Source organism: Schistocerca cancellata, chromosome 9 (assembly GCF_023864275.1).
Source record: "Schistocerca cancellata isolate TAMUIC-IGC-003103 chromosome 9, iqSchCanc2.1, whole genome shotgun sequence".
NCBI classification, from domain to species: Eukaryota; Metazoa; Arthropoda; class Insecta; order Orthoptera; family Acrididae; genus Schistocerca; species Schistocerca cancellata.
The window spans coordinates 96864859-96995559 of NC_064634.1; the positions used below are offsets into that span (position 1 = coordinate 96864859).

A 130701-nucleotide genomic window follows, 5' to 3' on the forward strand; every position below is an offset into this window, starting at 1 on the left:
AATTTATTGCGCCGCATACGATGTGTTGACAGTAATCATTTAGATATCAACATCAACAGCGAAATAAAACTCAATCTTTAGCTTAAAAATTCGAAATTAGCCCTGTCGGTGCCATGACGCCATCTGCGCCGTGCGGCCTCAAGATACTGTGTAATAACTGCCGAGATTTGTTACAGTTTTCTCTGTCTTTCTGCTTAAATGAATTTTTAAAAAAGAATCTCTTCATGAAATCGCCTATGGTTCACGGAGATAATTGGCACAATCTCCACAAACCACTTTGTAACTTGTTGCATATAATATAATTTGTATTACTGTATAATAACCGATATGTCTGAAATTACGATGTCTCATACAACAAGAGAATTGTTAACGGGCAAATAAATGTATTGCAATTTGAATCACGGAAATAAATAGCAATGCTTGTTATATCACGAGATCTTTCTAGCTACAACACTTGGATAGGAAGCTATGTGTCTGGCAAACTGCTACAGCATGTGGAACGACGATACATTCAATGATTATACGTTTTTAATAAATAAGATATGACTGCACTACGCTATTTCTGCAGCTGTCTTACACAGCCAACAAAATAAAAATTCCTCGTCTATAAAAAGAACCGATGACATCTAAATCAATCTTTCAGTGTGGAATATGCGAATGTTGTTCTTTACATCTCTTTCACGGAGATAGTCAAGGAAAAGCTGGATTACTATACGCAGAAAGGAATACGTATAGCTAAGAAATCCATTTCAACACTGCACCAACAAAATTAACTGTACGGTAAAAAAGGACCCTGCCTCACATACTTGACATAGAACTTTGCTAAAGATATGTGCTAAATGTATGGCAGTCTATATTCTGAAGTACTAAACCCAAAGCTAATACCAGCAGTACATCTGGTTACGCCGAATCACAATGTGACACATCTGTAGAATATACCAGTTAGTAACATAATATAACATGGTACTCGACATGGAGGTTTCGCCCTCCAATCGATTTACAAGCATCATGGTATGGAACGAGAAAAACATAGTTTCTAGCATTATTTTACATCTGTCGTGATCGGGATTTGAACCTAGGATATTGCGGTCACATCACAATTCTCCCACATCTATGCGAGCTCGACTACTCTCAAAATTATTCCGTAACAGAATGTTTTAAATTTACATATACATATTTAATATTATTTCCATGATTTTAAACTTTATAATTACATAGATGTATTCTTTTAATTGACATGTATTTCGTAAATTTCAAACAAACTGGGACCTACAAAGTTCCTCATTTTCGTTCCCAAGCTTATGACGTAAATGGCGGAAGGACACATGGACGACACACCTTATTGACGAACTATTTTCAGTGTTGGCGGGCGCGGCCATCTTAGATATCTCTGTAATAGTGGTCGGTCCGCACATCGCGTTGTAAATCCTAGTACATCAACCATGTCGGAAAGAGATGATAACGTATACAAAGCCAAACTGGCGGAACAGGCTGAAAGATATGACGGTAAGTAAATAGCTTTTATTCTCCGCAGTATATATTATATTACATATGTATGTAAAGATGCCGACGGTACTTCGTGTGCTGAAGAGTTGCCACCGACCGAAGAGCATAGAGACCAACGGAAGCAGTTTGATATTAAACTGAAATATGTTTGTAATCCGAGGTTTACATTCATTTGAAACAAAAAGTAGGAATTTAGTTTTTCTACATCTCCGAGATACATAAATGAAGTGATCAGAGTGGGCAAGGCCCAGGGATCGATGCGTCATCACTCGAAGGAGATGGTATTGAAAATTTCGTATTGCAAGAGCATTGGTATCCATGAATTTAGTTACTTGCGCCGCAGTTGTAATTTCTATCGCCAAATAAAGATTTTAAGCATTACGATTGTAAGAAACTAATCTAGAAGTGCAGGTAGTTGCAGTAAGGTGCTTTCGGGGTTTTACTGCGTTTTAAAATTTACAAATTTTGGAACAACAAATCGGGCTAGTATTCTTCATTATATCAATACTTTTACGTGCCGGAATTGTTGACTTCAATCAAATGGTACATCAGAAACTTAATGACCTGCTTTCGGCACTAGCAGCGCGTGTGAAGATTGCGTGTGCGGCACTGAAGTTAACGTTTGCGGCTACACATGCCATAGTATTCGGAGTATGTCTGTTAAAAAAATCAGTCTTAAGAAATCTGCTTCTATGGAGTTAAGTTACAGTGAAAAGTGCTGAAAAAATTTAACTCATAGGCTACTGTATCTGACATGCGTTAAGGTATGGTACGGCAAACAGTTTTGTTGCCATGGATACTGAGGTTACAATACTGTATTGTATTGATCTTCTACATCATTGCTGTTTCTTTCCTTAATTATTTCACCTTAAATTGAAAACACAAGCCCGAAAAAGACTTACATGCTATTTTCTTCTGAAAAAGGACTCGACGAGCGGACTATGGTATCGAATGCACTTTCCTTCGCAACTAGCCACGGAAATATTGTTTGTAATGATTTACCAAGCATTACATTTTTTTTTCCTGGAAAAAAATATACCCAATAAGGGAAAAATTTTGAGTCCTACAAGCATTGTTTCCTGAACTGGAATTTTTTTAATCGCCATTCTTCTTTTTGCAGAGATGGTGGAGGCCATGAAGAAAGTGGCATCACTAGACGTGGAGTTAACTGTTGAAGAACGAAATCTCCTGTCAGTCGCCTACAAGAATGTAATTGGGGCACGGCGTGCAAGCTGGAGGATAATAAGTTCTATTGAGCAGAAGGAGGAAAACAAAGGAGCAGAAGAAAAGCTTGAAATGATTAGAGGATATAGATCACAGGTAGGAAATTGTTATATGTAGTTTGAGTTTTGCTTTACGTTAAACCTTAACACTGTAATAATAGAACATTTGATTTAGGTGGAGAAAGAGTTAAAAGATATATGCTCTGATATCTTGGGAGTTTTGGATAAACATCTGATTCCCTGTGCATCCACAGGGGAGAGTAAAGTTTTCTACTACAAAATGTAAGTCAGTTTCTTAGCATCAGAGTCTTGAGCTTTGTGCTTAATACCTTTGTAGAGCACTGTGCCGTACATAATAATACACTAACCAACATTTGTTTTATGCAGGAAGGGAGATTACCATCGATATCTTGCAGAATTTGCCACGGGTAATGACAGGAAGGAAGCTGCCGAAAACTCCCTCGTTGCCTATAAGGCAGCCAGTGATATTGCAATGACAGAACTACCACCTACCCACCCTATTAGGTAAGATCAAAATCTTAATATGTTAGAACTTGTTTGTGTGTAATTTTTCATGTGTGGAAATTAGTTTTCATTGTAATATATTTTCCAATTGTTTCAGGTTGGGCTTGGCACTGAATTTCTCTGTATTCTACTATGAGATTCTGAACTCGCCTGAAAGAGCCTGCAGGCTAGCAAAAGCCGCATTTGATGATGCGATTGCAGAGCTTGATACTCTTAGTGAAGAAAGCTACAAAGACTCAACACTAATCATGCAACTTCTGAGAGACAACCTGACGCTGTGGACATCTGACATGCAAGGCGACGGTACGCCACCTGAAGACAATCTGTTGGCAGCCTCCTGATTCCCAGGTCATTTCCCCACCTTTTCCCACTCCCTGCCATCAAATTTGTAACCAAAAGCAAACTGGTTTATTTGTAAGCAGATTCAGATTGCAGATACGGATGAAGGTTGTGGGTGGAAGTTGCAGCTTTTGGGGAATATTTTTGTTGAGTATTGGCAGAAATATTTTATCATAACATATCAGGTAAAAATAAAGTCCCACAAGTAGAGGGGTCATTAGTTCATTAAGTTTTCTTTCTTCCATGTTGCCAGAAGGTACATAAGGAACCCTGGCTGCTTAATATTAAAGACAAATTGTTTTCCTTCATTTGTGTTTATTGGTGTTAGTATTCCATGGTATTGATAATGAAAAATTAATGCCAATAATTACCATTCAGTGAAGAGAAAAAAAATTGTCTTTGTTAGATGTTAACTATTTTCTGATAAGGTGGTCAGCTATTGTGGGGAGGGTGAAATGAAATTTTGTGTCCACATTGGTGCAAATATACTGTAGCTTTCCGATTTAGATTCTTATCTTAACACAAATGTTTTAAAGCAAGTTTCATTTTTTGAAGCAGGAAGGTCCATTATTTTTTCAGTCTGTCTCCCAAAAGTTAGTTCATCTTGTGTATCACTGCCGGTGTGAAATATTGAACTCTATACTACTACCCAGAACTGTGCCATGAGCCATGTTTCCAATTTATTTTTACTGATTTGAAGAGGCCACACCTAAAAACAAGTTAAAGGTTTCCACCTAAGCTTTTGTTGACAAGTACTCACTTCATTACATATTACACAATTGGCCAATTTTGGCCTAACAGGTCATTTTCGTGTGCAGTAGGTGTCAGTATATTGTAAAATTGTCTGATTACGTAACGGGGCTTAGTTGATGAGCGAGCAAATGCATAATGTGCAAGCATCAAAATTAAAACCATAATGCACTCACATAATTTACATCTGCCATTTTACAATCTCTGAGTGGCTCAAAGACTTTTTAAGTAACAGAACCCAGGATGTTGTCCTTTGCGGCTAGAGCTATTCAGAAACTAGGATATTGTCAGAAGTGCCCCAAGGAAGTGAGATAGGACTGCTGCTACTTTCTACAAACATAAATGATCTAGTGGACAGGCAGGGTGAGCTGCAATGTGCAGCTGTTTTAAGATGATGCTGTGATATACCGGAAAGTTTTGCCATTGAGTCATCGTAGAAGGATACCAGATGACTAGGACAAAATTTGTAGTTGGTGTGATGACTGGCAGCTTGTTGTGAATGTAGAAAAACTTAAGTTAATGCAGATGAGTAGGAATACAAACCCATAGTGTTCAGATACAGGTAGTGTGCTGCTAGCCACGCACACACAGATTAAATATCTAGGTGTGATTTTGCAAAGTGATCATGGAAGGCAAATGGCCGAATTCCGTTTATTGAGAGACTTTTAGGAAAGAGTGGTTCATTTTATGGAAATTGCATATAGTACATTAGTATGACCTATTCTTGAGTACTGTTAGCGTTAGCGAGGTCTGCCCCAGATGAGATTAAAATAAGACATTGGAGCAATTCAAAGACAGGATGCTAGACTTGGTACTGGTAGGTTTGAACAAGTGAATGTTATGGGGATGCTTCAGAAACTCAAATTGGAGTCCTTGGAGGCATTCTTTTTTAGGAACATTGTTGAGAAAATTTAGGACAGGCATTTGAAGCTGGCTGCTGAACAATTCTGCTGCCGCCAATGAACTTCTTGCATAAGGTCTATGGATACAAGAGCAATTGGGACTCTTAAGAGTGCATATAGATGGTTGTGTTTCCAGTGTTCTACTTGCAAGTGGAACAGGAAAGAAAGTGGTATCGGGTACCTTCTGCCACACACCATAACAGTGGCTTGTGAAGCATGTATGTAGGTGTATAGTAATTTTACAATGTAATGACACCTGCTGTGCTTAAAAATACCCGAAATTGAGCCAGCCATGCAAGATGTAAAAAGTAAATTCTTGTCAACAACAGCTTAGGTGGAAATATGTCTTTTAGCAGGTAAACGAATGTGGTTACTGTGTACGAAGAAATTGATTTAGGGCACACACAGTTTGCAGAGTTTCTGCACAGTCAGTTTGTGTGTTGGTAAAATGGATGTCAGAAGGTGAACATTTGAATCCTGCTGAAACCACCTTTTATAACTATTGAGAATGCTACAAAAATAACCACCACCCCCTCTACAAATTGATATAACCTTACATTGATCCTTTTTGCCAGTATTGTTGATAGGGCATTGTTGCAACTTGAAGAAACTTACAAAGTTATATTCATGGGGAGGGGGGGAGGGTTGCGTTGAACCTTGTGATTGTATGATTATTGTCACTTATTGCTTCCATTACATCTGCCAATGATTAGTGTATGTGTAAAGTAATGAATTCATGGTAAACTGTCACCAAATAACTGGTTTGGTTAATAAGTTCAGCATTTGGGGAAGACAAGGATGTAGCAACTGCAGTAACACCATGCTGAATGAGACAAGGGATTTACTTCGTGGACATTGAGCTGTGAGTTAATGCAACAGTATTGTTTTGCTAAAATGTAACTGGTTTCATCGTTACACATTCAGAATTGAAAATCCGGGAGCTTTTAATTTTTAATATTCTGCCTTTCCTGTCCCTTTCCCTACTGTACACTGTCCTATAACTGAGTATGTTATCATAGTGTACTAACTTTCCAATTAAAACATAGAGAATAGATTTTATGGTATTGTCTCGCAGTTCATAACTGATTATCTTGAGAATTTCTGAAAATATGTTCAGTTTTATTGAGTAGTAGGGCATTGTAATAGAAGAAATGACACTTGAAGACCATCTTAATGGAGAAAGTGATTATCTGGTTAAAAGAAAGCCATGTTTAGTAACCTTACTGCTCATTACTTCTAGTTATTTAGAGCCCTACTCAAAGATTTCACACAAATTTTGTAATGTTTGTTTAGTTTAAAATATATAGGGTGACCCAGAACTCTACAGACAAAACTGTCAAAGGTGGTATATGGATCAAAAGGAGGAAAAATATCCAGTATACATTGGCTCTAATGTGCATATCTTAAAATTTATGAGCACTTGTTAAACTTCACTACTCTAAATAATCTTTTCTAACAAATAACTGCTCCTAACTCTTAAGGTATGCAGTTTAGATCCCATGTTTACTCGCCTTTTTTTCTTAGTTTTTGTCCATTCTTTTGTCATAGCACCTAGTGATGCCAAATGTTTGGAGAAAAAAAAATTGCTTAGAAAAAGGGGTGAGGGTGTGCACTAATATTTCCCTGACATTTTAACTGTGTATGATATTGACAAAAATTTGTTGTATTGGTATTTTTTTATAATTCTGCTTTTTTTTTTTCCCCAGGTGAAACAGAGCAGAAAGAACAACTGCAAGATGTAGAAGATCAGGATGTGTCGTAACTTTTGTGCCATAAATTCTTAATTACATCAAAGAAAAGTTTAAAAACATCTTAACTCTGAACATCTTCATCTTGTTTTTCTGTGGTCAAAACCAAAATCGAATGGCTAAGTGATAATGGACACATGGCAAAACTTAATGTAAACAGATGTTGTGTGGGGAGGTTGTAAGAATCAACTGCTCTACCGGAACGCCCAGCAAATCAAGACGGAGGGTGGGGATGAAGATGAAGAGTAGTCATATGACAAATCTCACTGCTATAATTTTGCAACTAATACACTGTTACAGAAGAGAATACGACTTTTTTCTATGTCTGTGCGGCAGAAATCATATTTAGAATCGAGCCATTGCTATGTATAACATTTATCTGTATCACAGTATTAATAGGCATGTAAAAAGTAATTTAAAACTAAGAATGTGGAATGGTTTTGTATACAAAATTCCTTTCAGGGTATACTTATCAGTGGTGCCTCATTTATAGTTAGGAGAGGCAACTCCAGCAAACAGTGTTCCACCTTCTTAGTGTCGTCTTCATAGCTCATTGCCAGTGCAGGTTTGTTTTGTATTCAATTCCTAGTTATCATTCCAAAAGATTTGCATTTTGTTTGTATTGAGAGTATTAAAGTAATGGCCTCTGTTTTACATTTACCCTGTGTATTAGACAAAAAGTGTGTATTAATGTAATTATTTATTGGTACTTAAAGCCTACTTTTTTCCAGCCACGAATCCCATAATAGTAGTTAGTGGGACGGTAGCGTAGACTGATCTTGTCCTTAACACTTTCTCCTCATCCTTGCCCCAACCTGGCACATCCTGTTCAATGAAAGCTGAAACCATTTGCAGTTGGTCCTTGGCTTGTTCTATAAAGGATATCTTCTGAAATGGGTGTGACTGCCTGATAGCAATACAAGAAGCAGAAAGATTTTCTTCTTAAACTTTGTATTTAACATGCTATATGTAGTACACCTACTAGATAAAGCTATGGAAATGCAATGAAAAAATAAACTGAACTGATTTAATCCCTTGTGCTGTAGAGTTGTGATATTTTTTGTCACCCTGATGGAAGCTCCTGTAGTATCAGCATTTGTGATTTGTACTGAGGCTTCCTACCTACATCACAGTCTTCCTTCAGGGTGATGCTTACTGCCGAAGGTAGCTGTAAGTCATATGAGTGCCACGGTGGGCAGTGATAAACATCTGTATGCTGTAACAGTAGTGTTCATTTTGTGTTGGTGTCTTCAGTTTTGAGTTGGCTCATGTACTTCAAGAAGTGGTGTTCAGCATTTCATGCTAAACTGTCAGATTTCTGTTTTGTCATGAGTGTGACATGTATTTAAGTGTGCAGATTTTTTGCCTCGTCTGTTTAATCTTAGTTACAAAATTGTGTGTATGCATCTGAAAGAAAGTGGAGAGAGTTTGTGTAGTGCTCCTGTACAAGTATTTTTGCTTTGATTTACTTAATTTAAAAATGCCATAATTTTTTATTGTGGTCCATATTGACTTTAAATTTATTTTGACCCAGCTGAATGCCACTGCTGTGAGGTAAAACTGTAACACTGCTTTGGACTTGCAAACAGTGCATTGGAAAATTTGTGTCCTGCAATGAAACACGAGTAAATACCTGTTGTTTCATAGCCATTGTACTTGCACATTATTATTTTGGCTTTATTTAATGTACAAAACTGTTAAAAGTGCATTTTTATCTGTTATAAATATGAATATTTTTCCGTGGAAGCAATTGTCTTGAATGTTATTTAAAAGCTACATTTGTATTTGTCTAGTTTATACAAATATATTCATTCTAGTGAATGTGTCTCTCTTGAATAATCCATCCATACCAAAACCTTTCAAATAATTTATTTTGAAGCACCTAGTTTTGTTTTCTCACATTTCTGAAAGGCTATAAAGAAAAATGAGATGGTACTTAACAAGGTGGTAGTGCATTTATAGCTACATCTCTGCTACAGTAGTTTAGCTTTTCCCTAAAAAAAGTGTAGTAAATTGCATTTTCAATAAAAATAAAACGTATTGACATCAGTTAAATGGAGATTAAAAGCCTTGAAAGGAGAATCAACTGAAGTGTTATGGTATATTTTGTGGAGACATATTACCAAGCAATCAACCTCGTGTCAATGCCATACTGATATATTTCCTTACATTAATGTACCCAACCGACATAAAAGAATGCCCCACAGTAAGTATGAAAACGTTTTATAGCGGAGAAAGCTTGCTTGAAGAAAAGTGTACATGAAAATATATTTTCTTGCGAAATTAAACTTTTACGATTGTCGCAATTTACAAAGACAGCAGAAGTCAGCCCAAACACTGATTTGACGAAGTGTTTATCACAGCCGACAGTGATAAATACACTTCCGATCCATGCCTATAAGCGAAATAATACGTCTACAAGGGCCCCATTAACCTATGGCTGTGACATACTTTCAAAACAAAGGACATGCGCCAATGCGCATCAATATCTCCAAAGAAATTTAATTACACGTAACGACTGAACAGCAACTGAAGTACGCTATTTTCCGTAGTGCAGCATTCCAGACCCTACTCTTTATCTCACATACGCTTCTATGTACGAAAATACAGGTGCTGTATGATTTTCTCCCAGCTGATCACGTGACAATGTTTACCAAGATGGCAGACCGTTAGTTGAATGCCTGAGGCTCATCAGTAACAGATAGAATGACTATTGTAACGAAGTGGTAGCTCCATAAGTTAGTTTTAATGGCTTTTGAAAAACAGCTGTTTCGGCCGCGGTTTTGTAGTAGAGGAATTTCTGGGATGGTGCGATTTATGAGGTACGTAAAGGGCTGTTACTTTCATCTTACGCTTTCTCGCAACTGAAATGGAACAAAAGACCAGCCCTAGTGGTACAAAAATTAGATTTTTGTTTACGTCAATACTGAAGTCTCAGCACCGGTGACATACATATCTGTGTCACATGTTTCTCGTGCTTCCTGCAATTCCCACTGTAATTTCCACGATGATGCATATTAAATTATAGTGTTCCAACTGACAGCTGTTTGTCCATAACATTAACGAAAACGAAACTTTACAGGTGCTAGCAAAGCCGCAGGCGGGCCTTGCGATGGCCACCCCGGCCGATTATCAGTGGTAAGAAATGCAAATCATTCAGTTACTTTAATGCCTTACCCAGTTACAGAACAGCTTCGTGTTTTGTTTTTAGTCCTTCAAGGATGTCAACATAATATTTTTTTACATGCTCCTCTGTGTTGTGTACAATGAAAAGGGTCGACATTATTACACTTTTTCTCCTCACTTTCGTAGGGCATATTCCATAATGGATTCGTCGAGAGTTTCGACGTTCCTTATATCAATCCTGCTCATCGTCTACGGAAGCTTCAGGTGAGTGATGAATGAGTTTTCCGTTTCGTTTAGTTGCTAGTTTTGTAGTATCTCATAAATTAAGAAAGATTATGCTTTCCAGTCTCCTGTTCTTGGTACAAATTTTCTGTCGTCGCACCAAAACTGCATGGTTTTCCTTTAAAAAAAAAAAGTAGACGTGTGTATAAAGCAGAATGTTGTCAATGTAACATGGATTAATACGAGAGTGATACTTTCGTGTTTGTGGTAACAACTAGCCTTGCATTTTGTCATGGAGTTTTCAGTTAATTGATGTGGAATAAAATTGTGGAATTCCACCATGACATAGGTGAAAGAACTACTATTATCACTGACAACGGTTATTATGTTCTGTTGTAGTCTTGTTTGTTTGCAAACCATTAGGTCCTATCTACCATAAATCTTAATCTCTTGAATCATCACAAAATAATGTAATGTAACTATAGTTGACAGTTCACATTCATACATTTGTTTGCACAATTATTTGATGTGTAAGTGGAGATCAGCTCATGGAACTCAATATATACAATTTGTAAATGTCAATAACTTGACTTGGTAGGAGGCACTTGTGGATTGTGGCATTCATTCTGGAGACATTTATAAAGCATGTGTTGACATGCTGATGTTTATTATAATGAAGATCAGTCACTGCCGTTGCAGCCTGAATAGGCAAGGCTTGAAAATATAACCAGTAAGGTTTGGAACTAGTTTCCTAATATAAATGCAACTGTTGACTGAAACATCAGTTAACACTCTAAGAACTTTGCTTTTTAGTTCCTAATGAAAAGAGCATTAAATATAGAGGGAACATACATTTCAGGCTTTGCAACTAATCAATCTGGTACCGTAACCATTATATCCCTTCTCATCCAGTCTGGTAAGTCTCCCCTGACCCGGGATTCTGGATATCTTTTATGAACTCTACTCCATTTCCCAAACCTCTCCAGTACTTTTGCTTCACTCCTCTTGCTTCCCCTTCAACCCTCCTGACAGGAGGAGGGGTCACTGGCTCCAATTATATTGTCAAAAATTGATTATTTTCATTGTTACATAACCATTATATGGAATTCATATCAATTTGCTTCACCTACTCACTACCTAACTGTCGTCTTCAACCTTACCTAGACCTCAGGCTATGCCTTGGATCAGTCTGCTGTCACAGGCAACATTTCAGTGGGAAACACTATCACACTCAAACCTTAATTTGATGTTGATTCACAAGATTAAGACCAAGGTACCTAATGATTGAAAATTAAACGCACTGATAACTGTAAGTACAAACATGACTCTCAGAAAATAAAAACTGGGAAAGAATATAATAATAATATAATTAGTAGAATTCACATTTGATTTGTAGATGAAAATGTTACTTACTTTCATTAATAGTATAATATTCTTAAGTAGTTCAAGAAGACTCAATGAGTATGGATAGTAAGCTGTAAGAAAGCAAATGTTGACTTTCCCTGTACCTTTAAAATCTTCTCAGGCTTGCATCTGGGCACTGCATTGGAATTCCTTGAAATTTTCATGATTTTTGCTCCTATCATCTTCTGATGTTGATGAGGAAGAAGAGTGTGATATTAATCAAAATGAATTTTGATGCAGTTCTGTGGGTGGAAGCCCAAGACTTCATAAACAGTAAGAATAATATTCAGAGTTAGTAGCCAAACATCATCCAGAGACCAGTTAGAAGATTTGTTTGTATCAGTTGGTTCAGTTACTCTTTCAAGACATTTATGTGTATCAGTGACAGGCAAAACTTTTCAGATTAACTGTGATATACATCATGTTAAAATGAGCAGAAAAATAATTACTGTTTAATAGTCTTTGCATCATGCTGCATGATTTGGAGCTTTCTTCAGTACCAAGGTCCAAAACTTTTAAATTGGTGACTCACTGACATGAAACAGGAAATTTTTATATTGCTAGAAATTTACTTTAAACAAATTCATCACTCTATCTATAACTGATCTAGATCGGGACATATTGAGATATTAGGGCTGTAAATTGGTAATATAAGTCAAGAGTTGTATATCAGAAAGAGTTTCCATTCCTATAGCAAATATGCTCCTTCAGTTTACATACAGGGTGCATCCGAAAATCAAGGAAACAAGAGTTACAAAGAAAATACCTTTACTGGCCTTCAAAGTAATCACCATTAGCTACAGGCACTATGCGTATCACTTCAGGCAGGGGAGTACCTTCATAGTCTTGGATGTTATTGAATTTAGCATATGTTATAATTCAGGAGTAGGTAAGAAATGTGATTTTTTTTCCTCAAAAAAAAAAAAAAAAAAAAAAATTCCTGCCTTGAGATAGAGGCCTCCAAAGATGACACTGCAAACACCATTTTGCAGATGTGAATTTTGGATTTTTTTAAAAAATGCTGTATCTCTGTAACTGTTCTAGATATTTTGTTATTTTTTTATTTAAAAGATAATTGCATTATGATTACAATGGTGTCCTCTATATGGACATATCTGTCGAAGTTCTTTTACTGTTGCCTTTTGAATTTTTTATAATTTACAGATTTTTTTTTTCTTTCAAAAATGCCAATCCAGAAAAGTTCAATTTTTTTTCTTTTAATTAGTAACATGTAATACTATATTCCCTGTAAGGGAGAGCTTCCACTGTTAAGTTGGGCTGGTTTTATTTTTAAAACATTTTTTTAGCTTTTTTTTTTTTATTTTCTTTTTTTCTTTCTATTTTCTTTTTTTTTATTTTTCTTTTTGTCATTTTTTTTCTTTTTTTTTAATTCTTTTTTTTCTTTCTATTCTTTACTATTTTTTTCTTTTCTTTTTTTTTTCTTCACTTTCTTTTCTTTCTTACTCTTCTTTTTCTTTTTTCTTACCTTTCTTTTCTTTTTTCTTACACTTCTTTCTTAACACTTTCTTTGTTGCTGTTATTTCTTTTCACTTTCATTGTTGCAGTTATTTCTTACACTTTGTTGTATTTTCTTGTCAGTTTCTTTGTCGTCGTTCATTGCAGGTTTCTGTATTGTAGTTGTTCAGTGCTAATTTGCTTACTGAAGAAGCTTCTAAGACATCTGAGACCATCCCGCAAGTTCTGTGTTTTCATGAGGAATTTGCCAGTTGACACAGTTGCAGTGTGTTTTGTGAAAATAACTGTTTGAATTGTCTTCTGACAGGGGCACAGGAGAGTGACATGTGCTGACTAGTTGGATATCTGTAAAAGAGTGATATATAAGACAAACAAAAAAAACAGACTTTGTTCAGGTTGGGAATAAGTGTTCTCATTTGAAGACTCTGTTTCAAAGTGAAGATGTTTCCAGTGATGACTTCATGTGTTCTAAATGTTTTGACAGAACAACAGTATATGAACAAGGCGAAGCCTCCCATGGTGCAGATTTTGCATCAATAGAGGAAGAATGAAATGCCCTGAATCAGTCAACTACAGAGGTAGGTGTTAGTCACAAGCTCTATGCATCAAGAAAGTGCAGAGAAATTACTAAAGCTATGGAGGAATACACTCTTCAAAATAGACATTCCATCTTCAGAAGAAAACGAATCAAAGTACTCCTGCACCTCTTGCCAGGAATTTTTCAAAAATATCAATTCAGCTCGTGCATCCTACAGTGAAATGGTGCAAGTTTCAACTATTAATCCAGAGACATTTTCAAAGATAACAATTCAGTATCAAAGTAGGCCTATATGGTAGACAAATCAAGAAATGTGAGGTCTGTAAAAGGGGTCTTTGGAGGACCAGATCCCTACTATGGTCATTCAGTAGAAGCAGTTCAAGTTCAGATAGTGCAGTCATTTTGTCTGGAAGATAAATGGGACTGTTCTCCCCAGAGTGCTAACAAAAAAGCCGAAGAAGAAGAAGAAGAAGAAGAAGAGAGTGATATTCATCAAAATGAATTTTGATGCAGCTCTCTTTGAAGGTCAAAAAGTTGTGAGAGTGAAGAGTGACATGACTCACAACATTAAAGAAACTTTTGTAATTTTTAAGAGCAACTATACAACTTCACATATTGGAAGATAAAAATTTTATGCACTACAACCAAATGGGTAGTGCCACACCCACCTGTTTATGAGTGTACTGTGATAATTTTGAACTTTATGTGGTAACTTTGAGGAACTTACTGGAGCACATGACATATGACACCTTGTTTGGATGTGTGAAGTCATTAGTAGTCTGTGATGTAAAATGAGAGACTTGTTTGTTTCAAGAATGTGGCGACTGTCTTGGAAAGGGAGGACTGTCTTTACAGACACTTGCCCTGGAAGGTGTAGCAGATAACTCTGCAGAAATTGCATATTCTACGTTGGAGGAAAATAAACTAATCAAAAAAACTATTGCCTTTGATAGTTTCATTGATGAACTTGGTAAATGGTCAGTGAAAGCAATAACACACCAGCATCTGAAGAAATTGAAACAATACCACATTGTAAAAGTTAAAGGGTTTGTACAGGCTGAAGAACTATGTTTAGTGCTTCACTGTTATTTTGCTGAGAACTGGTCTGTAATTCTCCCACAACAAGTACAAGGGTATCATTGGAGCGATGACAAGCTTTCAATTTTTGCAGGAGTGACATTTTCAAAACAAGACCACAGGTGTTGCAGTTATGAGTGATGACACAGGACATGACTCTTTTGCTAGCAATGCACAAAATTCTTCAACTGCAAACAGGGGCGGAGAAGATCATCATCATTTCTGATGGTGCTTCTAGTCATTTTAAAAATTGTTGCCAGCTGTTTGAATTGAGTAAGTTGCTTGTGCCAATTGACTGAGTATACAGTGCTACTGGTCACGGGAAGGGGTCTTGTGGTGGTGTAGGAGGCCCACTGAAGCACCATGCTACAAAACATAATCTTTCCAGACCAAATACAGCTGCAATTCAGAATGCTGGGGATTTTACAAGAGTCATGTAATCCATGATATTTTACACATCCACAGCCCTCAATTGTTTGTCCAAAGAGGAAATCGAAGATTTCTGTGATCAGAAAAAAGAAGAATGGTCCAAACAAACTACTCCTGTGAAAGGAATTCAGAAGACATTTATAGAACTCATATTGCACGCACTAAAAAGAGCAACAAAGAAGAAATTTTATTTGTTCGGCCAACACCTCGGAAACAGCAGCATAGCATTCAGATTCACAACCTGAGAAGAGGGGTGCTTGTGGCGTATGTGTATGACTGTGGCTGGTGGATTGCAGAGATTATAGATACCAGTTATGAGTCAAATGAAATTGTAAAGAATTTTATGCTACCACACGGACCAGCAGCTGGATATAGGTTTCCAGGTGAAGGACAGCAACAACGCCATCAGTGCTCACTTCCTGTTCACAATATTTTGAAGACTGTAAGTGCTCCACTTCCTATTGGTTCAACAGGAAAGCATCACACTATATACTGAAGCAGTGGAACACATTTTTATTTCATTTACTGGCTAATTTCAGTACAAACCAGAGTGCATAGAAGTTGTATAAGTTGAAACCTTTTAAGTCTTTGGACCTTTCACGTACATTTTGTAACAATTTAAAATGCTTGAAAAATGAGTCTCTTACTCATATTTCAAAACTAAAATTATGTTAAATAAGGTTTTGTTTTGATTTTTATGAGATATATTTTTATGTGATACTAAAACAGGTTTTATGTATGGCAAAAATTTCAGTTGTTTATAAAACCTATTCAAACTAAAAGTGGAATCTCTCCTTTTCAGGGAATGTAGAACTAAATAGTACTAATAAACAGAAAAAAAATCAAAATTTTATGGATTGGCATTTTTGAAGGAAAAAAACCCATAAATTATAAATAATTTCAGAATACTATAGTAAAAAAACGTTGACAGATAAATCCAAATGGAGGATTTCTTTGTAATCATAAAGCAAATCTCTTTCAAATAAAAAAATCAAAATATGTAGAACTGTTCCAAAGATACGGCATTTTAAAATTTTTTCCAACATTCACATCTTCTAAATGGTATGTGCAGTGTCATTGTTGGAGGGCTGTATCTCAGAGCAGAAATTTTTTTGGAGAAAGCAAAAAAATGTGTGTTCCTCACTTAGTCCTTCATTTTAACATTGCTAAGTTAAGACTATGAAGGAAAGATTTTTTCCTAGCCTGCCTGAATTGGTATGGGCTATGCCTACAACACACTTCTGACAATGATTGTGAAGTTGTGGAACCTGTAGGCAAATACGTCCTTTGAAATCACTCAAAACGCCATATTCATCCATTGTTAGATATCCATGTCTTGTTGCTGAACTTCCTCATTCAAAGAAGCTGACTTCAGCATCCTCCATATTCTCCAGTTTCAGCTCCAGCTGACCTTCTTCTTCTTCTTCTTCTTCTTCTTCTTCTTCTTCTTCTGCCCCTCCGGCTGAAATTAGCCCTGAGAGGCTTTAGCTTCACAGGCATTTGCTGATAGTTTCCAACTGCTTTACAACCAGTGTCAGAAGTGTGTTGTAGCTAATGGGGATTACTTTGAAGACCAGTAGAGATATTTTGTTTCTCAGTCTTGTTTCCTTTATTTAGTGAGACCATTTGCCAAGCTTCTCAGGTGTACCTTGTGTTTGAAAAGCAGCAGCTACAGCTTTGTCTTCATTTCTTTCCTGTCATTTAAAACTAGGATTGGTCAGAAAACTAATTTTTAACAATTTTAAGTGCAGTCAACTGGGACAGCATTGGCATGTGGAACAAAAGGTTACCCAGGATCTGAGTAATTCATATTAATTTTGCAGGGAATAGTAAATAGTTTTGAGATTCCATGACAGACTGTTCTTGATTTTCTACTTGTCAGCACCCAACTAATGCTCTGCCTTTATTCAGCAAATTGAGACATTTGTTTGTGTATCATTTGTAATGCAAGTTCAGTTTGTGAAGATGTCCCTCTTTCTCGCTTGAGGTGGGATCTGTTGTTGCATGTCGTTGGACAAGTTTTGTCAGTATTTGAAAATATCTTGTGCTCTGTCAGGTTCCTAAACTAACAGTAGAGGTGCCAGTGTTTCCATTGCACGCAGAGGATCTTTGATGATGGCTATTTTGCACATTTTTACCATTGTCATATTTATAGGTCATAATAGGTGTTTTTGTCTATTTTGGAGGGCATGAGTTTGTAGTAGTTGCTCATACATTCACGTCTGAGTAAAAACTACTTGTTTTGCTTCATAGAGTATGCAGTTGTATTTCAGGATCATTTTAGGTGTAAATATTATTTTTCATTTTGGTTTAATTGTATTGCATGGAAATTCTACACCAGGAATCTTCCTGAAATCGGGGCAACTGTGCCAGTCTAAAATTGCGCATTTTCCCCTACATTTTCCATACTTGTTTTCAGCTCATGCGTGTTTAGATTTGTTTTATATATTGTCAAAATGCAAACATATACTAGGACCAGGTTGAGAGGCTGCATATATGAAAACTGTGACAATATTACTCTACAACTTGCTTTGTGTACAGTGGTAAGTGGGGAAATGAGCAGAGGAAAAGCAGCAGAAACATGTAATATTCAGATCAGAATTATTTGAAATAAAGTAAAGTGCCTTCATTCAACAATACAGAAGTGCCTAGGTTGAATAATGATGTAGTAGTAGTCCTTGTTTCTTCTATAAAGCTATAGAATTAAAAATTTCAAATCTTCGAACAACTGCTTATGGGAACAGTTTTTACTTCCAAAATCTGCAATGTGCAAGACATTATGGGTGTAACTGATTGTCCCTGCAGTGAAATCTTGAGAAAATTAGCCTTCTCTAACAAATATTTCAGGATTTATTTCTTTTAACCCAAAGTGTGTGGATTTAAAGTTGTCTGTGTAATGTGTTGAATATTTATCTGTGCATATCTTTCCAAAAAAGGGTTTTCATAATTTAAAGTACCATTTCTATTGAATTTTTTTAGTGATTCCATTTATTTCAACACAGCTGACAAATTTCCAGGACTACTTCAACATCACTGCGTTTTGTCTTTTTAACACACAAACTTTTTTTTTTAAATTCGCCAGTTTCCAAAAATTATGAAACTAGAGATGAAGGCTAATGATTTTTATGCACTTTCGTACACAGCACTTAAAATAAAGGAAAAAATGTGGCAAAGTTGTCCCTGTTGATAGTATATGTTGATTGGACTCTTGACTAATTAACGTATTAAATGTGGATTGAGTTGAAATTGATCATTGAACTGTAATTGTTGGGAAATAAATCTCCAGCTGAAATGAAGAGTCTTGCTTCCTTCACCTTAAGTTCATTTGACAGATAACATCTATTTTTGGACTAAACTCTGCTGTGTTAGGTGTAGTAATTCCTCTGTTTCTATTTGTCTCTATATAACTGAATACAAATTTTAAAAAAATTATCCTCTTGTTTCAGTAGTGCCATTCTGATCATTTGTTTTAGGCCGCTAAAGCAAATTGTCATTCCTACATATTTATACAGCAAATATAATTTGCCAAGTCTTTCCTAATGTTGACTACAAATGAAGCTGGGAAGACTACATAAGCAGGTCGTGGAGCCAAAAAACAAACAAGGCAAAAATATCAACAAAATATGGAACTGATATTAAAATGTGGCTTAGGAATGGAGAGTAGAAGCACAGTTACTTATTTCCATGCTTCATGGATAATTTGTATGATAAATTGTACTGATGTGGAACAAGTCATTTCACACTCAAGTAAAAAATTAATTTGGAAATACAGCTGCATGCTGACCATTTTGTTAAACATACACATTTGATTTAGTACTGCATGTTCCTAACCTTTATGAATTACAATAACAGAAATTATTCTAAAAAATAGGAGTTATCAGGGAGAAAGGTTTCCAGTTTTCCAGATTTTACCTTGCTGTCGGTCAGACATTTTATATTACTGGATAAGTGATAAAAATTTTAGTTGCATTATTGTGCACTCCTTGTTGTGCCAAAGCCAACCTCGATGTGGAATAATGAGTGCCATTTTTCCTTGTGGTATTGTAATTGTGTACAGAATTGTTCCTTTTGAACTGTAAATGATTACTTGCAACACATTTCTTGAGGGAATAAATATACTGTTAAGCAGTAGTCAGAATGCCCAACTCCTTAAACAGATGTCTACAAGAAAACTGTCGGTGAGCACCACGTATTTTTCTTACAGTACCTTTTTGAGCAGTGGAGACTTTCTTTTTTAAGGCGTGTGTCCACTAGCACGTTAACTTCTGCAAGTAACTTCTTCAAGCACTTGCTGAGGTGTTTACATTAGAACAAAAATTTGTGCACATTTACTTCTGCAAGTCACTTGGGCAAGTTAATTTCAGCAACTTTCTGCAAGTACTTGCAGAAATGTTTCAGCTAGAGATGCATCATGAGATTGGCAAGTGGATGTTTACAGTATCATGCTAAAAGCCAGGCCAGAAACCATTGTTGTTGCATTATTATGAGGGATTTTCAGTAAGTGATGCAACATTTGTTTTTGGCCAATTTCAGTTGAAAAAACTGCGGAATTTGTTGTGAAACGTAGTGGAATATTCCCGCTTGAGCACCTATTGTTTCACGAAGTTCGATAGGTGGCAGTGCTATATGCAGCTTTCAAAATGGCGTGTGCAACGTAGGTGCATTCCAAGTAGAGGGCTTTTATTAAGTTTCTTTTGCTGAAAAACAGACTAATAGGCTCTAGCAGAATGTCTACGGAAACCTGGCAGTGAACAAAACCACAGCGTCAGACAAGTCTGCGCACATGAGAGGAACTCGCAAGATTTTATTGGACTGTGCTGCATCCACCCTACAGCCTGGATCACAGATCTTCCGGCTTCCATCTATTTGGCCCACTGAAGGATGCACTGCACAGGAAGCAGTATGTCTATGATGGGGAGGTTATTGATGCAGCAAGACATTGGCTCCAAAGTGAACCACTACAGTGGTACCTTGTGGGCATTCAGGCCCTCTCAGTAAGGTGGCATAAAGCCATCACAGTGAATGGAGATTATGTTGAAAAATGAGGCTTTGTAACCAAAAGAGTGGGGAATAATCTGCTGTATTGGAATCCTGACTAAAATCAACCTGATTTCAGAAAAAAAGTGTTGCATTACTTATTGAATGTCCCTCGTATTATTGAAGAAAAATTGTGACAAAAATAAATAAGTTAAAAAGAAAAGGAAATGTTTGAGTGAAGGAGTGGATATGGAGGTGTATATATTTATCAAGAAACACACCTTAATGAGTTAAAATCAAATGATTAAAGTCAGATTGAAAACTTTGAGAATATCATGTGCAAATTTCAAAAATCTCTTGTCTGTTGTACAATAAAATATTCAAAACCAGGACACAAAAATGCTGCAAGCTAGGTCACCAAGAGATGGCCTTTAATTAATCTTCAGTTTTGGCAAACATTATTTATTGCAAATGTAATGCGTGTATGTTTATGCTAAGATAAAAAATCAACTAAAATTTTAAGACCTATCTAGTCGCATTCTTCTTTCCCTTCTGGTGAAACACAATGGTCAGTTAATTTTTTCAACACTTCCTTGGCTGACGGTGGCCAAATATATACGTTTATGGGTTCTTGTGGTACATTTGTTTGGTTATTCTGTCCTTGTGCTGTTCTCCTTTTCGACACTGACCTCGTCATCCCATTATTGAACACACACAACTTCCAGCAACTGGCAAGTTCAGCAAGTATTCGCAGCAAAATGCAAGAAACTGTTTCCACTAACTTGTGAAAGCTGCTTCTGCAAGTAGACGGAACTTGCAGAAATCAACTTGCTTGGTGTGTTTCCAAAGCAAACAGCTTGCAGAAGTAGCTTCTGCAAGAATTAGATAAGTTTGCAGTAGGGGACACACATCTTTAAAGATAAGTTATCCCAGGACATTATTCCATATGACATTATTTAATGAAAATATGCAAAAGATCTCTGTTGATCCATCGTGGATATGGCACAGTGGCCGGTCAGATATTCAGCAAAGAAAAACCCCAGACAGCCGTATGTCTTCATAATTTCTTTTATTTAGGGGACCAATTTCCACATCTCATTAATGCTATCTTCGGGCCCCTAGGCACTCCATGTATATACAGTCAGATATATCGATGCTTGCATAACTGGAGCCATCAATCTGGATTCTGTGAATTTGTTTTTGTTGTGTTTATATTGAAGACTTGACAACAACTCAAGTTAAGCCTTTGAAGTAAACACTCCTAACATGAATTCACGGAATACAGTTATTGATATGTGAATGCAGGCTTTCCTGGTGTATACTGCTGATGAAATCTTCTCGGGCTTCCATCCAGGTAGCTGCATTGAAAATCCACGATGTTTCGATGGGTATCATCATCATCATCTTTTTTCAAAGTATCCCCCCCCCCCCTCCCCCGCCAGAAGATGATGAGAATGAAACTCATCGAAACATCACGGATTTTCGATGCAGCTACCCGGATGGAAGCCTGAGAAGATTTCATCCACAGTTATTGATGCCTCCAGTTCTGCAAGTATCAATGTATCTGATTGTCTATACGTGGAGTGCATAGGGGACCCGAAGATAGCATTAATGAGATGCAGAAACTGGTTGTGTAAATAAAAGAAATTCTGAAAACGTAACGGCTGTTTGGCGATTTTTCTTTTTTTAAACATGCAAAATATGTGCTTTCACTGATTTATGTCTCCCCAAGATTTGAAGTGATTTTAACTGCAAATATGGCTGAACTAAATTGTTTTAGACATTTCAAAATGCACTTTTTCCAGTTTAAATTCTCATTCATGTGGACACCTAAAATTTTTGAAGTTTACACCCTGTGTGTCATTTCCTTACCGTGTGTTACACTTAGGTTGGTTTAGTACCTTGAGATGTGCAGAACTGAATACATTGTGTCTTTTTGAAATTGAGAGTGAGACCATTTGCAGAAAACCGGTCAATGACACTTATTAAGAAAGCTGTTTATAGTTTCTTCTGTTGCTATATTATACATGAATTGATTACGATATTAGTTTCATCTGCAAAAGTAACTGCTTGTCGCGTATTAGTGAAATTTTTTTTTACATATTTGAGGAACAATAGCAGACTTAAAATTGAGCCTTCGGAACCCCACATGTGATTTCTCCCCGGTTAGAAGAATCTCCCCGATTAAACTGATTGAATTACTGCATGTGACATTCTGCATTCTTTTGGATAAATATGACATTTTCTATTTGTTGATTATACAATAAGTGCATAAAACCTCAATGTATCTAGGAAAATGTTGTAATTTACACAGCCAGATGCCTTAGATGGGTCATAGAAAATACTTCAGTGCTATTTTGTTATGTAATGTGAGTAAGATTCGGTGAGTGAACTTGTAAATGGCATTCTTAGTTGAGCAACTATTCTGAAATCAAAACTTAATTTACCAAAGATACTATTGTTACTCAGGTGGGACACTTGTTGATACAGCCGCACAATTGAATTTCATTTGAGTTGCTTTCTCAACACACTACTGTGGTTTTTCTCTTGAACTATTTGTCCCTATCTTTTCTATGACATTTAGAAACCAATCATTAAACATATCTGCTACCTATGATTGGTCATTTATAGCCCTTATAGTATGGCTCATGATAGTCTAGTACAGCTTTCATGGGCTGTAAATTAAGAATACTTGTTGCTTAAATACCTGTTACTGTATTGATGAAAGGGCAATACTAAAAGATATTATAAATTGAGATTCTTGAGTGTTTACATAGACATCTACATTTGAAATGAGCAATAAATAAATTGGCTGCCTTTGAACTAAAGTCGTCTTAAGTTAGGAGTGTCAAAAAGGAGAAAATCAACACACTTGTAGCAGTAGCCATTCTGCAGAGGTATTTTCATATTCAGGACACATACAGAAATGAACATCAGTGATCAGTAGTGTAGGTGATTAGTAGTGTGTGTAATAATTTCTGTAACATACAAATATTACCTAGACCTCTTACTTTCAGGTTATTTAAACGCTATACTTTCAAAGCTTATCTTCCTACCAAAGATGTGGGCTACAACTTATCACAACTTAAACATTGATACAAGAAAAAGTGTCTTCAAATTCATGTTCATAATACACCAAGGTTTTTAAGAGGAGGCAGTCATAGTTATGGGAATTGAGGACGTTCAGGAATTTGAATATGTTCATTAGATCAGTAGTGTTTACTAGTTATGTTTTCCTGTACACTTTGAGCCTCTCAAAAGATTGGATGGTGCTTAAAGCAGGACACGTGTGTGTGTGTGTGTGTGTGTGTGTGTGTGTGTGTGTGTGTGTGTGTGTGTGTGTGTGTGTGTGTGTGTGTTCCTTGTTAATACTACTGCTGGTGATTCAGGTCTTTGTTTTTGTGTGCAGTGCATAGTGAAAGTTTATCATGCATGCTGAAAAAAACCTGGCTGTGAATGAAGTTGGGAGGAGAAAGTAGCAAGTGAAAGTCTCTCTCGGGAAGACTCTGTGGCTTAAGTAGATAGTTACCTACCATAAAGCCATGTCTGTCTCAAGTAGCTTTTGAATATTTTGTAGCAGCTTAATCTTTCTTGGATAATTGTAACACATATGAATCTAGAAGAATCAAATCTTATAGATATAGGCACTGACATTAGCTCAGTGACCATAATATGTAATAGCTATTGTGCAAATGAAGACCAAGAATGGTTGTATCAGTCTCTCTCTCTCTCTCTCTCTCTCTCTCTCTCTCTCTCTCTCTCTCTCTCTCATTCACGTACAGGACCCAGAGAGATTTTTTTGGGGGGGGGGGGGGGGGGGGTGGCGGCGCGTATGGGACATTTCTTGTGGAAGATCTTGATCGGGTTATATGTAAAAAAAATGAACACACTGTGACCAGTGCTGCTTTCTCGGACCATAGTATATAGTGCTAATTAATCTGAATGGTCCTTAAACCCTTCCCAATATAACAGTGTAGCAGGTGCATGAACTTGGACTTTGTATCAGTCTTTGATGACAAGATACTTGAGATCAAAGACTGATAAAATTGTGCCTTCTGAAAATGTTGGAAAGATACTAAGATATGCTCCCCAACTGAGTTTAGGGAAGCAGTTTCAAATATACATGTTGTTGTTGTTGTTGTGGTCTTCAGTCCTGAGACTGGTTTGATGCAGCTCTCCATGCTACTCTATCCTGTGCAAGCTTCTTCATCTCCCAGTACCTACTGCAGCCTACATCCTTCTGAATCTGCTTAGTGTATTCATCTCTTGGTCTCCCTCTATGATTTTTACCCTCCACAGTGCCCTCCAATACTCAACTGGTGATCCCTCGATGTCTCACAACATGTCCTACCAACCGATCCCTTCTTCTAGTCAAGTTGTGCCACAAGCTCCTCTTCTCCCCAATACTATTCAATACCTCCTCATTAGTTACGTGATCTACCCATCTAATCTTCAGCATTCTTCTGTAGCACCACATTTCGAAAGCTTCTATTCTCTTCTTGTCTAAACTATTTATCGTCCACATTTCACTTCCATTCATGGCTACACTCCATACAAATACTTTCAGAAATGACTTCCTGACACTTAAATCTATACTCGATGTTAACAAATTTTTCTTCTTCGGAAACGATTTCCTTGCCATTGCCAGTCTACATTTTATATCCTCTCTACTTCGACCATCATCAGTTATCTTGCTCCCCAAATAGCAGAACTCCTTTACTACTTTCAGTGTCTCATTTCCTAATCTAATTCCCTCAGCATCACTCGACTTAATTCGACTACGTTCCATTATCCTCATTTTGCTTTTGTTTATGTTCATCTTATACCTTCCTTTCAAGACGCTGTCCATTCTGTTCAACTGCTCTTCCAAGTCCTTTGCTGTCCCTGACAGAATTACAATGTCATCGGCGAACCTCAAAGTTTTTATTTCTTCTCCATGGATTTTAATACCTACACAGAATTTTTCTTTTGTTTCCTTTGTTTCTTGCTCAATATACAGATTGAATAACATAATGCCAGTATATTGAGAGTTGATCAGTATTGATTGGATGAACTGTTGGAGGATTTATCTTATTTACGGCCGCTTAATCAGAGCTCGGCCTCTCACACACACACACACACACACACACACACACACACACACACACACACACACACATATTCACACTCTCATCTTCCTCCAAATTCTATATATTTTTTGATGTTACTAGAAGAATACTAATCAGGTTCCTTTAATAAAGAATTACAACTCTTTTGTGATTTTGTTAAAATCTGCATTCAGTGTATCCTGGCAGCTACATTAATGTAGTGTAACATGTATCTGATGGAAGCACTGTGCTTCTGCTTAGTACAAGGGTGGTTTGTAAAGTTCTCAGAATGCAATAGAAAAAAAGTACTTACATCACTGAAACTTTTTTTAATTCCAGTGTAACCTGCTCATAGATTAATGCATTTACTTTAATGATGTGGCAGTGCCTTGATCCCATTTCAAAAATGAGTTTCTCCAGGCCTTCAAAATAGTTGTCAGCTCTGGCTACCAACTCTTCATTTGAAGTGAATCTTCATCTGCCAAGAAAAATTTTTAGTTTTGGGAAGAGATGGAAGTCCGGCGCAGCCATATCAGGTGAATAAGGTGGGTGTAGCAACAATTCAAACTTTAGTTTGTGTAATTTTGCCATGGTGACGGCACGTGTGCGGGCGTGCATTGTGTTGATGGAAGTCGACTTTCTTCCTTGCTAAACCTGGCCTTTTTTCGTGTATCTTTTGTTGCAATTTGTCCAGGACATTAGCAAAGTGTTCTCTCGTGATAGTTTGCCCAGTGGGGAGATATCTACTAACAGAACCCTCTTCACATCCCAGAACGACCGACCGAGGTGGCGCAGTAGCTAGCACACTGGACTCTCATTCGGGAGGACGATGGTTCAATCTTGTGTCCGGCCATCCTCATTTAGGTTTTCCGTGATTTCCCTAAATCACTCCAGGCAAATGCCGGGATGGTTCCTTTGAAAGGGCAAGGCCGACTTCCTTCCCCGTCCTTCCCTAACACGATTAGAGCGATGACCTTGCTGTCTGGTCTCCTTCCCTAAAACACCCAATCACATCCCAGAACACTGATGCCATGATCTTTCCTGCCGAAGGAAATCAGCAGGTTTCCACTGCTTTGACTGTTGTTTTGTCTCTGGGGTATAGTAGTGCACCCAAGTTTCACCTGGGGTCACACATTTTTCCGATATGTCCCTTCTCATGCAAATTTGATCCAGCATCAAGAGTCGCGGCACCCATCTTGCAGATAATTTTTTCATTTCTAATTCTTTAGTTAAAATGTGATATACCCTTTCAGATGAGCAATTTCATGCACTTTCAATCGGCGATCCTCCATTAGCATTTTGTGCACTTTTGCAATGATTTTTGGAGTAGTGATACATCTTGGCCGACCACAGTGCGGATCATCATCTAAGCTCTCGTAACAAAATTTAAATTCATTTCTCCACTTGGCAACAGTTGAATATGAAGGAGCAGAGTCCCCCAGTGTATTCTGGAAATCTGCATGAATATCCTTTGCTTTCATACCTTTCTTTACGAAGTAATTAATCACTGCTCGAATCTCTATATTTTCCACCTTTGAAAATCACTAAGTGGGCACAACAACATAGCCACGTCACCGCCACGGCTCTCTTCCAAGAGCACTGATGTGGCACATGTTTACAGGCAACTGTCCAATGAATATCACGTGAGCAACTCGTTGCACTAGTGCTGGCCTCTCGTGGTGATTTTGAGAACTTTCCAAACCAGTCTCGTGTTACTGCCCTCTTACTTATATAAGTAGTTTCTCAAGGTGTAAAGCAAATGACATTTCTTATTTTTGGAGTTTTCAGTAGTGCTTCCACAACTCAATTGATCAAGACATCACTGCCAGAGCCTTCGTCAAGATGTTACTGAAGCCTTTCCCATCTTGTGATGGTCTCTCTTTTGAAGTCATCCAGTGTGCGAGGTGGTTTCCTGTGACAATGCACTGAAAGTCTGAGCTGGTCCCAAGCAATCTCAGTCATTAGCAGATACTGCAGGCCATACCATTCAATTGATTCCTGCCCCCCCTAGGGGAAGGTATCCATCTCAAAACACGAACCCAATGCTGGGGAAGGTATCTATCTCGAAACACGAACCCAATGCTCAAATCTTGACTGCAGGGTGGGACTGTATGTTGGAGGATACTTTTCCAATACAGCACAACCCTCAAATTACCCTAGATGTGATGTAAGGCATCTTGAAATCTGTGCACGAAACTGGCCAAAAACGACCCTCCCACTTCATCCATGAGACTACATGACTGAGATGTATTTTGGTACCTGCTCACCTACGTATGATGATCATCAGGTGTCAGACAAAGCCTCCACTCACCAATGAAGAGAATCTGATGCTACTGATCCAGGTTCCATTCAAGTGTTCCCTTACCCACCTTCTTTGCATACCAGCTGCTGGCGGTTTTGTGCTACCATTCACGCTGGACACATGATGGCCAAATTAATTGTGTGGTGGAAGTTACATGCTCCCTGGGCCAACACAACATCACTGAGTTGCTTCCAAAAAGGAAGTGTGCAGTTATGATGCATTCTTCTCATAGTACCTACAACCCATAATTTCCAGTTAGTGGCCATCAGTTGGTGTTGTTGACTCCAGGTAATCTCTACGTGGCAGATTTTCAATTTTGTGTGTCTCATGACAGAGGGTGCATGTTTGAACGATGTTGTTGTCACAGTATGCCTATTAGGAGAGCAACTTCCGGTGCTGACAACAGTTCTTGGTGTAAAGTGCCATTGTGTGCACAGTCTAAGCTGTGCAGTGTTTAGTCTCTTTAAACCCTTAATCAACATCACAGATAGGACCAATCTGTTTCAAGGACCTAAAGTTTGTCTTCCACATGACCATCTTGCATCTGTTTCTTTAAGCTCTTCAGGAGTGTCAGGATGTACCATCATTTACACCGATGGCGCTAAAACAATGGATTAGATGGGTTATATTTTTACATCTCTCACCAATCAAGAACAACTCTTGTTAATAGGAACATGTGTTTCTTACAGTAGAGCTCATAGCCGTTAACATCACCATACATTTTATTAAACAGGCCTCCTTCAACCACATTTTAACATGTAGTGGATCAGTAAGGAGTCAGTAGGCTGTTGATCAATGTTACACTTGTCAACTTGTGGTATATGCTAGTCACAATCTTTTCTCTGACCTTAATCATACTACTGACTCAGTTGTCATATTGTGGGTCCCAAGTCATGTTCGTATTCCATGGAATGAACTGGATGACTGTTTGACTAGAGAGCAATTACTCACCCAGCATTTGCTTTGTGATCTCTCAGGTTTTCTCAGTGTGATTGATTAATGATGTGTTTCTTTGTGTTCAGTCTTATTGTTTCCATTTTATGTACAGTCTGATTGGAGTTGAGGCAACGAGTACATATAACAGCAGAACACACGGCACCTGAAAAAGATAGTTGGGTCTGTCATTGAAACATTGTTCATGAAATGGAAACAATTACTTCGCTAAACACCTAGAAATATACTATTAACATCTGCTTTGACAATCTGGGCACAGATATACAAATGCAGATAAGACTCAGAAATTGATCATCATCTGATGGGCTACTGTTCTCTCTTCCAGGAGGAAGAAGAGGAGCAGCACCATGCAGCCATAGACTCCTTGATAGCACAGAGTTTATTAAAACTGCATTGTGCTCTTCCTTCTGTTCCTCTGGGAGGGAATCCACCATATTATGTTGTTTTGTGTTGGTCAGATTAATCCATAATTTTATGTTAATGTAATAAGTCATCACTGCTTTGTGGTTGCAGAACCTTGCAGACAGCAGCTCACAACATAGTGGAATGCCACCTCCTGACAATCCATGGCAAGCATGGTCTTCCAGATTTTTTACCTCTAATGTTCGTAGATGATGTACAGATAGTTGAACTAGGGTTTCAACTGCTTTCAGGTCAGAATGGTTGAATCTGAGGTGTCTCCCATGCATGCTGCACATAGGAGACCCTCAATCCAATCTCCTCTGCCAGCCACCCTAGTTATCCCTCTTTTATCCTGTTTTTAATTGCTCTTGGATGCAATTAGCTCTTTTTTTTACCATGCCCTGTTTTTACTTTTTTAGGAGTGCCTCTTCAGGTAGCACTCTCATGATCCTAAGAATTCCTTATTCTTGATACTAGCTGATGGCAAAAGATGGTCTTCCAGATTTTTTACACTTGCCATGAGAAAGTGGGTTCTATTCCCACATATAATACATTGGTGATGGGATAGTTGTGAGACACCCCCTGCCAAATGCTGAGCCCCATGGGCCGAGGGATGTATCACCTGTGCCTACCCACCTGATTATTTTTCTTATCTTATTTTACTGTCGTCCATCCTACTGATGTTCATTGCATTTTTAGCTTTTTTTTTAAAAAAAAATGTGACAGATCCTCTCAACCCAGCTAGATGGAATTGTTTATTTCATTACTGTCTTAACCCCTGTCTTGTGTCAGGAGGGGTTAGATGCTCTTGCTGCTGATAAGCCCTGTTGGAGGGGGCAGGAAAGGGGGGGAAGGAGGGTTACATGTCAGCTCTCTCTCATGTAGAGCAGCAATTCTACGTACCACCCCAAAATTCAGTCAAATTTCTGGCTGATACCAATAACTTCAGATGGTTTTTTTTTTTTTTTTTTTTGAAGGGAGGACTGACCACTCGCTATTTAGTCCCTTATCCCCCATCAAAAACCATTCAGAGGGAAAAAGAAAGAAATGTAGCTTCTTGTGGCAATGTATCCTTTTATCATTTTATCTCGTGACACAATTGCTTAGAAGCCAAGACATGGCTGGATACTGTAGCTTTCCAAATGTGAGTATTGCTTGGGATTGGATGACAGGATTTGGGGAGAAAGGGAAATAGCCAGTTGGCCTCAGTGAGGGAGGGGTCTTGATCTGACTGTGTTGTAAAAGTCCTTTATTACAAAAGGCAAGTATTGGAATTAGTACTGAGTGATTAACACTGAGTGTTTTATAACTTCGGACTTTATTCAGTGAACCCTTTCAACCAAGTATATAGTTGATCTAAATGAGTTGTGTCCATGAAAGACCAAATTTTTACACAGAGGCAGTTACTAAGTAGCACTGTTCATCCTAGTAAAAGAACCTGTTAGTGCTAACTGCATTTGCACCCATGACGTGACACACAGGAGTCCTCAGTTAGAAGTCCATCTACTGTTCGGAATTGCTGCAGATAACTCTGGGCTCATTCCTGCTCAGCTAGTAACTTTCACGATTTCTGCCAGTACTGCTATCTTGGCATTTCCACTAGGATCTGCCTATCCTATCCATCCTCTGCTCCTGCCTGCTCTAAGTGCCATGACTCTTTCTTCAGAGTGTGTGCATCTGAGTTTTAATCAATTTCCCCTTTGCCTCCGAAGTCCCTCACTTGGTATGATGAAGGACCCTCGCCGTGTCGTGGGCCCTAATTATGCACTGATTTTCAGAATCTGTGTGGAGGAAGGGAGGTGTCTGTTGTAAATTCATGTCATGAACCTGGTGTAGGCTTTTCATAACATATATGTGCTCCTTCCAGACACTTTCCCTTATCCCTCTCTTACTCTCACTCTTAATGATATTTATGGTTTACAGTGTTATTGCTTAAGCACTGCTGATGCCCTCATGGTGCCACCGGCTGAAAAGATTCTTTCTACGTGACTGAAGCATCTGCCATTTTATGTAAGCCTGTTACCGTACTCTGGTGCTGCCTGCCTCATAACTCTTACCATGTTATTCTCATGAAGCTTTCCCCATTTATGAACTCTTTCAGATGTGGCTGTCATTTCTGTGGATGCAAGATAATACATGAAATTTGTGTTGATAATTACTTTCATAATATTTTCATGTCTTTTCTAGTGGGCTTCTCTCTTCCGTAGCGTATTTGACTTTCTCCTGTCGTTGTTAGTGTCTTACATCAGCTACATGTGATTAATAATTGAACACCCACACTCCACTTCTACTCATTGTACTATTGCTTTTTCATTTATAAATCTCGTTTTGTAAGATAAAATTCCAGGTACATTTTATATTTTCTGGGGTTTTAAATTTTAAAAGTAGATAACTATTTTATTTTAAAAATACCAAAGTAATCAACTAATATCGAATGACCAAACAAATGTAAAGTAATTTTAGTGTAATTGAGGAAGCAGTAACTTTTCTCACTGCAGCACTTTTTCCTTTAAATTCACGATGTTCCATTTAACTTGTGTAAGCACAAATACTATTAAGCAGAGTAATGATTGTCCATTGTTGTTAAAGTTATATTGTCTCTCTTAAGTATTGCACATATTTTATTAATGTAAATCTTCACTCTTCTTCGTCCCTTGTTGCACTCCTTGAGAACTACGGAACTTGAATTGAATGAATGCATACTGGGTTTCTTATGTCACAGTCTCTTCATTTTGAGAAAGACTTTTCACTAAGTTACAGTGGATCTCAGAAAATTGTGTCCTCCTGAAATGCACAAAAGGTTCAGTGGTAATTTAGAGCAGGCAGACCCATCAAGAAATTTTCACTTGCTCATCTTGTCTCTGGGCCAGCGTTTAACTCCATTCAGTCTCATTTATTTCGGGTAGCCCTTTAAATTATTCTTATTTTCAGCATTGTATGAGAAACAAAGAGTTGTATAGTTCAAGCAGCTAAAAAGTGTGCATCAAGATACATATATGAAAATCATACTAATACCACAGTGGGGTGCCTGTATATCAAACCATCTTTCTGGTCATATTTTCATGTTGTTTACAGTTTTATTTTTAGTTTATATTAGAGCTTCGTTAGTCAACTAGATTACTGTAAATGACAAGTTCAGTACTCTCCATGAATTGTGGAAACAGGTATATGAATACGAAATTGAGCTAGAGAGTGAAGAAAAGGAGAGAGATCGAAGAATTAGATAAGAGCATAAATTTAAAGTCCCCCCGCCCTAGCCCCTTCCTCCCACATGAAATGTGTAAACCTACAGAGGGTTCATAATCAAATGCCCAGTGAAACCACATCAGAAGAGAACCATCCACAACAGCTGCAGTAGTATGAAAACCCAAATCTCTTGACTGAAATCACAAATTTCATGAATTGAAACCTTTGAAGAAAAAACATCAGTGAATATATCACAATAAAAAATGTCCCTGAGATGTATCATGAGAAAGTGAACATCAGTTTTACTTTGCGAACGGCTTAAGATATTGATAAGAGGATTTCAGAAAATGATAGTATGCAGATTGGCACATAATTTGTTTCATGGTTAATTCTCTTTAACTCTTGTCTCAGCTGAGGTATTGGTGCAAGTATGATTTTTTATTTTTTTAATGGCATTCAAAAGCTCTTGAAGATATGAGTGCAGTGATTAATGCCTGTTGGTGGTGAAACATTTCACAAAAATATCGAGAATTGTGTTCTCGTGGTTACATTTAGCAATCTTCTCAGTCCCACACCAGCACAAGTTACTGAGGCAGCTACCTCTTTTACTAACAGTTTCAGCTGTTGGCCTCTTTTCAACCTCTGCAACATGTCTCCCTCTTTTAGTAAACCTGTCTTCAAGGACACTCATAGGTTGTACGTCAATATCAATGCTGTTGGTACCCGATGCACTGCCAGTCATAGTGATGGATCTTCTGTATCATCTGCCTGATAAGATATTGCCTTTAATGATTCTCTTTAGAAAATCATCCACATTACTGTCACATACACTTGTATTCAGTTTCTGTAACCATGGAAAATTGCTACTTTATTCGCTCATTGTATCTTTGTTTCCTGGTTTGACATTGTAAATTTCGAACATTTTAACAAGTTTGTTTGTGTGGCCATCTTCTGCAGCAAGCATATAAATACTTGTTTTGCAAATCAAACTGTGTTATCTTGCTGCTAGCAGGAAAAGGCAGTTTGATTTGCAAAACAAGTATTCGAACTTTTTGATTAACATTTCACAATGCATGCAAACTGTTTTTGGTGCTATCTGTTTTATCGGTATTATGCTGTGGTCGAAGGATACATTTATCTGTCTAATGTTTCATCTTCCATTGCTGGAACATCATCAGAGGCTGTAACAACTCAGAAAGAAGTTACAATATCAAATAAGCTCAGCAAGCCAAGCTGTTTGTATGCATCCACACAACGGTCAGTTTATGACATTGTCAGACCGCTACCTAAGTTCACGGAGTGGCATCGACATATGTTATGAATCTTTATTTAGTACTAATTCCCACAACTTATCTAATTTCAATCCTCCCCCTTTTCTGTTAAAGTTGATTTTGTGTTTTCGAATTTCTATGGCCTCTGTAAATTGTAGCATAGTAATGATTAGATATTGATTGTGAAAGTCTGCATTATAGAAATGGAAATGATTGTATGGCATTGTTGGCCAGGAGGCCCCATTCGGGAGAGTTCGGCTGTCGTATTGCAAATCCTTTTTAGGTGACGGCACATCGGTGACTTGCAAGTCAATGATTATGAAAATGATGATGAAGGGCACACAACACCCAGTCCGCAGCCGGGAATGAACCTGGTCCCCCTGCATGGTAGGCGGTAATGCTACGGAGGTGGACAACCTGCATTATATGATTGCATGAATATTGTCTTGTATGGCTTATGTAATTAATAGTGTTTTTCAGTTTCTGTCTAATGTACTTTTACGGTTTCAACCTATATTTGTTGTACTACAGAAGAACTCTTAAAGTTAATGCAGCCATCTAATGATTTACTAGCCAATCAACAGGTATCACCAAAATGGAGCTGTAATACTGACCAAATTTCATGTTTGTATTTCATGTTAGCTATTGAACCAGGCAATAAGTGCATGCTGTTGGTTTTGCTGTGCTGATGTTATACCGAACGGAACAGTCCAAGGAAATGAAAACTATGGTCACCCATTCTTGGCCGTTCTCCTTCAGTCAACTTGTATCATCCCCTTCTTTTTTAAAATTTTCGTGTTTCTAATTTTGCACATGAATACACTGTATTGGTATTTTGAAATGATATGACATTTAAAGGGCTGTTTATCATAATAAAAACACATGTGCAGTTCTGGCATGAGTACAGATGTTGGGCTCAATTACTTGGCGAGCATCTGGATTTAAACCATGTTGTCATGCATGATACAATAATACATGTGCCCGATTCCTTTTCTGTAAATGTTACAGTAAATACTTGGATTCTCCAATGTCTGTCTGTCTATTGGAGTTAATTCATCCTCCTCTGTGTGTTTTCTTAGCCTGCCCTGAAGTGATATTACATGTGGTTCAAACTGGAAAAGCTGTCCAAAAAGATAGGCTGTTATGTAAATTTCAGCAAGCACATAAAACATTGCTTGCTGCTGCAAAGAGGGTTCTGCTCTATACTTTCAGCAAGTGCATAAAATATTGGTTCCTGCTGCAAAGGGGGTTCCTTATCATGGGTCTAACTGAAGCTACTGAATAAAATAAGTTCCTGACCAAAATAGTTGTTCATTATTATAAATTTCACAAGGTGTACACTGCCAGCAAGTTGATCCTAACGTACAGTGCTTGATGTAAGAAAAACAAGTTGTTGTTCATACACTCCTGGAAATGGAAAAAAGAACACATTGACACCGGTGCGTCAGACCCACCATACTTGCTCCGGACACTGTGAGAGGGCTGTACAAGCAATGATCACACGCACGGCACAGCGGACACACCAGGAACTGCGGTGTTGGCCGTCGAATGGCGCTAGCTGCGCAGCATTTGTGCACCGCCGCCGTCAGTGTCAGCCAGTTTGCCATGGCATACGGAGCTCCATCACAGTCTTTAACACTGGTAGCATGCCGCGACAGCGTGGACGTGAACCGTATGTGCAGTTGACGGACTTTGAGCGAGGGCGTATAGTGGGCATGCAGGAGGCCGGGTGGACGTACCACCGAATTGCTCAACACGTGGGGCGTGAGGTCTCCACAGTACATCGATGTTGTCGCCAGTGGTCAGCAGAAGGTGCACATGCCCGTCGACCTGGGACCGGACCGCAGCGACGCACGGATGCACGCCAAGATCGTAGGATCCTACGCAGTGCCGTAGGGGACCGCACCGCCACTTCCCAGCAAATTAGGGACACTGTTGCTCCTGGGGTATCGGCGAGGACCATTCGCAACCGTCTCCATGAAGCTGGGCTACGGTCCCGCACACCGTTAGGCCGTCTTCCGCTCACGCCCCAACATCGTGCAACCCGCCTCCAGTGGTGTCGCGACAGGTGTGAATGGAGGGACGAATGGAGACGTGTCGTCTTCAGCGATGAGAGTCCCTTCTGCCTTGGTGCCAATGATGGTTGTATGCGTGTTTGGCGCCGTGCAGGTGAGCGCCACAATCAGGACTGCATACGACCGAGGCACACAGGGCCTACACCCGGCATCATGGTGTGGGGAGCGATCTCCTACACTGGCCGTACACCACTGGTGATCGTCAAGGGGACACTGAATAGTGCACGGTACATCCAAACCGTCATCGAACCCATCGTTCTACCATTCCTAGACCGGCAAGGGAACTTGCTGTTCCAACAGGACAATGCACGTCCGCATGTATCCCGTGCCACCCAACGTGCTCTAGAAGGTGTAAGTCAACTACCCTGGCCAGCAAGATCTTCGGATCTGTCCCCCATTGAGCATGGGGGACTGGATGAAGCGTCGTCTCACGCGGTCTGCACGTCCAGCACGAACGCTGGTCCAACTGAGGCGCCAGGTGGAAATGGCATGGCAAGCCGTTCCACAGGACTACATCCAGCATCTCTACGATCGTCTCCATGGGAGAATAGCAGCCTGCATTGCTGCGAAAGGTGGATATACACTGTACTAGTGCCGACATTGTGCATGCTCTGTTGCCTGTGTCTATGTGCCTGTGGTTCTGTCAGTGTGATCATGTGATGTATCTGACCCCAGGAATGTGTCAATAAAGTTTCCCCTTCCTGGGACAATGAATTCACGGTGTTCTTATTTCAATTTCCAGGAGTGTAGTTCATACTGTCATGCTCACTCACATATCACAAGCTTTCAGAGGTAGCCAGCATAAGCATAGAAGTAATGACCTGCTGTGTAAAGAATCTTTCTTTTGACAGTCAATAAATGTTTTGAAAGTTCCACAATGATTATCAGTTTTGATATGCCCAGTTTGTACTACACAGTTCAGTAGTGTGAAGTTCAGAATTACAACAGTATAGCACGCCACCTGGAATTTTTTAGCCCACCTGAAGCAGTCACAGAATTTTTAAAACTTCCAAAAACATTGTTTACACTTGACCAGTCATTTTCCAAAAAATTCTGCTTCTGTACAAAGGTAAATAATGACATTTTTACTGGAACTCCTAAAAATAGTTTTGTTCACTACTGGAGCTGAGTTACCACTCCTCAAGGCAAGGTGCACAAATATATGTCTCCTCCAGAAAGCATGAATATTCCCTGTTCTGATGTGATGGGACATATTGTAGTCAGTTAGCTTTGTAGCTTTTCATGGGCAACATGGAACTTTTCTGCCTTGACCAATCCCCAACAACGGATTTATGTAAGTCGGTTACTAAACTTAGCATTGTTCGAAAATTAAATAAGCTTGAAATAATCTTATCGTTGCATATCTTAAGGACTGAAATAAAAGCTTTGCTTCTGTGAACCATAAACTAGTTACTTTACAGTAGTCTCATCATACCACACATGTGGCTCACTATTGTGTTACACCATACAATTCACGTGCTCATTCATCATTCATTATAAACTATTTTCAAGATTGATATTTAATATAACTTCTGCATTCACACCATCAAATGAAATTAATTATGTGAAACAACTGAAAATATAAATTCTTTTCGAAAACTGAAACATTACATAACTTTCTTTGCTCAAAACAAAATATTGTTTAAGCAACTATTTTGCAACCAGGTGTAACATTTGTTATCCTTTGATATGTTTATAAAAACATATTAATGTGTGAGGATGTTGCTTTTTAATGGTGAGTTGTAAAATTTGTGTTTTAGATAATTTGGAATATTTTGGGAAGTATTTAAAGTATGGAACTGAAACTCTTACAGCAGTTAACTATTGTTATTCTGAAAGGCTCTAAAATTTCATTTTGATTGGTGTGCAGTAAATGATATATTAATTCATTGCTTGTTGTGTAATTTAAGCTATCTGCAAAACATACATGAGCAGTGACATGTACAACCAGCATGCAATCATAGCCTAGCATAGCCTAGGAATGCATTTGGTAGGGCATCACAAGCACTAGACGAATCTTACGGCTTCCTAATCATCTGAGCATACCACTACACTACACACTGATGTCAAACTTCATAGTATTAATAATTTCAAGCACTATTTATTGACGCACAGAAAGATAACCATCCAAAGGTGCAGGTTTATGGTTAAACAATAAAGAGGTGACACGTAGGGATAGGGATAAAGCTATTTGGTGCTTATGCTATTTTCCACAGTACTCCTAAAATATGGTACTGAATGAAACAAAAGTATGTAATATGTCTTATTGTGCACTGTTTAAAGCTCTAGCTCTCTCCATAGGGAACACAGTTTGACACTGCTGGTTTCATCACCAAGTTTTAACACTTTGCTTTGTTGGATTATTCCATATTCAACAACTTCTTTCATAAACTGGGCAGTTGGAAACATTCAGCAACTGTTCTGCTGAGAGACCAATGTCTCCATTTGAATATGCAGCTATCTGCAGTGTTTGTAATATAAGCGAAAGAAGTCTTTTTCACTCTTATAATTTGCAGAAGGCGATACATGTAATGACCTCTTGACTCTAGAACCCAACCCACTTCTGGAAGGTACTATTCAGAAAGCTTATTTACTCAGGGAACACCAGGTAAATACATGTCCAGTTAAGAGGAGATCAACTGTAACATTTCCATAAAAAATATAATGAACAGCTCCAGTAAATTCATTAAAATAAGAATTACAGAAATATTGGAGGATATAAGTATACTGGAAAAAATGAGAGTTGAAACCTTTGAACAGGAAAGGAACAGCATGCAGGAAAGCAATTGTAAGTAAAAAGTGTGTGTAATAACTCCAAGTCCAATATGAAGAGTTGCAGGCAGTAAGGACTATAAGATGATTTGATTGAAATCTAGAGAGATTTGAGGAAAGGGGATATAAAAGGGTTTGGAACAGGGTGGAAGTGATGAAATAGGGAAGAAATATCTTCAACCATAAGACCTAAAAAAAAAAAGAAGAAAGTTCTGATGTACACAACATGTCAGAATGCACATTAAGAAAGAGAAGCTGTGGAAAGCTAATAATTCTTCAAGCTTTATTAACAAATAGCTCCATTAAACAGTTATATTCTGTTTGTGTGGAGAACATCATAAAATTTGGAGGACAGGTCATTTTTTGGAAACCTGTGGCTTCCCAATTTGTAATAATGGCTACTACCTACTATTTCTTCATTAATGCTTATATGCTTATGTGATCACGTTGATGATTTTCACACACACACACACACACACACACACACACACACACACACTTCTCTCTCTCTCTCTCTCTCTCTCTCTCTGTCTTATTTACTGTGAATTTTGTTAACTGTCATAGTGCTAATGCTTGAATCCAAGTACCCAGGTAATTTTTTGTTGGATGAATTGTTAAAATAAACTTATCTGCTGTTCTTTTGCATCTGTAGGCACTCCAGATTTTGCAGGGAGCTTCTACATCATTGCAACAGATGCTAACCTTGAACCCTAGACAAAGGGAGAGCTATTCATAAAGCAACCTCCAAGTATTTTCTTTTTTAAAAAAAAGAAGAAGAAGTTAGGGAATTTGCTTTACAATACTGTGAACGTACATGCACTAATTTATTTTGCCGTATAGTTTCCAGCGGCATTGAGACATTTGTCATAACATTTGATGGGCTTTGAAATTTCACAAGCATAGAATTCTGCCATCTGCTCTCGTCTGAAAGTAACTAGTTTATTCTGGCCCAAATCTTCAATAATGAGTGAAGATGGTGCAAGAATGTGCAAACCAATGTCCTTGATGAAGATAAGAGGTTGACTGACTGTCATGAATGCAGGTTTTATTCCTTTGGTTGACGAAAGGGCTACAGAAAACGGCAGATTCATCATCTCGGAGCTTTTTGTTCATTTTACATTAGATTAGCCATACTCTTCGGTACAAGGTTATTACTGAAGATTTAGGCTAACCGGAACTTTAATGCCGGATGGGTGCAGGTGGAAGAATTATATTATTGTAGAATTTTGTAGCTCATCAAACACTATGACAAATGTCTCAGTGTGGCAGGAAATAATGTGGAAAAATAAATTAGAGTCTCTACTTGCACAGAATTGTAAAACAAATTCTGTAACTTCATTCACTTTTTTTTTTTTTAATAAATGTATATTGTAGTAGTAAATGCACTAAGAACTTGGTGAAAGCAATTCAGCCTTCAATTTTAGAAAAGGGCCATGGAAGGTGTGTGATTAAGTATTTCACACAACATTCTTATACAGTTTCGCTCAATAAATTCTGCATTAAGTTTATTTGCATAGTTACAGGAGGAAACTATAGGGAGAAAGGGACTGAAAGTAAGTCAACAAAATAAAAGAATGTTTGTAAGTTCAGACCTAGCTGAACTGAGCTGCTTATTTGTGTACTGACTGCATTTTAATTTATTACCCAGTTGGACACCAAGGAATTTTTATGTGGTATGTCAAAACATTAGCTCTGCTGCTCGCCTGCCCCACCATCCCTGCCCCCAACCATCTCAGCCCTGTGATATTAATATGCGCCCCACTCTTTGATTTCTTTCCTTGTCTCTGCCTAGCATCATGGCACACTTTGCTGTCCCTCTCCAGCTTTATTCCCTATCGCTCTTTTGTTATGTATGAAATTGTATACGGTAATGTTAAAGGCAGTTCTTTACATAGATCATAACACTTATCTACAGTGATTTTTTGCAGAAACCAAAGTAGACGGTCTTTATGGATTCCGAGCCGCTGAAGATGAATATCATTATTAAAATTGTCTCGCAGCTGAGGATTAAAAGTAAGGTGGCGTTCACATATAATGCTACTGTAATCAGTAGGATATAATGCATTAATTAAATTTACGTAGGTTCTTCACACCTTTTCTTTGCCTTCATCTTGTGGTTGGTGTCTGGAGCACCTGTCTGTAACGTCCAGCAGAAATCAACCAATGTAACAGTAGTCCACTGTCCTGTGTACTGCTGTTTGATGAGTGGAATATCCTGAAGGAACCGCTCACCTTGCTCATCACTGAATGCACCACAGTTTTTTGGGAACACATCGAGGCAAGGAAGTGCATTTCCGGCGTCATGTTGCTTCCACTGGCATAAACATGGATGAATTTGTCCAAAAGGTTACTGTAATTTTTGGCTTTCCTGTTTCCCACGAAAAATGTTGCCACGTTACAAAAAGTGTCACAAGTGCAGCTGATCAGGGGTTAGAGTGGACTCTGTGTGTGTGTGTGTGTGTGTGTGTGTGTGTGTGTGTGTGTGTGTGTGTGTGTGTGTGAGAGAGAGAGAGAGAGAGAGAGAGAGAGAGAGAGAGAGAGAGAGAGAGAGAGAGAGAGATAACTTCTTACACAAATACTGAAATGCTGTTTCAGTCGTGCGCGCAGCTTTAATGGATGCAGTCATGAGTCCCAACTTAACGTGCAGTGATCGGAGAATAATATTGTTCATATTCCCTAGAGGTTCTTCAGCAATATTTTTTGACTCCGTCATCAAGCTATTCGTGGAGACCATCCTCGCTGTGTGTAGAATTTTTTTCTTGCCCAACTGTCGCACTCGCATAGGTAGCAGCACTAATAATGGAGCCACCTTGCAAATGCATCTGCATCACAATAACTTTGAAGTCTCCACATACCAGCCATTCATGATTATTCTAATTAACACAGTTTATAACAGATTTCGACATGATCTTTAGCTAAGGCAGCGTATGTGACCAGGATGGATGGCCTTTGATTACTATTGAGCAATAATATTGCTTTCATGCTTGCTTTTGAGCCAGTGTTAAGTGTTTCCAATTATCTTGTTTGTATGTAAGGCTCAGACCTTTCACCAGACTGTAAATGTCACTGTAAAAAGTAGCATCGCCTTCAGGACCGAAATCACACTCAAGCTTTTTCTGATGCTCCCAAAACATACACACACATAACTTTTATTGTGTCAGCAATGATCTTTCAATGCTGCAGTCATGAGGCAAAGAGTTTAGCTTTATGCTTTGGAAGATGTAAATGGCTAATCAGGTGTCAGTCAGTTCACAGTGCCATTTTCTATGGTTGTATACTGGACTGGAAATGCCTGACTCACTCACTCACGGCTGAGGAACCCATGTGACAGTGCCTTTCTATGTAGCTCTTGTAATGTCTCATAAGTGTGACTGTGAAACATAAACATCTTTTTTACCTGTAAACTGAGCTGGGAGACAATTTTAGCATTGATATCCGTGTTTAGCCCTTTTAAATACATAAAGCACATCTACTTTCATTTCTGTAACAAATAAAAAAGTGAAAATTTGTGGACCAGTGAAAGCTCAAGTGGTGGGTATTATATAAGCTATAACAATGGTAAAACTTATTTCACTTCCTTTTTTTTCCATCTACAGATCCTTGAACATGGAACAAGAAGCCCGTGAACGTGAGAAAGAGAAGGAACGAGCCCAGCAAGGTCTCGCAGGGCTGCCCACTGGCACGGCCACCCCAGCAACAGCGGCAGTTGCTGAAAACAGTAAGAAGCATTGAACCGTTGTTCAGTTAGACTTTTTCAGTATGTAGTACAGAGTAAATATATTGTAACTTGAGTGAGGCACCAATGGCAAAGGCACTTGTAGAGAGGTACTATACATGCGGAAGGGTATCACATTGTTGCTAGTTTTCAATCAGCGGTAGGTAAAAGAAATTACTCTTAAGACTCCAGTTCACCAAGCACCATCCACTTAACTCGTCTGCATTTCGCCATGTTCTGTCCACTTCCATTGCATCTTATTAAGATTATTGTTACATTCCACTCTAGTCTTGTTTCCTAATCCATTTACTTGTTTTCGAGTCCCTCATAGTAATTCTGCACATTTGCTGGGCAACCCTCAGTTTTTGTAAGGTTTCCACATTAAAAGTACAGGTCTCATTGCTGTAAGTGAGAACTTTTTAATGGACACTGATTGTAAACATTCAGCAAAAGGCACAAGGAAAGATTGGTTTTTAAAATTGTATTTAGTTTTTGCAAATACTCTCAAACATCAAACAAAAGAAGCAGCTATTTGGGTAGCAGAGTACTTGTGGAGTGCACATAGGTATTTTTGTGGGTGGGGCTATATTCTGAGGTCCTCTGATGGACCCCTACCAGTTGCTATGCAGGGAACAAAATTATGTTGCATCTAAAGTAAAGACACTTTTTAATGTCAAAATTTTAACAGTAATAAAATTACAATGAAATCCAGACATTAGCTGCTTACAGGTTTTGATAAATATCAACGGGGACAGTAGAAAATGTGTAACCTGTGCAGGACTTGAACCCGGGATCTCCTGCTTACATGGCAGAGACGCTCTCTCCGACTGAGCCAACGAAGACACAGAGGATAGTGCGACTGCAGGGACACTTCCAACTTACTGTTCACCCACCACATTTGTAGTGCCCCTGCCCACTATATTCATTACTCATGACAGTCAATCTACCAATTCCCGTAAGGGCAATGTGAGTGCATCTGCACTGAAGAAGATCATTGGCCAGTAAACTTTAGCATTTGTAACGAAGTGCCTAAAGCTGTCCAATGCAAATTATACTCTGAACTGATAGCTGGGTGAAACCCAAAGCAGTGAGCTCTAGAATATTTGATAAGGCATGGAATGTTTATTGAATAGACAGTTATATGCTACAGGAGAGGAAGTTTTCATTGTAGTCAACAAAAATATTACATCTATTGGGTTTGAATTTGAATTTGTCTGCAAAGTTATCTGTATGTGAGCCCAGGTGAACTCAAGTTAATTTTTGGATGTTTTTGCTGACCTGCAGATTACACCAGAACACTTGCATAATCATTCAAAGAAAGTCTTGGGTCAGTAGCACAGAAGTACCTTGGTCATGCGTTATTAGTTGCAAGCAACTTTAACCAGCTGAGTATACTCCAGGTATCTGCGGATTCATTGTAGATGGCACTGAAAGTGATTTCTTTTAAGTTATTCTGAATACATTTTTCGGAAACTGTTTTGAGCAGCTGGTCTGACAACCCACACTTCAGACATCTACAGTGTCAGTGTAGAGACAGGGTTAGTGATCATAATGCCATTGTGGAAACAGTACTTGTTTAACTTTGTAAATCCATCCAGAAAACTAGGAGAATTTTAATGCTGGAAAGATCAGATGAGCAGCTGTTTGTGTCCTAATTAGACAAAGATTGAACATAATTTAGTTATAGTATAATGGACATAGATGAATTACGGACGAAGTTCAAAGTAATTCTAAATTGTGCTGTGGAGAAGTGTGTACCAAGTAGCTGGACTAAGAACAGAAAAGACCCGCTGTGGTTTCATAGTAAAATTTGGAAAATGCCGAGGAAACAGAGATTGTTGCAATCTTGGTTCAAAACAGAATGCAGAAATGTTGAAAACAAAAAGTAGTAAAAATTTGTGCATCTTTAAAAAGATAGATGCTCGAAACATACAGTTGCTTCCACTGTCATAAGTTAAGCCGGGTTCACACAGGCAACAAAAGTATCGCCACTGCTAATGGCGAACTGCAGTTGCTTTGTAATTGCATGTGTGAACCCCTAGTTTTCGGTGGCGCCATTTAAGAAGCGAAAATTTTGTCACGCCACAAAAAGTTGAACTTGGTTCTACTTTGTTGCGCCATTTTGCCTTCTCCACAATCGAATAACGTCATTCGATTGCTACCTCGCGGCTGTATTCAAACCTTTCTAGTGCATATAAGTTCGCAGATAGTGCTTTTTGTTTGTGCGTTTGCTATTAATATGTCGAAAAAGTGGTCAACAGCGACAATTATGTGATTCTTGGAGGTGTATCAAGAATGAGAATGCCTTTGGAACCACAAAAGCGAATCATACAAAGACAGAAATTTGAGAGATGCTGCATTAATTGAAATAGTAAACAGTATGCGTGAATATGTACCTGGAATTGATGTAGCTACAACAAAATTAAAAATTCGAAGCATTTGAAATGCTTACATGAATGAACATAAAAAAGTACTGAAATCACTTAAGAGTGGTGCGTCTACAGATGGTACTTATATACCCATCCTTGCTTGGTTTGAAGCTGCAGACCGGTTCTTAAAACATATAGTCGAGACAAGAGACGAGAAACACTTTGGTAAGTAATATTTCACATTTATTATGTTTCCAAAACAGCTTATTTAGTAATATGTACAGCCATTTAATCAGCTGAGACAGGTGACGCCATTTTGCAAACTGCGCAATTACGAAGAATTTGTGGCATCCTTTGTGAAGGGTAGCTCACAACGCCACTCCAGAATGACTTGACTAGTGGTGATACTTTTGTTGCGTATGTGAACCCGGCTTTAGCAATAGAACTTGCCAAGAACCTGAGAATTTCTGGTCTCAAACAAAAGTGCAAAGCATATTCAAGGTTCTGTTCAGTCTCACATTGATCAGTCTGATGTGGCAGCAGAAGGTAGCAAAAGGATTGCTGAAGTTTTAATTTTTGTGTTTAAAAAAATTTTCCTCACAGAAGCAGCATACAGACACATTATTGTTTAATCATTGCACAGACTTCTATATGGAGAACATAGAAAGACATCCCTAGAATAGAAAAGCAGCTGAAATAGTTGAAAACAAATAAATCGGCAAGTCCGAATGAAATCCCAATTTGGTTTTACAGATTAAAGATCAGAGACAAGGGTATTCTCAGGTTCCCCAGGGTAATGTGATAGGACCATTCAGACTTGTTCTCTATATAGATACATGATTTGATAGGAAGGATGAGCAGCAATCTGTGACCGTTTGTTGATGGCGCTGTGGTTGATCACAGGAAAGTGTCATCATTGAGTGATTATAGGAGGCTGCGACTTGACAGATTAAAGATCTAGGTGTAACGTTGCAGAGCAATATGAAATGGATTGAGAGGCAAGGTCGGTTGTAGGGGAAGCGAATGATCGACTTTGGTTAATTGGAAGAATCCTAGGAAAGTGTAGCCTTCAGCACTGTTAGTGGCTTACTTAATTTTGCATTTGTCACAAATATCTCACCCAGCACAAACTCCCAAGCAGGTTGAAAAAAGTGCAACTCTCACATATAAGACTGGACCTGCAAAATTACAGACCAATATCCTTAATATTGATTTGCTGTAGATTTCTTGAGCATATTCCAAGTTTGAATATAATTTCCTTGAGACAGAAAATCATGTCCAATAATTCAGTACACATTTAGAAAGAACCACATATTTAAAATTCAGTTTGTGGTTTTCTTGTACACTATACTGTGAATCATGGATGAACGGCTGTAGGTGGATTCCATTTTCCTAGACTTTTCAGATGTGTGAGTGGCTTGACGACTTGTTAAGTAATAGAACCCTGTATGTTATCCTGGATAGCATGTTCATCAGAGACAAGGGTATTGTCAGGTTCCCCAGGATAATGTGATAGGACCATTCAGACTTGTTCTCTATGTAGATACATGATGTGATAGGAAGGATGAGCAGCAATCTGTGACCATTTGTTGATGGCGCTGTAGTTGATCACAGGAAAGTGTCATCATTGAGTGATTATAGGAGGCTGCAGGATGACTTGGACAGAATTTCTGTTTGGTGTGATAAAGGACAGATTGCTGTAAATGTAGAAAAATGTAAATTAATTTGAGTGAGTAGTAAAAACAATCCTGTAATGTGAAGAGTACAGTATTAGTAATGTGCTGCTTGACACATTCACATTGATGAAAGATCTAGGTGTAATGTTGCAGAGCAATATGAAATGGAGAGAGAGGCAAGGTCGGTTGTAGGGGAGGCGAATGATCGACTTCGGTTAATTGGGAGAATCCTAAGAAAGTGTAGGCCATCTGTAAAGGAGATGCTGTCTAGAACACTTGTTCACTGTATCACTGATTGCTACTGAAGCCTTTGGAATCTCCACCAAGTTGGATTAAAGGAAGACGTTAAGGAAATACTAGAGGAATAGTCCATAAAGTCAAATGGGAGTCCTTGGAGGGAAGGGGATGTTCTTTTTGCAAAACACTATTGAGAAAATTTAGAGTACGAGCATTTGCAGCTATTGCAATACTATTCTACTGCCACAAACATAGATTTCACATAAGGACTGCGAAGACAAGAAAAATTAGGGCTCATGCAGAGGCATATAGAAGACCTTTTTTTCTCACTCCATTAGTGAGTGGGACAGGAAAGGAAATGACTAACTTTGGTACAGGGTATCTTCCGCCATGGGGGCTTGCGAAGTATATATGCAGATGCAGAAGATAATTTTCTCCTGCATATTTGTTTTACTGTCCATCCAGTCATTGTCTTCAGTTATCCTAAATACAATAATTTGTCAGTTGGTTCTACTACTTCATTGCTTAATTTTATTCTTTTCTTTTTGAACCTTGATTGTACGTTGTTTTAGTCTTATTGCAATTGATTCCAGGCCTACTTGCAAACTTGATATATCAAGATCTGCCATTTGCTGTCATAAGTTTCACACTCACTGAAGACAAACAACACAGTATTATCAAGCGGAATGCTGGCATTTCAGGTTGTTAGTTTGGTTGTTAGCTATGTGTTCTGTAGATCATATTCATGTTAACCATTAAATGTGGAATGTGTCAGATGAACAACCATAGAACACACATTTAAAAAAGATGAAAAGATATTTATATGATTGCATGCTGGCAATTTACAGGTTTTTCTGTATAAATGAGTATATCTGCTCAAGAAATCCTCTATTGTATTTCAGAAGTCATTAAGAAGAAACATTTTTATCTACATTTAAAAACACTGCTACTATCTGTCAGAAATTTTATTTACATATGTATGGCTAGATTGTCAAAGGCTTCTATTGCTATATAGTTCACCTTTTACTGTCCCAAAGTTAGATTCAGTAATGGGTAATGCAGATCCTTATTCCTTATGATGCTGTAGTAGTTGTGAATATGTCTGTTTTAAGTCTCAGACTCAGTTGGATTGTTGATAGCAAATTTTGTAATGGGATGAATGTAATGTGAGGCTGTGGTTAGTATTCCCAGTTTCTCAAATTGATGCTTGCAAGATGTACATGGATGAATCATGCTTATAATTCTAATGGCTTCCTTCTGCACAATGAATAATTTTTGTCTAAGTGAGGAGTTACCCCCACCGTTCACAATTATTCTTATGGTTAAACTAACCATACCTAAACATTCTTGCAGATCTTCTACAAGTATATGGCTTTTCCAGTGTAAATTTCCATCAGTATGTTACAAAAACACTATCCTGTGAAATTTAAAACTTTCACAGCATGTACTGCACCATAAAATTTCAGGCAAATAGCCAGATGTCGACAAGTTGCTTCCAGCTGTCGCGTTGTTTTGGAAAGTCTTCTGGTGCATAGTGGCTAAAGCACATTGAGATCCTCTATTTAAAACACATCAGTATGTGTGCAGTGTATTAGTTGTCACTTTGTGTGCATTAAAAGGGTGCATATGCATGTGGTGCAAGTCTGTGTGTTGCAGGAAGCGTCCTCTTTGGTATCTGTTCAATTGTCTTCCCATGATAAAACTGAAGAATGAAGCCAATTATGCATAGCAGGCATTACCTAACTGGAATCTGTCATCCTGATTGATAGGCGCCTCAAACAGTCATATTTCCAGTGATTCATTGATAACAGGGTTCCAAAAGTTTGAACTAAGGGACACAATTTTTTTTTTCATTGTATTGAACACTTGGGAAAATTGGGCTTTTCAAAAGCCCACTAATACCAGTCTGTATTTGCAGGCTACTAGTTGCCACTATCTGGCACAAATAATGAACATTCTGAGGACCTTGATTTGCTAAGCGCATATCACCTCAGATGCCAGTGATGTGCAAGCAATATTTGAACACTTGCAGGCTGTTTCCTGGAAAATGGATATTCATCTCAGCAGATACAGAGAGTACTACAAACAATACAACAAGGAAGAGGACGAAGCCTTCAGGATTACAGCCTACCTGCCATAGATTGGAAATGTTTTTGTGGAAATGGGCAGAATATCAAGAAAACATAAGGTTAAAGTGATCTTTCATCCTCCATAAAAAATCTTCACACCTTTGTTATCAGACAGGATGTGATTCAAGAGCAGTGCAAGATCCTGCTCCATGCTATAGGAGAGCTGTTGGAACAGTGTTCAGCAGCACACTGTAGAACACCAGTGGCATACTCAGCTTCTCTGAGCCAGGAAATCTGCTTTCGCAGAGCACTGTAATTGTACTGGTGATCTCATGAAATACAACAACACAAAATGGTGTGACTCATACTTGTGTTATCAATGAATCGGAAGAAGTATGACTGTCTGAGACACTTACCAATTGGGATAGTGGTTTCCTGTTAGATAATGCATGGAATCATCTGATAAAATAATGCTATGCTGTGCATAATCTGCTGTATTCTTCAGTTTTATCATGTGAAGATAATTGATCTGATAAGAAAGAGGGTGCTCGCAGCAACTCAAAGGCTTGGAGCAGATGCACGTGCATCCTAATAACACAAAAACAGTAACAACTGGTACACTGTGCACCCGCTGGCTCCTTTTAAACAGAGGAGCCTAGTGTACTTCAGCCACTATGCACCTGATGATGGCCAGAAGAGTTTTGTCCCGAAATATTGTGGCAGCATCTTATTGACAGCCAGCAGTTTGTCTGTAATCGAATGGAACAACCTAACACTCTTTAGTATTTCTTGTCTTTATACTAGGTTAATAGGAGGTGGGATATTTTTGATAGTACAAAATTGTGTGTGTGTGTGTGTGTGTGAGAGAGAGAGAGAGAGAGAGAGAGAGAGAGAGAGAGAGAGAGAGAGAGACGGACCGGGGGGGGGGGGGTGTTAGGGTGGGAGAGGGGGGGGCACATGGGCGTGTGTGGTGTTTCTTTTTACTCTAGCCCATCAAAGGTTGGCTCTGAAAGCTAGCAGGTGTTACTTCTTTTCTGTGCACCCAACTCAACGCATCGGCTATTCAAAGTGGTCTCCTTTGGTCTTAAAGTATTTGCATGGTATGTAGAAGTCCTTTGTATGTTATTTGTGGTTTCATTAAATGTTCATCTCCTCAACCTTGACAGTTTCTTTTTTACATCTTGTTTGGAATGAATGTTATTGTGACAGATTGGTTTGTAATGAAGCTCCAAGGACTATGCTAGACTCAGATATGATAGTTTGGTTGTGAGTTATCAAGGACAACCAGTGTGTATTATGACAAGGAGCTTGGTTACTTGTACTGATCAGTTCAAGCAGTTACTCAGAAGAAAGTCAGTGACACAAACTGCACTTTCTTAGGACATACATATTGTTAACTTTTATGTTTTCAGTAGCTGTTATTTCAAATACATTGTGTATTTTATCTTTATATAGATGTCACATTTTGACCCAATCAATTCTACCCAAGGCTGCAAAACATGTCTACATGATGCTCCCTGTTTGATTATTTACACACTCTCTTATGTAAAGTAAAAGTAAAGACTGGACCATAGCTATGCAAGCAAATGAAAATCAATTGCCAATGACAGGCAGCAAACTGTTGAAAATATAGCTGTCTCCAGCTGCAAAATCAGTGTACAACCTGGAATTAGTAAGCAGCAGATCAATGAATATTTAAATAGGCACAAGAACTCTGATTTATTTGGCAAGAAGTATCTATGCACGATACAGGTTCATATTTAGTGGTGTCATAAAACAGATTGTGCTTTCAAGAAACAATGTGTTACTCTTAGGGCAGTTTTCACAGACCAAAGAAATTTCTGTGTGAAACCTACCTAGGAAAGGATGATCTGTGTTTGATTAGATTGGGTCTGTAACTTTCAGCATGATGTTGACGGATATTTGCAAAATTATTAGAAACAAGGGGAACTAATTCAGTCTCATGGCTGCAAAAAATCAGACACTGTAACTGAAAGAGCAAAATGTAAGCACCACCCCAAGAAGGGAATGACAGAAAATGCACGGAGAATACAGCCCACAACATGTAAGTCAGATAAAGGAAAAGTGTGTAAAAGTGCTACATTAGAATATGCAGTATATTGATAACAAGAAATTAGAAGTGGAAGTACTGTAAAGTGAAATAAACCAGACATAAAGGTGTGAGATTAATCAGAGTTAAATAAAAATATTTTGAAATTGTGGGTGTAATGACAGATGGCTTTAGAGTGTTTTGTGTATGCAGATCACCAGGTTCCAAGATTAGTGTTTTTATGAATAAAAGGAGGCTAATTTACTGTGAATGAATATGAAGAGAAACATTATTTATGGAGACATGAGAAAAGGATCGAAAACAAGATAACATGTTGAAGAATTGTTAATGAAGTATAACAGTGAAACAATCTGCACCCACAGGCATGACTTCTCAAAGTCAGACAGTTATTTACATAATCATTATCCCCATGAAACACACGTGCTTCAAATAGAAGTTTCTGGTCGTCATGGGCAGATGACCTGCTCTTGCCCAAATGATGACATATTAGAATCAAAACAACCAGTGAAGCCTTTATTATAAGTAAGCAAAATAATAACTTCTGTAGAACAAAACTGTATTAAGTAGGGAAACCAAGACTAGGCATACCCAATGTAAATGCAAAGCAGCATACAAGACTAGGCACCCAAAGTAAATATAAAGCAGCGTGGAATGTTCCCTATGTCTGAAAAAGTGTTTTATGTTCAGCATGTGAATGTTGTTGCTCTCAAATTCTGAAGTGTTGCCTCTTGGAATACTGTTCAGACACACTGTGTAGTTATTCTCAAAACGGACCTCTTCGCCATTGTAGCTGTTGTGCTGGAATCTGGAAGCTTTAATCGGTTCTCAGCTGTGTACTAAATGACAGAAAGTATTTCTTCCAACAATAAGAAAAAATAATAAGTGTGTAACAGATTATTTAGTGCCAATCAATACAAAATATCAAGAACTTCTGAGGAAATATCAAGAGCTGCCAACAATATAAAGCAGTGGATCAGAATTATCGCCTAACTCAAGACAACACCGTTGTTAATAGTCATTCCGCGCAGAAAATGTGGCTTGTGCTGGAGGGGGGGGGCGGGGGGGGGGGGGGGGAAGCAAGAACTGCATGTAAGTACAGCCCCAGTGATCCCATTATCAAATAAATTCTCAGCACTAGTGGCAGATTGTGGTAACACAACAGACATAAACGAAACCCCCCCCCCCCCCCCACTAAAGAACCAAAAAAGAACTTGCCAACCTTAAGATGCACAAAAGGGCTCCTTCTGTATGCCGACAGTCGTGTAAAAGATCTATCCAAACATTTTCGCAAAAGTATGCCTTCAAAGCATTCAGTTTTCGCGAAAATCAAGCCTGGTGCAATGTTAAATGCAGTGGTGGAGAATATTACAACAGAAACAAGTCAATTTAACAAAGACGCTTACGTTGTGATTATTGGCGGTGGCAACGACGTATACAAAAATGAAAGCAAGACAGCCCTGCGATGCTTCTGTAACATATTATCAAAACTATTTCAAACGAACATTGTCATCACAAACGTGCCAGTGCAACATGATTTACCACTGTGGTCCTGTGTAAACAGAGAGATTCAACACTACAATTCCGAGCTAAAGAAACTGTGTGATAAATTTAGCCGTGTGCATTTGATAGACTTAAGTAAGATGAGTCGTGATGAACACACAAAACACGGATTCCACTTAAACAGGAAAGGGAAGGCCAAGCTAGTTTTCCACATAAGCAAACTGTGCAAGAAAGACAGTGTGGAGAAAGCTCCAATTGCTCTGGGCTACAACCACGACACTTTTTTTAGAATAAAGGACCATAATAATTGTTTTCAGGGATGTGTTTCAGATATGACTGAGTCCCGTTCATGCAAAGAAAAGCCAGGCTGTGAAATAAGTGATCAGTCATTGCAGGTCAATTCCAAAAAACCATTGTATGCAAAATGTCGTAAAAAGTGTAACTTAAACAATTTTGATTCGTTTGATTCATGCAAGATGGTAAATAAACAAGAAGGGATAACACCCTTAAAGTTAATGCACTTAAATGTGCAATATCTCAGAAACAAACTAGACATTCTACAAATATTCATAGAGGAACACTTGCCACATGGGCTAAAATGCAGTGAAATAATATATTATATATTAGAAGGTTACATACTAGCAAATAGTTATTGTAGGCAAAACCATAAAGGTGGTGGTGTGGCAGTTTATGTTAATAAGGATATAGAAGCTAAAAAAAAAATTCCTTTCTTGAACACCACACCAAAGAAGGATCAATTGAAATGACAGGTATTGTACTCCACAGTAATGAGCTTAAGTTACCAAAACATAAAGTGATTGGAGTATATAGGCCACCAAATGCTGATGTAATGCTGTTTGTGGATAAACTTAGTAGTGTTGTTGGTCAGGCCGGTTCTAATGACCTTACTATATTAGGTGACTTTAATATAGATTTAAACTCAAATAGTATAGTAAACTTGAGACTCAGTGATGTACTGACCTCATACTATCTTGTAAATATAGTGAACTCTGACACCAGAGTGAAGGACACACGTTGTTGTTGTTGTTGTTGTTGTTGTTGTTGTTGTTGTGGTCTTCAGTCCTGAGACTGGTTTGATGCAGTTCTCCATGCTACTCTATCCTGTGCAAGCTTCTTCATCTCCCAGTACCTACTGCAACCTACATCCTTCAGAATCTGCTTAGTGTATTCATCTCTTGGTCTCCCCCTATAATTTTTACCCTCCACGCTACCCTCCAATACTAAATTGGTGATCCCTTGATGCCTCAGAACATGTCCTACCAACCGGTCCCTTCTTCTGGTCAAGGTGTGCCACAAACTTCTCTTCTCCCCAATCCTATTCAATACTTCCTCATTAGTTATGTGATCTACCCATCTAATCTTCAGATTTCTTCTGTAGCACCACATTTCAAAAGCTTCTATTCTCTTCTTGTCCAAACTATTTACCGTCCATGTTTCGCTTCCATACATGGCTACACTCCATACAAATACTTTCAGAAATGACTTCCTGATACTTAAATCCATACTCGATGTTAACAAATTTTTCTTCTTCAGAAACGCTTTCCTTGCCATTGCCAGTCTACATTTTATATCCTCTCTACTTCGACCATCATCAGTTATTTTGCTCCCCAAATAGCAAAACTGCTTTACTACTTCAAGTGTCTCATTTCCTAATCTAATTCCCTCAGCATCACCCCACTTAATTAGACTACATTCCATTATCCTCGTTTTGCTTTTGTTGATGTTCATCTTATATCCCCCCTTCAAGATACCATCCATTCCGTTCAACTGCTCTTCTAAGTCCTTTGCTGTCTCTGACAGAATTACAATGTCATCGGCGAACCTCAAAGTTTTTATTTCTTCTCCATGGATTTTAATACCTACTCCGAATTTTTCTTTTGTTTCCTTTACTGCTTGCACAATATACAGATTGAATAACATCGGGGAGAGGCTACAACCCTGTCTTACTCCCTTCCCCACCGCTGCTTCCCTTTCATGTCCCTCGACTCTTATAACTGCCATCTGGTTTCTGTACAAATTGTAAATAGCCTTTCGCTCCCTGTATTTTACCCCTGCGACCTTTAGAATTTGAAAGAGAGTATTCCAGTCAACATTGTCAAAAGCTTTCTCTAAGTCTACAAATGCTAGAAACGTAGGTTTGCCTTTCCTTAATCTTTCTTCTAAGATAAGTCGTAAGGTCAGTATTGCCTCACGTGTTCCAGTATTTCTACGGAATCCAAACTGATCTTCCCCGAGGTCGGCTTCTACTAGTTTTTCCATTCGTCTGTAAAGAATTCGTGTTAGTATTTTGCAGCTGTGGCTTATTAAACTGATTGTTTCACATCTGTCAACACCTGCTTTCTTTGGGATTGGAATTATTATATTCTTCTTGAAGTCTGAGGTTATTTCACCTGTCTCATACATCTTGCTCACCAGATGGTAGAGTTTTGTCAGGACTGGCTCTCCCAAGGCCGTCAGAAGTTCCAGTGGAATGTTGTCTACTCCGGGGGCCTTGTTTCGACTCAGGTCTTTCAGTGCTCTGTCAAACTCTTCACGCAGTATCGTATCTCCCATTTCATCTTCATCTACATCCTCATCCATTTCCATAATACTGTCCTCAAGTACATCGCCCTTGTATAGACCCTCTATATACTCCTTCCACCTGTCTGCTTTCCCTTCTTTGCTTAGAACTGGGTTTCCATCTGAGCTCTTGATGTTCATACAAGTGGTTCTCTTATCTCCAAAGGTCTCTTTAATTTTCCTGTAGGCAGTATCTATCTTACCCCTAGTGAGATAAGCCTCTACATCCTTGCATTTGTCCTCTAGCCATGCCTGCTTAGCCATTTTGCACTTCCTGTCGATCTCATTTTTGAGACGTTTGTATTCCTTTTTGCCTGCTTCATTTACTGCATTTTTATATTTTCTCCTTTCATCAATTAAATTCAATATTTCTTCTGTTACCCAAGGATTTCTACTAGCCCTCGTCTTTTTACCTACTTGGTCCTCTGCTGCCTTCACTACTTCATCCCTCAAAGCTACCCATTCTTCTTCTACTGTATTTCTTTCCCCCATTCCTGTCAATTGTTCCCTTATGCTCTCCCTGAAACTCTGTACAGCCTCTGGTTCTTTCAGTTTATCCAGGTCCCATCTCCTTAAATTGCCACCTTTTTGCAGTTTCTTCAGTTTTAATCTACAGGTCATAACCAATAGATTGTGGTCAGAGTCCACATCTTCCCCTGGAAATGTCTTACAATTTAAAACCTGGTTCCTAAATCTCTGTCTTACCATTATATAATCTATCTGATACCTTTTAGTATCTCCAGGGTTCTTCCATGTATACAACCTTCTATCATGATTCTTAAACCAAGTGTTAGCTATGATTAAGTTGTGCTCTGTGCAAAATTCTACCAGGCGGCTTCCTCTTTCGTTTCGTAGCCCCAATCCATATTCACCTACTACATTTCCTTCTCTCCCTTTTCCTACACTCGAATTCCAGTCACCCATGACTATTAAATTTTCGTCTCCCTTCACTATCTGAATAATTTCTTTTATCTCATCATACATTTCATCAATTTCTTCGTCATCTGCAGAGCTAGTTGGCATATAAACTTGTACTACTGTAGTAGGTGTGGGCTTCGTATCTATCTTGGCCACAATAATGCGTTCACTATGCTGTTTGTAGTAGCTTACCCGCATTCCTATTTTCCTATTCATTATTAAACCTACTCCTGCATTACCCCTATTTGACTTTGTGTTTATAACCCTGTAGTCACCTGACCAGAAGTCTTGTTCCTCCTGCCACCGAACTTCACTAATTCCCACTATATCTAACTTTAACGTATCCATTTCCCTTTTTAAATTTTCTAACCTACCTGCCCGATTAAGGGATCTGACATTCCACGCTCCGATCCATAGAACGCCAGTTTTCTTTCTCCTGATAACGACATCCTCTTGAGTAGTCCCCGCCCGGAGATCCGAATGGGGGACTATTTTACCTCCGGAATATTTTACCCAAGAGGACGCCATCATCGTTTAATCATACAGTAAAGCTGCATGTCCTCGGGAAAAATTGCGGCCGTAGTTTCCCCTTGCTTTCAGCCGTTCGCAGTACCAGCACAGCAAGGCCGTTTTGGTTATTATTACAAGGCCAGATCAGTCAATCATCCAGACTGTTGCCCTTGCAACTACTGAAAAGGCTGCTGCCCCTCTTCAGGAACCACACGTTTGTCTGGCCTCTCAACAGATACCCCTCCGTTGTGGTTGCACCTACGGTACGGCTATCTGTATCGCTGAGGCACGCAAGCCTCCCCACCAACGGCAAGGTCCATGGTTCATGGGGGGGGGGGGGGGGGGGGGGGGGGGGGGGGGAAGGACACATGTTCCACTAAAATAGATTATGCCGTAATCAACAAAGATGTTATAGATAAGGTAAATTACAGTAACTTAGATTTTCTTTATTCTTATCACTTCTGTCAGGTGATAGAGTACAAAACTTCAGTTGTGCCTAACTAACAAAAATTGTGCTAGAGAAACGAATGCTGAATACCTCAAATATTAATGCTCTTAAAGACAAATTAGCGAATGAGAAATGGGATTCTGTGTACCAGGTAAAAGGGTCGGATGAGAAATGGAATGAATTCTACTCAACCCTACTGCATCATTATGAATGTAGTTGTCCAGTCAGAGAAATCCAGAAGGTAGTTAAACACTGTCAAAATAGAAGTAATCCTAGACTAAAACTCCCAACAAATCTGATTAGGCTCAGGCAGCAAGTACATGATCTAAACCAGCTTTATAAAACTACTACTATGTAGGTGTTCAAGGAAAAATACAGTATGGCCAAGCAAACTTTTAAAACTGAAATTGTTAATCTAAGGAATCAGATTAACAGCAAAACAATCGAACAGTCTGACAACATAAGCAAAGCATCTTGGAAGGTGATTGACAAATGCCAAAAAGATCCCAACAAGATGAACATGGAACATATCCGCATAAGACATGATGATAACATAAAAAAAAACCAGATACTACATGTAATATTTTTAATAACTACTACATTTCTGGTGAACAATCAACCCATATTATAGATTCACAAGTAGAGACCCGATGCCCTCTCACCCAGTGTACCGAATTTGAATTTGTGGAGGTGAATGAGCAGGAGGTTCGCAGGGCAATATACGTGCTAAAGAAAAAATTTTCAACTGGATGGGATGGCGTATCCAGTGCTATTACTAAAGCGTGCTTAAAAGAAATCTCTAAACCTCTTACCTGATTAATTGCAGCATTAGAGAAAACATGTTTCCAATGGTTCTAAAAATGAGTGTAGTGAAACCAGTGTATAAAAATGGAAGTTAGGAAGATGTCTCCAACTATAGACCAATATCATTAATTCCCACTTTTAGTAAGATATTCGAAAGCATTATCCTTTCTCAGCTAAGTGCCTTTTTCACAAAACATAAACTGCTTGTAGATTCACAGCATGGCTTCAGAAAAGAGCTAAGTACAACCACAGCAGCTACACAGTTCATGAAGTTTACTGTGTCTGCTTGTGTCTGTGTATGTGCGGATGGATATGTGTGTGTGTGCGAGTGTATACCTGTCCTTTTTTCCCCCTAAGGTAAGTCTTTCCACTCCCGGGATTGGAATGACTCCTTACCCTCTCCCTTAAAACCCACATCCTTTCGTCTTTCCCTCTCCTTCCCTCTTTCCTGACGAAGCAACCGTTGGTTGCGAAAGCTTGAATTTTGTGTGTATGTTTGTGTGTCTATCGACCTGCCAGCGCTTTTGTTTGGTACGTCTCATCATCTTTGTTTTTAGATATATATTTTTCCCACGTGGAATGTTTCCCTCTATATATATATATTAAAAACAAAGATTCCATGACTTACCAAACGGGAAAGCGCTGGTAGATAGGCAGAATAAAAATACACACAAACACATACACAAAATTTCGGCTTTCGCAACCCACGGTTGCTTCATCAGGAAAGAGGGAGGGAGGATCTATATATATATGTAGATATAATAGAGGGGAACATTCCACGTGGGAAAAATATATCTAAAAACAAAGATGATGTGACTTACCAAACGAAAGCGCTGGCAGGTCGATACACACACAAACAAACACATACATACACACAAAATTCAAGCTTTTGCAACCAATGGTTGCTTCATCAGGAAAGAGGGAAAGACGAAAGGATGTGGGTTTTAAGAGAGAGGGTAAGGTGTCATTCCAATCCCGGGAGCGGAAAGACTTACCTTAGGGGGAAAAAAGGACAGGTATACACTCGCACACACACCCATATCCAACCGCACATACACAGACACAAAGAGACATTTTCATGTCCATATATCAGTGGTTTGATTTGGTATAACAAGCTACCAAACTCTCCAAGAATGTACATGGGAAATCTTTTAAAACAAAATTAACATCTTTTGTAATAGAAAAATGTTTATATTCTTTCAACAAATTTTAAGATAGTGATTGTAACATGAGGCATTAGCATATCAGTTGTAATGTGATAAATGTAAAAAATAGACATAAGAATCAACAGCTGCAGAATATAGTGTATTTTATAAGTGTAAATATAACAATAGCATTAAGTGTGATGTGTGCAAAAGCCATCATTACGATGGCTCCATGCAAAGAAAATGTAAATAAATAAATTAAAAAGTAATGTCTTCTGTTAAAATTGATGATGTAAGGGAAACACATCTCCAAAGAATGTTCATGCAGTCAATATAATGCTATGTAAACTCAATCTGACAGTATTAATAACAGTTCTGTATGAATATGGCACTTAATGAATCAATGTATGTCCTCCATGACTTCAGCACCTTTGTCAAGGAGGCACCTGTATTCACTGAGTGCCGTAGCCAGGACATCATTGCATGGAATAATTGCCAAGCCAGCAGATACAGCAATGCATAGCCAAACTGCCATCAGTGTCCCATCTTGAAGATACATGGTGACCGTCCAGCCCAGTGTATATGCACAAACAATAATAAACTTCTAAACAGTTTGCAATTCTAAACTAATTAGCTTACAAAAAATTTTTAAAAAATATTTTCACTGTCATTCTTTGATTAGTTAGTCAGTGGGTAACACGTTGCTTTATTGAAAGTGGTATGTTACACTAGGTGCATTTAATACTACAAATTAAATATCATTTTAATGTAGCATTCCCCAAAACAGAGAGCCAAGAAAAGTGCAAGATCAAATCTAGCTGATTACCAAGTGAGACAGATGTAAAAAGCCTAAAACTATACATGTTACAAATTGAATAGAGAAAGATGATAGGGAGGCAGATAAGGACCAATGAACACTGCTATAATGAAATCAAATAACATGCTAAAGGTAATTTGGAACGTAATTAATACTGAAAGAATGGAAAAAAGTGGCTGAAAGAAACATATATCAGGTCAGTGAAAATAGTCAGTGCAGTGACTGTTAATGGTAGAGAGTAAACATACTCAATGATAGCAACATAAACATGGTAGCCAACTTGAAACTTGGAAGAAACAGTCCAAAAAAAGAAAGCTGCAAGGTATCAAAAGTAAGTAAATATACAGCAACATGTTTTTGAAACCAGTCACAAAATAAAATTGATAAGAATACAGAAACTAAAAGTGAAGAAATCAGCTGGTGAAGATGAAACATCTAATCAAATAACACAGCTGTTTTTTGTAAGAGAATAAACAATTGCACAATTACTGGACAAGGCAAACAGCTCTTTCCTGGATGGAGTTATTCCAGAAAAACTGAAGATAAGCACAGTTGACTGATTCCATCTGTGACTCATTGATATTGCAGTTTTGCGAAGTGAATTGAGTGAATTGAACAATTTTCTGTGACAAGGTGTAGTCTGTGGAACAAGACCATGTTGGGGCCATTGGCCTAACTGCTTGTTGAATGCAGCCTTTCTTTGCCTTGGCACTAGGAGGTTGAGGGTGGCAGCCCCTCCCCTTTTACTCCCCCCCCCCCCCCCAGGAAGGGTCCTGGGAACTTACTTAGTAGGAGGCTGAGTGGTCCTGGGGCAATCCTGTAGGGACTGGATCAAGGAAAAATCCCCACCCCTACCCAGGATTGAGTCTTGGACCTCCAGGGGCAGAGTCTAGTGTTGTACCTGCTATCTATGTACATAAGTAAAACAGTAACACACATTAGAAAAGAGAGTTCAAAGTACATTACACATGACAGTGTGCATACCTACAACACACAGAGGAAGAAAGAGATACGAAGCATACCCCACCCACTGACAGTCCTTGAAAAAGGACATCGGTACTCACTTTTCAAGTTACTAAGGAGTCTGCCACAAACCACCTCAAAAGTACACATGACACTAACTTTCCAAAGAAACTCATGTTATTTGATAGGAAATGATTTATACAAAGAATACCTATTACACTGAATTTTTATATATTGTTCTTCTTCGTAATCAGTGATGTTACAGATTTTAATCAAAATGTTTGGTCTGTAGGAAATAACTGATACAGAAGGATCTCTCTCTCTCTCTCTCTCTCTCTCTCTCTCTCCCCCTGTGTGTGTGTGTGTGTGTGTGTGTGTGTGTGTGTGTGTGTGTGGGCGCGCGCGCGCGCTTGCTGTACACAATGTAATCTTGCAGAATCAAATAAAATTCAGTACTTCCATTTCCATCACACACTTGTAGCATGTAAGTAACAGCACTACCCTTGGGTCTAGACTCTGACTGTTGTCATCCTCTGCCTGGATAGATAAAACAAAGAATTCAGAGTGTGAAGATAGGGTTGCAAAAAATCATATGATAGTATGTAGTGCAATATATGCAAATGTAACTCTCATAAAGAGATATGATTTGTTGATGTATATATGTTCAATTTTCTTCTCTTTCACAGATGTACAAACTTTGGATACCATGCAGGCCCTTTGCCTCCCACTAGGAGCTTCAGTTTCACTCCTAGTCATGTTCTTCTTCTTTGATTCTATGCAGATGTTGTTTGCTATATGCACAGCAAGTAAGTGAAATGTTACATCATTCTACGAACTAAGTTTGAACTTTTGTATGCAGTGACATGAGCTGTCTGAGATTAATTTTCATCATACTTTTGTTTCAGTAATTGCAACAGTTGCTTTGGCTTTTTTGCTGCTACCAATGTGTCAGTACATCATAAGACCGTGTTCTGATGGAAACAAGTGAGTGCTAGTGTACTGTATTAACATGAGAGCTCAACTATTCATTATTATTGCACGTTCAAAAATTAGGAGCTGCCAAGCAAATATGGTTCCAGTTCATGTTTGGGGTCAATTTTTAGTTTATTAAAATCTTCATGTCACTTTGTAGGCAGAGATTTATGTGGCTGAACATGTTACTCCTTTCTGCACCAGACTAAGAATGAGTGGCAGATAGTGCAAACCACTTCTCTTTCCAGTATTTTATTTTTGAATGTTTGATACTTTTTTTTTCTGGGATTGTTTAAAAGAAACTTCATCTAAGGGAGTAAATTTTCTGTGGTGGCATGTACATACTGACAGGCAGTTTGTTTGTAGAGTTGCAGTTGAGGAGAAATGACTGTAAGTTATGTTATTATGTATTAAATTTTATGATATAAATGGTAATAAATTGCCATTTACTCAAGCATGGACATCTCTATCTTGGTTGCTGAAAACCGACTAATAGCAGAAGATTTTTGAAGAGTAATAATTAAAAGCGCACATTCAACACATTCTCATATCTAGAAATAGCCATATATGATGACCTGTCATCATCTCTAGGTTTTTATTCCATAAAAAAATGTGAAAATCTTAATATTGTTAAATTTATGTAAGTAATGCTGTAAAATCTAAATTTAGAACCTCAAATATTGCTGATTGTAGCTACCCAATACAGCATCAGAAATTGATAAAAATTTCAAGATTATATTTGTAACGAAAACCCTAAAGCACAAATTACCATCGTGTTAACTTCTGTGAGTATGTATGTATTTTTTACTCACAAAACCTGTTAACTTGTTATAAGTCTGTGCATACATTCAGTATTTTGGACATTAAAAGAAATATTTACTTAATATGCAGCCTGCTATTGCATCACATACAGTGTTTCAATTTATAACTGAGTTTTATAAAATGCTGTTCTTTTGTTTATGTAAATAATTTAAGAGTAAAGGTACAACTGATTTGGTAGTAGAGGTGTGGAGTCACTGACAGACACACTTATATATCTTCTGGACAAATCCTTTTTTGAGCTAGAATGTACAATTGGAGTGGATGAGGCAGGAAGAAAGAAAGGAAGTAGGGAGGGGAGGGAGGATTGGAGGAGAGTGGCAGATAGCTTGGAGGGAAGGCAGCAGGTGTATGAAGTAGGAATCTGGGAGGGAGATCCAGCAGTAGCACAGGCAAGGTATGCAACACGGTGAACTGGTGAGTTCGTACAGTGCATGATACTGATGACACGGGAGAGTGGATGCATAGGTGGAGACAGAGCAGAGGAATGGGAGACTATAGGGAACATGGTGCAGTTGTAGGATATTAGCGAAGATTGGGTTGAGAGGATTACAGGATTACGTGAAGGAAGGATGTTTTGATGTGTTTCAAGGATAATTCCCATCTATGTAGCTCAGGAAAAGTGCAGCAGGGAGGGGTGGGGGGGGGGGGGGGGTTGCAGATGGCACGTTATGTGAAGCAGCTTTTGAAATCACACATTGTGCTCACGAGCGTGTTCTGCCATTTGTCAGTCAGTTCTGCTCTTGATCACAATTTGTCAGTGGCCATTCATTTCAGTGAGCAGTTGGTTGGTGATCATGCTTCTATAGAGTCTGTGCCATCTGTGAAAGCAGTCACATATACGCTATGTGATCAAAAGTATCCAGACACCCCCAAAAACATATGTTTTTCATATTAAGTGCATTGTGCTGCCCTCTACTGCGGTACTCCATATCAGTGACCTCGGTAGTCATTAGACATAGTGAGAGAGCAGAATAGGATGCTCCGCGGAACTCACAGACTTCGAACGTGGTCAGGTGATTGGGTGTCACTTTTCATACTTCCACACTCCTAAACATCTGGGTGTCACTTTTCATACTTCCACACTCCTAAACATCCCTAAGTCCACTGTTTCTGATGTGATAGTGAAGTAGAAACAGCACAAAAGCATACTGGCTGACCTCGTCTGTTGACTGACAGAGTTCACTGACAGTTGAAGAGGGTCATAATGTGTAATAGGCAGACATATTTCCAGACCATCACACAGGAATTCCAAACTGCATCAGGATCCACTGCAAGTACTATGACAGTTAGGCGGGAGGTGAGAAAACTTGACTATGAAATCCGAGCGGCTGCTCATAAACCAAACCTCACGCCAGTAAATGCCAAATGACACCTTACTTGGCGTAAGGGGCATAAACATTGGATGATTGAACAGTGGAAAAACAGTGTGTGGAGTGACGAATCATGGTGCACAATGTGGCAGTCCAATGGCAGAGTGTGGGTATGGTGAATGCCCAGTGAACGTCACCTCCAGCGTGTGTCATGCCAACAGTAAAATTCGGAGGCAGTGTTGTTACGGTGTGGTCGTGTTTTTCATGGAGGGGGCTTGCACCCTTTTTTATTTTGCATGGCACTATCACAGCACAGGCCTTCATTGATGTTTTAAGCACCTTCTGGCTTTCCACTGTTGAAGAGTAATTCGGGGGTGGCATTTGCATATTTCAACACGATCGAACACCTGTTCATAATGCACGGCCTGTGGTGGAGTGGTTACATGACAGTAACACCCCTGTAATGGACTGGCCTGCACGGCGTCCTGACCTGAATCCTATATAACACACCTTTCGGATGTTTTGGAACGCCAACTTCGTGCCAGGCCTCACCGACTGACATCGATATCTCTCCTCAGTGCAGCACTCCATGAAGAATGGGCTTCCGTTTCCCAAGAAACCTTCCAGCACCTGATTGAACGTACGGCAGCGAGAGTGGAAGCTGTCATTAAGGCTAAGGATGGGCCAACACCATATTGAATTCCAGCATTACCGATGAAGGGTGCCATGGTGCCAGGTGTCCGGTTATCTTTGATCACCTAGTGTAGCAGCTCTGCTATAATTTCTGGCCAGCACTTTATGTGGGCAGGTCCACGAGCAAAGTTACCAGCCCTGTTTGTGTGTCTGTCAACAACTCAACACCTCTGTTGTGCTGCAAGTTGTCACCTTTACTCGTAAATTATTGACATTCTGCTGGAACTTCGCATACAATATTTATTCTTGACCTTCTTCATTCTTCAGTAATTTTTCCTTTTTTATGGTATCTAGCTTCGTTTTTACTGTTTTTGTAATGACATTTATGGTGAATACCAGAAACATTTCATTTTCCGTAAATGAGTGGATTATATCTGTTTCCTGAACTCCAGCAGACTCTCTCTCTCTCTCTCTCTCTCTCTCTCTCTCTCTCTCTCTCTCGAAAAGAATCTGGATGATCTTATTGAGTGACCCCAGTCACATTGTGCAACATTCTTAATAAATATGAATTTTAATATACAACATTTGAAATAGGAAAACTGTACCTAGTAGCTAGTAGCTGAGACAAGGCTGCTGTACAGATCTTAAAGAATGCTGTCCAGATGTTTGAATTCTGAGAAAAACTGAATGTAGGAAGAATGTGTTAACATACATGCAGTAATAGTATGAAAAGTGCACTCTAAATTTGAAATATATGATGTTTGAAGGGAGCCAAGTCCTAGTAGTAGATACAGTTTCCATTTCCTGACATAATAAATATCAGCATTGAGGATGAGTGTGAGGGTTCGAAATGGTGAACAGTTACTGAATGTGCCTCATGTTTAGTGTACTCTGCAATCGCATATTGTGTGTAGACAGTTTATCTGTGAAATATCGTTCAGAAATTTACATAGGTGGAGAATTTGGTGCTATTGGAACAAGTATAAAAAAGTTGGAAACAATTTACTGCTCATTTTACGATTAGTGTTGTTTCCTCATGAACTACACTCCTGGAAATGGAAAAAAGAACACATTGACACCGGTGTGTCAGACCCACCATACTTGCTCCGGACACTGCGAGAGGGCTGTACAAGCAATGATCACACGCACGGCACAGCGGACACACCAGGAACCGCGGTGTTGGCCGTCGGATGGCGCTAGCTGCGCAGCATTTGTGCACCGCCGCCGTCAGTGTCAGCCAGTTTGCCGTGGCATACGGAGCTCCATCTCAGTCTTTAACACTGGTAGCATGCCGCAACAGCGTGGACGTGAACCGTATGTGCAGTTGACGGACTTTGAGCGAGGGCGTATAGTGGGCATGCGGGAGGCCGGGTGGACGTACCGCCGAATTGCTCAACACGTGGGGCGTGAGGTCTCCACAGTACATCGATGTTGTCGCCAGTGGTCGGCGGAAGGTGCACGTGCCCGTCGACCTGGGACCGGACCGCAGCGACGCACGGATGCACGCCAAGACCGTAGGATCCTACGCAGTGCCGTAGGGGACCGCACCGCCACTTCCCAGCAAATTAGGGACACTGTTGCTCCTGGGGTATCGGCGAGGACCATTCGCAACCGTCTCCAGGAAGCTGGGCTATGGTCCCGCACACCGTTAGGCCGTCTTCCGCTCATGCCCCAACATCGTGCAGCCCGCCTCCAGCGGTGTCGCGACAGGCGTGAATGGAGGGACGAATGGAGACGTGTCGTCTTCAGCGATGAGAGTCGCTTCTGCCTTGGTGCCAATGATGGTCGTATGCGTGTTTGGCGCCGTGCAGGTGAGCGCCACAATCAGGACTGCATACGACCGAGGCACACAGGGCCAACACCCGGCATCATGGTGTGGGGAGCGATCTCCTACACTGGCCGTACATCACTGGTGATCGTCGAGGGGACACTGAATAGTGCACGGTACATCCAAACCCATCGTTCTACCATTCCTAGACCGGCAAGGGAACTTGCTGTTCCAACAGGACAATGCACGTCCGCATGTATCCCGTGCCACCCAACGTGCTCTAGAAGGTGTAAGTCAACTACCCTGGCCAGCAAGATCTCTGGATCTGTCCCCCATTGAGCATGTTTGGGACTGGATGAAGCGTCGTCTCACGCGGTCTGCACGTCCAGCACGAACGCTGGTCCAACTGAGGCGCCAGGTGGAAATGGCATGGCAAGCCGTTCCACAGGACTACATCCAGCATCTCTACGATCGTCTCCATGGGAGAATAGCAGCCTGCATTGCTGCGAAAGGTGGATATACACTGTACTATTGCCGACATTGTGCATGCTCTGTTGCCTGTGTCTATGTGCCTGTGGTTCTGTCAGTGTGATCATGTGATGTATCTGACGCCAGGAATGTGTCAATAAAGTTTCCCCTTCCTGGGACAATGAATTCACGGTGTTCTTATTTCAATTTCCAGGAGTGTACATTCCCCTTGGCATATGTGTTGTTTAAGTTGTGGAGCTGCCACTGACAGGTTGAATGAGACAAATTTCAAAAGGGAGGTGTTCACAAAAGTGAAAGCTATTGGGTGAGGAGGCATGTCAAGGTGTGACACGTGTTATCGAGCTAGGTGTTGCATTGGTTAAGATACTGGATTCACATTCAGGAAGCACAGAGGTCAAATCTCTTTCGGGCTATAAGGATTTAGTTTTTCATAAATTGATAGAGAGAAATGTCATGATGGTTCCTTGACAGGAAATGTGGTAGCTTGTTTCAGGGCACAACTTACAGAACACTAAAGCTTGGCATAGTGAAGTAGCTGATGAAGATAGCTTAGTCCAAAATTTTATAATAATGGAAATAATTATTCCTATTTTCGTGGAGCAATATTCAGCTTTATCTAAGCCAAGATGATGTGAAACAATGGCTATAGGACATTGCTTGGACACTAGCGCATCTGGCCACCTACACGGTGCAAAAGCATACAGTTGATGGCTGGTATACTATGAGAGAGAATATACATAAAAAATATCTTTCACATGTCTTCCAAGGGATCTGACACAGTTGACTCGTATTAGGAAGGATATAAATTCAAATCCCCATGTAGCCATACTGATTTAGGTTTTCAGTGATTTCCCTAAATTACTTAAGTTAAATGCTGCGATAATTCCCTTGTAAATAGACATAACCCTGTATACTACGATTGACATCTTGCTGATCTAAATGTTACCTACTGTAAAGTACAACACTTCACCACATTTAGCAATAATTCCTTTTTATAACCCCCCATTCTCTCTACCTGTCTCTCTTCCCTCTTACCCCCCCCCCCTCTCTCTCTCTCTCTCTCTCTCTCTCTCTCTCTCTCTCTCTCTCTCTCTCTCTCTCTCAGCCCATTACCCCCCCTCTCTCTCAGCCCACTACCCCCCCTTTCTCTCTCAGCCCTCTAGCCCCCCCCCCTTTCTCTCAGCCCTCCACCCCCCTTCTATCTATCTCTCAGCCCTCAAACGTGCCCGCCCCGCCCCACCCCACCACGCCTCAGCTCTCTTCTGTCCACTTGCCCATAGCCATCCTCTGTCTTCTTTCTCTTCTTTTTGTTCTGTTTTTAATTCACCACTTAACATTTTCTGGTGTGTTTCAGAATCTCATTTGGGGTATGTGGTCGTTTCACTGGAGCAGAGCTGTTGTCATTCTCTCTAGCAGTCTTCATTGTGTGCATATGGGTTCTAACTGGCCATTGGCTGCTAATGGATGGTGAGTTGAAAAAGTGCAGTGTAATTTCCTAGGCCTTATAATTTCCATAACTTTACATGATATCTTTTTCTTTACTCCATGTTTCCACCATTTGGTGATTATTAAGTTATTCTTAGGCAATATGTGGCACTGCTGACCAGTTGCTTGCCATCCAGGAGGTGGTTTGTTTTTAGAATCTGGTCATTTTTTGGGGCTGGTGGATGGTTATGTATTTTGATGTGACAGCTATATTGTATGTTAACCATTTCTTTCTTTATTTTTGCTTTGTATTCGTGCATGGCTGATCGGTGCATTTTTGTATCATTAGTCTAAAGATGATGTTTTTTAAATGTGTCATGAATATAGGCTAAGAATAATTTTTTAAAGCTACTTTAATAGAAAACGGCCTATGAAGAGATATGAACATTTTTGTTAAGTCTATACATAAGGCACTGATAAGTAAGAACTTACAGCTAGCTAGTGTCACCTTATAAATTTTAACAGAGTGCAATTGCAGTGACGTAAGCAGACCTAAAGTGATTTTTCAAAGTAGATTGTATTCTGTTAATCTGTTTTTCTCTGGTCTCATTTCATTTACAAATGGAGTGGATTGAAAGATCAGTGGTAACCCCCCTGAGATGGACAGTAGGCTCTATTTTTTTAAAACATTCTAACTGTGGCCAGCTACCATTTATTTTTTTTATTTTCAGTCAAAATTTTTAGGTGTGCTGCTTTTTTCACAGCATAAATTAAAGTTCTTTGGAATGATACCACATTATGAAATTTAGTCCTCTACTTGCGAAAAGACACATTTTCCAAGCCCTTTTCCCATTTTTTGTGACCTTTATTCCTTTTTTCCTCTAACCTTGTCAATAGCCCCCTTTCTGCCTTTCTTCTTCTACTATAGCTTTTGAGTAATCTTCTTGAGCCCACTCCATTATTCATAAGAGAAATGATGTACAATTATACATGGTTTTGAATTAATTGAAAGTCAAATATTTTATATTGATGACAACTGGATTCATGGTTTCCTGTCAGAGGTCGCAGTTTGTAGTAATTCACAGAAAGATCAAATAAATTCATTGAAAGATAAAGACAAATTGCAAAAAGATTTAGAAAAGATATCTGTATGGTGCGAAAATTGGCAATTGACCCTAAATAATGACAAGTGAGGTCATCCACATGGTGCTAAAAGGAATCCTGTAAACTTTGGTTACATGATAAATTGATCAAATCTAAAGGCCATAAATTCAACTAAAAAGCTAGGAATTACAATTATGAACCATTTAAATGTGAAAGAACACATAGAAAATGTTGTGGGGAAGGTGAACCAAAGACTGCGTTTTACCGGCCTATGGGTTCCACTGTTCGTCGCCACTGAACTGCGGTCAGCATGGATGCGCGAGGCTAGCAGCTGCTGCGGGGGCTATACACAGCAACGTTTAATCAACGGTAATTGGGAGGATGCTGTTTGTAGTCCCTTGCGAACTCTGAGCGGTCAGTTCTTCCAGCGTATCGCATCGTACCATAGCATTCTGCTGTTGGTGAGCACTAGCCACAATAACAAACTAATTTCTGGTCACAAAACCCAATTGGAGTACTGCCAAGCACTGAGAGTTCCCTAACAAATAAGATTATAGGAGTACATCGAGAAATTTCAAAGAAGGGCAGCATATTTTGTATTGTTGAGAAACAGGAGAGAGTGTCATGGACATGATACAGGATTCGGAGTGGACATTGTTAAAACAAAGGCATTTCTTGTTGTGGCGGGATCTTCTCACAAAATTTCAGTCACCAACTTTCTCCTCCAAATGTGAAAACATTTTGTTGACGCCGACCTACATAGGGAGAAACGATCATCATAATAAAATAAGGGAAATCAGAGCTCGCACAGAAAGGTATAGGCATTTGTTTTTTCCATGTGCTGTTAAGTGGAATAATTGAGAATTATTATGAATGTGATTTGATGAACCCCATACCAGGCGCTTAAACGTGGTTTCCAGAGTACTCATGTAGATGTAGAGTCCTCAGCTTGCAGTGAATATGTGAATAGTAGGCCAACCTTTTTCGGTTAATGTGGGACAGAAAGTACACAAAGCAAGTGTGTGTGTGTGTGTGTGTGTGTGTGTGTGTGTGTGTGTGTGTGTGTGTGTATAAAATCAAAATCCTCTACCTCTCACTTTACTGCTGTAAATAGTTGCAGCAATGCACATGCGGCGAGAATGTGCATTCTATCCTTACAAATTCACCAGAATCAGGAGCCTGCTGTTTGTAAATGTCAAATTGTTACTAAATGAGTGTAGTACTAGATTTTACCATGACGAAGGTATCCATTGCCGGATTTCTTGTTCTGGGCCGGGAATTCAAACTTGATTTCATAGAAATCGATAGGACTGTTATGTAATGTACTACTTTTGATTCAGGAATTTTGTTTAATGAAAAACGTGCAAAATCATATGAAAACAACACATTTCCAACTCTAAGCATCAAAATAACAAGACTTCAAACAAACAAATCATTGTGACCTCTATTATGAAATTAAATTGTACAGTGTTCATCTAAAATCCAAAATTTTAAGAATTCAGCGTTGATGTGTGTGCGTGCGTTTGTCCGTGTACAGATATGTCAGTGCCCGATGAGAGTATTTTAAGAAAAAATTACAAGAAGCATGTTTACCAAGAAACAGTACAAAGGCACAGAAACTTCTGCTACCAGAGAAGATATATAATCTGCAGACAGAAATCTTTTTTGTCAGTAATTAAAAGTACCTGACTGTAGTTATTAAATGATTAGAAAAACAAGGTCTTGACAAGGAAAAATGATGGTGTATATTTTTCTGTAAGGGAAGATAGATGGCTTTTCCATAGACGAACTTGATCAAGTCTTCAGAAAAATCTGGATACTGAGAAATTTGCCACATCGGTAGAGTTGCCACTCTGAGTGAACAAAAAATTTGCCATACTTATTTCTGTAGATTGTGGAAGAAGTTTTAGCATCAGCAAAGACATTCTGTCACCCAATAAAATCAGAATTATTTTTAAAAATTTAGAGATGCTCAATATCTTGAAGTATAACAGTTTCATGTTCGTTCCTTGTTCTGATGAGCGATGATTTGTTGTACTCGTTCATAATTCAATAAATTAAAATAGAAGAATGAGATTTTGTTGAATTAGTTGAGTAAATAAACACCTTCTTGTCCCCTTTTTTTATTTGCATTTAGCACATTTTCTGGTCTGAAATTTGCAGCGAAAAGTCTTTACCCTGATCATAAAATATAAAGACTGCTAGTAAGGTGTTCACCGGTAATGTCATATATATATATATATACAAATATAATAGAGGGGAAACATTCCACGTGGGAAAAATATATCTAAAAAGAAAGATGATGAGACTTACCAAACAAAAGCGCTGGCAGGTCGATAGACACACAAACAAACACAAACATACACACAAAATTCAAGCTTTCGCAACCAACGGTTGCCTCATCAGGAAAGAGGGAAGGAGAGGGAAAGACGAAAGGATTTGGGTTTTAAGGGAGAGGGTAAGGAGTCATTCCAATCCCGGGAACGGAAAGACTTACCTTAGGGGGAAAAAAGGGCAGGTATACACTAGCGCGCGCGCCCACACACACACAGACACAAGCAGACATTTGTAAAGGCCATCCTGTGGCAATGACGTCAACCTACGCCGCTGCTGCAGCGACGGTTCTCCCATCATCACGAATCGGCTCTAAGATCGGTCAGCATCCACCAGCCCCCTTGCTTGTGGGGGGCACTTCACAACCTGTTGCTCCTGCTCCATCTTCTTCAGGAGCAATATCCTCCCAACCATCGGGGACATCAGTTCCCCCTTCCCAGCCGGAGAAGCGTAAGACTTCTTTGGCTACTTTCGCCAGGAAGGGATCCGTTGGGGACCTCCCTTCGCAAGTTCCGACCAGTGGAAAAGCGGACACCCGCAAGTGGCTCAAACAACCACCAGTCCCTGGTCGTAGGGCCTCACGGTCGTCATCCGTCCCTGAGACTGAACCTGTGAAGCCCTCCAAGCCTGAACCACCGAAGGCACAACAAGGGAAACAGAAACAGAAGAACGTCCCCAAGAATACCGACATTGCGGTGGCCCCCGTCCCACCGCTTCCTACAAGCTCTGCGTCTGAGGACGAGGTGGAGATTCTGGCGTCCGCTGAGGACCTCGATCTCGCCGGTCCCTCAGACACCATAGATAGCACTAGCACAGGTGCTCAATCAGAGGCAGCAGGTGACCCAGCGGCGTAATCTGCCTTCCCAGTCCCATCACGCCTTTCTCAGCCATTGACAACACCATCCTCCAGTGGAACTGCAGCGGTTTCTTCCACCATCTAGCTGAGCTCCGCCAACTTATCAGCCTTCATCCTTTCCTCTGCATTGCTCTGCAGGAAACTTGGTTTCCAGCAATGCGCACCGCCGCCCTCCGTGGCTATCGGGGTTATTATAAGAACCGAGCGGCTTATGAAAGGGTGTCTGGTGGCGTCTGCATCTATGTCCTTAACTCTCTTCACAGCGAGTCTGTCCCTCTACAAACAGCTTTAGAGGCTGTCGGTGTTAGGGTGTGGATGCCGCAGGCTATTATCGTCTGCAGTCTTTACCTTCCACCATCGCAGGTCTGGGCGAAGATTCGACGGCTATCGGACCCCTGTCAGCGTCCCTGTACTCTCACTGAATGGAGCAGTTTGTACTGACTCCAACGTCATTGCAACCCGCTTAGCTGAGCATTTTGCTCAGAGTTCCGCTTCTGTGAATTACTCCCAGGCCTTCCGCTCCATCAAAGAGCGGATGGAACGTCGGAGCCTTTCTTTTTGCACCCACACTTCTGAATCCTACAATGCTCCATTCAGTGAGTGGGAATTTCACAGTGCCCTTGCCGCTTGCCCTGATACCGCTCCCGGGCCAGATCGCATCCACTGTCAGATGCTGAAACACCTTTCAGTGGACTGCAAGTGACACTTCTTCGACCTTTACAACCGTCTCTGGGTCGAGGGTGAGTTTCCGTCGCAATGGCGGGAAAGCATTGTCATCCCCGTTTTGAAACCGGGCAAGAGCCCTTTGGAGGTGGACAGCTACCGCCCCATTAGCCTCACCAACGTTCTTTGCAAGCTTCTCGAACGGATGGTGAGCCGGCGCTTGAATTGGGTACTGGAGTCTCGGGGCCTTCTGGCTCCGTCTCAGAGTGGGTTCCGTAAAGGCCGCTCCGCCGCCGACAATCTGGTGAGCCTGGAGTCGGCCATCCGTACTGCCTTTGCCTGCCGTCAGCACCTGGTCGCTGTCTTTTTCGATATGCGGAAGGCATGCGATACGACATGGCATCATCACATCCTTTCTACGCTTCATGGATGGGGTCTTCGGGGCCCTCTGCCAATCTTTATCCGCAATTTCCTGTCGTATCGTACCTTCCGCGTGCAAGTCGCAGCCTCATATAGTTCCTCCCACGTCCAGGAGAATGGCTTGCCACAGGGTTCTGTTTTAAGTGTCTGCCTGTTTTTAATAGCCATTAACGGGCTCGCTGCGGCCGTGGGAAATTCTGTCTCCGCTTCCCTGTATGCTGACGACTTCTGCCTTTACTACAGCTCTATTGGCATTGCAGCTGCTGAAAGTCAGCTATAGGGCGCAATCCGCAAGGCGCAGTCTTGGGCTGTAGCGCATGGTTTTCAGTTTTCGGCTGCCAAGACTCGCATTAAGCATTTCTGCCGGCACCGAACGGTCCATCCTGAGCCCCGGCTTTCTCTTGACAACAAATTTCTTGCTGTGGTGGAGACCCACAGGTTTTTGGGTGTAGTTTTTGATGCCCGGCTGACTTGGATGCCTCATATTCGGCAGCTTAAACAGGCGTGTTGGAGGCATCTAAATACTCTGAGATGCTTGAGCCACACCAGCTGGGGCGCCGACCGATCTACCCTGTTACAGCTCTACCAGGCGTTAATCCAGTCCCGTCTGGATTATGGGAGCTTGGCTTATGGCTCAGCATCCCCATCTGCCTTGCAGGTGCTGGACCCAATTCTCCACAGCGGGATACGCCTTGCTACTGGTGCTATCCGCACCAGCCCTGTGGACAGCATGTTAGTGGAGGCAGGTGTCCCTCCACTGCGGTTACGACGCCAACAATTAATGGCTGCTTATGCTGCCCATGTTTTTAGCTTGCCCGGGCATCCAAATTACCATGTCCTGTTCCCGCGGTCAGTTGTCCATCTGCCAGAACGTCGGCCCCGGTCAGGTTATCCGAGCGCCGTACGCGTCAAGGAGCTTCTCTCCGGGCTTGGGTTTTTCCCTGTTGCACCTCCTTTCCGGGCACCTCTGTGTACACCCCCGTGGTGTGTGCCTTGCCCTTGCCTTCGGCTCGACTTGGCACAGGGCCCGAAGGCCTCAGCCCCTCCAGAGGCCTTCAGCCGCCGCTTTTATTCCATCCTGGCCACGTATCAGGGCTGTGGCATTGTTTACACTGATGGCTCGATGGTTGCTGGTAGAGTCGGTTATGCGCTAACTCTAGGTGACCATTCCGAACAACGTTCCTTGCCGGCTGGCTGCAGCGTTTACGCTGCTGAGCTGGTCGCCATCTTTCGAGCCCTGGAATATATCCGCTCCTGCTCAGATGAGTCCTGCATTATCTGTAGCGATTCCCTGAGCGGTTTACGAGCTCTCGACCAGTGTTTTCCTCGTTCTCGTCTTGTGATGGCTATCCATGAGTCCCCGCATACTCTTGCACGTCGCGGCCGCTCTGTGGTCTTTGTGTGGACCCCAGGCCATGTTGGGATACCCGGCAATGAGAATGTTGACCGCCTGGCGAAAGAGGCCACCACTAAACCACCTCTGGCGATCGGCCTCCCGGCGACTGATTTGCGGGCACTATTACGCCGCAAAGTTTTCGATTTCTGGGACACTGAATGGCGCAACCTGCCCGTGCCAAACAAACTCCGTCGTATCAAGGAGACAACGACTGTTTGGCGGTCATCCATGTGAGCCACCCGCAGGGACTCAGTCGTCCTTTGTCGGCTCCGCATTGGCCACACCCGACTGACACACAGTTATTTACTGTGTCGTGAGGATCCACCTCTTCGTCGTTGTGGGGCGTTCTTGACGGTGGTCCATATTCTGTTGGAGTGCGCCCTTTTAACTGTGCTCAGGCAGACTTTTGCGCTGCCTGATACACTCCCTGCGCTTTTAACTGACGTCTCTGCCATAGCGGACTAAGTTTTGCGTTTTATTCGGGCAGGGGGATTTTATCGCTTAATGTAAATGTGTGTGTTTTTTTTGTGTTGATTCTGGCCTATGGCCTACGATTTTAGTCTGCTTTTTTAATGCGTTTCTCGGTGGTTGACTTTCCCTTTTTTCTCTATGGTCGGCCAACAACCATCACACTCGGTGTGATTTTAATTTGTTTTGTCTGTTCTTTGTCGGAGTATTTCTTGTCCTGTGTCGTCCACCATCTTTCCTGTTGTTCGTTTTTTATTCTCTTTGGGTGGTTTTTTGGAAAAAGGGACCGATGACAGTCACAGTCTGGCCCCTGTAATCCCACAAACCAACCAACCAATCTGTTTTCTAAACACCTTTCATTGTTACCAGCAGCAGACACCATTTCTTGAGATTGTGTCATGCTTATCAAAGTGACCTGTATATATGGTTTGAATTTCCATTCAGTTGCCAATTACGCGAATTTATGGCTTATTGTTGTAATTTAACACTGCAGTCTTTCTGTGCTTCGAACAATTATATTATGTTATTAATGGGTTCTTTGACATTTAATAACACATTGTTAATATTAATATCATGATAGAAGGTTGTATACATGGAAGAACCCTGGAGATACTAAAAGGTATCAGATAGAATATATAATGGTAAGACAGAGATTTAGGAACCAGGTTTTAAATTGTAAGACATTTCCAGGGGCAGATATGGACTGTGACCACAATCTATTGGTTATGACCTGTAGATTAAAACCGAAGAAACTGCAAAAAGGTGGGAATTTCAGGAGATGGGACCTGGATAAACTGAAAGAACCAGAGGTTGTACAGAGTTTCAGGGGGAGCATAAGGGAACAATTGACAGGAATGGGGGAAATAAATACAGTAGAAGAAGAATGGGTAGCTTTGAGGGATGAAGTAGTGAAGACAGCAGAGGATCAAGTAGGTAAAAAGACTACGGCTAGTGGAAATCCTTGGGTAACAGAAGAAATATTGAATTTAATTGATGAAAGGAGAAAATATAAAAATGAAGTAAATGAAGCAGGCAAAAAGGAATACAAACGTCTCAGAAATGAGATCGACAGGAAGTGCAAAATGACTAAGCAGGCATGGCTAGAGGACAAATGTAAGGATGTAGAGGCTTATCTCACTAGGGGCAAGATACTGCCTACAGGAAAATTAAAGAGACCTTTGGAGAAAAGAGAGCCACTTGTATGAATATCAAGAGCTCAGATGGAAACCCAGTTCTAAGCAAAGAGGGGAAAGCAGACAGGTGGAAGGAGTATATAGAGGGTCTATACAAGGGCGATGTACTTGAGGACAGTATTATGGAAATGGAAGAGGATGTAGATGAAGATGAAATGGGAGATACGATACTGCGTGAAGAGTTTGACAGAGCACTGAAAGACCTGGGTCGAAACAAGGCCCCTGGAGTAGACAACATTCCATTGGAACTACTGACGGCCTTGGGAGAGCCAGTCTTGACAAAACTCTACCATCTGGTGAGCAAGATGTATGAAACAGGCGAAATACCTTCAGACTTCAAGAAGAATATAATAATTCCAATCCCAAAGAAAGCAGGTGTTGACAGATGTGAAAATTACCAAACAATCAGTTTAATAAGCCACAGCTGCAAAATACTAACACGAATTCTTTACAGACGAATGGAAAAACTAGTAGAAGCCGACCTCGGGGAAGATCAGTTTGGATTCCGTAGAAATACTGGAACACGTGAGGCAATACTGACCTTACGACTTATCTTAGAAGAAAGATTAAGGAAAGGCAAACCTACGTTTCTAGCATTTGTAGACTTAGAGAAAGCTTTTGACAATGTTGACTGGGATACTCTCTTTCAAATTCTAAAGGTCGCAGTGGTAAAATACAGGGAGCGAAAGGCTATTTACAATTTGTACAGAAACCAGATGGCAGTTATAAGAGTCGAGGGACATGAAAGGGAAGCAGCGGTGGGGAAGGGAGTAAGACAGGGTTGTAGCCTCTCCCCGATGTTATTCAATCTGTATATTGAGCAAGCAGTAAAGGAAACAAAAGAAAAATTCGGAGTAGGTATTAAAATCCATGGAGAAGAAATAAAAACTTTGAGGTTCGCCGATGACATTGTAATTCTGTCAGAGACGGCAAAGGACTTAGAAGAGCAGTTGAACGGAATGGATGGTATCTTGAAGGGGGGATATAAGATGAACATCAACAAAAGCAAAACGAGGATAATGGAATGTAGTCTAATTAAGTGGGGTGATGCTGAGGGAATTAGATTAGGAAATGAGACACTTGAAGTAGTAAAGCAGTTTTGCTATTTGGGGAGCAAAATAACTGATGATGGTCGAAGTAGAGAGGATATAAAATGTAGACTGGCAATGGCAAGGAAAGCGTTTCTGAAGAAAAATTTGTTAACATCGAGTATGGATTTAAGTATCAGGAAGTCATTTCTGAAAGTATTTGTATGGAGTGTAGCCATGTATGGAAGCGAAACATGGACGGTAAATAGTTTGGACAAGAAGAGAATAGAAGCTTTCGAAATGTGGTGCTACAGAAGAAATCTGAAGATTAGATGGGTAGATCACATAACTAATGAGGAAGTATTGAATAGGATTGGGGAGAAGAGAAGTTTGTGGCACACCTTGACCAGAAGAAGGGACCGGTTGGTAGGACATGTTCTGAGGCATGAAAGGATCACCAATTTAGTATTGGAGGGCAGCGTGGAGGGTAAAAATCGTAGGGGGAGACCAAGAGATGAATACACTAAGCAGATTCTGAAGGATGTAGGTTGCAGTAGGTACTGGGAGATGAAGAAGCTTGCACAGGATAGAGTAGCATGGAGAGCTGCATCAAACCAGTCTCAGGACTGAAGACCACAACAACAACAACAATATTTACAGATGCTTCAAAAATAAGATCTAATGAATCAATTGCTTGTGATCTATAGTAATAGCCATAAAAGTAGCTCAAATATTTGCTAGACCCGAGGACATCACAACATACCATTTATATCAGTTCTGAAAGTGTTGTTCAGTCTGCTAAATGTTGTCGGAAATGGAACTATGATACATACATACATTTAGCCAAAAGCATTCATATGATGGTACAATGCAATGATAAAGAAATCATTTGTTCTTTCATTTGGATCACTTGTCACTTGGGCATTACTCATAGTAAATAGGTGAATCAGTTAGCTAAGTCTACAGTAACATAAGCAATTTTTTCTTGCTTATAATTTCCTGAATGGGACCTTAATCCAAGGATAAGTGACAAAATAAATATGTATTGGGAAGAACACTAGGAACATAATAGAGGGAAACATTCCACGTGGGAAAAATATATCTAAAAAGAAAGATGATGAGACTTACCAAACAAAAGCACTGGCAGGTCGATAGACACACAAACATACACACAAAATTCTAGCTTTCGCAACCAACGGCTGCTTCGTCAGGAAAGAGGGAAGGAGAGGGAAAGACGAAAGGATGTGGGTTTTAAGGGAGAGGGTAAGGAGTCATTCCAATCCCGGGAGCGGAAAGACTTACCTTAGGGGGAAAAAAGGACGGGTATACACTCGCGCAGAAATGTCTGCAGACAAATGTCTGCTTGTGTCTGTGTATATGCGGATGGATGTGTGTGTGTGTGTGTGTGTGTGTGTGTGTGTGTGTGTGTGTGTGTATACCCGTCCTTTCTTCCCCCTAAGGTAAGTCTTTCCGCTCCCGGGATTGGAATGACTCCTTACCCTCTCCCTTAAAACCCACATCCTTTCGTCTTTCCCTCTCCTTCCCTCTTTCCTGACGAAGCAGCCGTTGGTTGCGAAAGCTAGAATTTTGTGTGTATGTTTGTGTTTGTTTGTGTGTCTATCGAAGAACACTAGGAATTATATATATCTTATAAAGGAAAATGGTATGTTTCAATACAAAAAACAAATCTGCATAACCCTTGGTTCCACAACAAGAAGTTCTCAAGGAAATTAATAACAAGTGAAAAATCCGGTATGAGCTAACAATAGTGAAACAGGATAGACTGCTATTCACCACATTGAGGAGGCAGAGATGAAATTTAAAGTACACTAAAAATAGAGTCAGTTATTAGACTGACTCTTTTCTCACATATATACAAGACGAAAACACACACGCACAAACAAAACCATTGTCATCTAAGAGTGCTAAGGCCTAGCTGCAACTGTGATAACCAGCGATCTGGTCCGAGTGCAACAGCAGTAGACTGTATTATCATAAAGCAGTGTGCTTGACATGGGTGCTGGGAGTCTGTCACAGAAGTCACATTGTTTCCAAAGTTTCTACTCCACTCATACACTTACTGCAGTGATAGACATGTATCACAATATTGAACCTTCATTTGTCATGTGAAAGACAGACTTTGTCCCATAGCTGAATCTACTGGGTCATGTTTAACAATGAAGGAAAAGACAGATTGTTACTTGCGGTAAAGACACGTCAAGTTGCAGACAGGCACAATTAAAAGACACTCGCATATAGCTTTTGGCCACTGCCTTCATCAGTAAGTTTCCATTGTTTGGGTCTCTGTTTAATATATAGGGTTAATCAAAAAGAATCATCCACTTTGACAAGTCAATACTTCTGAAACTAATAAACATATACAATGAATTTTGTTTTTTGATGAATGGGAAACTCGAAAAGTCTTCTTTCACACGTTTTCATAGGTGTTCAATATGCCCCCCTTGAGATGCATGGCATATGTAAATGCAGTATTCAAATCGTTCCCATATTGCAGCGAGGATGTCTGGAATTATTGATTCCACAGCTGTTGTTATGCGATGTCTCAGTTCATTCATTGTTGTTGGTAATGGAGACACGTAAACAGACTCTTCTATAAACCGCCACAGGAAATAACAACACACAGTCAGGTGTGGTGACATTGGAGGCCCGTAATGTAAGGCTGAATCACTTGGTCCAGTGCGACCAATCCATCGTTCAGTAATCCTTCAATTTTTAAAATTCCGGCACTTCCAGATGCCAGTGTGGCGGTACCCCGTCACGTTGGTAAATGAAATCATTCAAATCAGTCTCCAGCTGTGGAAAAAGAAAATTCTCAAGCATATCGAGATATGTGCTTCCAGTAACAGTATTCTCACCAAAGAAAAATGGACCATACACCTTTTCCTCTGAAACTGCACAAAGCACATTAAATTTTGGAGAATCCCTCTCATGTCATGCAGCTTCACGTGGTTGTCCGGTACCCCATATTCTCACATTATGACGGTTCACACGAAAGTCATGCTGAACAGTTCTTACTGACTCGTAGTGTGCAAAATATAGACCACAAAATGCTTTCTCTTGTCCCAACTCCATTTTTACTAGAACTGAAGTGGGCACAAACTGCTGCTAATTAGCAGTAACCATGTAAAACTCAAGAGTTCGCTCTTTCCAACAGTAAGTTGTTCATGCACATATCTGAAATAACATAATAGGTATGATTTTTTAAAATCGGATGATTCTTTTTTATATACCTTGTACTTTAAATGTGCCTGTCTGCTTCCTCTATGTGGTGAATAGCAATCTATTGTACTTCATTGTTGGAATTTATAAAAAGTGTAATTTGAAAACATTTCAATCATGGAAACATGGCAGCACTTCTCTGTACATTTCTAGTCTTGAATTTTTCTTATTATGATTGTGTCAATATCTCTGACATTGATATGAAACTATTTTCCTCACATCTTTGAAACACATTGTTCATAGACATTGCATTATTATGCCACTGGCTTAGTCGGCTGTTTTGTTAATTAATTTAAATTTTTCTGTGAGGGTAACAAAAGAAAAAAGATCTTTGTGAATATTCCACAAAACCTAATTATGTTTACAATTTGATACAAATAGGCACAGTAGCTTTTTTGTAAGAAGGCCAAACAAACAAAATGATTTAATAATTAATTTTATGCTGTTAAAATTAACAAAATTTTGAGGTAAAATTTACACAAACGTCAATTTTATGAGAGGAAGTCAAATGAAAACATTAATTATCATCATCTTTTTTAAAGAAAAGTGGAACACAAGTGTATCATTTTTCAATAAAGTCTTCCTGTCATTCAATACACCACCTCCAGCATGTAGGAAGCGCATGGACTCCTCTGGAGAGGGGGAGGGGGTTCAATCTTTTGGTCATTTTCACAGCCGCTTGCGCAGCACAGGCTTCCCCTCTTCATTGGAACACTATTTCTTTCCTCACATCACCTCTTTGAGTGCTCCAACACCTGGTAATAACTCATGACAAGGTCTTGTGAGTATGGCAGATGTGGTAAGAGAATCAATCTTCCAGTTATGTAGTGAGCTCTCATGGCATATGTCTTCCAGACACTGTGTGAAACTTGAGCACTTCATAAATGATGTGGTGTGCTGAGCCATGAGTAATGTCCAGATTTGCGGCTATTTCACTTTTGTATGTTTTTCTTGAATAATTCAGAACCGCAATCTCTAGCAAAAATTAATCCCTGTACAAAATTGACTACATTAAGTGTACTGCAACAAAGTTCCTATTCATTTTCTTTCATAGGACCATTATTTTGCACTAAGAGAGCAAGGCAATATTGAGAATCTTGTGTGGCATCCATGTGTTGTATAAGTGGTTTTTGTAGGGCAATTTGAGGTAGTTTCCCAACTTGATAGACAACAATTTTTCTTCTCAACTTCCTCTACACCACTGTTGTACTTTGTAAACAGTTACCATTTACACCATGTGTACAGGAGAGAGATTTATATTCTTGATGTCATCTTGAATTACAGAATAACTATTATTGATAGTACCTAGATATTGATGTAGTCAATAAAAACCATGTAACTCCATTTTGTTAAATTTTACAGAAGAAAAAACGGTTTCTTAAAAAATATATAAAGTGATACAGATAATGTTGCCACATCTGCAACTATATAGTAGAACCTCAGTTACTGACAAATTAAAGAAATACATGCAATTTCAAATCTCTCTTTGATAATGGAGTTAGTGATTACTGGAATCACAAGGTTTCACAGATAAATGGAATTACAAGGTTTCATTGCATGCTATTGGTATTCTGTTTCCGTGAAATAAATTTAACATCATATCTTTAAAAACTATTTGAAAACTCTTACATTTGGAGACAGAAAAAAGGAACTTGAAATTATTGTATCAGACAAACATCCTTGTAGCCTAAAACCTTTTTGCAGCTTAAAACTCTGTACCAGGCTGGGAAGTTAACTCAGAACCTTGCCTTATGTGGTCAATGCTCTTATTGACTGAGTTATCCAGTCATGACTCATGAACAGCTGTTTAGTGAAAAATTGGATCTGGGAATCGTACACTATATATGTGAAAAGTTTTAAATACTTTTAATGTTATTTTAGATAGCTGCACAATCAGGCAGACCTAAAGTACTTGACATAAGCAATATTACCTAGTGTTCAAATCATTTAAGTGAATTACATTCCATGACACAATTTAACTAACCAATAGTATTAGTGCAGGATGTAGGAGTTCGCAACAAGAATAATCTTAAACTAAGGTTTGCATAGCTACCAATTTACACCAATAGCCTTCAACATTTTGTGTGGATATTGAAAATACACGTTACAACGTGTTGCCGATATTGTGTGTGTATGGTGAGAGGCAACTTTCCGTTTCACAATATTGTTACATTCCATCCTGGATTTTCCATTGTCCAAAATTTGGTCTTGCATTTTGTGTTGAACTGGGAAGATCTGTTTCTTTTATAGTAACTCATATTGTCAGCCACAAATCTTGTGAGTGAGTTGCATTACTGTGAGGTCAGTAAGAGGCCTAAGCTCATAAAATGTTAGCCTATGTAGCTTCATGAATTAACACTATTATGTTGCTCTGGTGGATTACTTTTGGATTGAAGAGCATTGTTTTTGCCTGATCTGGGCTGCCTCAAAACATTTCATATGACATAAAGGAGGGAATCATGTAATGTAACCAGTTTAAGTGTGAAATTATTGCTGACTGTGGATAGTCATCTGGTCTTAATCGTAGCTGCAACCAGCTTGAGCTGGAGATCACGAATATCTGCTTTCCATGGGAACCTATTATCCCCCCTTAGACCTAGGAGTCTTGAGTTCACTGTAGTGTCAGTGGAATTGTTTATAAGCTACAGGATCACTAGACTATATGGGAGAGAATTCCATGTACTGTCCACTTCTGAATGCCACTAACTACCCAACATGTTCTGACCCACTCCCAGATTCCACCCCACCTCACCCAGGCTCTGCTTTGCTGACGTCCTCCATATGCAACATTACCTGTGATTTCCTCCCAAGCTCCTAAATAAACACAGAACACCATATTGACCTATCCAATGAGAAACTTAATTCTGCAGAAGTTCAGAACTTTTTCAAAAGTTGCACTTTCAGCCCCATGATGAAATTAAATCATGCTGGGCTGATAAAAGATCTACTCTCCTCTTTACACAGTCTATATAATGTGAACACTTTTCTTGCCACAAACCCTGTCACTGCTCCCCACCCCAAGTTACTATTTCCCCAATCTTTTTACGACCACAGAATCTTTTATTCCTTGATGTAAGCTGAATGGATTTGCACTCATTTCCGAATTTCAAATAATTTTTCTGTTTCAGCAATGGGTATGGGACTGTGCGTCGCGTTTATTGCATTTGTGCGTCTGCCCAGTCTGAAAGTGTCGACACTTTTGCTGACTGGACTGCTTATTTATGATGTCTTCTGGGTTTTCTTCTCGTCATATATCTTCAACACAAATGTCATGGTCAAGGTAATGTTTAATAGCAATTTATTAGTATTATAAATATGAGATTTTACATTATTTATTTTTTATTTAGTTATTTATTGTTCCGTGGGACCAAATTAAGGAGAAGTCTCCATGGTCATGGAACGAGTCAATACATGAAATTATAACACGATATTAGAAACAGATAAAATGAAATATAAAAAAGCATATTCAGGTGACAAGTCGTAAGTTTAAATGAAGACAATCAACAATGTAACACTGCAATTTGCTTAATTTTTTAGCTCTTCCAGGAGCTCCTCAACAGAATAGAAGGAGTGAGCCATGAGGAAACTCTTCAGTTTAGACTTAAAAGAGTTTGGGCTACTGCTAAGATTTTTGAGTTCTTGTGGTAGCTTATTGAAAATGGATGCAGCAGAATACTGCACTCCTTTCTGCACAAGAGTCAAGGAAGTGCATTCTACATGCAGATTTGATTTCTGCCTAGTATTAACTGAGTGAAAGCTGCTAACTCTTGGGAATAGGCTAATATTGCTAACAACAAACGACATTAAAGAAAATATATACTGTGGGGGCAATGTCAGAATTCCCAGATTTTTGAATAGGGGTCGACAAGAGGCTCTCGAACTTACACCACATATAGCTCGAACAGCCCGTTTTTGAGCCAAAAATACTCTTTTTGAATCAGAAGAATTACCCCAAAAAATAATATCATACGACATAAGCGTATGAAAATATGCGAAGTAGACTACTTTTCGTGTTGAAGTGTCACTTATTTCTGATACTGTTCTAATGCTAAATAAAGCAGCATTTAGCTTCTGAACAAGATCCTGGACATGGGCTTTCCACAACAGCTTACTATCTATCCGAACGCCTAGGAATTTGAACTGTTCCGTCTCGTTTATAATATGCCCATTCTGTCTGATCAAAATATCGGTTCTTGTTGAATTGTGAGTTAGAAACTGTAAAAACTGAGTCTTACTGTGATTTAGCATCAAATTATTTTCCACAAGCCACAAACTTATTTCATGAACTACATTATTTGTTACTGTTTCAATATTAGACACAAGATCCTTCACTATCAAGCTGGTGTCATCAGCAAACAGAAATATTTTTGAATCACCTGTAATACTAGAAGGCATATCATTTATATAAATAAGAAACAGCAGTGGCCCCAGCACCGACCCTTGGGGAACGCCCCACTTAACAGTGCCCCATTGGGGCTGAACATCACTACCACTCTCAATATTGCAGAGAATTACCCTCTGCTTTCTGTTCTTAAAGTAAGAGGCGAACCAATTGTAAGCTACTCCCCTTACTCCATAATGGTCCAACTTCTGCAGTAATATTTTGTGGTCAACACAGTCAAAAGCCTTCGTTAAATCAAAGAAAACACCTAGCGTTCGCAACCTGTTATTTAATCTGTCCAAAACCTCACAGAGAAAAGAGAATATAGCATTTTCAGTTGTTAAACCATTTCTAAAACCAAACTGAACATTTGACAGCAAATTATGTGAATTTAAATGCTACAGTAACCTTGTATATACAACCTTCCCAATAACTTTAGCAAACACCGATGGCATAGAAATAGGTCTAAAATTGTCAACATTATCAATGTCTCCCTTTTTATAAAGTGGCTTCACTACCGAGTACTTTAATTGGTCAGGAAACCGACCACTCCTAAAGGAAAAGTTACAGATATGGCTGAGAACTGGGCTAACATACATAGAACAATACTTCAGTATTGTGCTAGATACCCCGTCATATCCATGAGAGTTCTTGCTCTTTAGTGATTTAATTATTAACTCAATCTCCCTCTTGTCAGTATCATGGAGGAGCATTTCAGGTAACAGTCTCGGAACACTTTTTTTCTAAGAGCGCTATATGATTCCCTGTTGGGACTAGGTTTCTATTTAGTTCACCTGCTATATTCAGAAAGTGATTATTAAATACTGTACATATATGCGACTTATCAGTAACACGGACATTCCCACTACGCACTGATTCTATATCCTCGACCTGTCTCTGCAGACCAGCAACTTCCTTTACGACTGACCATATGGTTTTAATTTTATCCTGAGACTTAGCTATTCTATCTGCATACCACATACTTTTTGCCTCCCTAATAACATTTTTAAGCACCTTACAATACTGTTTGTAATGGGCTGCTGCATTTAGATTTTGACTGTTTCTAACGTTTTGATATAATTGCCACTTTGTTCTACAAGATATTCTTATCCCTTTAGTCAGCCACCCAGGCTGCCTGTTTGTGCTAGTACCCTGTTTTAAACGTTCTAACGGAAAGCAACTTTCAAAGAGCGTGAGAAAAGTCTTGAGAAAAGCATTATATTTATCGTCTACTGTATCAGCGCTATAAGCATCTTGCCACTCTTGTTCCTTTATAAGGTTTACAAAGGTCTCTACAGCAACTGGATCAGCTTTCCTGAACAGCTGATGACTATATTTAACACGTGTTGCAGCATAAAAATCTTTTAAAGTTAAAATTTGCGCATCATGATCTGAAAGGCCATTCACCTTTTTGCTAACAGAATGCCCTTCTAGTAATGAGGAATGAACAAAAATGTTGTCTATGGTTGTTCTACTGTTCCCTTGCACTCTCGTTGGAAAGAATACGGTTTGCATAAGATTACATGAATTAAAGAGGTCTACCAGCATGGTCTTCCTTGCACAATCACTTATACAATTAATATTGAAGTCACCACATATAACTAACTTTTTGTATTTCCTATAAAGTGAACCAAGAACCTCCTCTAGCCTTAGCAAAAATGTTGTGAAATCGGAGTCTGTGGATCTATAAATAACAACAGTTACAAGTTTAGCTCCGTTAAATTTAACCACACCTGCACAACATTCAAACACCTTTTCAGTGCAGTACTTCGAAACATCAAATGCGATGCCGTTTTTCACATACATGGCTATTCCCCCACACCGCAAAGAGCTCCTCGAAAAGCAGCCAGCCAACCTGTATCCTGGTAAAGGAAGCCTCTGAATTATCTCCTTATTTAAGAAGTGTTCAGATACACCAATAATTTCAGAGTCAACATCTATAAGCAGTTCACTAACTTTATCTCTAATACCTTGTATATTTTGATGAAATATACTAATTCCCTCATTACTCGGATACCTAAGCTTTGTCAAAAGTGATTCCCTTGTTAGAGAGACTTCCCTTAAGCAGGAATACCTATCAGCTGACTTCAATCTAAAAAAGGTGCAGCTCTAACACCCACTACTGCAGGAATTTTCCCATGAGTGATCCCACCAACCCCACCTATGCTGTCACCTATAAGCTTTGCCAACCTCCCCTTCCCATACCTGTTGAGGTGCAGGCCGTGTCTAGTGAAACCCGTCCTGCTGATAGACTCCACCGACACCACTGAAATGTGACCCATGCTTTCTGTCATCAGCGCACCCCCAAGTCTCATGTTATTACGCCTGACGGCTGTATTAAGATGAGGCCGATCGTGACGCTGAAACAGTTCCACGAAATGCACATTCGTGTTGCCAGTCTGAGTGGCTATCTTTTCCAGGTTACCATCTATGTTATACTCCCCATCCCTATCAATAATATTACCAGCCCCACCCACAATCACTACCTGATCCTCTTTAGTAAAATCCCTACATAACCCCCCTATGTTAACAGTCACCTGAGCCAACCCTGCATTAGGCTTCACAATGCTGGTGACCTGGTACTCACTCCCCAGCACTTCCTGCAACTGCTGGCCTACACATCTGCCATGAGAACTACCTAACAGCAGAACCTTCTTCTTCCTCTTCGACTTTGCAACTGTTCTAGGCACAGTAACTACTGAGGTCTGCTGCATACTTCCTACATCTACAACTACTAGAGATTCCTCTCCACTAGACTCTGACAGTTGGTCATATCTATTGTAAACACCAATAGTAAAACTATCTGAAAATTTTCTTCTCCTAGCAGATCTCTTGCCAACAGCCAGCTCCCATTCCCCAACCCCCTTCTCCCTCCTCATCCTATCTAGCTCCTCCTGTGCGTTTTTCAACTGCACCTGAAGGGCACAGGTCTTACGCTCCTGCTCCTCTATCAATTTACTCTTGCTACATAACCTGCAGTTCCAGGAGAGGATCTCACCAGAATGCCCACTGGCTTCCCCACTGCATTCCCCCCAGTGAAAATACTTCAAACAAGTCTCACACTGCAATCCACTACTCACGAACCTACGGCAAAGCCCACACTTCTCACTCGTGGTAAAATTTTACTTTTTCTACGTTCCACTACTACAATAAGAAGATGTTAAAAACCTGACTACAATAATCACAAACTTACTCTACAAGGGAAGTAACTACTATTATTAACAGTATTAATAAACAACAAATGTGAATATAACAAAAGACTAATACAGAAAGAGAATCAAACGCCTAATGACACAGTAACGAAGCTGTAGACAGTTCCCAAAAGGTTCTTCTGAAATTATTTCACCAGAAAACACCAAGAACTCCGGTTGAAGACTTCTAAAGTTCCTAAATAAACCACTATATATAAACAATTAATTAGTACTTAGCTTTCGATGCGCCGCTACAGCTGCAACTGGTCAGCGCGGAATGTAAACACAGGCAAGAGGTTAAGTTGCTCGATACGAAACACTCACAAATATCTGGTCACAACACAAGAAAGGCAGAGGTGAATGAAGAAACCACTAATACGTCACTTATATAGTAAATATTATCACAAAAACCGTTAAAATATGTATCTAAAACCTAAAAATATATGAAAACTTAGAGAGCGATCTCACACGCAGTCACTCGCTTATGACGTCACACCAAAGACCATTATGCTATATAGCTCATACTGTAATATGTGGTGGCAGGTATTTACAATAGTAGACTTTGCATCAGACCATGATTAGTGATATGTTTATGAGAGTTATCGACAGAGCTACCTAGATATGGCAGTTTTTATTACACTTCTAAAGCCAGTGAAGTTTCTGTTATGCTGAATTTGTTGTTTGTTTGTTTGTTTTATGGCCATAGTTGTAGCAACCATGCAGCAGCAGTCAAAACTTAATGTATAATGCAAGTGAATAAATAGAAATAATACATTGTTACTAGTTATGAAAATAAGTTTGGAGAACCTTGTCATGGCAGTAATGAAAATTGGAAGGAAAAGTTATAGAATAATAGGAAAGGCTAAGAAAATGGATCATAAATGAAGAAGAGTAAGACAAAGACAAAAAGGAAAAAAATATTTAAACACAGGGAGAGAAAATAGTGAGGGCAGTCCTGAGGCCTTCAGCACATTCATACAGAGGAGGCAGTTTGCTTTGTAACAGCAGAATAATTCTTGGAACAACAGATGATGCACCAGTGCATGTTTAGTAGTGGATATATGGTGGAGAAAATTCACACACACACACACACACACACACACACACACACCACCACCACCATCCCACTCTTTATTTCTCATAGCCCCCTGTCCCTTCAACCCTTTGCCAAACCCATACGCCCTCACCACACCACACCCTCATCCAATATTGTACAGTGTAAAGGTACACAGCTAGACTTGACTGAGTAACTCTTTTCACCAACTAGTCTGCATTTCTTTCACAAAATAGTGAATGTACTAGACACGTGTAGCGTGCTCTGATTGTCAAAAGACTTCAGTCAGGTGTTGTAAATTTGTGACATTTTTCTCCATGTAGAAATAAAATTACTTAAGTTCATGGGTCCACCTTTAAAGTAAATTTTGGAACAGGCCTGACCAAGATTTGTGCTCCTGGAGCACACTCGCGTTCTGCGAGTACAGTTGGTTCTACTCGGTGCTCTGGTTTTCCCAACCACTGCACTCTTCCACACAGGTGTGGGACTGAGATGGCAATATGCCAAAGGCTGCACACATGTGAAACTTAAAACATGTTTGCAATGCGGTGCAACTACTTCTAAGAGTCGATCATTGTAGCATAATTTTATAAGTGGGATTTTATCACATGTTTATTTTCAACTTTTGTTGCCAAATCAGTAACTTCTATTACTTCAGTAAAGAAGTATATTAGATAGTGGTAAAATGGTCAGCAGAATTACAAAAATCTTTACATACAGTCTGTTAACAGTAAGTTGTGGTGTATATACGTTTATGCAACATTTGGATTTTAGAATATGTAATATACATGGTCCTATGGTTTGTGATATAGTCAAACACATGGAGTTATGCAGACTAAAATCTTGTAAACTCTAACATTGATGATGGGGCTTCATCAATTTCATAAGGGGGGTGGGGGGGTCACTCATGTATGTTGAATCAAACACTGAAATAAAGTGACTGGTCAGTGCAGTCAAGGATACTGCTCCTCACCCCTCGGCGCCACTCAGAGTGCTAGGCAGGAGTGTGGTCAGAGCACTCTTGCTTGTAAAGCACTGTATGGCCAGACCTGTTTAATAATGTGTTAAGAGGCAGTTGTGAGAATGTTTTTTGAATGCTTATGACTGCTTTTTGTGCACAGAAAATTAGGATTTTATCAAATAATGCTGTAAAATAAATAGTTTTGTTGCTAATGAAAATATGAGAAAAATTACGAGTGTTGTCCAGAAAGTAATGCACCATTTTTTCCCCTTCAACAGTTCTGTATTGAACGTAATGAGAATTAGACACACAAAATAATGATGTTTTATCTATACACCCTATTTTTCCATGTAATCTCCATCCCGTTTTATGGCCTTCATCCAGCGCGAAACAAGAGCGTGTATGTCCCATCGGTACCAATTCTTGTCCTAGTGGTGGAGCCAGTGCTTCACTGTGTGAACTTCGTATGCTGATTGACAGATGCAGTGCCAAATACCAAGTCATAATGTGTCTGTCCTTGAGAATGACAACATCAGCTCACTGCAACATGTCAGGTGTGACAGCTGTGAATAGCTTCCCCGACCACTGCAAATTGCAGAAATCCACAAACCGCCTTCTGATGACCTCACCCTCTGTGCACAGTGACTGTCCATACTTCTGTTGACAGCAGATGCTCCATAGACTTTGCACAAGCATTTGTGAATATTCCCCACAATATAAGAACATTCACCGGTATACTTGGGAAGGCAGGGGAACCAGATCTGTCATTGACTATATAATAACAGATGAGGAATTCAGGAAGGCTGTGAGGGACACACGTGTATTCAGGGGATTCTTTGATGACACTGATCATTATTTAATCTGCAGTGAAATTGGGATTGTGAGGCCGAAAGTGCAGGAGGTCAGGTCCATATGTAGGAGGATAAGAGTGGAGAAACTTCAGGATAAGGAAATCAGGCACTAGTACATAACAGCGATCTCAGAAAGGTACCAGTTAGTTGAATGTAGTCAATTACAGTCATTGGAAAAGGAATGGACAAGGTACAGGGACACAGTACTAGAAGTGACTAAAGAATGTCTTGGAACAGTAGTGTGTAAAAGTAGGTTGAAGCAAACAGCTTGGTGGAATGATACAGTCAAGGCAACCTGTAAAAGGAAAAAGAAGGCGTATCAAAAATGGCTACATACCGGAACCCAGGTAGACAGAGAAAGTTATGTTGAAGAAAGAAACAAAGCCAAACAGATAATTGCAGCATCCAAGAAGAAATCGTGGGAAGACTTTGGAAACAGGTTGGAGACTATGGGGCAAGCTGCTGGAAAACCATTCTGGAGTGTAATTAGCAGCCTTCGAAAGGGAGGTAAGAAGGAAATGACAAGTATTTTCGACAGGTCAGGAAAATTGCTGGTGAACCCTGTGGATGCCTTGGGCAGATGGAGGGAATATTTTGAAGAGTTGCTCAATGCAGGTGAAAATGCGATCAGTAATGTTTCAGATTTCGAGGTAGAATGGGATAGGAATGATGATGGAAATAGGATCACATTTGAGGAAGTGGAAAAAATGGTCAATAGATTGCAGTGCAATAAAGCGGCTGGGGTGGATGAAATTAAGTCGGAACTCATCAAATACAGTGGAATGTCAGGTCTTAAATGGCTACATAGGATAATTGAAATGGCCTGGGAGTCGGGACAGGTTCCATCAGACTGGACAAAAGTAGTAATCACACCAATCTTTAAACATGGAAACAGAAAAGATTGTAACAACTACAGAGGTATCTCTTTAATCAGCGTTTTGGATAAAATCTTCTCAGGTATTGTTGAAAGGAAAGTGAGAGTATTAGTTGAGGACCAATTGGATGAAAATCAGTGTGGGTTTAGGCCTCTTAGAGGTTGTCAGGACCAGATCTTTAGCTTACGGCAAATAATGGAGAAGTGTTATGAGTGGAACAGGGAATTGTATCTATGCTTTATAGATCTAGAAAAGGCATATGACCGGGTTCCTAGGAGGAAGTTATTGTCTGTTCTACAAGATTATGGAATAGGAGGCAAACTTTTGCAAGCAATTAAAGGTCTTTACATGGATACTCAGGCAGCAGTTAGAGTTGACGGTAAATTGAGTTCGTGGTTCAGAGTAGTTTCAGGGGTAAGACAAGGCTGCAACCTGTCCCCACTGTTGTTCATATTATTTATGGATTGTATGCTGAAAACAATAGACTGGCTGGGTGAGATTAAGATATGTGAACACAAAATAAGCAGTCTTGCATATGCGGATGACTTAGTTGTGATGGCAGATTCGATTGAAAGTTTGCAAAGTAATATTTCAGAGCTAGATCAGAAATGTAAGGACTGTGGTATGAAGATTAGCATCTCCAAAACGAAAGTAATGTCAGTGGGAAAGAAATATAAACGGATTGAGTGCCAAATAGGAGGAACAAAGTTAGAACAGGTGGACGGTTTCAAGTATTTAGGATGCATATTCTCACAGGATGGCAACATAGTGAAAGAACTGGAAGCGAGGTGTAGCAAAGCTAATGCAGTGAGCGCTCAGCTACGATCTACTCTCTTCTGCAAGAAGGAAGTCAGTACCAAGACTAAGTTATCTGTGCACCGCTCAATCTTTCGACCAACTTTGTTGTATGGGAGCGAAAGCTGGGTAGATTCAGGTTACCTTATCAACAAGGTTGAGGTTACGGATATGAAAGTAGCTAGAATGATTGCAGGTACTAGTAGATGGGAACAATGGCAGGAGGGTGTCCACAATGAGGAAATCAAAGAAAAACTGGGAATGAACTCTATAGATGTAGCAGTCAGGGCGAACAGGCTTAGATGGTGGGGTCATGTTACATGCATGGGAGAAGCAAGGTTACCCAAGAGACTCATGGATTCAGCAGTAGAGGGTAGGAGGATTCGGGGCAGACCGAGGAGAAGGTACCTGGATTCGGTTAAGAATGCTTTTGAAGTAATAGGTTTAACATCAGAAGAGTCACCAATGTTAGCACTGAATAGGGGATCATGGAGGAACTGTATAAGGGGGGCTATGCTCCAGACTGAACGCTGAAAGGCATAATCAGTCTTAGATGATGATGATGATGATGATGATGATGATGATGATGATTTCTTTCTCTGCAATGAGAAATTCGATGATGGCACATTGCTTGTATTCACCTACAGACGCTATTTCAAAACTTGTCCCGCAGCTATGTTATCCGTCAGAAGTGATGGAAACGTGGTGCTTTCACTCGGGAGACTTCAAACAATACATAAGTAACGTTTCGCATTGTAGCATTGTTTTTGGCTGAGAAAAAAAAATGCAGTGGATTACTTTCTAAGCAACCCTCATATTATAGGCTTCTGCATTTACAGCCAGAAGAGATTTGTCCTTTTTAACAGTTAAAATAACATGCTAAAGTAGTTTCTAGGCAGATAACTGTACATTAATCTTGAAAAAGCAAGTAATAAAGTAATTTTGTTAGATGTGTGACTTGGTAACCAAGTGGGTAAGTGTCACACTGCAAATTCAAGGCTCATAATCTGATGTGCAGTCAGCCCTCTGCTTTTTCTCTGTTGCAAAAGATCAAAAGATTTCAACAGCTGACCATACGTATTGTGTGTGAAAAATGGCAGGGTACACTTTGGTTCAGATTAGGTATTAAGTTTTAGGTTCTGTAACTAGCAGCTCAAAGTCTCAAAGCTGAAGAACGCAGTGCTATAAATCCTCTAACAGGACCAAGTATTAAGTATTATAGTTTTGTTACAAATTGTACAGTTGTACCTTAGTTAGTTTTTATTTCCCCAGTGATTCATATGAACTTTATGTTCTGTAAGTAATTAATAATTTTGGCCTTTTTCATGTTGATGTTTCAAGGTTGCTACACGGCCAGCAGAAAACCCAGTTGGCCTCGTTGCGCGAAAGCTTCACCTGGGAGGAATGGGAGGAGTGCGTGAAGCGCCAAAGCTCTCTCTGCCGGGGAAACTAGTGTTCCCATCACTCCACCATGCTGGCCACTTCTCTATGCTGGGCCTAGGAGATGTGGTCATGCCGGGTCTTCTGCTCTGCTTTGTGTTGAGATACGACGCGTATAAAAAATCCCAGCTGCTTCATCTAGCTGACACGGGAGTACCACCCCCAAGGCAGTTCAGTAAACTGAGGTATATCCGCATCTGTAATCCAAATCTGGCTTGTACCAGATTCATAGATTTTTTTGACTTTGCGAAAGTTGAACAGCTATCTATCATTACAAATTAAACCAAAATGAGGTTATGCAACCACTCACCTGCAGCTGGTGTGTGGCACATAGAAACATGATACCAAAGACCCTCTGCTGTTGCGTGCTTCTGTATGTCACTCATCAATCAAGTACAGTTGATTTATGGTTGATTTCCTTATTTTTGTGTGTTGTTTTTTTTCTGTAACTTACGTTATTGTAATGTGTGACAACATTTACAGTGGAAAGTGCGAAAATTACAGTATTTGTTTGGAGAACAGTTAGTAGACAATTAAAACAGCTGAAAGAATTCCTTCTTGAGTAAAAGGAAAATAAAATTGTCTTGAACTGAATAATTAATTCTGTAAGTGTATTGTATTTACGTTAATATTTTGTCCCGTTGTGAAAAATTTATTTCTTTTGGTGTCAGTATGAAATTCCACTGTGTCATGAGATGTTCTGTAGTTGATTCATACAATATAATTTTTCTGTTCTTTTATAATATTATGAAAAAGGAAGTTTCTACTCACTATGTAGCAGAGGTGCTGAGTTGCATATGGGTGCAAAAAAAAGATGTCACAATATAAGCTTCCAGCCAACAAGGCCTTTTTCGGAAACACACACACACACACACACACACACAACTGCAGTCTCTGGCAGCTAAAGCCACACTGTGTGGCTTCAGCTGCCAGAGGCTGCAGTCATGTGTGAGAGTTGCATTTGTGTGCGTGCATGTGTTGTCTATTTTCGACAAAGCCATTGTTGGCCGAAAGCTTATATTGTGACATCTTTTTGTTGTGCCTATCTGCAACTTAGCATCTCTGTTATATTGTGAGTAGCAACTTTCGTTTGCATAATATTGTTACATTCTGTCCTGGATTTTCCTTTATTTGACATTCTACTCTTTTATTTCTTAGTAGTGTGCCATTTTTCCATGATGTGACAGTGATATAGCATTTAGGTGGTATAATCTGTTTTTGTTGGTACTTGGGTAACTATGAGTTCACAGTAGAATTAAAATAGTTTTTTTTTTTTTTTAGATTAGAATTTGAGCCTGGACTAGTTTGTTTTGTTACAGTGCTCTTAAGAAACAAACCTTTAGCAGTTGTTACACTATTATCCATCTTTCTTACTCGTAGAGCACTGTATCACCAAGAAATGCATCAGATCCTGTGTAGTATTTGAAAATTTTGAGAGAAGTACTGGAATATTGGAAATTTGTTTTACATGTCTGCAAATACATCTGTGTTGTTATATCTTTGAGAATTTCGGTGTGTGAAGAATGACAGAAACCTGCAGTGATATGTCTGGTGAATATAGTAGCCATTGTGTACAAAATGTAGGTGCTATAAATCAATGTTTTTGACAACATTTGTCTTAAAGTAATGGCCTATTTACACAATAATTAAATTTCAGAACAACCACGAAAATTGAATGACAGTGATGTCATCAAATTGACCAATACTTAAAACCATATCGTTATATCCTGATGGTTTGTTAATTTTAGATATAATGGACACGCTTGGAGCGGTGGCATAATTTGTCTGGGTTTACAGTGCTAGTCTAGTTTGGTGGTTTTTGCATCTGTTTTCAGAAGTAATGTAGTAGTTTATAAATAACTGTCCTGCTTTGTTGTAACATTTGATTTTATCTAAGTTATGAAGAGTCCACGTATTGTTTAGTTGTGGCCAAAGCAAACATTTAGTTCCATTTTCTCCCGTTTTGCAAATGATGTAACTTGTTGCGTCATATTGCTACCGAGAATTAGTCCTCCAATAACACCTATGTCATGAATAGCTGTTTCCTCCATAGTTGCCGTGGTGTGATTACTGGTAAAGGACAGAAATGGCTTGAGTACAAGGCTAATGTTGAGAGAAATCAAGGTGCTGCATTTATATCAGTGCTACACTGGCTTGTTTCCTACCTGCTACAGATCCATGATTATAATGAGTCTGACAGTGGCAGCACTGTGGTCGCTTCCTGTGTGTCATCTCATTCTCTCTTACTGATGCATGCAGGAGTGTAGGGCTTGCCATGTCATAGTGAAGAACTTGAGTGCACAATCTTACTGTTCTAAAGGACAATATGACCGATTAATGGGATCAGATGACCACAACAAAGTTATCTTTTGTGAGACTGTGGAGGGTGTAAGATGAAAATTAATTGATGCAGTCGACACAATTGCAGATGTGCCTCATTAGGGGAAGAGTGATGTTCGGAATAAATTCAGTGCTATAGTCCGAACTTCAGACAAGAAACATAAAAATCTCATCCAGTGCCAACAAAGATTTTTTATTCTTGTTTGTTCCACCTCCCACAAAAGAGAACATACATCTTCCATCAACTGAAACCTGGGGGCTCTGCAAAGTTACTCTGATGCCCCTGTGACCAAAAATTGTGCTATTTCTGTAATTTCTCGGTCATGGCAACTTGGTTTATGGTTTAATACTGAGTTGTTTAGCTTTTTATTCTTTTCCATAACTTTTTAAAAAACTGCTGTGAATCTATTTTAATAATTCATCACCATGTAGAGAATACAGTTCATCCTCGTGGCTGTTTTCTTTTACTGGCGTCACAGACTCGGTAACGTGGCAGAAGTGTGTGGCCAACGTAATTGTAATTGTAGTGCCCAGGAGTTGTGTATGTAGTGGCAGTGCTGCAAGTTCCCAGTTGTACTGCAAACTCGTGTACTCACTTCCCATTCTATGGTGATAAAGTCCACTTCTAACTGACAACAGTCTACAGTGGCAAGTTCTCAGTTAAATGGGCTGCAACAGAAACTTGCAAGTAGAGTCTCCGAATGTAAGAACACAACGGATTCAGAGATGACATCATAGGACCCATTGGCGATATTAAAACATGTGTACAGATCTCATTTCTGATATCCGATTATTGGATGAAAGATATTTCTGGAATGAAGGTGAACAGAGGATTGGGATGAGGAATTATTAAAAGCCTATCAGCTGGGACATAAGAGAGGATCATAATTGAAGGGAAGTTGAAAGTGAATAAGACAACTTTCAGTATATAATTTGGGCTTGATCTGGGCAGTATAGGGTAGATTGTGAAGAAATACTTTCATTTAAGGGAGCAGGTAAAGGACATCTGATTCTCGATAAGTGTGGTTTTAAGATAATCTCAGTTCCAGATTTCTAAACCTGTGCTATGAGGTAGCTATCTGTAGAGCTGCTTTAGACATGTTGCTTTTGGACAAAGCCTTCATCAGAAAAGAAAACACACACACATTCATACAAGGAATTGTATTAGTCATACAAAGGGTGGGAGGAGGGATCTACGTGGGAGACTTGTTTGTGAACAAGATTTTTGGGATAGTTGTGGGAAAGGAAAGCTTGGGAGAAACTGTTGGTGTAGGTGTCGAGAAATTCAGTGGTGGAGAAGATAAGTTTGCCATGGATACCTGGTCTGTAGGAAAAAGGGCATTTGATATGGAAATGCTGTTGCTTATTGGTTGTTTTTATATGGACTGTGGTTTAGATGGGGTTTAAGTGAGTGGAGGTCAACGTGCAGGAAGGTGAATTTTAGCTGCATGCTGACACCTTCATGAAGTCGGTCAACATAAAACGTCCTCCCCCCTCTCATTTTTCATTAGTCTTTATTTGTCAGATAGTTATAATTTTTAATAATGACCCTTTTTCTATCCTAATTCTTAATTGCAGTATTCATCTCTTCCAACTAAACTTAACTTTACTTGACACTCTGTCCTTATGTCTACACTGAAGCTGACACACTATATCGTGTCTGACCTACTCTTTCTGACATCTCCCCTTTGTCTTTGTAGCAATAGTAAATCTTGACATGTACAGCGTGCTCATTTTTTTGGTATATAATACAATGCAAGACATAAAATTGAACCAGTGTGTTACATTACGTAACAACTAATATTTATCATGGAACAATGCAGTCTTATCCTAAGAAAAAGATTGGATGAATAACTATGACACAGTTAAATTGTAAATGCTACAAACTGTAAGCTGGTTTGAACCCACTTTAGGAAGTTACTTTTCAACTATTATAATGTACGTTACTGCACATGTGGGAAATATCTTGTTGATAATGTTATGTGGTTTTATTGAATTGGACTTTTTTTGGTAAATCCTGCTCCATTAAGTACACAGAAACTTTTAAATTAATAGTTAGGTTATAATTAATACTAGCATAGTAATACAGTGATATTTCTTAGTATATGTCATTGAAATGTGTTGCAAATAAATAAAATGTATGTCACAGAATACATGGAACAGAACTATTGTAATATGAGTATTCTAGATGCCACTCAGTTGAAGTTCATCACTGATTTATATAACATTGATCTTGATGCACCAACACGTTGTTAGAGTGTTGGAATACACACACATCTTGAAATAACACTCAGGACCTATGAAATGATGCAGTATGAAGTCCTATCAGTTTTTATAGATAATCCTTATGATCATTTGTAATAGATATTCAGCTCAGAAACAAATAGTTTTCCATTATTAACGAGATATGTGAGTAGATACCGTGTAACAACAGTTTCAGATTTCTTACATTAATTAGTGTTAGCACCTTGAGTCTGAAGTTTGAATGTTACATGTTTCAGCTACTTCCATTGCTCTCTGATTGGTTACTTCCTTGGTTTGCTGACAGCAACAGTGTCATCGGAGGTGTTTAAAGCTGCGCAGCCTGCCCTTCTGTATCTTGTGCCGTTTACGCTGTTACCTCTGCTCACAATGGCCTATCTTAAGGTACGTATTAATGCAATTTATGAAAAGCATAGATAGCTGTCTGTGGCTGCAGTGTGTGTGTGCTTTCTACTTCAGAAGAAGGCCTTTTGGGAGAAATACTAAAATGTGTAGCAATCTCTGTCTGTGATTCAACATCTCCTCTATTGGTGAGCAGCAATATATCCTTTCCAAAGTACTGTTATTCCATCCTGATCTTCCCATTGTTTGTTATGTATTAATTGAAGCTGAGTTGTGGTCACAATTATAAATTACTATATTATCAAACATTTATTTTTGAAACTGTGACTAGTTGTTTGAGTATAGATTTTTGCAACAGAAGGAAGTTTCAAAAGTTGTGAGAGCACATGAAAAATACCATTTAAATGTCATCTAAAAAGTACTCGGTAAAAAAGTGTGACTCTGAAGATAAATAATTAGAGAAAATGCTGAAATTATTTATTTATTCATGTGCTTTGGTTTCTGTTCCACAATTTATAATCCTAGTTGACTGTAACTTCTTGCTTGTGGTTGACACTTAAATTTTTGCAATAGTTTGCCATAAATTCAGATGTTTTCGAACTAACTGTTTGCAGTAAAAAGAAAAGTAATGAAAGAACTACATGTTCATTGGTATTTGTAGATTTATTTATTTATTTGTTTTACAAAAAATTACATATTCCTTATGTTGTACATTTCACCTCATGGAAATTTTGTATAAAAAAATATTGTTGAAATATACACTGAGACATATTGCAACTTGATATTAATTTAGTGCAGAGCTCAACAACTGGTTCTTAATAGAGAAAAAGTAAAGTTCTGCAGAAACAAATTAATTTAACTACATATGGAAATAGAAAGTTGCTGGTGGAATAGAAACAATTTAAGGAATGAGGGCAAAACCTCACTGAATTGGCACTTAAATCAAGACTGAGAACTTTTTGCTACCTTTAAGATGAAAACTGGCCTTGGGTTGGTAAGGCCAGTGTTGCTTCATTGTGTATGGCCAATAGTTCATTGTAAAATTTATGCTTCAGGCTATGTGCCTCCCACCAGTTCCAAAGAGCATTGATTAATGAAGCAATTGGGAAGAAGAGTTCATATTCCGTCTGAAAACTGAAAGTGTGCCTAATTCTTCAGCCATAGTTACTTTTACTCCCAATACTTTTTGAGCACTGACAGGGTAGAAAATTCACCAAAGTATGTAAGAAATACATAGCTATAATGTTACCTTAACATTAAATTCTGTAGAATCATGTCATTTCAAGGTTTGTAGTAAATTGTGTAAGAGAGACAAAGAAAATGTTGGGTGAGAAGGAAAGAAGAAAGGAATGTGAACAGTTTGAATAACAAGTACACTGTTGTTGTTCTACTGATTTTTGTTTATTTCTATCTAGTTTTTGGTTTATCAAGCCATCTCCAGGAAACAACTGATAAGCATCTACAAGGGACATGAGTTCTTTAGGTGTCCCTTGCAGATTTTTGACAGTTGCTTCCTGAAGATGGCCTAATAAGCCGAAAACTAGTTAGAAGCAAAACAAAAACAGTGTACTTGTTATTCAACCTTAAATATGGAATCGTTCTACCAAGAGGTAACAGAAGAATGCATAAATAAGAATATGAACAGTTTAATAATTTTAAATAGATAATGGTGGCTAGTTTGGATTGAGAAAGCTAATATGGGATTAAATGAGGTTAATTCACACGAAGAAGAGGGAGTGGTTGCTGAGTGGTTGACTCAGGCCTTAAGAGAAAGGACTGAAGAAAAGAAGACCGCTTATCAGAAATAGTTAAGTTCTAAAAGACAGTAAGATAGAGATCGCTACAACACAATCTTTTCACTGCTGCAGACATGCTCTACGCATTCTGTGCTGAAGGTGGCTTTTACTATGACTCTGCTGGTGACCAAATGCTGGTGCATGTGCTGAGAGACTGCGTTCCAGCCAATTTGAAATACTTCTCAGATTTTTCAAAAACTATTAGGTGATAAAATTTTATTTTTGCTCATTTTACAGTCTGATATCTTCACTCGATAAAGGATTGAAGTTCTTGTCTCTGTCATACTTAACTGCATTGCAGCAAATTAAGTAAAACCTTGCACACAGCTTTAAAGAGTTTGCGGAGATAAAACTTTGTGTATAGTTGATTTTAGATCAGACACAACAGTGAACAAAATGTAGGTAATGTATCAGAATTTTACTTAGAGTTGAGAGCAGACAGATATCTCATTTTGTTCTCTGGTTATTCGTGTCCTTACTCATTGCGAATCATGTGGTCATAACAATAGTCGTATCTCAAAACTATTCAAGATATCAAAATGAGGTTTTAGCAAATGATAGCACCCAATGAGGCACATACGTTGTTTAATAAATACCCAAAACTTCGTTATTCATGGAGATATAGAAGTAGCTCACCCGCACCAGTGATGGGTTGGCATATAGGGACAAATACAGATGTTTGTAGGAAAATCCAAGTGCCATGCATGTACACATCCACAGCACCTGGTGAATACTGTAGTAGGATATGTATAGACATCCATAGCAGTTGAAGGGGTTAAGAGAGTAAGGAGGATGGTTATCTGAGCTAAAGAGAAGCCATGGGATAAGAAATTTGCTGACCTAGAACTAGTTGATACAACACGGCATCAGGGTCTTGGTGATTTATGTATCAAATGAGAGTGCCTGCTAAAATTAGATAAGGAGCTAAAGTGATTGCCATTTATGAATGGAAGGCATGTTTTAAATATCTTATTACAGAGCACAGGGAAGAGTTTTGAGAAGAGCAGAATGAAGTGAAGTGGAGAGTTATCCAGTGCAAGAGGTGGCCAACAATGAAGTTTATCAGGCCCTTCAAAAATGAAAACAATGGAAAGGCAGCTGGTTATGGTGGCATAGTAGTGAAATTATTTAAGTATGGAGGACCTAAAGTGGTAATAGTACTTGTAACTATTTTTAATAAAATGGTTTAGGCAGATGAAGTATCTCAAAACTGGAAAACATCTTATATTACTGCCATGTATAAGAAAGGTGGCAGGAGAGATCAGACTAATTACAGAGGAATAAATGTAATGGCTTAAGAGAGGAGGTTGCTCAGTAGTATAGTAAAGAATAGATTGCAAAAGGTTGTGAATAAATGTAATGGCTTAAGAGAGGAGGTTGTTCGGTAGTATAGTAAAGAATAGATTGCAAAAGGTTGTGAACATCATTGTATCTAAGGAAGAGTTAGGTATCATTGCTGGGAAAAGCTATGTTGATAACCCCTTTGGTACATGCCATATGTGCAAGAAAATTATCACAATAAATTGAGATCTCTGTTGATTTAGAAAAGATGTATAATTCTGTGCAAGAAAGTTACTATGGGCAGCATTGGAAAATGTTTGAGTGGATGATGCATTAATAGAGTTGGTGAAATGGGTGTACCACAAATATGAGGAAGTTGTGAAGTTTGGTGGGAAGATATCAGAAAGTGTGAAAACAAGTAAAGGCTTAAGAAAAGGATGTTCTAATTACCAGCCTTGTGTAAGTTGTATTTAGAAGTTATTTTTGGTTACTGTAATAGACAGTGCAAAAGTTTTATCATGCAGTACAGCTTCAGCGTTTACATTAATTACTGTTTGCCAACGATTGAGTACTTTTGGCTCTGAATTAGGTGTGAGAAAATTAATGGATGCTTATAGACAATGGTGACTAACAGACGTATGGATAAAACAGATTATTACTGTGGAAGTGGGCAAACTGAGGGTTTTGATTGTGAGTTTGGCTGGGTAAGAAATGTTTTAAGTGTTCAAGTATCTGGGTTCACTAATCAGTAAGATCAGCCACTGTGAAGTGGACATATCCCACAGGATAAATCAAGTGAGGGTAGCTATTAGATCATTAATGGTATCTTTTGGAGTTCAACACACTTCCTGGCGAACAAAGAAAGTAGTGCTATATGCTGTGGTTGGAAGCATCCTGACATACAGTGGAGAGTGCTGGACATTGAATGAAGAAAAGGGGGAGGGGATTGAGGCTGTCAGAATGGACGGGTTACTGTGGAGCATGAGGGTAACTTGCTTGGATTGACTGAGAAACGAAAATGCAAGAATGCAAAGGGATGCTGTGGAACCAGTCACAGATAGGGTTGATGCTAGAGTACTGAAATGGTATGGACATGCCTGATGGATGGAGGAACAATAATAGGTGAAGTGTTTGTGCAATTGGTGTCTGCCATGAGGAGGAGCTGAGGCAGTGTGGAGGCAAACTATAGCCAAATCCATGGAAAGGAGAGGTCTATCAGAAAATGATCATCAGGATATACGTCTGTGGCACCTAAGGACAGACAACTGCTGATTAGTGGAAATGCCTGCTAAAGTAAAAGTAGGTACTTTACACAACAAAGGAATTATTTAAAATGAGAAACTGAAGAAAGTGTTGATATGATATGAAAGAGATTGAGCATTAAAAACAAGAGAAAATAAGTATTTGTGTGTATTCTCCAGAACCCATTTTTAATACAGGCAAGTCCACACTAGATCATAAATTTAGTCTTCTTTTTTTCTTCCCCCAATGTAATAATTCTTTACACTGTATCTGCCCACTCCCCTCCCCTTCCTTCTCCACCCATCTCTGTGCCACACCCTTTGTGTCCCATACATTACCACATCAGATTTCACTTCTTTCACTTCGTATTCCCACTTGAGTGTTCACATAAATAGTCCTCATTGACTGTTTTCTGTAGCACAGTTCATAGTGTAATAATTTTTTGCACTGGAAGTGATATCATCATGACCATATGTTGTTGTAGTAGTGGTAGTGGTAGTAGTAGTAGTAGTAGTAACTGCCTGTTGACATCTGTCGGATTCTTTAGCCAATGTCAGCCGAAGAACTCGAGAAAGAAGCCAACAGGCAGTTTGTCAACAAGTGGCCATGAAAGCCTTAACAATTCTGTAATAATAAATATATCTGGCTGTCCTTGGAGAAGGATACCATTCTGATTTAAATGGTAAATTTCCTAGAGTGGTTAAGTAAATACTGCAATGCCAGTTACTCTAAAACTTGGTTTGAGAAACCATTTCTGTAAGACAATAGAAATGGAGCCATAGAACAATGGAGTGGGGTGCTCATAACTTATCTTACCTCTGCTTCAGACTACAGACATGAAGTAGATATGATTATTTCATTATTGGCAATTTTTAGCAGATACCTATACACAGATCTTGTAATGTCCTGGCAAAGGATGTTCCTCATAACTGAAAATATTAATAGAATAGTTTTATTTCATTATAAATGAACTGATATTGATTGCAGACAGTAATACAGTGTTTTGCCTAGAATAATTACTTGTCATCTGGAATTGTTTTGAAAGAATGGTATTTCATTGCAGGGTGATTTACGGAGAATGTGGAGTGAACCGTTCATCATACACCCACCATCAAAACACTTAGAAGTTTGACATGCCACAGTGCATCTTTGAATCTTACTGTTATGGTGGGTAGGCTCAGTGTTGTTATGGAAGTGTCAGAAGATTGGGATCAACTCTCAATGGTTAAGTGTCAAGCTGTTATTGCTGCATCTGTCACTGTCTGTGTTAGAATGTGAGATTCCTCAAATTGTGTGTTCACTACATCAGTGTTGGACGGAGTTTGTTACTCCATTTAAGACTTACCACTAAAGTATTCATTGTTTGCATCTCGCTGTTGGAAGTGAAATGAAACACAAGCATATTGGTGATTATCATCAAAGACTACACCATTCGACAACTGTGCTGTGTGTCATAACAAATGACCTTGTTTATTTATTCTACGTGTTTCATACAAATATGAAATACTGTTCACCCGGCAACATGTTACCGGTATGTGTGTGCGTGTGGGGTACTCCTAGTCACACAAAGAGGCTTAACCGAGTTTCTTCTCTAACCTTTACTTTTTATTGCTGCAGGATGTCCTCCAGCTACTTAACAATATTTGTGACTGTATTTTGCTGCTTGGATGAGATTCATGGTGGTTTCTCATTGTTAGATCAGTATTATAATAGTGCAAGATAAGCAGATGTGGAAAGAGCATTGTTTTTGTTTACCTGTTTTTTTTATTTCTTGAAAGATTTGTTGGTACTGCTATTGTCACATGTACAAGCAATAATAAAAAGGCCATTAAAAGTTTTGTAATAATTGCTTCAAGTTTGCTTTGTTTGTGTCTTACAAAATATTGAAAGTTGATAATATTGAGAGAGATTTAGAACTACATTTCAAAAAAGTCACTCACTGTAACTTGTCATTTTGTTTTGTTTTCAGAGCGGTGTTTCTTGACAGGTATACTGTAGACAGCAAAAATGTAACACATTATTAATTAAAATTGTTCAAGAACCAAATCTATTTACAGTTTAGAACAGATGTATTTGATTTCGCATTCAATGTTTGGAGCACTTAAATTTTGAAGTTAACTGGGTATTGAAAACATTTTTTTACTTATCCAGTTAACTATGAGAGGAGAAGTTATTACAATATTACGTCATATTACTTCAGTTTTTCAGCTTCTATATTTTGTAGTTTGTGTGCAACTTAAAATTCTGTTCACCAGGCTGTGAGTGTTATTACCACTGTTTCTTTAGAATGTAACCAACTGTCCATGATAATTTTCTTGTTTCTTGTATGTTTTATGAAATGAAGATGACAGCTAAATAGGGAATCCAGACCAGTCTGAAGATGAACCACACAGAAGTATGATCATGGTAGTTACAGCAATATTTACTCTGCCGCCCCCCCCCCCCCCCCCCCAAGATATATACATGAAAGATGACCTTACTCTGACTCTGGTTTCCCTGAATTGTTTATTTTATATTGAAAAGCAAAGTTACTTCAAATAAGTTACCTTGTTGGTAACTTCATATTGAAGTCTACATTTAAGTGAAACAATGCCTCAAAGTTGTTATGAATAAGGCTGATGGGTTCTGTGCTCAATAATTTGGTCAGTTTTGCCAGCCTGGCATTCAATAACAATAGAACTTGGAGCTTAAACTGTAAGATAATGTTTGTTTTTAGATTATTTCTTATGGGTCACATGGACTTCAGACACTTAACCATAAATTAAGACACTATATTGTGTGATTTGGCAGCTTCTGTATGGTTCATCTGAACAGTGGATAACTTGGTCGAAATCTTTTTGACACCTGATTCTTAAATTTTATTCTGATTTCAGTTTCATGTGAAAATGTACTAATAAATGCACCCATAAGTATTTCACTGACAGATTTAGTTATATGGCTGCAGACTCATGTTTTAATTGATCTTCTGTTGCCCCATAATGTTATGTGAAGAATCTTGTGTAACTTGAGCATTTGAACTTTGTTTCTGATTTTTGTGTGTCAGATGTGTGTTGCTGGAGGCTTTTGACTGACATATTTGTTATCTATTTTATGACAAAACTTCCTTTGATAACAACGGTAATGAACTCTATATCTTGCAGATGACACCATCTCTATTATTGTTACCATATTGGTAGTACCAAAAAACTGTCAATGCTTCAGAATTTTTGGGAAGAGAATGTTATGTAAATTTTCCATTGCTTTTTTTTCTCCCCAATTAAATGATTATTGTAGTTTATAATGATTGAAGAGACTGGTTGAGTGGTTATAAATTTGTGCCTCATATTGATAGGTTGTGAAAATTGTGCTGAATTATTACATTTAATTTTTTGTGTTTTGGGAATTATGCTGTACACAAATTTATTTGCAGAAAAGAGAAAGAGATTAAAAATATTGAACAGCTCCAATTTCCTAACTATTCACATTGCTGTATATTATTTTTGCTGTGTATTTCTGTTCAAAGACCAAACAAAAATTTAGGCAGTAAAGTTGTGTTGATGTTTGTGAGAAACATAAAATGGCATTGTTTTTTAGGGTCTTAAGTGCATACTTGGACTCAGTTCCCCATTGTTTCCTCCACTATACCACTGACATTGCTGCAGCTGTTTCATTTCTAATCATGAGTCCTATTTCTTTCTTTGACAATTTTAGTACAGTTGTAATCTCCGGGCACATATTGCATTTAACAGCATAGAGTAATACTTTCTAGAAAATTATTTCCTTTTACGCATTTGATTGATCTCATTCTTAAATTATATAGCACAGTTTATTGTTTTGTTCATATTAATTTTTTATCATTTACGTTTTATATTTCTAGGCTTCATTTCATATTGTTTGGTGCTGAATGAAATTTTCAGAGTGAAAGAAGTGATCCAAGGAAATTCCATTCCACCAAAACTACACTGCCACTCTGGGGGTAGTTTTGCATTCCTTAAATTGAAAAAATGAACAGGGAATACATGTTAATAGAACATATCTGAACAATGTTCATTTTGATAATGACATTGTATTGTGTGCTTCTATTGCAAATAAATTACTAGTACAAAAGATGCAGGAACCTTAATAGCTCAAGTTTGACATTGGGCCTGAAAATCAATTACATAAGACAAAAAACCTGCAAACAATGTTGAAAAAAAATTGTACAGCTTAACAATGTCATCATAGAACTAGAATCATTGAGAACTGATGAAGTTTTCTGTTTAGGAGAGATGATTGAAGAGTTTGTCACATCGGCAGACCAGTCATTAGAGACAGGGCACAAGCTCAGATTATGAAAGGATGGGGAAGGAAATCAGCCATGCCCATTTCAAAGGAACTGTACTGGAGAAATTTTGGGGAATCACTGAAAACCTAAATCTGGATGGCTGGACAGGGATTTGAACAGTCATCCTCCCAAATGTGAGTTTAGCGTGCTAACCATTGCACCACCTCATTTGGTGAAGATGACAGCAAAAGAAAAAAACAGAGAAGTCAAAATGGCCCAAAGTGCTTTTAGTAAATTAAATTGTGTTCTCGAAACTGAGTTGCTCATGTGTCTGAAACAGAAAGGGCACAGTCAGTTCATATTTGTGTGTTTTAACATGTACTTTAAGTACAAAAAAATTAGAAAACTGAAGTTCACTTAATTGGTAATGGGGAATTGTACATCAAGTAGTAGTAAGATAAGTTAAGGGAAAAAAGAAGCAAATGGGTCAATGATGTTCTTCGCTGAACTCCAAGAGAGAAGAAGACACAGGCAACAATTTAACAGAAGGTGAGTAGGTGGCATTATAAAACACGTAGAAGTAACTTGGATGCATAAAACTAAAATATTAATTTATGTAAGTTTTAAAGGCTATTGAAGATTTCCAACAGGACAATAATACAGGATTCCCAAACTGCACTTGAGAGTTATCGGGTGACATTAGGACTCATACTCACTTTTTAAATAGAAGATAAGCTGAACGTAGTAAAATAAGACGCAATCATATGTGTATAAATTGGTATCGGTACATGAAGATAATTTAATGAATACTTCAAGCTATGAATGAAAGAAATTAATAGCAACAATGTAAAAGATGTGACAGACAGTCAATGGTAGAGTTAGCTTTCTAATTCTCTGCCCCACACAGTCTATTTGCTTTCCATTCTTTCACTCACACTGATTCAAAACAAGGCCTCATCTACCCCACAATTTTGCACATGGAGTAACTGGACATTAAGACAGATATAAAGTTGGACATAGTTTTATTTAAATAATGACAGTTGGCTACTTGGCTCTGAGCTCTACCCCCATTAACACAATAAACTATGCATGAATTGTGGGCATTTGATATTTTATTTTTCACCACAGCACTTTCTTGCTAAAGTATGATGCTGAAGTATAGTATTCTTATCTTAATATTTTCCAACATTCTTAGTCCTGAAAACGATCCAGTAGCCCAGGATGTATCACCATGAGCATAACTGGCGCTGTTCCTTTTGGAAGCACAAAAGTTATTTTGCTGGTCCTTATCCTGCCAGTATTTATAATGGAGATTTAAGAGAAGGGAATAGGCTCGTACAGCAGAAAAGTAATTTTATAGATTGCATCTAAGAAACAGCAGGAACTGATTATCAAAAATTGATCTTAAATTGCTGCATATTAGCTTTTTATATGTACTACCTCCGCTCCTCCTCTTTTACACACTCCAGTAGCAGCAAAACCCAGTAGAGCTGCAGCACAATCGGGGAGGCGGGGGGGGGGGGGGGGTATAATCATTATCATCATTCTGTTGTTTTCTATGATTTTTGACAGTACTTTTACCCCAAACTGTCTCTGATATCACATTTTATTGATTTTAGTCATTCCATTATAGTGATGTGTAGTGCAGAGATTATGTATTCACCACAAGTAAATAGGAGGTAGAAGAAAAAATGGGTACTTGAAGCAGAAAAAAGCCGAACTCGAATAAAAGAATGTCAAATGACTGCTGAAATATTGTTCGAGTGCTATATCCAGTGGCAATGCTTAAAAATGTACTACAGTGAAGTTCACCATTAGTGATCATTTTTAGAAATTTACACCTGTAGTTCTCCTGTCGTCAACCCTGTAGGTTCCCAGGTGACATCTACAGAAATAAAAGGTTAAATGCAGATGGAAGACCATGTTCAGTAAATTGTTAGGGAGGGTGAGTCAAAATTAGCTTACACATTTCAAATATTACCGATTCGTGTAATTATACCACATTAGAGAGAAAATTGTATCGGCAAAAAGGAGACTGTTTCTCCAACACATTACAATTTGTAGTTTGTGAACCACATAGCACACATCAAACCAATAACAAAACAAGTCATAATCCACAGTGATATCTCCTGTGAAGCATGTGTAAACATCCTGTGTGAGGATTGTGTTCACATTTGCCATGTGGCAACAGTAATTGCACTCTGTTATCATCCTGTGTGTTCATTCTTTCATCAGTTGTTAAGATAGAAGCAGTGAAGTTAAGAGATGTGGTCTCAAGCAGAGTACAGAAAGCATTGTGTTCATGATTGTATAATTTCTACATCAAGATTATTGTGTGTAACAATCTGAAACTTCCTGGCAGATGAAAACTGTGTGATGAACCAAGACTCAAAATCGGGACCTTTGCAAAGGTCCTAAGTTCGAATCTCGGTCTGGAATGCAGTTTTCATCTGCCAGGAAGTTTCATATTGCTGCACATTCTACTGCAGAGTATAACTCTCATTCTGGATTATATGATCTGTTCTTAAATGCTGTGTTTGCAAGAAAAAAATAAGTGGTGTTAGCAGAATAGGGGAAAAAATGCATCTACGCCAGATCCATGAGAAGCCATTGGCGCCTTGAAGTTGCTGATACTTTGGTACACCATAGTATACACTTCAACAGTTGTTGTAGACTGTTCTTACTGAAGAAGTCCTACTATCTGTAGTCGAGACTGGATCTAAGTCTGAGAGCATACTTATGCTCCAAATAATGAAAGACTGGTTCTGTGAAAACTTAAGTGTTTGGTGATGATGCAACTTGTAATTCAGGAAATATGAGTATACATCATGTACACATGTGCTGATCTGTAAACACACAATCAGGTTTGATGCATTACTGTACAGAGTGACCTAAAAGTTACTTAACATTTGAAAATTCGGTATTTTGCGAAATAGTGAAAGCAGATAGGTAAAAATTGAAATACATACTTGAAATAACATGAGTCTGTTATTGAAACAAGAAAGTGCACAAAATGACCAACAGATGGCACTTCATATAATAAAAAGCAATAATTAGAATAAAATCTTATTTTTATCAAAAACAATGTTTTTATAAGAAATGATCAACATGTCGGCCATCATTCGTCAACGGTACCCATAGCTGAGGGACAATGTTGTGACCAGCACTGTTCAGCATATCAGCAGGTATAGTGGGAAATTGTCGTCTGATGCTCTCCACTGGAACCCGTAATGAAGTTGGAAGATTGCAGTAGACCTGTGACTTCAGGTAACTGCAAAATGAATAATCACACAGATTAAGGTCTGGGAGCATTGGACACCAAGCATGACAGACATGGCAGCTCAGCATGTATCCTCACTGAACGAAATGCACAAGAGATCTTCCACACGAGTAGCAACATAGGGTGGGGTGCTATCCTACGTAAAAATCGTACCTTCCAGCAGGTGTTTATCAGCCAGGTAAGGGATGATCTAACTCGCTCTCTCACTACAGCTCATTTTATGCAAGATTCTTATGCGGCATCACCAACCTGTTGCTGTCCAGTGCCATCTGTTGGCCAGTTTTTTCATTCGTTTTTACTTGCAATAAAAACCCATGTCATTTCAGGCCTGTGTGTCAATTTTTATCTCTACCTACATTATTCCATTAATTTGTGCATTTTCAGATGTTAACAGCCTTTGGGTCATGCCGTAGATCACTAAATCACCATCTGTGCTATTTGTGACCAAAGGTTTATGGGCAGTTCACCTTCATTGAAAACACTGACAAGCTGCTTACCTTGTCATTAATAACAGCTCTTCCAGGGGATCCAGTTGGTTAGTGTGACACCTCTGCACATTTTCCCTGCGATGTAGATAAAACCTCAATGATTTCTGGTCTAAGTGAAGGTACTGATTATGGAGCTCATGGGGGTTTAGAAAAAGAATTGCTGTCCTGTCTGCTTGTTGTCCTAATCTCCCCCTTCTGAATGTTTGCTTATTGGATTCCATAAAGGATAACAGGTTTGTCTGCCTGTAATATGTCACTTTAAACAGTAGTAATTTGATGTGTCTTTTACCCCCAATGTGGGCAATCCATCTTAGTGTGTGGGATTGTTAATAGTGTAATGGTCACAATGTGTGATCCATATTCGAAACATTCTGCTGTTTTCTGGATCTAAACTCTCTTCACTGTTGTAACAGCATGCCATGTATGAGCTATTCGTTTCCCAGAGATATCTTTCTTCCCTGTCCAGATTCGTACATATGCTGATAACTGGGCTGTCTGACACATGGTTCTTAACTGGGTTGAGCTCAATGGAACTGACAGTTCTGGTCGCTCAAAAGGGAGTTCTGCTGTGCCTCCATGCATCCCGTGAGTCTGCAATCTGTATAATTCATTTTCAGGCTCTGTTCTACTCACTTGTGACTCAGTTAACTCTGACTATTTTTTGTTGATATTGCAATGTGCAGAAACTTCTTTGTTTGATAGCTACAGTATGACATTATGGAATGAAAGTAAGCTAATTGCGTGAGTCTTTTCATTTTACATGTCTCTCTAATAATAATTTCATTGCAAATAAAGATCTGTTCATTCATTTGGCAATTTGTGGTATGTCACTTGTGACTGAATTTTGTTGTCTACTTGTAATCCAGTTGTAATCATCAGCATTTAACAACACCAACTTTTTCTTTTTGCATGTCTTCATATTGTATACATATTTCAGGTTGCAGTTTCTTGTGTGTTCTGATAAATGTTGATGAGTGGGTTAGAACTATGTATAGAGGAACATGAAAACTTAATTAGCAATGCTTAACACATTTAACACCTGATAATGCTACTGAAATGTCATTGTTATATACAAGGAGACTCAAGATAACTAAGAGGATTGAAGGAATGCCAGATATAACTATTTCCCTGTTTGTTTGGATTAAATATATATATATATATATATATATATATATATATATATATATATAAAAAGAAAGATGATGAGACTTACCCAACAAAAGCGCTGGCAGGTCGATAGACACACAAATAAACACAAACATACACACAAAACTCTAGCTTTCGCAACCAACGGTTGCCTCGTCAGGAAAGAGGGAAGGAGAAGGAAAGACAAAAGGATTGGGTTTTAAGGGAGAGGGTAAGGAGTCATTCCAATCCCGGGAGCGGAAAGACTTACCTTAGGGGGAAAAAGGACAGGTTTACACTCGCACACACACACATATCCATCCACACATACACAGACACAAGCAGACATTTGTGGATATGTGTGTGTGTGCGAGTGTAAACCTGTCCTTTTTCCCCCTAAGGTAAGTCTTTCCGCTCCCGGGATTGGAATGACTCCTTACCCTCTCCCTTAAAACCCAATCCTTTTGTCTTTCCTTCTCCTTCCCTCTTTCCTGACGAGGCAACCGTTGGTTGCGAAAGCTAGAGTTTTGTGTGTATGTTTGTGTTTATTTGTGTGTCTATCGACCTGCCAGCGCTTTTGTTGGGTAAGTCTCATCATCTTTCTTTTTAAATATATTTTTCCCACGTGGAATGTTTCCCTCTATTATATATATATATATATATATATATATATATATATATATATATATATATATATATATATATATATATATATTCAATAAGAGGTGGCAGAACACACACATCAAAGACGATTGTAACTGGAAAGCTTTTGGAGTCAGTGGCTTCTTCTTCAGGCAGAGGGGTTGAAGGGGAAGGGAGAGGGGTGACGGAAAAGGACTGGAGAGGTCTAGGAAAAGGGTAGATATAGGGAAAGTCGCCCAGAACTGTGGGTTGGGGGAGATTTAATGTACAGGATGAAAAGGAAAGACTGAGTCAGGAAGGGGAGATGGATATGTTGGGAAATGTTATAAAGGAGGGCAGGCCACAAAGGTCCCAGGTTGAAATGGGCCTATCTTTTACAGGACATGGGGTGGGGGGACAAAAATAATGGGAAAGGTGGAATGTGGTAGAATTAGAAGTCAAAAATAGAACAACAGGTAAGCAATGTACAGCTTTAATACAAGTGAGAAGTAAAGATGGAATAAGGGGAAGTGAAATTACCTGCTCAGTTTCAGTAACCATTTCACTGCATTCTTCATTTCTTTTTGGAATTGTTACTGTGAGGAACAAACCAAGGTTAGACATAAGTAACTCTTATCCAACGATTGATGTAATGCAGCTCTCTACGCTAGAGTTTACTTTTTATGTCTTGTCTACTGTCCACACTTCCCATCATTATGTAATTTTTACTGTCCACACTTCCCATCATTATGTAATTTTTACTGTCCACACTTCCCATCATTATGTAACTAACTATTCCTTGGTGACATGGTGTGGTCTACAAAACTCTCCTTTTGATCAAGTTGTACCATAAAGCTCTTTGTTCCCAAATTTGATTCAATGTCCCATGTTTAGTTATTTAACCTGCCCAGCTAAGCTTTAGCAATCTCCTGTAGCCCACATTTCAGAACTTTTTATTCTCTTCTTCTCTGAACTTTTTATCATCCACATATCACATTAGTAAAAGGCTACATTCCAGACAAATACCTTCATAAAACACTTCCAAACACTTACATTTACACTTGGTATTAACAAATTGTTCTTCAGAAATGCTTTTCTTGCCTTTGCCAGATTACATTTAATTTCCTCTTTACTTCGACCATCATCAGTTACTTTACTACCCCTATATCAATACTCATCTAATGCTGGGAAGGTGGAAGGTCAACTTTAGTTTATTGGAAGGATTTTAGTAAAGATTGAATATAACACTAATGTGATCCATTCTTGAGTACTGCGAGATTCCTTGAGATCCCTTCCAGGTCAGAATGAAGGAAGATGTTAAAGCAGCTCTTAGGTCAGCATTGATCAACATTCAAATATTATGGAGATGCTCCATAAACTCAAATGGAAATCCCTGGAGGGAAAATTACCTTCTTTTCATGAAACACTGTTGAGAAAATTTAGGTAATAGGTATTTGAAGTTGACTGTAGAATGATTGTACTGCTACCAGTGGATATTTCATGTAAGGACCATGAAGATAAGAGAAATATAGAGGCATTAAATAGTCTTATTCCCTTGTTCTATTTGTGAGTAGAACAAGAAAGGAAATGACTAGCAGTGGTACAAGGTACCCTCTGCAATACACCATACAGTGGCTTGCAGAGTTGAATGTAGGTGAAGATACATCTAGTGCCTCATTTCCTAATATAATTTGTCAGCATCACTTGGTTTAACTCTACTGTATTCTTTTAGCAGTATTTTATTTTTGTTGTGTTCATCTTACATCTGCCTTTGAGGGCACTGTCCATTCCTTTCAGCTGCTCTTCCAAGTCCTATGCTACCTCTGACAGAATTAGTGTGTTATCTGTAAACTCAGCATTTTTATTTCTTCTTCCTGATGTTTATTCCAAGCTGCCACTTGGTTTCCTTTACGTCTTACTCGCTATACAGATTGAAGAACAATGGGGATAGGTTGCAACCTTGTTTTGCTCCCTTTTCAGCCACTGCTACCCTTTCATGCCAATCAACTCTTGTAACTGACACTTGGTTTCTGGACAAGATGTAAATAATCTTTTGCTCCCTGTATTTTACACAGCTACCTTCAGAATTTTAAAGTGTGTTTTCCAGACCAACATCAGTGAGAGCTTTCTCTAAGTATTGATATGATATAAATGCAGCTTTATCTTTCTTTAACCTATAAATCGAAGGCTCAGTATAGCCTCTCATATTCCTATATTTCTCTGGAATCCAAACTGATCTTCCTCGATGTCAGCTTCTACCAGTTTTTCCAATCTTCTGTAAATAATTCATGGCAGTGTTTTGCAACCATGATGCATTAAACTGATAGTTGTCAGCACTTGCTTTCTTTGAAACTGGAATTAATACAATCTTCTTGAAGTCTGAGTGTATTCCACCTGTTTCATACATCTTGTATATCAGGTGGAATAGTTTTGTCATGGCTATGTCTCCCAAGGATACCAATAGTTCTGAAGGAGTGTCATATACTCCATGGGCTTTGTTTTGACTTGTAGCTTTCAATGCTCTGTCAAATTCTTCTCTCAGTGTCATACCTCCAATCTCACCTTCATCTACTACTGACGCCTTTTCTAAATATTGCCTTCATGTTCATTTCCCATGTATAACTACTGTATATACTCCTTTCATCCTTCAGCATTTCCTTCTTTGCTTAGGACTGGTTTTCCTTCTGAGCTCTTGACAGTCATTCAGTTGCTCATCTATCCTTCCCAGGCCTCTTTAAATCATCCTATAGGTGGTATCTACCTCTCCCTAGTTATCCATGATTCTGTATGCTTATGTTTGTTCTCGAACTATTCCTGCTTAGCCATTTTGCCCTTTATGTCAAGCTCATTTTTTAGTCTTCTTTATTAACTTTTTCCGCTTCATTTGCCACATTTTTATATTTTCTGCTTTTATCAGTTAAATTCAGAGTGCCGTGTAATATCGAAGGATTTCTACCAGGCCTTGTCTTTTTACCTATTTCATCCTGCTTTGCTTTTGCTATTTCATCTCACAAAGCTAGCCATTTGTCTTATACTATATTTCAATCAATCAGTCATTGCCTAATGCTCCCTTTGAAACTCTCAACAATCTCTTTGTTCTCTCCTAGTTCCAAAATATGTGACTTACCGTTATGTAATCAACCTGAAACATTCCAAGATGGAACAGCTTTGGCATCATTGGTATGCTCAACAATCTGTAATTCTATGGAAATGTCGTCTACTCCAGGTGTCTTGTTTCCAATGTTTGTATTTGAATGATCTGTCAAATTATTCTTCTTCTCTTAATAATTTCCTGTCTGTCTGCAGTTTCTTCAGTTTAACACATTGCAGTTGGGCCACATGGACTGCTGCAATCTCTTAGAAGTCGTACACTTTTGCACCTTTTTTGCATGGCTCGTGATCAAAAGATAATGAATAAAATCAAAACCTTTGAACTGATGTTTGTATTATCATCATGTATCTCAACATTTGTTTAAAGTTTTTTGAAAGATCTCATATTTACAGAATTATTATATTTTGAAAATTAGAAGATTCAGAGATAGGAAAAAAGTTTATAATTACAATAAATCAGAATTTATTATAAAATAAATGTACCAAACTATTTCATTGCATTTATACAATTCTTTTCATTGAGCAAAATTTGACTTTGTGTGATATTGCTTGAAACAGTCAGGTAGACCCAATCCTACATTACATTCTTCACACCACCATCTGGTCTCCCTTCTCACTCATTTGCCAGTACTGCATGCACTCTTCTCAGAGCAAACAATACAGTATCTTGATGCATACTTCTTGCTTGTTGTTGATGGGACATGAGTGGGGGTATATGCCTTGCTGTTAGCCAATTTGCTGCTGAACCCCACTTTTCATCTTCCTTTAAAACTTCAACTGATTTCACGAGTATTTTTTCACAGGTTCACCATAAAAGTAAACAAACTGGTTCATTTGTGAGAGACAGGCCGAAGTGTCTTGTACAAAATGTAAGAATTGACCACGCACATCGTAAATACACAAAAAAATACCTTTTTCCACCATTTCATTGTTCATCGTTGAAAATAATAGTAGGTCACCAGCTGATCTCCATGATCAACAACAGTTTTATTTTTATTATAATCAAGTATGAGATCAGGCTTCAGTTTTTCTACCATGCCAGCCTTGGATTTTGTCTTTGTAACACTGCTTGTCATTCTATGTTTGGTAGAAAGGGCAAACACATCCCTAGTATCTTTCCAATGAAGTGCTAGCACGGAATTTTTTCTCTTGAATACTATTTCACCTCTTCTTACCTTATTCTGTTTGAATCCCTGTCATGGGCCTCTTCTGTTTCTCATTACTGTGCCAACAGCAGATGTGCTCTCATCAAACAATCTTTCAAATAATGAAAGCGGTCCATATACAGTGTATGACCCTTATGTAGATAACTGTTGCACAAATTTAGCACCACTGAATCTGCACTGTTGTCTTTTTCACCTGCACTAGTGTACACTTCACAGTTCAAAACATATCCTGTTGCTAAATCACTTGTTTTGGTGCCTTTTTCGAGTCACCTAGCACTAAGAGGAGGCAGGAACACCATCTAGCAGCTGTCCGATGTACTACAAGAATGAAAAACTCAACTCCAGACGTCACCGCACATATATAATATGCAGCAACCTGAAATAAAAATCAAGAAGGCAGTGCTTGGAGATTCTCCCAGTGCGGCCTGTTATGGCAATAAATGCGCGCTCGTAGTTTTTATGGGCAGTGATCGGAATGTGTTAATATGCAGTTCGTACTCAATAAATTATGGCCAGAGTCCACATCTGCCCCTGGAAATGTTTTGCAGCTTAAAATCTCATTTTGAAATCTGTCATACAGCTATGTGATTTATTTGAAACTTTCTAATACTGCCAGGTTTCTTCCATGTATACAACCTTCTTTCATGATTCTTAATTTAAGTCTTATTTGTTTTAGTTGTAAATATTTGTCATGTGTTGTTGTTTTTCTGACATGTTCCACATCCTGGAGGACCTCCTCACTACCGATCAATTGGAATGAAAGTAAATCTAATCTAATCTAATCTAATCTAATCTAATCTTAGCGACAATTAAATTATGCTCCGTGCAAAATTCTACCACACAGCTTCCTCTTTCATGCCCTTCGCCAGAAACAAGTAAATGCCCTCAGTCAGTACTACCTGATATGAAATCAGTATTGCAGTCTCCACATACAGTGAGTTGCCACTTACTTACACTAACTGTGTCATTTCTAATTACTTAAGCAAATTTAAAATTTTCTCTGTTTGGGGAGGTGGGGGTTCTATTTGGTCAGAACCATAATCTTGTACGTTCCCAAGGCTTATTACTGAAGTACTGTTCTCAAAAAGCTGTGGAATGTAGTACTTGTTTAGGTATATGGCGTGAGACTTCATTCCAATCCACTTTTATTAATACTAACGCTTGCAGATACATTGCAGTTTCTGATACCTGTGATAACTCATCGTTTCTCTATAACTACAATACAGAAATGTGTAAAATGTTAACCTAAAATGCTTAACACGAACCTACTAGTGGTCACATTATGTTCATAGAAGGAAATGATGTTAACTGGGTTTGACATGTGTATTTCATCTGATTACGACATTATTTAATGTTCCTCATCAGTCCACAAATATTCAGATGTTGTAATAAAACTTTATGTATATTGACAGAATTGTTGTGACTGGAATAATTATTTCGGACAAGTGCTTAAAACAGTCAACTAATGGCTTTATACTATAATTTATCTCTGGTATTTCCTCAAATTGATTGCACCACAAATGTCTTTCAAAACACATTTCTTTCTCTCCTCCCCAACCTGATAAAGGTACTGCTCTAATAGGTGCAACCATTCGTACTTTATCACTCACGACAATCTACTCCCTTCCACTTAGATTTTTTGCTGTTGTCCTAGAGTTTCCCCAGCCCTTTATCGATAAGGTGAAAACCATACTTACTGCAGTCCCACCTAATGACAGAAGTCAAGTGAGATGGATCATGGTAGTTCCAAACAGTTATAAATTCAACTGTCTTTACCAGGCCATTATATTTGTAGATTACTATATATAGAATTATTCACCTGATCCCTTACTATCACAGTGCCTTATTATGATATACGTAAATAGTGACCCTAATCAGAATAATTTTGCCAACATTTTGAAACAGAAGTTTACTCCAACAGTGTATATATTCCAAAGGATTTGGTATCAAATTCCGTCTTTCACATGTAAGAAGCTTTATATGTAACATGAAATACCATTTTGGTCACTTTGGTGGTGATAATGTTCAGTAATCAACCGTGAAACAAATAATTTGGTATAAATTCTTGTAAAAGAATTAGCCAGTCTCGCCATCTAATATTCAAGAAATTTCAAATTTCCATCTGGTACGCACAGCACCTGCCAAGTGTTGTTATTTGCAGAAATATCTTTAGAAACACACAGCATCTGTAAATGAACAGTTATGTCTTATTCAAGGAACTCTTTAACTTCTGTGGTTTCAGCAGTCAGCACAGCTTTGGTGATGGTATAGCAGGTGACGTAACCAGCGCAAAACTGTTATCCCTCAATTTCCATTTGTTGACTTATGGAACCTTTGCAAGAAGTTGATTCCAGTTCTGTGAAACGGCACTGTTGCAGGCAGGATTGGTACTAAATGTGCTAGAGGTAATTGCAGCACATGCTTCTGCCATTGGTGTTCTGCTCGTAGTGTCTTCGGACTGGTAGAGACTTGGCCAGTAATACCTGCATTTGATTCGGTCTGAAGTCTTCACAAATCCCGTGTGAGCAGATGTTGGTGGCTTTAGATGATCTGGGATAATGATTTACCATTTCTGCTCCATTGGATTATAGTTCCTCTTAAACAATGTTTCATTTATTAATTGGAATCCTCCTCTGATTGATTCCTCATTCTTCAAGGCTTTTCAGCAATGCTGGATCTCCTCTCAGTTCAGCATAGTGTCATTTAAGGCAGATATGACAGATTTAATCTATATTGCTGTGTTCTGCAAAGGATTCTTTGAAAAGCAATCAGCGTCCTAGTGTTTGCATCCATTTTTGTATACCATTGTGAAGCCTCAATGCCCATCTTTTGTCATGTAACCTGACAGTTCCTTCAGGCTTGTCAGCCACCACAGAGAATGGTGATCTGTCACAATTTTGAATAGTTTGCATAATAAATGTGGGCAGAACTTGATGGCCGCAACAATTGCAAGGCACTCTTTCTTGGTTGTAGAGTAGTTCTTCTCAGACCTGGAGTGTATTCGGGAAGCACAAGCTATCAACTTTTGAGCACCTTCCTGAATTGATACTAGAACTGCACCAATCCAATAACCGCTAGCATCAGTGTGAAGTTCTGTCTTGCCATTCTCTTCGTAAAATGCTAGAACTGGTGGTGATGATAGCAACTCCTTAAGGACAAGAAAAGACCTTCCATGCTCCTATTTCCAGGAAATTCTGGCATCTCCCAACAATAGTTCTTGCAGGGGACCCGCTGTGGTACAGAAGTCCTTTATGAATCACCAGTAGTGCTAACACATTTTGAGAACTTCTCACATCACAAATGTGACAAGCAGAGAACATATGACTGGTATTATTTTCTCTGGATCAGGATTGACTCCGTTGCCAGATGCCCAAAGATTTTTACTTCATGGGTGAGGAAGGGGCATTTATTTGGATTCAGTTGGGACACCTGCAGTGTGAACACATTTCAACATGGTCATCTGTTGGCTCTGTGTACTTTCTATCTTCAAAAATACAATGTCATCTGGATAGCAAGGACATGTCGTCCATTTAAGGTGTCGAAGCAGGTTGTCCATCATATGTTCAAAGGTGGCTGGATCATTAAATAGTCCAAATAGCATAGCTCTGAACTCATAGTAGCTGTCAGTGGTTATGAAGGCAATCTTTTCTGAGTCAATCTTATCAACCACATTTGGCTAGTAGCCTGTCTGCATTTCCATAGTTGAGAAATACTTTCGCATCTTTCAAGTAGTCCAGGGTGACATCTGTGGGCAGCAATGGATAGAAATCTTTCTTCATGATTTCATTTAGTTGTTGGTAGTAGATGCAAAAATGCCATGTGCCATACTACTTCTTCACAAAGACCAGCGGAGAGATCCAAGCACTTTCTGAAGGTTCAATAATCTCATTTTGCAGCATCTTCTCCACTTCCTCCCAGACTATGCATCGTTCAGCTGATGACTCTATATGAGCACTGGCTGATTAGTGGATGATCCCCAGTGTTGATATGTCGCTTTATCATGGATCACATGGTCTGCCTTTTCTTCATTCCTTATTTGAAAGCATCCAAAAATTGATGAAGAGTGGCTTACACTCACCAACGTTTTTTGGTCAGAACAAATTATATTGGCAGTTTGATAGTAGCTTCCTCCCCTAGGATGTCTGCAGTGATGACGAATCATGATTCTTTCTCGATGACAGTAAGTTGCCCTTACTCGACTTGTTCAGTTGTCATTACACACATACCTTTTGGGATGAGTTGTGGCTGCTGATCTAAAGTTCTCCATGACCTCCACAATGCTATTGATTGTTGCAGGCATGTAGATTTCTTTTATGAGTGTGAGTAATATTTTATGATGGATAAAAACTTCACAGTTTAACTGTGCATCTCTCCTGACAACTGGAACTTGTCTTGTTGATAATGGCCAGATGACATCTCTAACGGCAAACAACTGCCCAGACCAATACTTATAGTGTGTGCTTATTGGAATAGATTGTCAGTCTCATGCTCTGATCTTCCATGGCCTGTGACCTTGTAATGCCTGCAAGAAGTCCCATCTGAGAATAACAAGGGAATGGGTAGTTGAGGTTAGATGTAGTGGGAGTTAGAGGAGTTCAGTGAAAAGAGGAACAGGACTTCTGGTCAGGTGAGTACAGGGTTATAAATACAAAATCAAGTAGGGTAGGAGTATGGATTAGCTACTATGAACAGCATAGTGAACGCGTTATTGCAGCCAAGATAGACATGCAGTCAATGCCCATTGCAGTAATGCAAGATTATGTCACTTAGCTCTGCAGATGATGAAGAGACTGAAGAAATGTATGATTTCATAAAAGAAATTTTTCATATTAATTGTGATGGAAGACTGGAATTCGACCGTAGGAAAAGGGAGAGAAGGAAAAATAGTAGGTTAATATGGACTGGGGGAAAGGAACAAAAGAAGAAGCTATCTGGTCCAGTTTTGTGCACAGCATAATTTAATCATTGCTAACATTTGGTTTAAGCATCATGCAACTAGGTTGTATACATGGAAGGGATCTGACCATGCCGGCCGCGGTGGTCTCGCGGTTAAGGCGCTCAGTCCGGAACCGCGAGACTGCTACGGTCGCAGGTTCGAATCCTGCCTCGGGCATGGATGTGTGTGATGTCCTTAGGTTAGTTAGGTTTAAGTAGTTCTAAGTTCTAGGGGACTGATGACCACAGATGTTAAGTCCCATAGTGCTCAGAGCCATTTGAGCCATTTTTGATCTGACCACACTGGTAGATTTTAGACTGATTATATAATAGTAAGACAGATTTTAAACTGTAAGACATTTCCACGGCAAATGTGGACCCTGGCCACAATTTCTTGGTTGTGAACTGTAGATTAAAACTGAAGAAATTACAATGTGGTAGGACATTAGAGAGATGTGACCTGGATAAGTTGGATGACTCCGAGTATTTGAAAGTTTCATGGTGAAAGGAGAAAATATAAAAATGAAGCAGGCAGAAGGGAATACAAAAGTCTTAAACATGAGATAGACAGGAAGAGCAGAATGGCTAAGAAAGAATGGCTAGAGGACAGAAGTACGGATATAGAAACACATATAACTAAGAGTAAGATATATACCACCTATAGGAAAATTAAAGAGGCCTATGGAGAAAAGAGAAGCAGCTGTATGAACATCAAGAGCTCAGCTGGGAAACCACTAATAAACAAAGAAAGGTAAACTCAAAGGTGGAAAGATTATGTAGGCGGGCAATGCAGGGGAAGTGAACGTGAAACTTCCTGGCAAATTAAAACTGTGTGCCAGACCAAGACTCGAACTCAGGACCTTTGCCTTTTGCAGAAGAGCTTCTGTGAAGTTTGGAAGGTAGGAGATAAGGTACTGCCAGAAATGAAGCTGTGAAGAAGGGTTGTGAGTCATGCTTGGGTAGCTCAGCCAGGCAAAGGTCCCAATTTGAGTCTCAGTCTGGCACACAGTTTTAATCTGCCAGGAAGTTTCATATCAGTGCACACTATGCTGCAGGGTGAAAATCTCATTCTGATGTGAACATGAAGTTAGTGTTATGGAAAGGGAAGAGGGTGTAGATAAAGATGAGATGGGGAGATACGATTCTGCGAGAAGAATTTGACGAGCACTGAAAGATGCGAGTCAAAATAAGTCCGCTGGAGTAGATGACATTCTGTCAGAACTACTGATATCCTTGGTGTGCACGGTGTGTGAAACAGTAGTAGTATCCTCTGACTTCAAGAAGATTGTAATAACTCCAATTTCAAAGACAGCAGATGCTGACAGGTGTCAATATTAATAAACTACCAATTCAATAAGTAATTTTTGCAAAATACTAACATGAATTATTTACAGAAGAATGACAAAACTTGGTGAGGCTGAGCTTGGGGGAGATCAGTTTAGGTTCTGGAGAAACTTAGAAACCCATGAGACAATATTATGAAATAGATCTGTCTATCAGCTTCCTGAAAGACTTACAGGCAAAAATGAGGAAAGCAAATTTGACAAGAACGAAGAAAGCAGGAAAGAGGGGACATCAGAAGATCCACAAAGGAATGCAGCAGCTACACCTGTAAGTGTTAATTTAAGATCAAGGCCGAATATACCCAAGAAGGAGGATTTTTTCTATCCCCGTCTGAGAAACGAAAAAACTTAGCATCACCAAACAAGTTAAAGATGGCATCATCAAACAAGTTAAAGATACGCCATAAAACTTGCAAAGGACTCCATCAGCAAATTGTAGTAAATAAGGTAAAGTCTGAACCTCCTCACCAATGTATAAAAAAAATTAAACAAAAAAATTCTTGATCTAAAAGTATACATCCATAATGTACAAGGGCTCAAAACCAAACTTAATGAATTAGAAATTTTGTTACCAAGTGCAAGTGTACTGTCAGATACACAGATATTATGTATTAATGAACATTTCATGAGGTCTTTTGAAATAGAAAGTGTTGTGATACCAAATTTTAAACTCGCAGGTCACTTCTCAAGACCATCTTACAAAGGTGGAGGTAGTTGCATATTTGTAAAAGACAACATTACTGCTACACCTCTTGATATTTGCAATTCATATAGTATTGAAAAAGATATAGAACTGTCAGGTGCAGAGCTTACAGATCTAAATGTTTATATAATAGCACTTAACAGGTCACCCTCTGGTACCATAGGAACTTTCTACAAAGATCTAGCACCAGTAATAGAAAATCTAAGTAAAAGAAAATCATATAGTGTTCTAATATGTGGTGACTATAATATAGATTTTCTCTAGGAAACTTTAGCCATCTAAGCATTAAAAATTTTATGAAAAGCTACAACCTAGACCTAATGGTCAACACTTCAACCAGGATAACAAATCACAGTACCACTTGTCTGGATCAAGTAGCAAGCAATATAAATTGTACTGTATCCTCCATCAAACTAGGATTTTCACACCACAATGCATTAATTATGCAGGTCTGGTTGCAAAATAACAGTCACGAACACAATAAAATCACTGTACAGAGGAGAAACTTCAATAAAACCCACATGCATACTTTCCTCTTTGATATACAAAGGAAAACTGCAAAATGTATATGAGACTCAAACAGTAGACAGCAAATATGAAGCATTCTTGGATATTTTCTGTTATTATTTTAATTGCCACTTTCCCTTACAAACAAAATGTGTCAACAAAGATAGAAAACTCTCCAGCTGGATCACCCCAGGAATCATTAGATCATCACAAAGAAAAAGAGAACTTTTTTACATTAGCAAATCCAAACTAGGCAGTAGTGAAGCATTTAAGTCATACTTTACTCTATATAAAAAAATATTAAGGAATGTAGTAAACACAGCCACAAAGCTAGAGAATGATAACTACCTCAAATTGTCTTCAACTAAGAGCAAAAGCTTGTGGCAAGTTATTAATATGAAGACTAATAGAGGAAAACAACTACAAAGTGATATTACCTTAAAAAAAAATGGAAAATTAGTCTCCAGTGGGAAAGAAACAGCAGAGGAATTCAATAACTACTTTACAGAAACAGTAGAAAACCTGGCTAACCATCTTAAAAATAACTGTCCCTTACAACTAGAACTAAACTTATGCTCTGAGACACTATTTTTAAGGCCTACATCTGAAATTGAAATAGGAAAGACACTTCATAGCAAAATTAAAAAAACAAAAATCATCTGCTGGACAAGATCAAATTCCATGCTTCCTCCTTCATAATTGCAGTAACTTTATCAGTAAACCCCTAGCCCACATAATAAACTTCTCATTCCTGAATGGTGCATTTCCTGGTATGCTCAAAATTGCAAAAATTATACCTGTCCACAAAAAAGGAAGCAAAGAGGATCCCAGTAATTATCGACCCATTGCACTGCTTTCAACTTTTAGTGAAGTATTTGAATATATAATGGCCACCAGAATCATGTCCTTTCTAGACAAAGAAAATGTCCTGTCACCTGCTCAGTTCAGCTTCCAAAGTAAGAAAGCTACAACTGATGCAATACAAGAATTTCTAGATCATGCACTGGAGCTTGTGGACAAAAAACTCCCAGCCATAGGTATCTTCCTAGATCTAACAAAGGCCTTCGACATGGTTAATCGTAGTATACTTTTGCAAAAAATGCATTCCTATGGAATAAGAGGAAATGCCTATGACTGGTTTAAAAGCTATCTGGAAGATCGACAGCAGTATGTCGAATTAAATGAAACTAAGCTCTCAGGTACAGCAGGCACTGTACATTCCTCCATACATACCATAAAGCAAGGCGTTCCCCAAGGCTCCGTCTTGGGCCCCTTGCTGTTCTTACTTTACATAAATGACATTCCTCACAGCCTACCAGACACAAAAACCCTTTTGTTTGCTGATGACATCTCTGTACTCATATCTGCACCCAAACAAATTCTCCAATCTAATATAGATATGACCACAGATCAAATAAGTCAATGGCTTCAAAGTAACAGGCTGCTTCTTAACGCAAAGAAGACAATTGGAATAACCTTCCACACTGCCCAAAACCAAAAATCCATTACTACCAACTATATTACTGGAAAAAATAATGTTAAGCTTGAAAATGAAATAAAATTTCTGGGGGTCACTATTACTGATACGCTCACGTAGAAAAGACACATTGACGTTACCAGCACAAAACTTAGTAAAGTATGCTTCATGATTAGATCAATAAGGAACTAAACACAATGTACCATGCACTCTTTCACTCTGTACTTAACTACAGAATCATCTTCAGGGGCCAAAATTCTGAATCAATTAAGATATTCAAACTGCAAAAGAAGATAGTCAGAACAATTATGTTCAAAAAACAAAGAGACACTTGTAAACCATTATTTAAGAAACTAAATACTTTGCCCCTCCCATGCCAATACATGCTAGAATTATTATTCTTTACCAAAAAAAGTATCAACAAAATTAGCAAAAATATGGATTACCACGACTATGACACGAGGTCAAAAACCTCTCTAAGAATACTTCCCCACTCAACAAAACTGTACAGTGATGGTGTCAAGTGCATGGAAATAAAATTATGTTACCATCTTCCAACTTTTATACAAGGAATCCTAGAAATAAATAAATTCAGACAGACAGTGAAATCTCCTTTAATAAAAGACTGCTTTTATACCATCCAGGAATATTTGGAATCAAAATTGTCTTAGTGCATGATAATGTGTCAAAGCTGAATATTGTTAAGTCAATTTTGTCACATCATGTAACAATTCTCTGTAAAGCTGTAACTTTAAGTAACATAATTTGTAGGTAATGCAAAATAATCATTCTTCTGTGATCTTGTTTACTGTTTTAGACTCCTGTAAACTGTATATTTGTATTGACTTATCCCATATCAGTTGTACAAGCCATTGTACTGATTTGATCTTCGGGACAAATAAATAATAAATAAATAAATAGATGTTGACCCTTCGAGTTCTCTTGGAAGACAGGTTAAGGAAAGGCAGACCTGTGTTTATAGGATCTGTAGACATAAAGAAAGCTTTTGACAATGTTGACTGGAATACACTTTTTGAAATTCTGAAGGTAGCAGGGGTAAAACACAGGGAGCAAAAGGTTAATTACAACTTCCACAGAAACCAGACGGCAGCTATGTGAGTTGAGGGACATGAAAGTGAAGCTGCGGTTGAGAAAGGAGCGAAACACAGTTGTAGTGTATCACCAATGTTATTCAGAGCGAAAACGACAGAAGAGGAAAGTAGAGAAGTGATAAGGACAACACAGGTATCCTAGCAGAATAGAAGGCTCATATATGGCTGGAGTGGGAGCAGGGAAGGCGATAGGCAGGTGTAGGACTGGGATTAGTGAAGGCTGATGCAAGAGGGTTTGGAGAAATGAAGGATATGTTGCAGGGACAGTTCGTGTCTGTGCAGCTCAGAAAGGCTCATATTGGTGGGAAAAATCCAAAAGTCAAAGGCTGTGGAGCAATCATTGGCAGTGGCCATTCATGTGCACAGACAATTTGTTAATTATCATGCCCACACAGAATGTGCCACAGTCATTGCAGATAAGCTGGTAGATCAAATGACTGTTGCTGAGAAAACACGACACAATGACTCCTTAGAAGAGGCCTTAAAAAAATACTGAAAGGTCATTTCCCAAATTCCATAGAGCAGATAGGTATAGCCCCTTTAACAATACAGGAAGTAAGAAAAACTATTATTTCTTTAAAAAAGCAAAAATTCAACTGATGTCGACAACATCTCCAGCAAACTGCTAAAAGCCTGCTGCAATCAGTTCAGTGAAGTCCTTGCTCATATGTTCAATGCCTCTCTGAAACAAGGTATTTTGCCTGACAGGACGAAGTATGCTATTATAAAGCCCCACTACAAAAAAGGATGCCTCAGATGTTACAAACTATCATCCTATCTCTATTTTCACTCCATTTTCTAAAGTTCTCAAAAAATTAATATGTGCCAGGATAGTCAGTCACCTAGAAAAACACTGCAATAATGAGCAAAAACCAGTTTTGATTCAGAGAACAAATCTCCACAACCAAAGCTATGTTTTCACTTACCAATAACGTTTTGGAATGCTTTGACAAGAAGACATTGCCGGTGGGCACATTTTGCAATCTGGCTAAGGCCTCTGACTGTGCCAATCATAGAATACTTGAGAAGAAAGCACGCCAGTATGGACTCTGAAGGCAAATGCGTAGCTGTCTCAAATCCTATCTACAATACTGGCAACAGAAAATAGTGTTACATGGTAACAATATGCAGGTAGGAGAAGTAGAGTCCGACCGAGAACAGTAAAGTATGTAGTTCCTCAAGGTTCTGTCCTCGGTCCCCTGCTATTTCGCACTTATGTCAATGACCTACGTAGAATTAAATGCCAACCAGTTACATGAGGACGTTCTGAATTGGTTCACAGTAAATTCTCTACATATAAACTTCAGTACAAAAGCCCACAGGATAGCAGCATGATACAGAGGGTAGATGGTTTGAAATTCTTGGGCATAAATACAGATAACTGGCTTAACTGGGGACACAACATCCACAAAACCTCAAAAAGGCTTAGTTCAACAACATTTTCTTCTGGATAATCACCAAAATTAGAGACTTAACAGGGGACACCACATCCACAAAACCCCAAAAAGGCTTAGTTCAACATTTTCTTCTGGATAATCATCAAAATTAGAGACATCACTTTATCAAAATATGCTTTTTTATGTGTTATGGAATCATCTTCTGGGGCAATTCACCACTGCTGAAAAAAGCCTTTACAAATCAGAAAAAGGTTGTCCGAATTTTGTGTAGAGGGAAGAACCTCATGTTGAAACCTATTTAAGCAAACAGGAATGCTAACCACTACCTCACAATATCGCTTTTCAATCATGACATTCATGCTTCACAGTCCTTCTCAATATGAAATAACTGAAACATACTATCATTGCAACACAAGCAGTAAATGTGACACACACTGTGACCTGAAAAATTTGTCTCTGGTGCAAAAAGATGTAAAATACACAAATACAATGCACTTCCAGGTAATATTAAGTGCCTATGAGGTAATAATGTTCTATTTAAAAGTAAGCTAAAGAAGTTCTTGCTTGAAAAAAGTTTCTATTCTCCAGAAGAATTCTATAGCAGAGATAGCTAAGATTATTTAGCATGTGTTGTTGTGTATTCCTGATTCAGTATATCTTGCTGCTTTAATTAGATTAATTGGTGATCTGTAAGTCAAGAAGATTGTCAGTTTTACTCTATAAAAATTATTTAGATAAGATCTGAAAGTTGTATCTTTACTACTGTTTGTCAGTGTAATTAGAACTTACTGGTTGTGTTACTTTATTATTATTTTCAATATGTATTCTAAATCTTTGTTTATTGTCCTCATGCAAACAAATGTAATAATGAATTACCGTATTTACTCGAATCTAAGCCTCACCTAAAAAATGAGACTTGAAATCAAGGGAAAAAAATTTCCCGAATCTAAGCCGCACGAAATTTGAGACTCGAAATTCAAGGGGAGAGAAAAGTTTTAGGTCACACCTCCAAATCGAAACAAAGTTGGTCCATTGTAATACGAGACACAATTTAGGTCGAATGAATGACAGTACAGCAACAGTAGTATGCTTCGAGTCGTAAGCTTAGCAGTTAAGCTTTACCAGGTAGCCATTGCTATGCGTCACGTGCTCCGTTCGTATTTATACGCGTACCCTTCCTTTTTCACGTGCTTCGTCTGGTTTGAATTGATTGTTTATTTTTCTTTGATCTGATAAGCGCCTTTCTCTTTGTTATAGGTGTTTACGCCACTCTAAGCTGAAAATGCTTTACTGTACTGTGTCATGCACTGTTTGTCGCAATCTGATAATGAGTGTTTACGGCCTGTCGCCGCTCGCGGCATGGCTTGCTTTTGTGCACGCTACCGCCGCTTACAATTGGGAGAAAAAAAAAAAAAATAAAAGAGAGAGAGAGAGAGAGGAATCGTCTCATTGGCGAAACAATGGCAAGAGACTGCTATTTCTTGTTACTTACACTGCTGCTTTCTTTGATAATGATCAACAAGAACCAAATAATATACTGCGTGCGTATGATAGAAGTTCTGAACGAGAGTTTAGCGAAAATTTTTCTCCGTTTGAAAATCTTTGCAGACGCCTCTTTAGTACATAACATTCTGCACAGAAATTAGAGTCATCTTAGATTTAAAAATCTAGTCAATTGCCGTGTTTCATTTCTGACTGTATCACTATTAGGCGTAAGAATAATACGAATATAAACATGACATATGTATATTCTTCCGCGTTTGCTGTTGTCTCACTCTAGTTTCGTAGTGTATTAGGCAGACAGGATTTAAATGAGATACCAGCAAACACGAAACAATACATGGCAAAATGTTTACATTCGTATTATTCTTATGGTGAAGAGAATACTGCATGTGATTCACAGTTCATAAAAGTTCCTATTAGCAACCATCTCTTCTCACAGGTAGGAAAAAATTCAGAACGTAGAGTTGGCCACATTGACAAACATCCCTAACAGTCTTGTCAGTCGGATTTTCGTAGTACATTGAAATGCTGCTACATTCGAAGATGAACAATACGGAATTCGTATTCACTTCGTTGGATAATGTATAAAAATGCAGTGATCGAAACTCGGGGCGGAGTAAAAAGCTCATCTTCCACCTTTTTTTT

The 130701-nt window shown here is 38.9% G+C and overlaps 2 protein-coding genes across 3 annotated transcripts; both read left to right on the forward strand.

The window, feature by feature from the left end:
- Positions 1 to 1348: 1348 nt before the first annotated feature.
- LOC126101605 (14-3-3 protein epsilon) lies at positions 1349 to 8814 on the forward strand. Its single transcript, XM_049912284.1, has 6 exons — positions 1349 to 1506; positions 2627 to 2826; positions 2905 to 3011; positions 3117 to 3254; positions 3352 to 3557; positions 6952 to 8814. Exons 1-6 carry the CDS (start codon positions 1443 to 1445, stop codon positions 7005 to 7007), a joined length of 771 nt encoding a protein of 256 aa, XP_049768241.1. The 5' UTR covers positions 1349 to 1442; the 3' UTR covers positions 7008 to 8814.
- A 798-nt stretch (positions 8815 to 9612) lies between these two features.
- Positions 9613 to 106602, forward strand: LOC126100350 (signal peptide peptidase-like 3). Of its 2 annotated transcripts, none has more exons than XM_049910963.1 (11): positions 9613 to 9815; positions 10076 to 10131; positions 10306 to 10383; positions 41888 to 42009; positions 60800 to 60919; positions 61019 to 61097; positions 67462 to 67574; positions 83363 to 83514; positions 93684 to 93967; positions 98624 to 98768; positions 105015 to 106602. In XM_049910963.1, the coding sequence occupies exons 2-11, from the start codon at positions 10106 to 10108 to the stop codon at positions 105027 to 105029; spliced, it is 1134 nt and encodes a 377-aa protein (XP_049766920.1). In that variant the 5' UTR covers positions 9613 to 9815; positions 10076 to 10105; the 3' UTR covers positions 105030 to 106602. The 2 variants fall into 2 exon arrangements, with proteins under 2 accessions (XP_049766920.1, XP_049766919.1); XM_049910962.1 differs by having other exon boundaries at positions 9621 to 9815; positions 104109 to 106602.
- The last annotated feature ends 24099 nt before the right edge of the window (positions 106603 to 130701 follow it).

Bases quoted from the DNA above. Each gene is read 5' to 3' on its own strand.
- LOC126101605 (XM_049912284.1), top strand. From the start codon at position 1,443: ATGTCGGAAAGAGATGATAACGTATACAAAGCCAAACTGGCGGAACAG. The intron at 2,827-2,904 runs GTAGGAAATTGT...CATTTGATTTAG, and splicing joins TTAGAGGATATAGATCACAG to GTGGAGAAAGAGTTAAAAGA. The intron at 3,255-3,351 runs GTAAGATCAAAA...CAATTGTTTCAG, and splicing joins CCACCTACCCACCCTATTAG to GTTGGGCTTGGCACTGAATT.
- LOC126100350 (XM_049910962.1), top strand. From the start codon at position 10,106: ATGGCCACCCCGGCCGATTATCAGTG. The intron at 42,010-60,799 runs GTAAGAAGCATT...TCTCTTTCACAG, and splicing joins AGCGGCAGTTGCTGAAAACA to ATGTACAAACTTTGGATACC. The intron at 67,575-83,362 runs GTGAGTTGAAAA...TTTCTGTTTCAG, and splicing joins CCATTGGCTGCTAATGGATG to CAATGGGTATGGGACTGTGC.